The following is a 144179-nucleotide window of genomic DNA, read 5'->3' on the forward strand; positions in this document are numbered from 1 at the left end:
TCAAGAGACCACTTCACAAAATGGGACTTGGCTAACTACAACGATAATTAGTTACTACAGAAGTAGCAATTACCATCTGCATTTCCTTTTGATCTGTTTGAATTGTATCTTTCAAGTTTTTGTATAAATAAATGAGTGAGTGCATCAATTAACTTTGTGGAATTCTTAATAAATATGCTAATAAATTAATAATTTAAGGAGGAAATGACAAAAAACAAGTGTTCATGCCAGTGATAGAATGAGTCACAGCCTATTGTTACCTACAAAACGGGCATTGGCTTTAGCATGTGGACAGCCTGTTTCTCCTTCTGGAGTGTGGGTGTATCTTTTCTTCATTTGTGCACCAATTGGATGATGATATTCCTCACAGGTAAATTTCTCTTTTTGGAGTGTGGGCAGAGGGGGAGGTGGGTGGGAACTCAGAGGCTACGCTCAGGGGCATCTCCTCTAAGGGGCAGTCCTGACTGGCGTCGTGACCACTGTTGGAATAGGCACTGCGGGAGGGCGGGAGGCGCGGCCGATGCTCCTCGCCACCCAGCCTGGCGCTCCCGTTGGCCAGGCGTCCCAGGCTCCCTCTCTCCTGGTAAGGCACGAAGGTGGAGAGTTTCGGGGGGTTCCTGGTCTTGCGTACAGGGGAGGGATGCCCGGGCATCCAGCAGGCGTCTGAGTGGCCCAATTCGCTGCACTCGGTTGTACAGTTTCCGGTCATTGCCACATCAGGGAGGGAGCGGATATCTGTGGACAGGAGGGAGAGAGAGAACAGCACCATCAGAGAGAGCTTCATAGTGATAAACATCGCAAAAACATTCATAAAAAAAATAAAAAAGTTGTAAAAAGGCATTTGTGAACAGAAATGGTGTCATCTGAAACACCCCATGAAACCCACCCCCCTACTTGATGCCTTTGCAGCTGTTGCTAAGCAGTCAGCAGCAGTTGCTATGTAGCTGTTGCTATGCACTGTGTAATGAGCACTACTGTGTGTGTAGTCCACTAGCTGATGTGATACATTCAGGAGATGGCGTGCTGTGTCTATGTCATTCAGAAGTATTCGACAACAGTTTGTCTGGTATGTCTTCAACATATCACTGCATTGTTAACATGTTCAAAAGCAATGTATTGATCTCTATTACACGTGATTTGTAAATGTCAAGATAAAAAAGACAGCAAGAATGGACAAAATACAACACACACACACACACACACACACACACACACACTTACTGTAGACATACAGTGCTTGGTTACAAAGGGAATGGCTGGGTCCCTTTGGGCAAAACCAGTGTTGAATGAGTTATTGATTGACAGTGCTGAAATGAGTTCCCTGCCCTTGATTATCACCCATTTTTTATTCAACTGTTCCTAATTAAATAAATGGGTCCATGACCCAGTGACCTCATTCTAATGTACAAGCTTTGAAAGCTCCAAAATAAGTTTGCCTCGGCTATCACTCAAGAGTAATATACGGATTCTCAAAGTAAAACTGCAATGAAGAGCACCATGTATTTGTTTACCAGAAATGTGCAGCTGGCAGCCAATAGACTTGTTAAGCGGCCCACCTGTTGACAAGCTAAACATACAGCCCAGATTTAATGGAAATACCACTCAATTTATCTTTGTTATCCCTTCAGACTAGGACAGCCAAATCAATGTCTGTGGAGAGAAGAGCAGACAACTAAGATCTGTGAGTCAGTGATGTCACCCACATGTAAACTTTTGATTGCTGTGATAAATGCATTGCTGTAATGCCTCAACGCTGTCCACACCACCAAAGAATACGTCCATCACGGGTGCGCTGTCTTGCTTTGTGGCTTACGGGATGGCGTGTATGTGTGTGTGTGTGAAAGAGAGTAAATGTATTCGTAGAGAAGGCGGAGAGCTCTGTGCTGCACACACATTGAGCCGACAGAGGTTGCTGCATGTGAATGATGCAACCACAAGAGATGACGTATTAGAGGCAGTAGTGAGAGTTCACAGCTAATAGAGAAAATGCCAGCTTGACAGTAAGCCTATGAGACATACCATCAGTATTGTACTCATGGCCAGTGGTAAGATAATTATCCCACAAAATGTCAGCCCTCTGAGGCTGGAAAAACTGCATCTGGCCCACCAAGGCTTCAATCAATCAAAAGCCAAAGTGAGACAGCCTGTGCGAGGCAAGGCTTGACTTATTTTAAACTGCTTCATACAAATTATGAAGCAATTTGTTCTCATTTCATTTTCCTTATTTAGGTCTAGAATATTCATTGCTCATGTGTAATCCATACATAATTGTCCCATTGTTTATTAAAGAATGCATAGCTTGTTCTATGGTTGCCATTAATCTCATTGTTCCAATAATCCCAAATTGCTAGATGTTTAGGCTATTTAATACATTTACTTACAATTGAGCAATGTTCTGCCTTATCCATGCTTAATTATATCATTATGCTTAAGTGGCAAATTCTCCTCTGTGTTTACTAGGCCAATGTCAATGATTCTTTTCAAATGAATGAACTACACTTTTATGCCTGATTAAGAAAGAAGAAACTGAATTTGGAGCTCTAAGAAAAGACAGACAAGGGTGTGTGTGTGTGCAGTGCCTCATGCATGATGATTGGAGTTTCATTTTCTCAGCTCCGCTAAGAGCGTTGTCTGTATGCATCACTGCAGTGCAATGGACTCTTGCTACAGAAGATGTTCATGGGAAGAGAGTTGGGGAGAGGGTTTGAGGAGTACGCTTCTAAGCACAAGCACAGTCGTGTAGGCATCTACTCCAAAAGGATTTCACACTTGATTAAAACCTCTCCACAGCTTCCAGGAGGTTTATGCCACACCAAGCGGCCTCATGCAAAATTCGGCGTGGCTTTGCAACAAAAAAATCTGTGTTTGGGGAAAAAAGGTGCATTTACACAGGTTTTCTAAAACACTTCACATGCCACAATTGGGCAAGTTTCTTCCTTTATGAACAAGAAATTGTCATTATATGTGTGCATGTGAACGAGCAAACAAGCTTCCAGAATGCAGAAATGGCCCCTATTTGCCTGTTTAACGTATAATTTCTCTTTGAACTCATTCAGTCTCACAAAAGAGGGGATAAAAGACATAAAGGTTAACACTGATTGCCACATCGTCACTGACTGTCAGGTTGGTAATTGACTTTAGGTCGACTGTGTTTTTAGAAAATATAATTTGGACTTATGTAATGACATGACAACTAAATGAAAACATGTAGTGTAAAATGATACCATGCACTGGTGACAGGAATTAAAGCACATTCTGAGCTGTGCTCATCATCATCAAGGGCCAGAAAATCGGCAATGACAGCTAAATTCACCGCCTAGCTTGCCAAAGTCTGCCATTTTTTTCCAACAGTGCCAAAGCACATATTGCACGTCATCGAGAGAGAACATAGATCCTCTCATGCCAGCTATTTTGGTAAGCCATTACCTTGTCTGGTAGTGTTTCATCTGAATTTTATATGGTTTTATTTATAAAGTAGCTTTGACATATTGTCTGTTCTTAACAGATAGTTTAACAAATGAGAGGTCTATATTCAACCGCAACCTGTCGTGTTGGAGTAATTGTTGTTGCATGCTGTCATTAGCATTCTATGGTGCATGTAATTTCCAGTCACACATGTCTGCTCACAAAGGTTTTTCATCGTGTAATAATAATAAATTGGATATCGTGTGGTTATGACAGTGTGTTATAAGAGGGTGTATCATTTGTGAAAAGCACACGTTTTTACATTTGCTTGCCCTGACCTTTCTGTCACACTTAAATCTATCTCTACAAAAAAATCAATACTGATAATTATACTTTTGTGTCTGCCTTTTGCTGTGGCTATTAGCCATCTGTAGCTGTAGTACCCACTTACAGTGTGGCAGAATACCGTCTGCTCTGCACATCAAAACACACTCCTACACTCAGCTGAAGCGATCATTTGAATATTTGGTGGACACAGTGAAGCAAATGAGTCAACCATGGGGTGAAGGAGCAGCCAAAGGCACGGTGGGAAAATTGGTATTTTCTCACCCACTCAAACCTGTTTTCTCCTGTACCTATACCTGAAATAAATCTGCTCACAGGCTGCAACAATCCCTTTAGAGTTTATAGTCTTGTATGTCATGGATGGAGAGCCAAGGTGGACAATGGAGAACAGATGGACAAACCACAGCACTGTTATGCCAGTGGCTGGAACAGGCTGACTGGATTTAGAGAGCTTGTGATTTGGTTTTGAAGAGCAGTGACTCAATGACATTTCTTACTCTCTGCACAGCAGAATTCTTTTCCTCTAGACTTGGAGATAGATTGCAGCTCTCTCCTTTTATATTGGGTCAGTCCCATCTGCTTGCTTAAAGCAATATCATGAAAAAGAGAAAAAAGAAAAACAGTAATTTCCACCTTCTACCACCTTCTGTACCACATCAACGACTCACAGTGAACCTTAGCAAAGCTTCTAAAAGCACCTCCACTGCAGTGGCATAACATGCACTCCACAGTGCAGTTATGGAGTGGGGGTACACACAGAGCTTAACCCCCCGGCTGACAGATACATGTGAGGGGTGGGTTTGCATGCTGCTTGCATCAGGGTGCCAGTGGGAGGTGTTGAGTGTCTGAGGCAGGCTTCCTCATCGTCTGATCCCCTGCCCACGGGCATGGGGGAAGCTGCCTCTTCCTGAGATTTCACACTGCTCCTCTCTGTTTGATTGCAAATGCTGCCTCTCCCCACCGGCTGCTTTCCAGCGTGTGCGCCACACCGCTATGATCGATGGCGAACAAATATGAGAGACCCACAGCTCATAGAAGGATAACGGGGGGAAAAACAGCTACTATCGTTTGGGAGTGTGTAAGCCATATTAATGGTGTAGTTGTGGTCCCTGCAAACAGTTTATGTGGTAAATGACTAAAACGTTCCAAGAAATGAAAAGAGAAAAAAAAAAGAAACACATGAGCAGACATTAGGGTTTGGTGCTGGCTATCAGTATAAAAACTGGGTGTGAATGTATTCTGTGGTTGTCATACCCTGTGAAGAAAAACAACAAGAAACCAGGGTTTTGTATTTCTTTAGCTATGACATGTCAAGTCTTGTTATTCAAGTGCTCAGAACAGTTTCTCACAGTAAGAAGAAGCTACCAAAAACAGCCCTTTTTTTGTCCTCCAGAGGGGTGCGAGAGGAAAACTTGCTACAAGCACACAAACACAGTGTTGACACGCACATTTTCCTTGCTTATTGTAATGGAATGCAAAAGAACAATGGTGGAGTTTGTGACCTTAGATATGTACTTTCACATCTCGTGTGAAGGGCCTTGTCACATTACTGCAGTTAACCATTTAGTTATAATACTGTGGTGTTATTCTGTAGATAATAATCTAAAGCATGCTTTGTGTTGACATACAGCATCCCCTGACTTCTTAGACAGCCTTTTTCGAAAGGTTTATTTTAATAAGTCCAATATAAATGCATGGCTAATGCATGCTTTTATGTCTTCTGTTTCAGGAAAACTAAACAGAAATACATGAATACATCACCTTACACAGCCACAGACATAATTCTATGGCTGTTTGGCCTGTAAGTATATATGGTGAAATGTTTTGGTGCGAACAAGTAACTTCATTCTGGGTCAAATTGTCTACAGACGGTGATGCCAGGATAAGTATTGGTATTGAAGTTTAAAGTCTCCTTCACAGATTCAGTAAGGTCTCAATTCTTGGCTTCCTGGGCAGGCGAGCCTCTTGCTGACAAAGGCTGATGAGTGGACATGTCGGCCAGAGGCACGTCAGGAAAAGCCGCTGTAGAAGGTTCAGTGGGTGATGGTACACCTCCTGTCAGTTCTCTCACCATCCACCATTTTGTCTTTGAGCTCCTTTATTTGAAGACTGGCTTTTGTATCACTGCATTTGACAAAGCCTTAGCACCTGCTGACAGATCACGCTATGCACCAGCTCCCCCAATTGAGAAGTTGATATGCGGTGCGATATGTCAACCAATACTAAGGCTTTGTCAGACTGTGACACACACAAGGCATCTTCAGATAAAATAGATTCAAAACATTGGTGGAGGACTGGGAGGAAACACTTCTATATGATGATATAGTTGCTGTTGTAAGTAATATAATCATTTCTCTGTTGGTGCACGGAGGTGTTTGTGAAATGCTTGTGTGGAGAACAGCTTCATGCCTCTACCCACAACAATATGTTTGGCCTTCTGGCCAATTACTGACTGGAAATTGCATTCTGAACCTTGACAACTGGATATTGATCCGCAGTGTCTGCCTATGCAAAAAAACAAAAACAACAAAACAAATTGTTTATCATGAACATAAGTGATTCGGGTTTATGATTATCGTACAAGTCCAGTTCCCAGTTTCAAGGGTATTCCTCAATTGACTTCATTCAAACAATACCAGTTTTGTTTCTGCAGTCAATAAACGGGAGAGCAGTTGGACAAAGCCATTACACAACCTACAGCACAGCATGTCTTGACCATAGACCTACTGAAGAAAAGATGCCTACATCGGTTTGCCTAAATCTTTTATTAGTGCAGTCAGCTTGGATAATAAACAGCATTCCTCTATATGCTCTATTCAATCTCACACTCATGCAGTGAGGGCTTCAGGGACTCAGAGTAGAATGTGCATGCTGAGTTTGAAAAGCATTAGTTAGACATCAGTGCCTAAATTTAGAAATTTGCATTTGTTCTTGAGGCCAGTGCAGGTATTTTATTAATGCTGTTCATTTAAATCTCTATTGTGGGCTGCGCCACAGTGGATGTAGGGTGTAATGCTAAAGACTGGGATGATTAGAATTAAAAAAAGTTTGTGTACAAAGACCCATTTCTTAAGGCATGTGTTCAGTATGATGTAAATACAATTTAACATAAATAATAATACATGGATAATATTGTTTGTCATTGGGTATGAAAGTACAATAATTTACACTATAACAATATGTAAGATTGAATAATGACTGCATGGACATTTTAGCTGTCATAGGTTTATGTGTCAGAGGTTATCAAATGTTATAATCTTATCATCACCATATTCATGGTAGTCATGTGATAACCTGCTTGCATGGTTACATTTAGGCCCACTCTGCTCCTTCCTCTGCCAGTTTCTCTCAGCCCTGAAATAGGAAACCTTGCATTTACCATTCAGTTTTTCTGTGTAATTTAATTAGAAAAGCTCAAAGAAATGTAGACTGAATCCCTGTGGTGTGGGGTTGTGACTGGATGCTCAATAGGCTGAGGATTTTTTAAACTTTTTTTTTTTTTTGCCACAAAGTGTAACGCCATTACAAATTCTGCATAGGTCAAGAAAGGAGAAGACAGGGTATTCATTCAGTTTGAGACACACTTGGTTAGGAAATGTTAAGAATGCAATTTTGAACAACTTGATTGACTCTGCTTCGCTTAGTTCTGCTGCGAGAGGATGTGTATGTCAACAAGCGGCAGAAGTCTGTTTCTGATGCAGATTCGCTAATAAAAAAAGACCTTACTTGGCTTAATAATCGGTGACAGTGCTGAGGTTGGAAGTGATGACGGAGCGGAGAAACATGAACACCAAAAATACTTTTTTTGTAAAGTTTATGACTGATTTAATGGGAAATATTGTCATGATAATTAGACACTGTTTTATCACCCAACCCTTCTCTGATTACTGTGTGACATTTACTTGAAGAATCACTTGTCTATTCCTGTCTCACACCCAAACGTTCTCTCTTCTTCTTGTCTGAATGTCTCTTTCTTGGTCCCTGCCTTTGAAGCTTTCTTCCTGCTTTAGGCTCTCACATTTGCACTCTATGGCCCTTTCTACCGCAGTGGCAGCGCTCCATGGCCTCATACTAGTAGGTAGAAGATATTACATTTTGAAACAGCAGACAACGAAACATTCACATGCGCACATTGTCCATCATATTTAAGCTGTTTATTTCCTTGAACCTAATTTTCCTAGAAACACTTACAGTAATGGACTATTGTGCTTTTATCTTTGTTTGTCGCCCACATACTAACCTGTCTCTAAGAGCCTCCATTTTTTAACACATTACAGAATTCACTTTCTTGATTTGAGCAGAAAAAGCTTTTTCTTTTGTATTTAGACAGGGAGAGGGGTGAAAAATGTCCCAATATATACCCAATACTATACCCAATATGTTGACTGGATATTGCAGGTTCTAATTACACCAAATAATGTGGGTACAACTGCAATTTTATTTTCATCAATGAGACAGGCGAAGTCGTTCTTATATTTGATCTTCAGCTCTAATTATCAAATAAGGAATTATTTTCCTCCCTGGAGTTAATTCCTATGCACCCCTTTCATGCTCACTAACTTTCATTCATTGATCTTATTGACATGGAAAACGGATGTCTTCCATGATCCATTAGTTGTTTTTCCTCCCCTTTCGATCAAGATGTTATCTCTGTGCTAATTCTGCCTTTGATCTCCACTGTCAGCTATGTGAGACATGGCTAACTTGGGAGAGCTACCATTAGCTGCTAATTAGCCTACACCTGCATAGTCTGAATAGAAAAAGGGAAGTGAAGAACACAGTTTCAGAGTTTCTTGCTCTATAGTGATATATTCTCAACATGTTTCCTTGTCTTGTGGGCTACATAGCCTCCGCCTATGGCCATGGCTGACTTTTATCATTTGGTCGTACATCATATCCTCAAAGCAGAAACCAAGTGGTCAGGCTCAGGTTGCTATCAGAGTACTATGTAGTCTGGAAGCATTCCAGGCAAAAAGGCATATATCAGTACAATATAAAAGAGATACCGTGATAAAAGTTAATACACACACATTAAAATAATACATTCACAGGAAGTACGTCAGTTTAACGCCAAGAATGGACAAACATCAACATAATCTCACAAAATCCGATCTTTACAGTCACGTAAGCGGTCCATGCAGCGGCTAAATAACAACCTTGGAGAGGCAGAGCTTTATTTGACCATTTACTGTAGATAGAGAGTTGCTGCATGACTAACATAGTACAGCATACTAACACAGTCCAGACCAGAAAGCTCTGGTCCTGCAATGCTCTAAACAATACAGCTATGCGTTTGAGCAGGACAATTCAAATTTCTAACATGATGAAATGTGAAAATTGCCTTTTGTGTGGCAGAGAGGCAACGGGAAAGGAACGGCAGCATTCTCCCAATGCTGCTTTACCCGTCTTTACCCTCTGCCAGACGATAGCTGTTCTGACAAGGCTTTGATTAAGGGAAAGGGAAAAAATATCACATGGAATCAAGAACATGATTGAATACATAATTATTAAGGGAAACTGCAAATTTCAGTCTTTAAATATGGACTTAAAGGGACGCAAAACACAGAAGGCAGCAGGGGGTCATAATATCGGCTTTTGAGGCCAGCGTGATTCCACCCTCCCCTGTTGCTCCTCACTGATCCATTGCATTCAGCTGCTTGTGTTTGATTGACTTTTATAAGCTTTGGCATGGCGAAGAAGGGTCGACCTTCATGTCCTTTGATGTTGCTGAAACCTTCCAACAGAAATAATAATCTAACACAATAACATCTATCACAGGAAGACTTGGGCATATCTGGGAAGCCAAGATTTTGGTTGACTGAATCAAGACCACACCTGCACTTTAGTGCTGTCTTGTGTATTAGAGGGGCAAAAAAGGCAATATAAATGTTTTATAACATTAAAATAACATAAATGGACAGGACATCCACTACATTATGAGATAATAAAATGAAAATTTAATGAAGCAATGGGTAAATTGGGTCATGTACACAGAGCAGTAGTCTGGGTCTGGCTGTGACCCTGGGTATGCAAAGTGCAAATAGATTATTTAACAATTTTAGGCATATTCACTATGCTTTTTTGTCGTGTGGATGTGGCTTGTGGTGGGCTAGATTGGGGCTATCAAGAGCAAGCATAGCAATTACAACAATAAAAGCAGTAAGAGAAGGAATAAAAACATACAGAAAATGCACAACAAGAGTAAACATCGCTGCTGCTTTTTTTATTAAAGTGGTTGCACTCGCCATCTGTTTTTTCAGTGCCTGTGGTGGCTGCGTGTTTGATGGGTACCTCATCTCCAGGCTAGATACTGTTTCAAAGTAGACAGCTCATCAAGATGAGTGACAAGTGTTGGGGCCTGACAACATGACCATCTGAGAGGGAGCTACCCAAAGGGAAGTTGAAAAAAAAATTGTATAATTGATTTAAATAAAATGGACTTTTGGTGGTGACGAAGATCTACATGTCTCTGTTACAGCTCTGTAGTTTGAAACTAGCAAAAAATCTGTCACAATTTCACAATGAAGTCAGGTGCGCTCTCTAATTAGACCAGAGATCCAGCAGAAAAGCATGGCAGATACAAGCTACATCATCATGCAAAATTCTGTCAGAATTACTCTACTTTTGCCTTGAGAACAAGGGCTCTTTAGGGATAGCTGAGCCAGAAAGTGAGTCATAGAGTGAGTTTTGAAAGCCAGAAATTCGAGACCTAGTGAAGTCAAGACCTGTAAAAATATTCTGATGATTTTGTGTAATAGGGCAGTAAAATGTTAGCCTTGTCACCTCAAATCCATAACACTGTAACATGCTTGGCCATGAGCAAGACTAATTCAAGCCATTTCTATTCAGTCTAAGGCATGTAGAATATTTACTGCATGATGTACCACGTTAACACAAAACCGCAAATTAAGAATTGATCCTTTCACGAGGAGGATATTTCCATTTGTAAGAAAAAAAACATACTGCTGCTTTTCATTCAGTGTAGAGAGGACATTTTCAGTTTCACTGGATGTAGTCCTCATTGAGTTTGTAAGGTCCTCAACTGCAGTAAATTCTGAGATATCCTCAACTGATGGTGAGAAAGCCTTAAAGCGAGAGCGGCTCCATTCCTCTGTAACTCACTGGAAATAAGGAAATGCATGTCAGACCCATACAGTACAATTCTAGTCCCTCAAGTGCCATCCATCATTGAAGGGCAGAACACTAGTTAGAGGGAGGTTCAGCGGCTCTCCGTCCCCATCACACGATGATGGAGAGATGACCCCCGGGGCCTTTCTCTGATAGCGGCTTGAGCTGCCCAACCAACTGAGGTTGAAGTGGAACTGGCCCCTAGCCAGCATCCCCTCCCCGATGCACAGTGTTCTACCTGCTCTACGAATCACATCTGGGGTGAGACTGGGTAAGACCCACTGAGAGCAACAGAGCTCTACCACCACTTTCTATTTCTGCCTCCATAATTATCCTTAAAGTTTCAACTCAGGGTCCCATGGACCTGCCAGTGGACACTCCGCTAAAAGAAGCGTCTCTTACAGCCACCAGCTACACCAGGCTAATTAAGACATTTTTTTCCATGTGTCTTTATAAACTTGTACTTTCAAGCCTGCGTTTACACACACATTACCACCTCCAAACCTGCTGCTTCAGCATGCTGTTGCCCAGACTCACTGGCGTGGCAAGAGCAGGCGGCGTGCTATCCAATTTTTGCCTAAGTACAGAGAGCCATCCACTTTTGTTAGAGTAATACATGAGCACATCTGAAGCTTAGGGATACTGGCTTAGGCATACTGGCTCACTCATTCATTTTACAAGCTTAGCGCTAAAACCGGACATTTTCAGTGGCAGCATGGTGTTAAAAGCACTATTTATGGAATCTAATGTGTGCTTATATATGTGTACTTTTCTTCCTGCGCATAATTCAGAACACTCATCTGGGTTTTCATCCATATTATATACATGTGGATAAGAGCTGAGTAGCTTGTATAGATCTCAATTAAAATAAGGAGGACTGGGAATCTGTCCCTAGAAAATGTTCCGCAAATCTTCAACTAAATCACTTATGATTTTTCCTTTCCTCTTTTTCATTATTTATACAACACTTAGATAAATCTTTTTATTATTTAAACCGCATTTTCTCAGTGTTTTCTCCTCATTAAACATACCAACCAATACCCAAATACAAAGACTGCAAAAAACAAAACAAAGCAAATGAATCAAAATTGCAAAAAAACAAAAACCAAAAAAAACCAAACATGCTATTATCACTGATGTTAGCAAAGTATTCCAGTCAGCTGGACACAATGATGAAACTACCGAGAAATCACTTTTATGTGTGAAAGAAGGTAGTATGAAATTGAATGCAAGGGGTAGATTTATTGGGACAATAGGACTTCTATTCTGGTTCCATCTAGATTTCACATGTGGCTGCAATCTCTGCCACACAATAATATGTCAGTTCACTCAAAAAGAAAAGAAGCCAATTCCATACTTTGCTACAGTTAATGGTCTGTGCTGTGATACCATGTCCTTTCTTTTGCGTGGCCCCGTTCAAAGGTCTGGGCTGTCTGCAGTCATTTGACAAACACTATAATGTGTGCGGCCAGCGATTGGGATGACTGTGTAGGTCTCATTGTTAGCAATCACATAAGCGAGAGCACATTTTCAGATTCAAATTGGGCAAAAGGGAAATCTAGACACATTCAAAACTGTGACGTGTTGACACATCATCAGTTCCGTTTTGGATTCAGCTGCATTGTCCCATAAAGTAATTTGTAAAAGGGCCATAGTTAACCATTGTCCATGGTGTCAAAGCCTAATCCAGGTTAGAGAGTTTAATTCTGCTCCAGTTAGGCTCTTCCAGTGACCTATTTGCTCCAAAAATAAAATTACAAACAATTGGGGGGTAACAAACAGCAGCGGCTGATGTGAGCAGAGCATAATGTGTGCGCTAGAATGAGCTCGGGATTATAAGCGTATTACTCATGACAACTTGCCTCAGGGGACCACTTGTAAAGACTTTTTCCACAGAAGCTTCCACAAAACTGCCAGTCCCATGACCTGTCCCTTCTCGGGTGGTGGCAGTTCCAGCAGTGCTGGTATAGGCCACTGTGCTGGTAGAGGCTGGCATGGTCAACTCCACTCAATAGTACTAACAGGCGGGGACTCTGACAAGACACAATGGCATCTGTCTGTGGAAACCCACACCCCTGCACCAGCATGCTATATTGGCACCCAAGCTGGGCACCAAGCTGGCACTCACAGGACCAACAAGCCCCATTAGGCTGACGGTCTGCCTCTCTGTTTGCACAATGTCTTCCTCCACAACGTTCATTGTTTAAAATGTTCCTCATGCTTTGACATTCACAGGGAACTCATGATGTTAAGCAGTAATGGCTACCCTGTATGATACTGATATGGCAAGCATTGAAAGCAGAGGAAAATCCCTGACAAGAGTTCAAAAGGAGCAAATATCCTACGCTACATACGTTATCTGAGAGATCTAAGGCAGGAAAATCAGACAGCATTACTAAAGAACCTTATTATCATGCAAATGCCATTTATTCCATTTTATCTCACCCTTCTCAATAGCCCATATGGCAGCGAGTCCGCACAGAGGAAGACACAGGGAGACCTCACGCTGGGCAACCGGCCACATCAAAATTCCTCCATCTGTGGTCAATTGAGTTTGTGTGTGCGTGCACGCTGGTACCTGTCTTCAATCCACCTGTGTCCTATCGGTGCTAGCCCTCATATCACAGCCAAGGTGCCAAACCACTGATCTGCAGAAGAGTGATTATTGTCTAGGTTGGACCGGACATGACGGGATTGCTGGTGAAACTTGTGTCCAAAGAAGAAGGGAAGAAGCCTATCACGGGTCCCAGATGACTCTGGGTTCTTAGGCAACAGAAAGTTAAACTATTTATAATATTTGACTCCAGGTGTGTGCTGGGGCTTGATGCAGATAAAATAATGATTTAAAAAACAGTCATCAGTTTTCTTTGTTATGAAACATAATTTATGGAATGAATTAAGAAACTGAGTCAGCTCAGAGATTAAAGATAATTAAAATTGACTGATGTTATCTTGTTTAACTCATAGTTTTTGATACTTGTGTCCCTTTATGGGGACTTGAAATGCATGTAATGTAAATAGCAAACTGCCAAAATGATGCATTCTCCCTGTAAACCAATCAGTAATGAATGCTGTAAATCACTTTGACCACTAGTCAAAATCTGATCAGTAGTGTCTTAGATACAGTGGATGGACAGATGGGACCGACAGAGTCCTCGGTCTTCCTCTGATTTCACTGTGGAGGACAAATCATGCATCTTGACAGCAAGCAGACATACAAGATAAGCAGTTTTCATGCTGTCTGAAGCAATCAATTTAAAGAGAATTAAAGAGCTCAGTGATTATGATGAGAGTCTATTAAAGTAAAACAGCACTGTAATCAAAATGATTTAGAGATCTGGCGAGTGATGCAACACCCTCTAATGCAAACAAATACATGCATACATGCAGACACGTGCGCACGCACATCCGATTGATGCAACTGATGGATAAACATTTCTGATGAGATTAACCAACAGTTGAGCAATGTGCAAGCTACAAGCATGAACATAAGAGTGGAAAATACACATGGGGAAACTGAAATGGAGTGCACCCTAACACAGCCTGAAGACAAGAATTACAAAAAAAGTGGGAGGAAGGAGCAGCTGCTCAGGCATACGAAAAAAGGAACTCCAGAAATTAATTGCAGCAGATCAGGCAGCATACATGACATACATCAGAAATTTTATTACTGTATTTTCAATCTACTTATAATTCCAAAGCCAAGTGGCAAGAATCTTCAAAAGACAACAAATATAGAACAACATTTAACACAAAATTACAAAATAATTCGACTAATATGAATCAACTAATCATATATTCTTTGCTAATAACCAGCCTAATAAGGCTTTAATATCCTAAATATTAGCGTGTCTTGAATAAAGAAATGAGACTGGAATGTCCATCAAACTGAACAGAAGTTGACCTAATACCAGTCAAATAAAGGTCTGACTGATACCAAACAGCCAAAAGTGGATCTGAAATGGATCATGAACTACATCACTTTCCACTGTAGGCCACTGACACTCTCTCAAAATGTAGATTCGCCACTGTCAGAGTTCACCTTGTATAACAAAACACATCCATGTCGATATTTCCGGGGCTCAGTGATGCAAAGGCTGACAGTCTGGGGTTCATATATTGCGTTTTATCCAACTTAAATGGAGTGACACATCACGCTCACCTCCCCATTTTTTGCCTGTCAGTCATTTCTACTGCAATGAATAAAGCTCTGCACCAGTACAACCTGTCACACTGTCACTCAAATGCTTAAAAAAAGACCTCACGTCACTTTCCAGGTGGAGCTGGGGAGGAATTCCTCTGTCTCGTTTGATTTTTCTGTCTAATCCTTCATTTTATGTGGGCTCTTTGTTATCTCCCTGAAGGGGGAATCACATTTTAATTAGGTCTATCCTTGGTTAGCAGTTCATCTTCTCATCTCCCTGTCCTATGTGCTCATCCTATGGGCTTTGCTTCCTTGTCAGAGACTCTTAGTCCCCGCTCCGTGTCACAATCTAACATCTCCCCCATCTTGTGCCATCTTTTCATTCTTTAACTGCTCCATCTCCACTCACAATCTTGCTCTCCTGCTGCTGACAACAAAGAGCGCCCTGGCTGACAAAACCTGTTTTCGGCAGATGGGAAAAACACAATAAACAGCCACAACAATGGAAAACGGAAAAAGAAAATGCATATATTACACGTCCTAAGTGCAGAGAGCAAATGGAAATAGTCATCTGTGGGCTCCTGGGCTATAAACTGCGCACTTGCATATGGGGTGGCTAAATCTATCTATTAAATGGGATATTAAGCAATCTCTGACCTCCATAGGGCAGGAGGGAACTGCAAAAATGGCAGGACTTATCCCCTCCTGCACACCCACCACTGCCTCCTGTCTTTGAATTGTGGTGTCACTAATTGTCATGAACACAATAACAAATACACATTTGCAGTAAAGATGAATAAGCTAGCTAATGAGATCCAACACTATTTACTAGTAAAGAGCCAATGCATCACAGCGTGAGATACTACACTAAAAATAGAACTTTGTCATATGCTGTTTTGGCGTGACAGTGACACATTTTAGCCTTTGATCCTGCTACGTTTTGTAACTGGGAGTGCTTGAGACTGAAATAGTTTTTTGTTTTCTTTTTCCCAGAGATCTCTCCGCACTCGGGATGTACAGTCCCATTGACAAAAGGTACATCTGTCTTTTTCACCGACACTGTGGCAAAGTAACTGTCAAAGCTGATAAATAAAACTCTATCAAGCCCTTGCTGATACATGCCACATTTTGTTTGGGGCATTTAAAATCCATACCCGATGCACAAAAAGCAGAACCACACATGTTAGGAGATGAGGCCATATAATAATATGACAAACTAATGATAGAAAAAAATATATAATGCTGTATATATATGTATATATATATCTCTATAAGGAGAAGGACGAGATGTTCTAGGTGAACAGCGAAGCATCACCATGTAAAAGTGTCTAATCCAGAGAGCCCTGCAATGCAAAATACTATAATGACTGGAAATGCACCATGTGAATCACTTATCATAGTGTGTTACAAGACAGGTAATGGATTATGTTTGGCAGCTTAAGGCAGCAAAATTGCTATTATGATACACAGTTTGCAGAATAGCAGCTACAGCTTTGGCTGTGATTTTCTTTTTTAATACGGACCTATGCTGAGACCATCAGTGCTCAGCCTGTGGATTGATTACTGTGCCTAGAAATTATGGCTCTTGCACACCTAAGCTGCAGTGCAACTTGGGTCCAGCTAGCGGCAAGGAAATGCTTAGAGTAAACACAGTGTTGTCTGCACAGATGTCATGGTTCAGATTTATTTAGAGGGCAAATGCTCCATTAGTTGGGCTTTTTAATTAGCACACTTGTGAGAGGGGGTCATTAAGGATGTCTGACAGAGGACCTGCTGATGAGGAGGATGGAGACACTGTTAACTCCGGCCCTGATACCACACACACACACACACACACACACACACACACACACACACACACACACCTACACACCTACACACCTACACAAGCACAGATCTGCTTAAAAACCAATAACATCTCACACAGTCATCGAGAATCACAGCAAGTCAACGTCATGGGCGCCACAATATTTCCACTCTAAAATGGCCACAGAGCACAAACAAATCTCCCACAAATGTCTCCATCGCCAAACAGCACCACACACACAACCAGATCCCATTAGAGCCATTTACATTTAAATACATATTCATAGAGAACACGACAGAGTGGAGGGGATTGTCAGCGTACCATTTTCAGGGTGCTCGGTCTCTCCAATGCTGCCATCTGGAGTGGTTCTCTCATAGTGGTCCTCGGGCAGGGTCAGGGGTCCGATGCGAGGACCAGACGATGACTTGCTGCTAGGAGTCTCCGATTCCTCCAAGCCGCTGTCATAGTAGCTGTGCTGAGAGGCATCCTGCAGGTCCTGCACGGGGTTGGCGGTGGAGAAGGTCACTCGCCGATGGGAATGCTAAAAAACAGAGAGACAACAAATGAATATCACCACAAGGAAAGTGTTTGAACTACTACAACTTTCAACTACACTCCTTTTATTTGATGGCTCCATGGAGACACCCAACAGGTTGTATGGTAACAGTTACAGCTCCTACCATTTTAGACTACTGTCTCAATTTTGCTGGTCTTCTAAAGTTCACTCTTCAAAAGACAGAAAATAGTATTAAATATTAAACACTCTTAAATATTAAATAGTCTTTTGCACTATTATTATTCTGAAGATTATATAAGGTAGAAATATATGAACGGAGTGAGGTTGTGGACTTCATAACATAATATATAAGAGTGTGCACACTGGCAGCAGCAGAAATGGAATAAATTGAGACAAAAAATACATAAATAGTAAAATATCCCATATTATACCACAACATTTAAATATCTAAATATGGGGCATGTGTTTAGATATGCAGTATGACACTGTCCTGTATATGCAGAAAATGACTAACTGTCTATTTGTATGCAGTGCATAATGAATCAGAGGATGTACTATATGTTCAAGAACCTGTGTTAAGATTAATGTGTCGATGCTGCCACATATTTTTCATGGAAAGAATCTGGCATGTCGATACTGTACGTGGTGTAAAACTCTGCACCTGTCATCTAAGATAAAGGAATAGCAGTTGTAGATCCAGGATACAGGAAGTGAAGAATTTATGTTATTTGTTGTCCATTTTTTCAAAAATAACAGGGTGTAGTGCCATGGGTATCACAGAGATATATGCAGAGATTCCTATGCATGGAGACAATGTCTATACATTTGTACAGACGTGAAAGCAAACATTATAAACAAGTGCCACAGAGCTTCAGAACGTGCAAAGTATTATGATTGCTGTTATTACCATTATTACTGAGACAAAAGTTTGATTTTCTGAAGCTGCCACTGCCAAATTAATTCTGATGACAATGATTGGTACACTAATCAGTAGCCCCAGTGAGATACTTCCTATCTCCATATTTTAATATTTCCCTTTTCCACCGCTTTTGATGTTTAACCGAGTGGAAAGCAAGACAATATTTCTGCAGTTTAACTAAAAAAGGAATCACAAGAAGATCTAAATAAGGCTAACAAAAAGTAGAAAACAGAGCTGTGGAAATGCTGTCACTATTTTGCCAGCATATCATTAGATCTGCTTTCGTCGTTATATAATGATGAGATTTGATGAAAGAATGAAAGAGTAAATAAATGAATGAAATACTGACGAAATCCTGGACTTGATAGCTTGAAGAGGAGCAGAGCGGCATGTAATAAATCATTCAAGATCACACCTTTTATCAAATTGAATGGCTTGTAAATACAGTTAGGAGACCATTAAATTTCCTCTTCCCAAGATCAGTTTACTAATGGCTACTTACCACCGATCCACAACAGAAAGATGACTCCTTGCAGCGCACATGCAATCGCACTCGTCCCCGACCCCCACACATGAGCGCCCCTCGTAAAAGTCAGGAAAGCACTGATACAGCAGAACAGCAGTGCCTCTGCTGCACGAGTCAGCCCAGATCAATACCACGGGTCTGTGCTTTCTACCATTCAACCACTTTTCTGGCAAACAAATCCATGCTAGAAATCATTCAAACCATCAGCCTTTTAGTACATACGGACCAGATATTGAGAAATGCTTTTAGAGCTTAGGTAAGTGCTATCAACACTGTGTTCTTAATGCCGTTAGTGGGCTTCAGAATGTTTCCAGAAACCTGGTCATCTCCCCATCATCTCAACCAGCCGTATTTTTCTCACTGCAAAGATGCATCTCTTGTTCTTTCATCTAAATAATGATCATTTGAATCCTGGGATGCTTCATATTTTTTTCTCCCAGCAGTGATATCACATCACTATATCAATAAATCATACATAGCGTACAGTAAGAAAGCTGTCTCGGACCTCTCGGTTATCTGTAACATTTAATGGAACTCAAGCTACATTTTCAAACAAAAATGAAAGATTCACGAAACAAAACAATAGCTTTGTATGTCTTTGTTTGTGTTAGCGACGTGTATGCTTGGTGCAGAAACGAGGAAAAGAGGGCAATGAGATGTTTTGGGAGATAAAAATATGACTGTGAATTGAATGTTTTGTTTTCTTTCTATTAAACATGCTCTTTGATTGGTGCATCTATACACAGTAGCATTTTTAACAGTAGAAACATGTGTTTATAAGCTGTGTGTTGAGCTGAAAACACAAAGTGAGAACACACTGTTTATCATTACCATCGAAGAATATAAATTACGTTGATTGATTTAATTCAAATTGTGAAAAATACTAGAATATGGAGTGTGAAAATAGGCCATACTTAAAAGGAAGTCCCAATAAACACTGCTCCATCAAACCAGACAATAGTGAGTAATTGTACTATTGTTTCTGTGTCAATACCAGACTGGACCGGACAAATGATACATTTGAATGGTGCATTCTTAATATGTGATTGGAGGTTAGGGTCTCGCTCCACAACTATTTAAATGTGAAGGGGCATTTAGTTGTTTAAATATGGGTTCTTGCTTAAACTTCTCCTCAAGGCACCACTCCAGAGAGTCAGCATGTTTCCTGGGTATGATAACTAGCTAAGGCTGCAGAGATGGGAAATAGATTCTCCTTTTAGTCAGAGCACAAATCCTTCGCCAGGCCTTGGGGGCTGCAGGGATGCGGCAAGACGGAAGGATGGAAAGGGAGGCTGAGCAGGAGTGGGGAGTTGGTCAGGCAGACATGGACGGCGCTTTGGCTGGAGGGGACAAGCAGAAGGATTAGATTCTGGGAGACTGGAGGCGGGAGAGTGGGATTGTTTGGGCATTGTGGTAGGAGTAAGAAGCTATGGGGCTGCAAATGAAAAAGGGGACATTTATGATGGCATCTGAATTCATAACCCCATTTAGATATGGATAAAATGGCCTAATTTATATGCCTAATATTACAATCCCAACACAGACGGAAAGACACAGCAGGATTCTGTCATTACAGGGGGACTAAGACACCTTTTTAACTTAATAATAAACAGCAATCATCCACTGCCTACCCAGAGCTGCTGAAGCCCCTTTTTTCTGTCGGACTGCCAGAAATATCATATGTATACTAGAGCCTCAGAATAATTTCAAGCCACACATGATTACAGCTGAATATTTCCATTGATACCCTGATATGACGAAGTATCTCATGGTCGTGTGTAGAATGAAAAGTGATCGAGTACACTGTTTTGTTATAATTGGGCCGATTTTTCCTTTACACAATGGAGAGCCGGCTGTCGTCCACTGCATTAAGTTAATAAAAATAGAAAAAAGTCAGAATGGCTGCTGCTGCATGTCCATTTATTTGCCTCAAGCTATTCAGTGCCATCTAACACTGCATCTACACCCCAACTTCCCTTTGTCCTTACTGCTGAGATTGTGTTGCTTTACTGCCTTGAACATCAAGCATTTGAAAAAAAAAAAGCCACACTGTACACCAGCACTGAATGACCTCACAGGTTCATAATAATGGCAATTAAAAACACGGGACAGTGCCTGAGCTAGTCACCTTTGAATGAACAAATGAACCGCTTGCTATGAATAGCATTTATATGAGCGGTTTGCACACCATAACCTTGATGCAAGTTCGGCTCTTGGAAATGTGTTTGACAAAAGAAAGACAAGTTATTTTCCTTCATGTACGATAGAAAAATGTCTGCATCTCACCACCATTACTTTTTTCTAAAAAACAAAAGTTGGTAACTTAGTATACTCTGCACAAAGGAGGCAATGTGATTGGTATTTCCTTCCTTCGCAAATGCAATTAAACATGTAATAATCGAAATATTGCCATCCAACTGGAGGGGGATTTTTTTTCATGACAAAATGTCAAATTAAAAGGCCTTGTCACAGAAAATAAACATTCCCTAGGCACTCTTAGGAACAGCAAGGAGAAATGTACATTAAAAGCCTTTTAATGTGCTTGTATTTGAGGTTTGTTATGTAAGCTGAAGACACTCATTGTTAATTAACAGAACTATTGATGTAATATAAAAACATCCATAAGAAAAGACTTTTGACTTCATAAGCACTACACCTTCTCTCCCTCTCATCCTCCAATTGATTTGTACAAGCCAACATAAAATATAGTCACACACACACACAGTATAAATCTAGTAGGGTGAATCATAAAGACCACATTGAGTTGCCCTCTGATGATGACTACATATCATATATTAAAATAGTGGGATACCAAAGCACAATATGGCGTAACTTATAACAACATCTGGTTATGGTTAAAGTGATAAGGAGTGAAATAGTCTGAGGCAGATAATCATAAGTGATGATCTGTGTGAGTTAAATCATGAGCTTGAGGCTTACGGAAAGGGAAAACTGGTGGTAGGTCTGAACATAAGAGTGCATTTTAGGTTATGTTGAGACTGGCAGCCCATATCAGACTTTTGCCACATGGAGACTTCAGAATATATATTTCATTTATCAAATCAGATTCAAACTGCAATCACTGGGGGGGTGGGGGGTTGATATCAGATTTAAATATTTAAATTGGCTTTCAAACTGTCTTTATATCACCTGCAACCTTGGACACACAGCAGTGACGTCACGTCCAGAGGGCTAACAGCCCCGTTAGCTGGCTGCGGCTGCTGCAAAAAACATATATCAACCACCTCTGTCACTAATGTTGTCTGGCGTGATGGAGGACTTCTGCACTGAGACAAGATATTGCTATGGTGTGAAGAGTGAGAGGATACATCTCCATTATTCACTCAGCCTGCAGCTTGCTGTTTTGTGTCTGTATTGGAAAAAACGCACCGCCAGTTTGCGAATGCACTAGCGCCTATGTCATTTCCACAGCAACTGACGCAGATTATCGTTAATGGTTATATCTAATCACTTGCAAATAACAGTCTGGACAGTCTGTGCTAAAGATTGGATTTGAAATAAAAATGTATTTACCTGCAGCATGAATGAAGGAATATAAAGGGATTCCTGAGGCAAATAACTGTGCAACAAGGATAGCTATTTTGGTGGCTGTGGAGCATCTCTTTTGCCACTGCTGATTTGCACCACTGATCCCTGATGGGACAGCAGACCCCACTGCTGTTGCGCTCTCCCATAGCACCGAGCTCCCGGCCCACTGTGAATGCCCCGGAGCTACCTGACACCACTCTGCCGTCAGGTGCCCTGTCATCCAGCCAAGCCTCACTGATTGCCAGTGCACAGAGCTGCAGGTACTTATGCAGATGGGAAAGCTTTTCCATCTTCTCTGACACAGACTTCCAGCCGAGTCACAGGTGAGTTAGATTTAGTGTTTGAATCTCTGTCCCACGCTTCCAAGTTTGCATTTGCGTTTTGACCGATCTGTACGTGAACATTTGGTGACCAAGCTGGCGACTACATTGTCTGTGCTTAAACTACCTTGCAGAAATAACTCCCTGGCGTGCTGTATTTCACAGCAAGCAGCAGCTTAATGGTTGGCACATATGATGGGAGCAGATACGATCCATATAGTGTAGTGGCAGCAGGATAGGACAGAAAATTAACATAATATCAAAATACATTTAATAACTATAACTCAGAAGATGATATTATCATTGTAGTAGAATAATACTCTGGTGGTTCTTCTACACAAGTACCCTGATTTGGTATGAATGTTAATAACAGCACATCCTTTAATATGTAACCTGAGATTCAAAGCTTGAGAAAGCATCTAATCTTTGAGGCATTAACCTCTGAATTTTAAGCCAAAGTGGTTCATACCACATTTATGCCACTTTGATTGCATCTCCATTTATGCTACTCTGACTGCTTGCTAAACATATCTGGATCAAAGTAAAGAATTGCATCATTTATTATGAATTAATCATAAAAAATAATCCTTTTTAATCAATCCAGTTATCTATTTTCTATAAAATAACAACATGTGCTAGATTGATGTAGCGTAGTAAAAAAAAAGATAGATGATGTGCTATTTGCAGTAAAATTAATCTAAATGTGCCCGACTACATTTCATTGCTATGAAGAGAAAATCTGAGAAAAGCTGATGAACTCAACAACAGAGTACCCCACGACTGTATTTGAAAAGAATATCTCGTTACTTCCCATGTCCAATGGGTATCGATGTATTTGACACAGCTAGTTTGTTGCCAAATGCTTTTCATTCAAATGTTTATTACACAGAGGCATTGTTAAAGCTGAGTCACTGTGGCCAGTGGAACATGCTGAATATTCAGAATTTCACTTTGAGGAGCAAAGCACAAGAAGCGCCTGAGTTCCATAACTTTGAAGAAGATATGGTATATGAATGGGGATTATAACCAACTAAGCATAATCATTGCTATGTTGTATAGCAACTTGGGTGCAATTTGCTAGCGGAAAATGTGGCTTCTGCAGAGACAGGTAGGGTGCAGTATTTTTTCTTCTAATAAAAGTAAAAAAAACGCGAGGCTTCTGAAGGTAAAGCATGTAGTCTATGTGTTTCACACAGAGACAGCTAGAGAGAAAGGAATCTATAAGGTTATAAACGTGAGCTGCATCTCATTTGGTTTACAATAGAGTGCTTTTAACTGGTTGTGAAGCCAAACAGCTATAGTATACTCTCCTGGAATACCCTCAACTTTTCGAACTGCAGGAAACCTATGTGGCCCTGTTTATCAACCCTGAGTTGAGGTATGTCTTATGTGTACTGCAGCTGCAAGCCAGACTTTTCCTATTGAATCACAGTTATGTGTCTCTCAGATATTATGAAATGGGTTTTCTGCCCATGTTAAAGGAAACGGCTGATGTCTCAGTGCCCCTGTGATATGAAAAATTCAATTTAAAAGGATGAGAGAAAGAATGGTGCACGGCCTATTTTCATTCCCCCACACTGAGAGATATGAGAATGATGTTCTGTTGTGTGGAGGAAATGATGCCAATCGTACTGCAGAGAAATTCCTTCATAATTCAATTCAATTTCTTCTAAATCCCAATGGCAAGCTCCTCTGCCAAAGAGAGGCAGAATGACAGAGACAAAAAGCGAGGGCTAGAGACGGAGATGGAAGAAGAGGGACTAAAGATTGAGACTGAAACAATGGAGAAATAGAGACAGAGTCACGGAGAGCAGCCAGACTTGCTGAAAGGTAAGAGGGGGAGACAGCAATACAAAGTGGAGGGAAAGTAGATGGAAGAACAATGTTTTAGTAATGATTAATTTTGATCACTGTGGCATTTTAAGTATAGCCAACTAATTTTCTCTAATTTCCTCTCTGCAGCGTCTGACAGAAGCAGAGAAAATCGTCTTTTGTTGAGATCTAACAGGACAAACTGCTTATTCTCGTGAAGTAGTGTTCAGATTGGAGGACTAGTGTGTAGTAAACCTATAGTATATGCATTTCCTTCTATTCTAAATGCACCAAACGTGCATGTAAACTCTTTTGATAGCCTGTGAGAGTTCCCCTGAGTGTGGGTCCTCAGAATTTCCATTGAGTTACTGTGTTTGTGAGTACATCCTGGCTCTGGCATTTTTGGGCGTGTATGCAGGAATCAATGAGCTGCTGCCTCTGAAGGCACAGAAAAAATGAGCCGCACCAACAAATATGACAATGAAGAAGTGCACCTCTCAGTGTATGCAGCAACCATAAAACCATAAAGACTGAAGCAGTTGCAGTGGAAATGCATATGGAACTGTTTTTATTTTCCATTCCACCATTATGTGCTCCATTCTCTTCCCATCTACTGCTCTCTTCTCTCCCTCTCCCTCTCTTTCTCTACAGGCACACACACACACACACACACACACAGTTGTTTTTGTAGGTGCAATAGCTCCAAGGCAAGCAGCGTGGAATTGGAGTCTTCAAAGAGTCTTGGATTATCAAAGAGACACAGCTACCAGAAAACTAGGGGACACGCTGGAGAAGGGGGAGAGAGGAACATAAGCGAGAGGCGGGGAGGGGGGAAGAGTGCAGAGGAGTCAGCATGGGTTTGGGTGGAGGATGAAGTGATCAGACAGGGGAGGGGTGGGGGTGAGGGGTGGATAAAGACCAGAAGTCCCTTTGTTCACGTACTGTAAATGGAGAGAAAAAAAGGCTGGAGTGAATGCATTAAAAAACAATCACATAGACCTTAATGGTCTTGATAGGCAAGACTGAATTCGCATTCTTCACTGTCTGTGCCAGCACTTATTCTGGAGTATTTCTTTTTCCCTACACAGAGAATTTCATTTCAATGGGAGCACTGGCCTTGAAATACCATAATGTTGTCACAGTAAAACCAAGTATTACTGCAGCAGGACCCACCATGTGTGAATATAGCTGCCACATCTAATGACAAATCTGACTGTTCACGCCATTCCATATGACAGGATGTGGGAGTGCTGGTGTGAATGCATCACCCCTCAACAAAAAGCTCTCCGTCAGCCCCTCTGTCCCACAATGAGCTATGGATGTCTTTTTTTTTTCCCATTACAAGAACACCTCTCACCATAGAACACATTTCAAGTCAGTGTATGAAACTGATTCTGGTCGGTTCACCGCTGTCAGCTGCGGGGCATCATCCACCAATGATCCTGTCCCACTGCCACAGCTCACACACATAAACCTCCCACCTTCACTGACCTGGTTTGAACTAAATTAGACTCATTTAGCGTACGATGAGAGCGTAAAATGCTCCCAGCACACAATGTCAAAAACAAATCAAAGTACAAAAAGTAATCCTCTTCTCTGTCCCACTCTTCTTGAAAAATGTGGCTCTTGTGAAAGATGGGTGCTGTGAACAAAAGTGTTCCCTGCTGCCTGCATCCATTTGGTAATTTGGGGGAATGCCATGACATCGTTTACTTTGACGCGGGCAGAGGAGCGTGAGTAGAAAAGTGAGAGTTGGGACTATGCAGCACAAAATGTTAAACTCAAAAATGACATTTGCACCTCTATCTACACGGAGCACATGTGCAGATGTTCTGTGCTGGTGTAATGGCATCAGTTAGTAAAGGCACACATGTGCATGAACATAACCATAAAACCCAAAACCGCATAAACAAAAGTCCAAAAAAGTGAAATCTTGACTGCTGTTTCTAAGCCACAGTTAGCTGATATAATGAAGTGAGGACAGTACACATGCAAAATGAAGGAAAAAAATGGCTGACAGCAGGGAAGAACACGGACAAGATATGAAACTGATAAAATACCTGCCATTCTAAGTATAGCAACAGTCCAGCATACTGTTATTTTAACATATTATTTAATGACCAAATGATCATTTAGTGTGTGCTACAATTGCTTCATCAGTAACAGTCTTTGAGTTTGTGTTGGTGGAATGTAAAAGTCAATACACATAGTGAGTCAGAGCTGATTAATAATACACAATATATTTAGTTTAATTGGTATTTTTTCTGACATAATGAAATAAGATGATGATGGAATGGGGAAACACAAATGTAATATTCTTTGGTGTCAAGAGAGATTCGGAGGGAAGGGATAAGCTTCGGGGAAAGCCGGAGAAAGGATCAGTGGAAAAACTTAATTGGGAAGGGCACAGGATTAAAATTTTGATTGGTTTAGGGTTTAGATGGTGATGTCTTTCTACCGACACTCTCATTGTCTTTAACTGTGGAGACTAAATATGCTAATATGGAGCTCATAGGGCCAAAAGAAATCTTATAGAATGAACACGATTTTTAGAGTTGGGGGTTATGCAGGGCCATGTGCTCCCAGGCACAGGAAGGGAATCATCGCTCCGAACAGAGACACAAGAAGTAAGCAGACAGGAGAAAAGGAGGACACAATGTAGAGGAAAAGAACGGTAGATGTAGGTAGGTGCCACGGTTGAGGAGATGGTGATCTGAAGCTAGAAAATATTTTTACCAAAGACGAGTGATGTTATGAAGAGAAATAACTGAAAATAGCAGGAGTGCAAGAAAATGAAGATTAATATGACAGAGGAGGAGTTTCATGGGTGGTTACTCTGTTAAAGTATACCATGCGCATCCACTCAGGCTTTAAACAGTTATTTGAGTTTTAAATATCACTGAAATATTTTTGCATTCTATTGTTTTTTTTTCCCCAGAGTCATCTGATTGATGAGTCATGGGATGAGTTGATTGATTGATGAGTAATTTATTATTTAATATACTGTATTAGTTAAGTGTATTGTTTTTATTTCTCAGATGTAAAGGGTTCAGGTTGACTCATTCAGATTTAAGGTTTCATCAGCTTCTCTTTGATTAAGTAAGTAGTAAGTAAGTAAGTTCTACAAAACGCAGCTCGTTTTAGTTGCACATTAACACTGCCTTGGAGGCCGAAGTATATTTGCAGCCAAAATAACTTCCAGCAACCACAACAAACAGTTGCATTTAGAAGAGAGCTGCGGTGAATTAGAGTGACTACATTGTACATTGGAGTCAGGCCAGTAGCTTGTTTCACTTTTATAGACATGTACGATGTAATGTATAGCCTACTACATGACCTCCATGATCACTTAACAATCTGCAAACTGCCTGCAGAATGGAAGCACTACAAAGATAGCAGTAGTTTATCTTTATATTACGTAGTTGTGAGAGTCATTGCCTCCCACCACAACTATGGATTCACATCACCGCACATGAAAAACATGGTGACAGTGATGTTAATACTTCCAGAAATTTGGTTTCTACTTAAAACCTGACACCATCTGACCTCAGCAGGATATTTTAGGTGGCATATATTTGCACCGTGTGACACTGCACCTCTGAAATAAGAACATTACTTCCCTCTTTTGTGAAAGCTCCTCTGGTGAGAAACAGTCAGTGCTGCATGAGCGTAGAGTTCACTGCTTTTAATGGGAGTGAAAGGAGCTGATTTCATTGGCTATGATAGAAGCTCCACTCTTACCACTTATGACATTTATCCTAATGTGGCCTCTATTACTCCACTGCAGGTAAAAATCTTTAGGTCAATGATCTCACACTGCTAACTTGAGCCAGCATCTGAAGTCTTGAAATAAGAGGCCCTAATTTTCTATGCCAAAAGCAAGAGAGATCAAGTTTTACATAAATGTCTGGAATTGGGCCCCAAAGTTTGTCAGATCACATCTGGTCATGCTCTATAATGTTGCTGAGCAGACGCTTTGGCAGCTTTGCAAATTGAGATATCTGTGTGTGTTTGGCCTATGGGTTCAGAGCCCTCTAATGGTCAATTGCAACTATATTTTTTATCTACATAATGTCCCAGGGGCAAGTTTCCAATTCAATCTCCAACAAGCTGCGGTCCTAAACAAAACTGAATTAAAGGCGAGTAGAATTTAAAGGCAATACTTTAACAGAAAGACGTAAAAAAGAGTCAATAAACCGAGAGGTCAAAGAAACACACTCACTTGGACTGTTTGGAAGTATGTTACTAAAATAAATATAATCATTTTACCTGAAAGTAGGGCTTTTTTGGTATCAATTCACAGCCTTGTCTGACATGGATTATGGCTGATATTTGCAGTGTACAATACATTTTCTATTTGTTTTAGCTTGCAAGCCGTTGCTTCAAGTTCTGTGAAACCAATCAATATTTACTGTTTTTAAGCCCAGAGCAGAAGTTGCACAGTCACCACACCTTAATAGCTGTCTGTGGGCTAGTATACACTTTGTCAGTGTACTCATGTCAGCAAGGAATGGTAAGCTCAATTGAACAAGGTTTATGTCAAGTACCCACTTAAATGTTCTGATACTTCCTGAATACTAATAGCAGCTTGTACATTGGCTTTTTCCATTTATCTCCATTTCCTATAATATACAGTAAAACAAGCATCTTCCAAACTGTCTCTGAAAGACATACCAGGAGTTAATAACGCCAGAAGGGAAAGATAGACAGAGGAGAAGATGGCTGATGGGGGAAGTAAAGAATCAGACATGAGAGAAATTAATCCTCAATATCCACTCCCTGCTGGGTACCTTATTGCCTCTCAAACTTCCCATCTTCAGAGTTAATATCTCTATTGCTGCAGCATCTGGCTGAGAAGCATGCATATACTTCCATTTGTTTGAACTGGAACATAATTGGATTGGGGAAAGGGATGAAAAACCCTTCAACCATACTTAAAACTTTTTTTTTCCTGGCCATCCTCTAATATGTGCATGAGAGTGTGCGATTCAGTGTTTCAGCGTGTGTGTGTGTGTGTGTGTGTGTGCGTTGCTATTAATAGCATCTCTCACGGTCTCGCTTGTCTTGATTTGTTACCCTGCATCCAAAATGTCCCAATTGGCAATACATTCCGAGAGCTGGACGATTTCGGAAGTGTGTCTGCATCTCATTCTTGCACTCAAAGTAATCCTTTCGATGTAACTGGATGGGGAGCCCTCATGCTCCTCCATCTTATCAAGGAACTGAAAAATCATGCTTAATTAGATTCATAGTGACCTTTTTCATCTCTGGCTACAAGCGCCCAGTCACTGCCGACGCAGGATGTGTTCTCAACATTGATCTTTCTGCAGACCCGGGGATTGAGAAGAGCCCGGCGCAGCGAAACGAGGCAGAAAAACAACATATCAAAAATCATCAGATGAAGAGATTACTCTGTTTGAGTGAGCTGCTCTGTGTGGTGAGGCCTTTAGGAGTTAGCGTGTTTTTGCGAGAAGAGCTCTCTAATCCACCTACTGCATCTCAATCATAGTGCAAACAAACTCACACACAAGTACCAAGTCGTGCCCTCGGTCTCATCGCCCATTTGCCAGACATGCACATGTAAATCCTACTGCATTTCTCCTTCTCAGATCCTACCTCCAACCGCTTCTCCTTTTGCATCCCACTAACCTGCAACTGCAGGACAGCAATGGTAGTCCAGCAGGCTTCAAACAAAAGATGACTTACAACTTCCATCCAAAAAAAAACTACATGCCCTGCTGATGAAGCCAATACATAATGATTTGCCTTTTCTCACAAATTTTCAACATGCATACATGTATATATTTGCAGCATATATCGCCAAAGCTCAATTAGGTTTACACAGTAATAAATACCATGTATATCACCAAAAAGAGAGATATTAAGACATCTAAGCAACCTGCATTGACTATAATACCGTATGGAATTCTCATTTTGAGATCTTGAAAAATATGAGCAGATTTGTGTTTGTCACAGTCTCTCTGCAGCTTTGCTAATACTGTGGGGGAACACACTACACACAGTTGATACAGATATGGTATGATATTGATGACAGATTTGATTAATCTACTGATGGAATTTCGGTGGAGTGCTCGACAATGGGCTTGAGACAGAGCCCCAAAGCAGAATATCTAGTACGAATACTCTATTGCCATATCCTTTCAGAGCTCATTTGAGTCATATCTGACATATTTATGGCTCATCATGTCATATCGTAGCCATCAGAGTACAAGCACCATGAACCATTTAAATACTGTGGGCCATGCTGTCATCTCCTGTTAGTAACATATGTCTGATAGATGCATAAGAGGAGGCACTCAACTTGATTCTTTCCTAGTGCTGCAGAGAAGCTTGAGCCCAGAGTTGGTGAATTTACTGGCAGGAATGATTTTGCAAGGAGGCGTATTTAGCTGAATAAAAAAATTGACAGCTTTATATTGGTTGGGCAGAGATACTGGAAGCACAGGAACGCTCAACAAACAGGAGCCTTATCTGGATACAGAATGGTACAATATCTTTTTAAAAAGAAGTACAAGTTAACAGTTGCACCCAACAAATCTATAATGATCCTTTGCGTGCACCTTAACAGAGTTGCCTGGCAACAAGACTAGAGCTCTGCAGTGAATTTAAGTGTCAAATGAAATACATTTGTAATCCAAAGGCAACACAGATTAAATTTTAGACAGTAGGAGTGCCTCTTGGACAAGATTTCAATAGCTAAGGTGGGCAAAGTGAATTGGAAAAAGAATTTTCTACACCTTAATAACTTCCACAACACCGACTCGTAGCTGAATATGGACGGTTGAATGAGCACAAAATAAGCACAGCTAATTAGCTGTATAGTTTTAAAATGGGCTGCCTTAATGGACGCAGTTATTCATCTGCCTTCAGCTGGAATCTGTGAAATATCATGAGGGTGGACGTGAGGCTGATAAATCATGATAGCATATAGATCAGTGTCATACCTTTTTCCTCTGAATTATTGATTAACTCATACGCAGAGCTGCTGTTTGAAAACACATTTCCTGCTCGTGTTTGGCCACTAAAATCCGCTTGACAAATACCACATAAAAAAAAATGGGTTCAGGAAAAACAATGCTTCTAATATGCTTTATGTATGAACAAGATGAAAAATCGGTGAAACATTCCTGCTACCCCCCTCCCCAACTCCCCTCCTCTCTGTCTCAAACGCTCCCCCAACACACACACACACACACACACACACACACACACATAAATGCAAATGTTTCATAAGCAGACTGCTTATTTTCTGCTAAACAATGTTAAGTATTTACACAAAGGGACTCAAATGAGCCTCTGATTGAAGATAGAATCAGTGCCCGAGCAACCCATCACAGAGCCTCTCAATCCCACATATGCATGATTAATACATCAAACAACATCAATTCTCCTTCCTCTTCCACTTGTCAATGAGCACACACACGCACATGCACGCCTACATACACAGTACACAGACAAACCCACACACATGCGCACACACCCCCGCACTCACACACAGACACAATGTACCCAAATCCTTACAGGACTGCGCATGAACACACAGGCACTGCCCCCTCCATCATGGTTAATACATCAAACAGCATTAGCTTCCTGGATTCCTGAAGCTTAGACAGACACGGTTCTGACAGCCCATGATTCCTCACTGGCTGCCTCCCCCTCCAGCTTCCCCACTTTCTTTATTCCCTATGAAGTCTGTTTGGGTGGTTACAGAACATGCTGCCAAAATAGATTCACTTACATATTACCTTTGCTTTTTGTAAGCTTGTATAATGTCATGTTAGAAAGCCATCTCTACAATAAGATGACACTGCCGAGGAGCTTTAGAGGCTTGGGAGACGTAACAATAATAACCGCAAGCCCTGATCAACAAACTCTTTATTTCATAAGATTTCCATATTCTTCTGACATCAGCCGGTATTTATAACCATGTATATCCAAGAGTTACTTTAATGCCATCGGTTCATGTAAATAAAATGGAGTTCCAGATCAGCGTAAAACCAACAGGCCATCATATGCATTCAAATCTAACCTTTACAATTCAAATATGTTTTTTCCCCATTTTTTTTGGTCAGTCCTACTGTAACATCAATGAATACTCACGAATGAAGAGAGCAGGTGGTCTATTGGACCATGGTCTAATAAAACGGTCATTCATTAGTATATCTTTAGCATAAAGTGCCCTGTAATTACCGTGAGAGGCCTGTGTCCTTACAGTGTAATCCTGCATATGATCTCCATTTGATTTTTACGGTGCTTTCAGCAGGATATTGATTTGAACTTGATTTTAGAGATGCAGGCTGTTATCTTTCTATAAATTAGTAAACCAGAATCTTTGCCGTTGCTGCAATAAACGTCAACCACAAAGGAAGTATTAGTGGTAGCATACCTCCCCTAATACTATCGACAAACTGTCCATTTTCTGTGATGCTTTCAGCCTCAAATGAATAAACATGCTGTTCCCTCCAGTCTCCATCTGTTTTCATTTCACTGTGTACTACCACAAACACTATAGCAGGCCTAAAATCGCAATTCAAAGCCCAGTATTTACCTTTTTCTATACAAACTACACCATGCTGTTATCTGTAAACTGATGCGGTATCTTTTGTTATCTCATCTTTTTTTTTTTAGAACTAACAAGTGATTTAAGAGGCAGTAAAGACAGATACAGCACTGATATTTTTCCACAATACGTCCATTGGCTTAAAGTACAAACGTTAAGGCACTTAGCAGATTGCCTCATGATTTTGAATGGTATCCAAGGAGTATAGCTCCTCAATAAATACAAAAACAAAGTGAAAGGAGGTTGTGTGTGTGTGTTATGGATAGCCTACTGAGCTGCTGATAGTGTAGCTTAAGTGCAGAGAGACTCACATGTGGTCTGCTATACTGCAAATCCTCAAAAAGAGGATAAAGAGGCTTTAAAATCACATTTACAGCACAGGAGCAGAATCCCGCTGATAAATACAGATCATGGTATTTGACCCTGTCCATCAGCACATTGAAAGGCTCATGGCTTCTACACTATAGAGTCACAAACCAGCCTTTGTCACTAACAGATACAGGGCAACACTTCAATAACTCTAAATAATAGCAGCAGACTGGGGGCATGTCAACTATGACTCCTCAGTTTTCCACAATTCTGCTCAGTTGTTTGACCTTTTATTTGGTCTACTACATGAAAAACATGATCTTGATTTTAACTCTCGGACTTGTCTTTGAGAGAGCCACAATGCAGAGCCTGTTGTAAAAAATGTTGTATGTCACACAGATTGATTTGTTCCTGCATAACATTCAACAACAACCTTAAATGTCAATACTGATCACCATCTGCCAAACATTTTCAGTACTACCTGAATGGAATTAACTTCACTAGATTACAGGGATCCAATGGCAGCAGGAGTATGGATCTTGCTCCTCTGGCCATGGATGTATTGTTATTGCTGAAACCAATAACCTACAGTATATTCCTACGACATTCCTAAGGTAATATGAAACCTGTGACCTTTAGTAGCCCAATGTGTCCCAATGGGCTTTTTAGTTATTAATAAAAACAACTGTGTGATTAGCAGTGTCTTTGCACAGAAACATAACCTGCAGTTTAATAATATCTGGCAGAAGATTTTATATTTATTGCTATTTATCCCTATACAGAGGGCTCAAAGGGTATAGCTGTTTATGAATTCATAGTTCTGTTTTCTTGGAGAGAAAACACTCTCAAAGCTGTAATGAATTTAATTAATGGATATGGAAGGGATTTTTAAGGGTGAGTTTGTGTTTTATCAGCCTTGAAGTTTCATTGATTGGAAATATTTTATTGTCCCGACAATCTAACGGGAAGAAAGACAGTGGATTTGTTCCTCTGTCTACCCGTTCATCATGCACATTAATTGATTTGATATGGACAGAACAGCAGGAAATAATGCATGTCATAAAGCATTTTCAAAATAAAATTATCCTGCCTGAATACATGGCATACTTTCCAAATCTTTGCATTTACATATAACATTCTGTATGCAGGGACACAGCTCCTAACTGCTGCAGCTCTATGAGTTCATATCATACAGATCCACATTAGCTTGTCAGAGGGGAATTAAATAATTAAACTGGATGGGAAAACATCATACATGAGCTGACATCTCATGTTTATTTATTTTTTTATGGGACACACAGCAAAGAACATTCATTGAAAAGAATAATGTTACACACTGTAGCATTTATAGTTTGCAACTCTTGTCCCTAGATTGACTTTTATATATATCTGTACAAAACAAATAAAAATGAAAGTACCAGAAAAGGAAATTTGCCTGATCACGCCTCAGAAACAGTTTCACATTAGCTTTAAAATGCTCCCTGGTATGAGCCTTTTTGAGATCTGTAGTAAGGAGTTCCACATTTACCCCGAGAATAAAGAAAATTCCCAGACTAACTGAGCCAAAAACCCTGAGAGGTTTCACCACGCCACTGAGCACACAGAGCAGATATATAAACATTTAAAGATACAGTAAGTTTTACAAAGTCAACAAAGATGTTGCGCTTAATGTCTCGAGAACATGGGAACAGCGTCTAAGTATGAGACCTGCTGACTACTGATTGTCTTAAAAGTCTTGATTATAGTAGAAGATGCTTGAAACGATTAACACCAAATTAAAAGCCAGAAAAATCAATGAATGCATAAAACTACTGTTAACATAAAAGTGATGAATAGAGTCTAAATGTAGTTAAGTTAGCTTACGCAACCACGGTCACCATTTCTGTGTCTCTAAATGAGAATCTGACATAAGAACAAGATATTTTACTTCAGAAACCTGTTTTGCAGATTGTCCTTTCACAGCCAACCCCTGGGTGAAAAGCCTGTCTGCAGGTCTCTTGCTTACGTGTTAGATATGAGTTTTCAAACAATGGTGCTATAGATTGCAGAAGCTGCCACAATGGTATACAGCATGATACATCTGCTACTTATAGAAAACGTCAGCTACACAGACATTAAAGCTACTTTCTCCTTATTTTAAATTTAAACTGATTTACTGCAGCTGAAATTCAAACACTGTGGATCATCAGATAGGCCTGGGTTGATAACCGTGTTATTTGATGGAGATAATGAACAACCACTCTAGGAATTCAGCCGTGTTTTCTTCCTTCAGACATTAGAGGCATATGAGAAAAAATAGCTCTATTTCCCTGGTGGCATTTTAGTGACATTTTGATGTGAAGCGTCTCTGGTGAGTTGGGCAGAAATCTAGTATATACACTATGTTCAAATAAAAAATCTTCTGTGCTTGATAACTTGCATCATCTATCTCAGATCGATCGCTGAAGCCAAAATCCAGACGTCCACCCTGAATCAATAAGACAAAATTAAATGTGGGTTCTTTACCTAATCTTCATAACATTTCTCTCACAACTAAAACAGTGTTTTCACGTTGTGCTGGTAGCTAACGGTGCTCCTGGCCTGATGGAAGCAGTGGCAGGGAGGTTAAGTTTTACAGTAAATACAGTCATGGCAGGTTTTCACGAGTGTTGGAGGAGGTTTGTCATGCTTTTCCCCTTTCCAAAACTGAATGAGAACAGACCTGGATGACTCATTGGCACTACAGTAGTAGGTTCCTGCTTTATTTATGAGAGCTGGAGGTTTTCTCCTGCGTGTCTCCTAGGCCCAGTGATTCATGAATGGACTAGACAGCCTGAGCCTGCAATTGTGGAGGTGCATGGGGAGCAGTGGATATTGAGGATTAATTTCTTTCGTGTCAGACTGTTATTCCCAGCCCCCATCAAATCCATCTCTTTCTTGCTCTCTACAATGACTTTCCCATTTCTTAGTTTAATAGTGTGAAGCACAATTATTTGTCTACTGCCTGATAAATGGTCTGAATATTACGATAGAGCAACCCTCTGATATACTGTAGTATATATTATGTTGTTGTTGGTGGTAATGATTTAGACACCACCAGTCAAATTCTGGCTTGTTTTTTTAAGCACATATAGGGTTTCATTACTTGCATAGTGGACCAAGGCAGAAACAGTGGGCCTATTATTCTGCAGAGTGATGCAATCGAAGGCTCAATGAGTGAACGAAACAGTATATCTGGCGGTGCCAAAACTGCAGCTAAGCTGAGTTATGTCCTGGCTCTAGCTGGATCTGGACATTTTACTTGCTCACTGACTAAGCTGCATTGTCCTGGTGATCACGCCCACTCGTTTGATTGGCTTAAGTGACAAAAATCATGCCACATCCTGTCACAGTTGGACGTGATAGACAGTTAACTTGAAATGTAGCGCGTGTCTCCTGTTTCAGTGACACAGTAGGTGTCCAGAGGAATCTTTGAAATAGATGAATATGTCCTGGTTTCAACAGTGTGTGTCCCCAGATATTCAGTTTTGGCAGATTGTTAAATATTCCTTTCTATGTAATGTTCCTTCTGCATCCTGACCCACAAAAATCAAACCATAAAACAAACAGCTCTAACCCCATGTGGGGTTATTTCTGCAGCTGTTGATGGTTGCTCAGTTGCTGACATGCCAGTCAATCACAACAGAAATAGTTTGAACCATCCTCACGACATTGATTCCGAAGCAACTCCTGCTGTCTGACAGGAGAGATTGCTGACATTTTGCATTTCACCTCACCAAAGACAAATTGTTCAATAAAGAGTCCTATCTAGAAGTACTTTATCTTTGGCTCATACTTAGGCAACTTATGATATTCAGGAACAGAAACGACAAGGGTTCTGTTCTATATCTCTGTTGCAAATTGGTGGAATTGTAACCCATTTTGAAGTAAATCTGTCATACACAGAAATACAACTTCATGATTGCTTTGGTTTGCAATTTTCTACAGTAATACATGCAGGTATATACAGTATGCTGGACTCAGCCAATGAGACCTACCAGTACAAAAGATTTCTAAAGGGCCAAAATAGTATTTGCAGTAACTATAAAAGAAGCAAGTGGTGTAGACTTCAAAGGACTGATGACACTATTTTCTACTGGCCCACTCACTGTTGTTATTAGACAGCTGCCTGGTGTTAATTTGATTTATAAAGAACAAGATGTATTGAACTTAGCAATTGCTAAGGGTTGTACACAATGACTGCAGTGAAGCTCTACGCACACCCACAAAAACCCATTTTGTGCCCCAGTGTAGCTTTGATCAGTGAGAAAACAGATGCAGATCTGCACACATCCTTTACATTCTAATCCCATTTTGTGGTATAAGCTGTTCTCTCATAGTTCTCATAGACCAACAGTCATTGTCACAGTCAGTCATATCTTGCTATTTTTGACATATCATGAGTCTATCTCAGATTTCAGCAGATCAAGGTTGTTCACCTCTGCTTCACATTATTCCTGGAAAAAAATTATTTCACAACGCTAGGATTTGAAGCTCAGTTATGAAATTAAGTATTCAAGCTTCCTGACACACCTCCTTGGCACTGTTAATATTACAAAATAAGCTACTGGCTTGCAAGAAACTGGAGTTAACAACCCTCAAAACAACGCATTATGAGCCTCTTTTCTTATATTATCATGGTGAAAATGGACTGGTGTGTAAAATGTTCAAAAAATAACACCATAAGGAAGAGCTCTGAAATGCAATATTACTTCCAAACTATTATTTCTTTTAGTAGATATTATCATTATGGTTAGTGATTGGTAGCTATGATGCAGAATATAATGGCACAAGACTAGCATTTTATATGATAACAACATTTATTTTTGCTACTTTTTAAATAGCCTTGAACACATAAAGTACTAAATATGATAATATGCTGATGATGAAGAGAAGAAGGGCATCGGTTTGGGCAAAGGTTTTGACTTTGTAGTTATAACTCTACATTATACAGTATTGTAGTTCCCAAATCATAGCCTCAGACATGGAGGAACTACTGTAGCTCTGCTAAAATGAATGTCAGATTAGCCAAGTATCTTTAAAAAAGATTTTTCATTCAAGATAACTCCCACTGGAAAGAATAAGAACGGCTTTCCTCAGTCTGCAGTCAGACCTAACTAAATAGCCAGGAGGGTTATGATGAGAACATAACCAACAGGACTCGGATAGCCCTGGAGCTAACAGTGGGTTTATCATAAGATAAATATTAGAAGAAAGAGATGGAATAATTCCAAGCAGCTTGATGGCAGAAAAACAACATGACCCAAGCACTCTTTCTCATCATGACATCTTCTTCTCTACAGCCAAGCGAATAATAAGACAGAATCTCCTTCCCTCTTCTTTCCATGTCTCACTCTCTTGCCCTGGTGCTCCGTCACTCACTGTCTGCGGTCTGCTGGGTGTAAGAGCATGTCTGACACATTTCCATTAGTGGGGAGACTATTCAATTACCATAGCTCAAGATATTTAAACCTTGCCAATTACTGAACATCTCCCCTTTAAATTATGCATACACTGAGCTGATAAGGTTGTGTGTAGTGATTTCTCCTTTTGACACGTTGCAGGGTGTTCTGCTGTGCTTCTTCAAAATGAGAGGAAGCATGCATATTTGTTTAATTCACACATCCATCTATTTTACAATTATATTGAACATCTGTAGCCTGTATAAGTGTTGTGGCCTAAAACTTGTAGTCAACACCAGAAAGTGTTTTTTTTTTTCTGTGTGAAAAGTGTGAGGATGGTCAAATTTGCAAGGGTTTACAATATGCAGTACATGTTTTTGGGCGGTAAACTGCTGATTTCGCAGTGGGCCTTGTGATCACAAAATTGCTAACGCGTGGTAGTTTTCTCTTAAACAAGTAGTAATCATTGGTTATAATTTTTTTTTTTTATGCCAAATCCAGTTGACAAATTGTGTTTGCTCTCTAAGAGCATCTGATCTCTTCCCTCGTATCCTAGCAACCCCCTCCATTTCAAACGATACAGTAACGTTCACACATCCTCCTACTCGGCAATCCCACATACCTCTCCCTGCCCTCTGTCTCTGCACCTGACCCAATCCCCAGGTGAGCAGCTACCTCCAATCTCCTACTAGACTTTTTCTTCACCTTCACCCCAGCCCCCTCATTGTTGCGCCTTTTTTCTGCAGAGACACATACATAAAATCATAAACACAAACCTCAGTGCTCCTCTGCTTTTCTTTCTTTCTTCTTTAACTGTGCTCGATATAAAGACTATATACAGCTGCCATTCACTGCTCTCAAGTAGAGACATTCCTGCTTTAAAAATGCATTCCTTTCTGTCATACTTACATACAGAAATGAGCAATGCATGCAAACAATTAGTTACGGAAGCCCTTCAATGCCATAAACCCCTTTTGCTTTTTAAACAGTTGCTTATTACTTACAGTGAGACATTTGAGACAACTCTGTTGCTATGTCTGAATATTTGTATATGCTTAAAATGTTGAAATGAGTGTTATCTATTATTTTCCTACCTACCTATAGCCTGCCATGTATCAACCTTCCTTCCAAAAAGAAGTCACATTTCTGTTCGGCCACACATATAATATAGCCTATGAGTCTTGAATAAAACTGTTTCAAGAATTAAAACATATGAAGTAAATGTATAATTTCATCAATTGGACTTATTATACTCATGCTAATTATAGATGTACTGAGAAGATTTAAATCAAAAAAGCACTGAAATAGATTTCCTCAATAATGCAAGTATACAATTAATGGGTACTCAGACAAAAGCTTAGTTAGATTACATCCCTTTGTCTCCACAAAGAGTGTTGATACAGCAGGCACTCAGCTCTCAGCAATGGGAAGTGGTGACATCAAATCCGGGAATGAGATGCTTCCTCCAGACTTCCAAACTGAGCTGTTACTAACATACTATTCATACTAGTCTCTGTATGCAGTGTGTTCCAACTGCATAGTATGTAGATTTTGTGCACACGAGAAATACCCAGATGTATACTAGATTAGCATGTGAGTATGTGACATGAGCTTACTGGACATACTCAACTGCCCCAAAATGCATTGCGTCTCTTCAGACTGTGCAATGGCAGCAAAGTAATGAATGACGGAGAGTGAACATGAAACAGACGCTATTCAGGACCCAGGACATTAAAGTACAGTTAAAGGGTAATTCCAGTATTTTTAAATCTGAGCCCTATTTTTTAACACATTTTGGGGGTCTAAATGACTAAAAGTTACCAAAGGATTTGAATTGGTCCAGTAGATTGCCTCAGCCGGCAGCTGCGAATGGACTGCAATAGCTGCAATGTAATGCAACATACTGTCCTATAGCCAAAAGAAAAAAAGGGAGATCACCTTCCAGGTAATTCTTTCTTGATCCATGTGTTTCTGTTAGATCCTTACATCTCCAGAAGCTACAGTATAAGCTTTGACCTAACTGCTGAAAACATTACAGAAACCCTCAATTATCAGAGAAAAAGCCAAGCCCAAGGAAGTACAGCAATCAGTCCTGAAATGCTCAAGGTAAGGGAACAATTAAGACAAGAATCCTTTGCCAGCTTCTTTACATCAAGGAAAGGCTTAATACCAAAACTGTAAAAACTGGGGGGCATCATACTGATGTCGCCTAACCTCTGATCTTATCCTGGAGAAAATGACATACCAAATCATCATTTTGATAAGAAGAAAGGGCTGATTTCAGGGAAGGGAAAAACTAAGCAGATGCCATTTTTGCATTGAATCAAATACTGTCACAAACCCCCAAATCACATCATTTTCATAGACTCTCTCAAATATATTGCCGTGGTATGGGACTCTTGACATAACAGCAAATGTCATCAAGATGTAGATTAGACGTGTCAAAGAGTCTGCAATGGGGTTGTGGCATATTATCAAATACATGTCAAATTTAAACTGAATGTGTGAGGTGCATTCTCTTTCCCAACATATTCAATCATCACTATTGTGACTGGCAGGAGAAAAAGTCTTTAATGTCGGAGATGCAGGACAAAGACGAACACACGCAAAGATTAAGAGTGTGCTTATTTTGTCACCCTGCTCTTCACTGGACATTGTGATAAACAAATTAATGTCTCACTGCAAACTCATAAATCTCCTCAAATGATTGGCGAAGATCAAGGACTTTCATGGAACTGTGTCTCCAAGAAAGCAGAAACATTGAAGCCAACGGCAACGATATTCTCTTGTGAAAACCTTATGTCTTTCATAGGAATGAAGAAAACGAACTCTGTTATGCGTTATTACTTGTGAAATGAAGGAAATTAATTGAATTATATTCAAGTCATAAGGGTAATTGTTTCTGAGTCAATGACTGTTTCCGACAGCGAGGCAGACAAGCTGAAACACACAAACAAGCTCCCAGCTGGAGAGATATACGCACAAATTCACAGAATCAAGCTAATTGCAAATGGCTATAATCAAATATATACCCCAACAGTATTAAAAACACGCTGAGCTCCAACTATCTCTGCGCTTTTATCAGATAGATTTTTATCTAAACCATAAACCAAAAGAAATAATCCTGACCCCATTATCACAACCAGACATCTTGTACACCTGTGCAAAGTTGACATTTTGGCTTAACTGGATATAAATACATGCAGAACAAAAAAGGAACAGTTATTATTATAACCTTAGCTTTTCCCTTGAGGGTATAAAATATACAGTTTACAATGCTGAGCCAAGGGCACAGCTCACATAAGGAAACTTTCCTCAATTTAAGATCACTCGTCACTGAGGTGTCACACGGAGTACTTACAGGTGCAGTATTTCCCTTCTTCAAAAAAACATGGTTCACATTTATAATCTTTGGTGAGGTACAATGTTATGCCACAAGGAGGGCAGGTTCACAGTTACAAGCACAGCTGTACTGTTCTAAAATGCAACCAAGTCGCTTCTCAGTTCAAAGCAAAGTCCTGATATGAGACACCCAGTGCTCAGCTACAAACAATAATCCATAAGCTTACAGAAATGTACACAGAGTTAGGATCAAAAACACAGTGTTAAATGCACAGAGAACACAAGATCAAAGGCACAGGCTTTATGGAGGGCTTTAGTCAAATGTAAGGCTTATCACACACTTGCAGAACATTGATTTAATACATATGCTTATCAAGCACATACAGGAACATTATTAAATGCATAGACTCTTTCTAACATATTCTTGGGTTGGGGCTTTCTCAAACAGACCCCGAAATGTTCAGGTTTCTGACATATTGTGTTTGCGCTTATCCATCTCAGCAGACTGTCTGCCACCCAGTTAACAAGGTGGAAGTAGTCAAAGGAAGCACACAACGGAGAGAGGATATAAGGAGCTTCCGTCAGATAACAAATGCGGTTCTTGACATAGAGCATATCACCTGTGCAAATCAAGTAATCATGGATCTGGGGGGGGGGGTTATTCACCACTAGCTCAAAATAAGATTACTGACTTCATTTCCCAGGTAAGCATTTCTGGCTTCAACAAGTCACACGGGGAGAACGGCAAAACTCCTAGAGGTGGCGGAACCTTTCAATAACTTTTTGTAATCATCAAAGCTCTGAAACTGCCCCTGGTGGGGAACTGCAACTTAACACCTGATGATGATACCTTCAAGCCTTCAGCAGAACTACTGTTTGGTCGAAGTGCAGTCAACATGAACACTCACACAAGTGTAGTTGGTGAAATGAGGACCTGAGTGTCTGTCTTACGCGTCAGTTTTGTTTTTCCTGACGCTACATGTCTCAATGTTCAATCTCTTTTTGGGGGTATAGGGCTATGTCTTTGTGTACATGGCATTTTTCTAAGGTGCAATGAGGGTTTTCTCTCACCTGCACCTGTTTGCACTTTAGTGAACCATGTCTTGCATTGGGAAGAGAGGCACAGTAGAGATGTGCCACTGGCCATCCAGAGGTATCAAGTTTCAATTGATCTAGTGCCTGAAGCGTCATAGCATTTTTTTTTGACAATTTGCCTTCTTTTGACAGTTAGTGTAGAGATAGACAGGAAATATGGGGAGGGAGAGAGACATGCAACAATGATCTGATCTGGTCAGGAGTCAAACCATGGACATTATGTGGTAGACATAACCAGCAGTCATGTTTGTTCATATTGTGTTGGCCCAGTTTCAGACTGCTGCTACTGGAAACAATAATTAAAGGGAAATATCAGCCCTTGCAAACATATAAAGGCTTATTGTGTTGCTAATTTGGTTATTTACGTAATTGTTCAATTATAAAACATGTACTGGTACAGTACTGTACAGTACTGCATTTATAGATGTAGCTCATTTAACCAGAGAGTGGCCTACAGTACATTTCTCTACATTACATTCACCCACACACATAAGCATTCATGCATTGGTGCTGCAGCTGCCATGCAAGGTGTTGACCTGTTCTACCACCTGAGCTGCTGTCATACTACATACGAGTGTATCTTTACTCATGAAAAAACTGGTGACTGCCAGCTTTCAGTATGTCCAGAAATGTGAATTCAACTCAAAAGGACACATCATCTGCCTTTGGCAGCATATTCTGACTGTTGTGTATGTGCCCTTGGAACTCTGCTTGTTTTATAAGACAACGATAGCTGAAGGTGGTCCCGACTCGCCATTCCATTACAAAACTGTCAGTACGTCATCATGGGAGAGCACTTTTAAAGGGAATAAAGGAGATAGTATGATTGGCTTTGTTACAGTTGTTACAGCCCCTAAATAACCCTTACAACATATTATGTATTAAAATTGTTTCACCCTAATCCAACACGACTTACATGTGCACAGCAGTGCTGCATGCCCCAAGCCACAAAAATATCAAAGCCACACTGCGTCCTTGACTACACTATGTTTTGCGCACCTTGACTCACGTAATTAGCACCCATGGTCTCTTTTTGACCAGCCACCTATAAAGCTGAGCAGTTAAAATAAGATAAATTATAATATAAATAATTGTGATCCAAGAAAACATGTTTTGAGACTAGTTTTCTGAAAGGCTTCTACATGCTATCAGATTATATAATCTACTACATGGTGCCTTGCTCACTTCTCTCAAATCATATACTGTCCAACAGCTCCTGCTTGTACATTTACATATATACATATAAAGTATATTGACAAATTCCATCGTCATGTCAAGGGGCCATATTACCTTACTTTAGCTTCTACATGCTGATGCGACACCTGCAAGAAGGGGAAATAGCATTTTAAGGCCAATGCCTGCTTCTTTTCCTTTTGATTAATGGGTTAGTTAATTAAATTGTAACTTGGTCTTGCTCCAGTACAATGCCTCTGGAATGTCTCTGAGAAAGACAGAGCACTTTTTCAATGAAGCATCATTTATTGGACATTAGTCAATTAAGGATATATAAGTGTATATTTGGTCTTTCAAGGTTAAAGGATTATGCATATTTAAGTAAAAAAAAGAGCATCAATTATGTTTCTGTCTTCACCTCACCAGATATCTATTCCGTTTCTAAGGGCTCTGGGGATACTTTAATGGTAAGGGACTAGCTCCCATTGTGAGCCTATGGTACGCAAAAACAGAAAGTAAACGCTGCCTGAGAGGCAGAGTTCAGGGTAAGACAGTCCCACAAACATGCTGCACTAGATGAGAAAGAAAAGTAAACTTCTTAATAGTAACATAATACAAACTCTTTATGCTGGCAGACACTGTATCAAACATATTACTTGACAGCAAAATATGCCAAATATGTAATAAAAATATTGTCAGTCAACAAAATCTGTCGAATGTAATTTAACACTGGACAAGACTGAACGCAACGTGCCAAAGGTACTGTCTGAATGTTAAGCTTATTAGCAAACTGATCCTTGATTGTGGTATAATCATTTTTAGTGTCTAAAGTAGGTTTTAAACACTAAAATGTATTTCTGTTCAATTCCCCTCATGAATGGCACAGGCTTAAAGAGACTTTTTTTTTGCAGCACATTATAAAAGGAGCAAAAAACTGCTGCTGTAGCAAGCTGTTTTGTGGTAGAATTTATTTCTCCCGGTGAGTCTCCATTTAACTTGAATTTTGGGAATGTAGGGTGCCTTGTGATTCTGAATACATTGCTGGAGTTCTGAAGTTAAAAACAGTAACAGCATGCTTACCGTGCTAACCACTTGACAGACACACACAGATACACAGACAATAAACACATACGCTTGAAATGTGAGGAGAATCTCAGTTTGACAATATGAGATGCATGTTTCTATGATTATAACGGAAGTATTCACAAATGTATCTTTCAGTACGCAACAGTGACTGCAGCTGCAGTGGATGCATATTGTCTGAACTGAAGTGGAAGCTGGACAATCGTCCTACTGTAGCATGCCCTGGAGCTCAAACTGTGCAGCCATGGAAATATCGATGTGGTGGGCAAAAGAAGCCTTAGATGCAAACCCACTCCAGCTGTGCCCACCGAACCTCCCAACAGCTGGAACCCAACACTCGAACCTTGGCTGGCCTGTTTCATTACCAATCTGCTGCTGTATGAGACCATTTGTGAATGCATGAATTATAAATTACTACAAAAAAAAAGAAACACAACATCCAAAAAAGGGGTTTGAACACTGAAAACTCTGTCTTTGGTTTATGAACTAAGAGAATGCTACAGATGCATTTATCAAAGAAACAGCGAGCGATGCTATGATCTGATCATACCACTGTGATCAGGGCACTTTTTTCATGCTCAAATGTAAAGTGCAACTGTGAGCAGGACTTCAAAGGGGGAAAAAGAGCATTTCACCATTATGGTGGCTGGCTAACTCTAATTAGATTGAACTACTGTACCGAACCTGCGGTAACAAAGGGGATATTATAGTTAGACATGCAAATGGACAAGTGAAAGTTACTGATCCTCTTTCTTTTGAAAAGGGGGTGACAAACTGACTCCACAATACAGACTGTAGCTAAAGTCAGTGTAAGTGGGGAAACTGTAGAGGTTTTTTATTGGAGCCATATCCCAACTGGAGCGCCTAAGGGAGAGCTTTTAAAAAGGCCCACATCCAAAACATGAGCCAGATGTGTGCAAACCCATGATAACTGTAAATAAATAAATGTGCAGATGTGTTACAAAAAGTGGAAGTAAGTGGAGGAATGTTTCATGTTCTTCATAGGTTAAACGAACAGTTTAAAATGAGCTTACCCTACTTCTGTTGTGCAAACATATTTGTATAATTTCTTTAATTCTTTGCTGCCAGTGTACATTAATAAACACACCAGAAGAGTATTATATAAATACACATACAAATGTTTGTCTTAATATTTTACAATGACAATTTAGAGCTGATAAAAAAACAAGCATGGCATCTGCTTGGCTATGTGATATCTACTCTGTTACACCAGTGTGCACATACTTGGCCAGTGACACAATATAATCAGTTTAATAGTATAAGAAGGCTGCCAGTTATTCTGACCTCAAGACAGCAGAGCCCACAATAATTCTTGTGGCAAATAATTAGTTTTATCACACAATGACATGGGTCACCCGTAAGGGCTTGATTATAACAAGAGAACAATATAAGAAAATGTGAGGTTCAGTGGAGCTCTCAAAGGGGATTGCTTCTTCATATCTTGTCAAATTCCAGATGACATTTCATATGACTGCAAAACAGAAACAATCCTTCCCTGTATGAGCTGCTGCAGCCTCTGAGAGTCATTATGTTGAGAGCTGAAATTCCACACTGCAACGCTTTAGTCTTCACTCTAAGTGCTTTGTTTGTATTGACACTTAGCAGAAATGAAGAAGAGACAGAAATCAGATGTTTGAATCAATGTTGTTTGCAAGATTTTCTTGAGTAAAACATTCAAATATTATATAGAAATGTAAACAAAACATTGAAATTGTATGAAGGCATTGAGAGCTGCCTTATTTGCCATTAATCTTTACCTCTAATTGATTGACAGTATTTATTGTTGTATTTTTCTTCACACTTTCTATTACCTCTGGCGAGCTGTTCTCTTAATGGCACTGCATATTGTGCCTGCCAAAAGGAAATGGTGTGGCAAACATGCACATTTTGCTTTTTTTTCCCACTCTTGACTCCAATCTGTATGGTATTGACCATATGTTGAATAATATAGCCCACTATTTGTTATTCCAATTACATTCCATACACAGTATTTCTTTTTAGCTCTGCCTGATGGATTTGCACTCATCTAATGTGCGCAGTGTGCTGCTGCTTAACAGACTCAGAATTTGCATTATAATGATTTAGAACACCAATGCATTTTTAATGCTCATAAACAAGAGTGTGCACTGTGACTTTTTTCACAGATTATGTTTACTCCACCATTTAACTGTGTATATGGTTGTGACATTTGTAGCAACTCCCTGGTATGAAATTGCTCTTGCTTCTGCATGAGACTAATCATGACGAAAATGTGTCTCAGCTGAAACACAAAGACAGACATTTAACTAGAATTCGAGATGCCTCGAAGGTGAGCTGCAGTGTTAAATTTACACTGACTTCGGCCATAGCTCTGGATCCAATGTGATCTGGGTGTAAGCTTGCCTTTAAGAGAGACTTCCAATTAAAAGTGTTTCTTATCAAAGTTTTGGAGACCTGATGTTTTGATATTGATCAGCTTTTTACAAAACTTGAGGGAATTATGAATGTCACCACTGGGTTTTAGCATTATTAAATTCCCACTGATTAGCTCAAGGGGGGGCACTACAGTATTCATTACATTCTCCAAAGAGTCACGCACCATATCTCAGACACCACTGACTGAATTTTACAAAACGTAGGGAAACGATGCATGGCAACACTGCTTTTGAGCATTTTTAGATGAAGACAGATTGGCCCAGAGGGGTGCTATGCTTGCCATTTGATTGTCCATACAGTAATAACCTATTTCTAAAGACTGTACAAGCAGGGACAGAGCGTGCATGGTACATTCATCCAGCTATCAGTCTGTGTGCTACTTCCAACATCGATATGCAGAAGACATGTTGGGCACTGAAGAGACAAGCAGCACAAATACACAAACATACACATACATTGCTATAGCCTTGTGCAAACATACAATATCCTGATGTCTACATTCAATATCAGTCGCAATAAAACATTTCTAGGAATCAGGAATGCGTCAATTACATCTCCACATAAAAGTATACATCACAATGCTTTTCCCGTCCATTTTTCTGCTTGTTATCAATTTAAAGTGCAACTGCAGAGCATTAGAAGTTTCCCACTGTATGTCAAATACGTCAACACAAGGCAACTTAACTCACACAATGAGCCCACAATAAAAGCAAGATAGTCAGACAAGTCTCTTAAGGTATTAGGGTGGCCCTAAGCCTTTATCTTATCAGGTTTCAGTCCAAAACACAGGGGGATGAGGGCGGGGACAAAAGCAAGCCAAGCAATTAATTGTCTTCTCTGCTTGGCATCTAATTTCAACACCCCAGAAGGTCTATTACAGGAGCAAGACAGTCATTAAACCTCAACAATAATCACTGCTGAGCTATGCCTTCATCCTTCGTGCTACTTCAGTGTCTCCTGCTTAATGGCAGCTGGCTATGACAATTCCACTCAAACGCAATAAAAATGTGATACATGCGAGGCAATTTATTGTGTTTAAATGCCATGTTAGACGCATCGTTGACATGAAACAGAAGCAGGGAAGTAATTATTGTGTGCTAAAATCAGTCTATCTATTAAATGGACTAAATAATCCACCAAAATGGCTACATAATAGAATGCAGCAGGACCTCTTCAGAGGCAAAGACCTCTAATACTTCTCGAGCAACGGAGCAAAAAAGAGAATGGTGGAAGGTAATAGTCGGGGGCAGAGAAGTGAAAGAGCATCACAGGGAGAACAAAAGTAAAATAAAAAATGTAGGACAGAGGAAACTGAGGCTGAAAAAGAGCTCTGTAGGTGAAAACTGAAGAAGACAGGGGTTGAGGGTGCTCAAAAAGAAAATGGTGGGGGAATAGGGAAGAGACTGAGGGTGAGAAGGAGTTTGAGAGGAATAAAACTGGCAGTTGGGGGAGAGGAGATGGTTCATTTGTCACTGTCAGATCAGTTTGTTTCTCCTTCATAACTGCAAGGACGAGATCTGGCCCACAACCCAGCCCCAGATCCTCCCCGTTCTTAAGCCAACCACCCATCACCATCTATCCTCCAACCTCTGCCAGCACCTGCCCTCTCTCCAATCGCTGGAGATGAGGATGCAACCCATGCTACAGTGCCCTCTGCACACACACAATTGTGTCTGCCTGCGTGGACATGCTCACTGAGCTTAATCGAATGTATGTCCCAGTAACAGTAGCAACCTATAGCCTGGAGTAAAATCATCTATCCAAAGGCATGTCTGAATGATATTAGTACATCTTACAGAAGCAAAAATTTATCAGCAATGAGGCATATCCATGCAATTGTAGTCTTTTAGAAAGCTCATAATCTAAATAGAAGAAGAATGTTTGATTTAGACTGAATATCATACAAATACAGAACATCTACGTATAGATGAGTTTGACCATGGCTCCTCTTTCTTCTCTATATGTACCTCCTGCAATGAAGCAGAGGCAGCATGCTGATCTAGCACTCCTGGATGCATCACAGGCAGAATTTAACAAACTTTTATTGGCTGAGTGTCTACCCCAACCTGAGCCCTATAATGAGTACTGGGGTGGTGCTTCCTCAGTAAAAACCTCTCAGTTGGAGGTTAAAAAACATTTCCTTTGGCTCAGGAAGCGTGGTGTAGTTGGCAATCATATTGCATGTTCAGTCCCTGGTGGGTAATGTGTCTACGCATCCTTCACCAGGTGTAATTAACCTGAATTGTCTGTGGTGTGTAGGTAAGCCAGCAATTACTGCACCTAACTGCGAGATGTTTCTGCTGCTCATGCAGTTATCTGACAAGCAATTCAGTTTCCAAATGATAAGAATGGCCACAAGCTTCTGTAAGGATACCATATCTTACTTTGGAGTCTTTCTTTTACTAGAACTGTTTCCTTCCGGGCCTCCCTGCCTTACGACAGCTGGACTATTCATTCCTTTCTTTCTGCTGCACATTACCTGCAAATTCCCACAATGTACAACGAAAGTAGTGTCTGATGGCGTGTGCACTACATTCTGCTAACAATCCCACAATGCAATGCCTCCTATTTTTATAGATGCAAAAAGTACAGTTGTGGGACTCTACACTTGTCCATGGTGACTCAGATTGTCTGTGTGTGAAATCTTGATTTACTGCTCACTACAGTAAACTATTGAGTGTCTATCATATAGGGAATACTGACTGGGTGAAAGAGGGAGGGATTTCGGATGCAGCTTAGTTTTTTTGTTCCACTGTTGGAATTTTTGAAGGCACCCTATAGTGTATAAAAGAATTTGAACTCTCAGATGAAATGGCACAGTGAAAATGCAGTGCAGTATATAGGAAATAGGCTGTGATTTTGTACACAGCCTTTAAGTTCTGTAGATGGGGACTGGAGGGTCAGAACACAGAGGGGAGCAGTTATTAGATGCTGATGCGACACACCAGGGGGACTGGGGAAAATCCCAATAGGGAAAATAGTTAAGACTTTTTGTTTTGGACTGTTTGACAGTTTGAGTAACTTTGCCATCTATCCTTTTATCCACACATGTAAACCTGAACTGCCAACATTAAGAGAAGAGCAGGCTGGCAAAAGCCAGAAGAGGCCTACAAGCCAGATGGCTACTATCACCCTCTGTCTCATAAGCCGATGTTGTGTCACGAGGGCGACACAGAGTCCTGCAGGTACAGTCAAACCAATTGCCCCCCGGCCACAGAAACAGAACACACTCACAGGGGACAAACAGGGACATCCTCACATCTTTAATTGCAACACGAAGGGACCGTGTTTTAAAATTCCCCCCAGTAGCCTAATGCTTTGCTGCATAAAAAAATACCTATGTGACAGATTTAGTTTAGCTTAGCACAAAGACTGGAGCCCCTGTCAAAAGTAAAGCTAGCTAGTAAGCTCATCATCATTACATCTAACAGTCAGCTAGGTTTTAAATAGTTACAAAGTTATTGGAATTGGCAGCTACACGTTTGAGGACAGGACGTCTGAAATGGTTTGTGCGATCACCGGACCCAGCTGTTGGAGGTGACTACTCCTAAAAACAAAATCTTCTGTGTTATATACACACATGCAACGTGTAAACAAGACAAGCCTCGGGAGCTATGGGCTGTTTCCCCTGTCTCCAATCACTGTGCCGAGCTACGGTAACACATCCCACGGCTTCCTCTGTACGCACGGAGGTGACACTGATCTTCTCATCTAAAACAGCTAATAAAAAAACATCCTAAAATATATACTTATTCCTTTAGGGTTCTTGCAGGTGAGAAGCTGTAGCCTGTTAGCGTGTTCACAGCGGCTGCTCTGGCAGTTCTTACAAGTTGAAATGTGATAACAATTTTACTCAAGGAGATTGGAACTACTTACAGTTGTATCTAAATGTAAAATGAACTGAGTCTAATTGCTTAATAGCTGTCACAAGTGTTGGACGTGTCAAAACGTTTAAGTTTAATGAAAATTTCACAAAACTGTAATTGTCTTACAATGTCACAAATGTTAATGAGAATCTTGACTGTTCCACTAATAAAGTAAAACCTTTGTGAGAAATTTTGTAACCTTTTGATTCACATAGAAACTGTTGGGCACATCAAAATTAATGAGATTATTTCTTTTTGACAATTTTCTTTTCTGCCTCTGTCTTTTCTCCTTTCAGTTAAAAAGCATTAGAGCAGTGAGGTCTCTAATCAGAAATGTAAATGGCCTGGTCACATTACTGCAGTCTAAACCCTATTCATTTGGCTTTCACTAGCTTACAATGCATTTTTAAATCTTATTAATAACACTTAAGTACTCATCTTTTTGGATCAGATGTTGGTATAAAGTCAAACCTGTCCACAGTCTTTTCATATAGAGCCATTCCTCATTATTCTAACTTCTCACTTTGATTGCCAAGGCAAACACACTTGAACTAGCACCACATCATTGTTGATTTTTTGCTCACAAGCTCATCAGTAAGCTCTTGGCCAATTAACTCTGTATTACAAGTTACAAGATACATACTGTAAAAAGGCCTTTGAGAAATGCTAGAAAAGCAGTGTTGCAGATTCATAATAATTTGAATTTACATAATTTCTTTTAAGTGAAATACTCGTGCAATTAAAAAGGTTCACAAATTACAATGTCTGTCTGCAAATGACACTCTCAGACATTATGGGCGTGTATGTGTGAAAAGGAGAAAGTATCATATTAATACTAGAATATATTATTATATACAATATTATATGTATAGGATTATGAATGGGTGTTTTGCCATGTGACCCTTTAGACTTAGGTATTCCCTCCCAGCATAGACAGCATAATCCTAGAGGACAAATATATAACTCAGCATGAGCTGCAGTCATGCAATGGAAAACTAAAGCATTAGTATATTACGTGTACCATGTAAAATAACCAGTTACACAGTGTTGTATAATTTGTGTAAAGTATATAAATAAAACTCAAAAAATGTTCAATCATCATCAGCTCTTCTTACACAAGTAAGCTACAGCAATACAACAAAAACAAAAACAAAAGAGTGAAAAGAGTGAGGCTGTAGAAAATAAAAAAAATCTTTGAGTTCTCCACTTGCTGCTGTTAACTAAGTAAAAAAAAACAAACAAACAAACAAAAACACAGTGGGACACATGAAATTAATCATAACCCCACAACAGTTTGTCACAAAGAGAAATGTTTCCCCCAAGCTAATTAAAAACCATTCATTAGGCAGTTCTCCAAAACTGTGTGTGGCAAACTTGAGGGGAGTATGTGGTTGAGGGCTTTAAAACCTGGTAAATACGTTTTTGTAGCTGTGGACGATGTTTTTTAAATGTCCTGTACATCTCCCAAAATACCAAATGGTGGATGGGATGTACCAGTTTTTTTTTTTTTTTTCTAACACAGAAATGCACCACAAATAGCAATTTATGGCCAAGTCAGGGATTCACCTTTGGCTTGATCTAGGATTTAGAATTTCAAACTCGCTATGAAAAATGTGTCTGCCACTGGAAGATTTGGGTCAGGCTCATCAAACGTAATAAGCACTGCTCTGATCACATGAGAGGCAGTATGCTGAAACCTCTCAGCTGTATGCAATTGTTCCAATCGAAGGAGAGTGAAAGAGCTGCCATTTGCTGAAGAGCGTGTTCAGGCAGCTACAAAAGACTGAGTGAAATCTCAGCTGGGATCTGTTTTAGCTCAATACTGCTTGTGTTAATTTATATTCATTGTGATCATTTGCATTATATTCTGGTTGGCTAACTAGAAAAATAATGCTGTAACTGTATCGTTAAAACAGCTGTCACCAAACTTTACTGAATTCGAAGGATGATTAAGACTTACTGACATATGACTACTGCAATTACATTTCTGAAACTATGTCGCAAAAATGCTTGACACATGAACCAATGCTTTTTGTGCAACAATATGTGACACATGGCTCTGAATAAACATCCCAAGGGAAAACAAGGGAAATGCAATGGTGGTGTTTTGATGACAAATCAAATAACTTTTACACCATCTGTAACTGTGCACCTTTGTGGCTGACTGGCCTTAAAGGTGTCTCTGGGCCAGAGCACTTCCCTAATGGACCTTAATGGGTTTTATGGTGCACTGCGGGCTTCTAATGGGGTAGTATGTCTGATGGGGATGCTGCTTTCAGGTCCTCCTGGGCCCTGTCTAGGTTCTTAATGTGACCTGAAGAGAAGAATACATAATGTATCAGTGTTTCTCTGAGTCAAAGGTTAATACCCAGAGTTAAAGAAAGTAGAGAATTTTGGGGGGTGAAAACAGGGAAATGGGAGGTTATGAGAATGTGTGAGAGCAAAAGACGCATGAAAAGAGAAGCCCAGGAGTTAAAGCAGTGGGAGAAAAAATGCCATGGCATATTATTGAGGGACACTTTGGTGCTAAGCTGCTTATTGATAAAAGCACTAATCTGCCTGGCAGAAGGTAAGAAGGCTGGGATGTGTGGTGATATAATATCTCAGCTAAAGGCAATGCCATCAGGGAGCTGAGCCTCCACACAGCTTTACCTAAAGGAGTTACTCATTTTATTTTATTTTTTTACATAAAGAGTGGAATCTGACCATGTGCCACTCGCAGACAGCATATGAGCCTGAGGAAAAATGAGAGCAGATCATTGTGAACCACAGGCTTTTTCATCAGACGTTCCATCAGACTTGATCGATAAGGAGAGACCATCACTTTTTAATACGCATATAGATCCCTAGCATTCGCTTTAATTATTTCCCCCGCTACATCAAAGAGCAAGTCAGCATTGCTGGGCATTTTGATGACTTGAAGAGGGCCCATGGTTGGCAGTCAGGGCTAGCTGCACTGAAAGTTCAGTTACAATTGCCATTCATCAGGAGGACTTTTGCCCTCAAATCAATACATTATTAGATTATTAAAACATTTTTAATGCATAATAAGTACATTAAAGCTGGCATGATGCATGGAACAGTATTCATGAAAAGTGACATTAACTGTTGTTAATGTGTGTGTGGGGCAAGTACAGTCTACCAGTGGAACCTCACATGGTTGCCAGGAGTCCTCTCTTAGGTAATATTCAAAATGTTTTATATGCTGGAAGCCACGAAACTGGAAATTTAACTTGGTTTAGGGTTTAATTTGGATCCTGCAACATACAATATCGAATCACAACCCTACCTTGGTTGGTGACACTCTCTATACCCAGCTGTCGAAATGTTAATCACCTTGCCACAATGGCAATGAAATCTGTTCAAAAGAACAGGCAAACAGGAAGTTTCACACTGTTGGTAATTTCATGCATCGAAAAAAAAGTGGTATCACACTTCGCTGCCATGTTTTCCAAGTTTTACTAAAAAATAGAGACAAAATCAAATCACCTCTTGCCACTGCACAGAACAATGTGTGGGAAGTTACCGATTTCAGCTTTTTACAGGTAACTGGGCGAAAAAGGCTCTCCAGATAGCAACAGACATGTATGTTAATTATGCTTTACATACTGAAATGTTTACTACTCCCTTGTGAACATGGTCCTTTTTAGCCCATTATCTTCACCTGTCAGTCCTGCCACACGAAGGCTGGGCCCACCAATCTCAGAGGGACTCTAGAAGAGAACTCTAATCATTCAATCTAGGAGTGAGGTGCAAATGAAATCAATCCTCATGTCCTGGTTCAAAGAACGGTTCTCTCATTAGGCCAAGCCTGCTAATTGAAGTCATTTGCCTCTCTGCTGTCTCTCTTGCCCTCGCCATTTTGATCATCCCTCTAGTTAGAGGCTTTTTTATCGGGAGCATGCTGAATCAATACCTCCTCTGTTACCTAGAGCAGTGGGAAATCTCTAAATACTATCTGCTCACGAAAGTGTCAACAAATAATTTCTCCTCTCCAACTTCTCAACTTTGTTTTCAAATTCATGTTATTTCAGTTACTTCAGTTCCAATTGATTATAATTTCGTCATAAAATGGGAGACATGGGAGAATGTATTTTGTGAAGAACACATGGCCACACACACTGATTTTAGACTATTACAAGTACTGGTCTATTACTGGTCTGCTACATTTAACAATGAATGTAATGTAAGTAAGTAAATATGCACATCATATATATATATATGGAAAGGACTGTATATATATATATCTATATATATCTATATAGATATATATATATAGATAGATAGACAATCCTTTCCAGTACAGTAAAGTTTGATCAGGGACATCAAATATTATTCCTACTGTTTTAATAATATCTCAGTAATCTGTGTATTAATTAGATACATTAGCCCAACTTACACTTTTACTGAAGCCCGATGAGCAGCCTCCTGCCACAGGTGCACTTGAGTTGCTGAATATGTAAACCCATGGATTCTGACTTTGAGTTGAGTCAAATTTTTAATCTTCTCTCCTCAACTACCTGGAACCCACCATTAAGTCTGGCACTTCTATTGGTCTGCTGGTGGAAAACCTGAAATCTGCATGCTAATGAGCATCACATGCATCAAATAGGATTTGACTTGTTAAGTCAGAGGAGTTTAAAGAAACTCTGTCCCACCAAGTTTCGACAGTTGATTGGCCTCAGAATAATTCGGATGTATCCTGATATGTAAGCGCTCCGGTCTTTAAGTCAACATGAAACAAGACAGCATCAGAAGGTTACATTGAGGGTGCCAAAGAATTGTAAATGTGCTGAGTATAGCAGGCAGTCTGTGCACCCAGCGTTTCCGCATAAGCCTTGATTATTGAGCTGTGCCATCTTTTATACTGTGCAGAGCCAGATCGCACAGCTGACATCCGTCTCCGTCTACTGTAACTCAAGGTAACACACACCCTCTCTACCCTGGCAAGGTACTTCAAAGGATGTCTGGGGATGTTATGTGAATATTTTTGGCCTCAATCTCCACCTGCCTAGCGGAGTTTTTAATAGCAAATGAGCAGAACACACCAAAGAAGATATGAAGGGGTGGAGTTTAAGGATTTTAGGCACTAGCCCACTACACTTATGCAGTGAAATTACTAGACCAGTAAAAATGAAGTAATATTCAAGGCAGTTTGTTGTGGCTGCATCAATTTTATTAGTTTGAACTTGGTCAGTGGCTTAGACATTGGTAGCTTCTTGTCTGTTGTAGTGTTGTCTTGTGTGTATGTTTCGCAGAACCAAAGGAGATCATTTGATATTGTACGTACCTAGTCTTTCCCAGGCTTCCACAATCTTTTTCCTCATTCATTCGCAGACACAAAGATTTAGTGAAATTATTCTTGTGACCCCTCGATCGTGATTTTGTAATCTAAAAAATAATCTAAACAAGTCTCAGATGGATGTCAGCCCAGGCGACAATTTAAGACTTCTTTCTCTCACTCTTCTTCTGGTCTCTGACACTTTGGCAAGTTAGTTGATATTGACAGATTGACACAGGATTCAAACAGTTCTCTAGCCAACTAGCTGCATGTCCACTGGTGTTCGTCTTCTTCCTCAATATCCAGCAACCTGCTGAACTTACTGTAATTCAATTCAATTGTCTTTATATAGTGCCAATTCATAACAGAAGTTATCTCAGGGCACTTTTCACATAGAGCAGGACTAGACCATACTCTTTATAATATTATGTAAGTTACATGTTATTTATGAACAAAAGGAGTTCAATCTAGTATGGAAAGAAAACAGTGCTTCATGGTTACACAAGGTTTCCTTTGCAAGTGCAGGAGTTATGGAAATTCAGAGAGACTTGAGAAAGCTGACTAAAGGACAGGTTAATCGTTTTGAAAGCTTTGTGTGAATATTGACTTGGTGTCTGATGTAGATATGTTAATAGGAAGTGCTTGCTGTCTTTCTATAATGCCCAAATGTATTAGCAGTTGCTTGCCATGATGAACAACATCAATAGAGGGAAAGAGGAAAGGAGTTGCTTATGAAATGTTCATGTCTTTATATACAACTTTTTGAATTAATCAATTTATGTATTTTCTGTGAATATTTCTATGTGTAAAATATACCAAATCATTTCAGCATGTGTGAGGAATATTTTATTAAGCTTTAACTTAATTATTGTCCCAAGGGGAAGTTGCCAGTTCAGTCTTTGTGTTCAGCCATCCTAAACAAAATGAAATTAGAAAAGCACAGTATTTAAAGGCAATGCTTCAGCAGAAAATAATGAAAACGGCTCTGGAGTCTTTGGCTTCATTTTTTAATGGGGAAGAAAGGAAGTCTGGATGGGAGCAGCTCAAACACTAACAATATAGAAGAGCCATGTAACTAAACAGTGTAATGCATGACGTTTAGTATTTTCTTACAGACAACTTGTGGATGACACTCAGCACTGAGCTTATTGTTGTACTGACAAACCTTTTTTATCTATTCCTCTGTGGTATTATCTCAAAGCTATACTGCGGTAGTGGGGTGGGCTCAGCTGCAGGACAGAGATGGTGGGAGTGGCTCGTGGGAGTAGTGCCGGGGTTCTTATTGGCACAGATGTTACCTGCTGGTGAATGACACTCTCTCTTTTCATGCAGTAGCATGCTGGACCGGGGAGACACACGCCAGAGGAGAGTGGCTATCCTCCTCTCTGAGATAATTGTACTTTGAGTTTGTGTTATTTGAGAAACTGGACCATATGCCATCCGGAGCCACCGGGCAAGATCGCGGAGGAGCAAGTAAGTAGTAGGAGTAAGAAGAATGTTTTTGTTGTGAAAGCGTGTGTGTGAGCAATAAAAAAAGGACAACCCAAGTGGACAGAACTGTGTGAGACTGTTTGTGCTGAGTAGAACCCGTAGTAACACTGGTCCCTGTTACATACACTTTGCCAAGATCTTGTTCAGTCCAGCATACATACAATACAATACATACAATACTCAACTTTTTCAATTTCAAAAATGTACCTTTATATTTTTACATGTTTGTTGTCTGTCAGATTATATGTTAAAGCACCATCAGACCACGGCAAATTCCTTGTAATGTATGTCACTTGGCAATAAACAGTTTCTGATTCGGACATATGTTCTACTTTGAATTGTCCTCTATAATACGTAACTGAGTCCTTGACCAGAAACTAAATACACATACAGTATATATTTTTTTCAATATCCTAGTCCTATTCTGTCTCACTCACAAACACTTACATTGTTAATACCTGATTTTGAATGCTGGCTGCAATCACAGCTCAGCTACACACACATGACATTACATCCAGCAAGTCCCTGTGCTTCCTGCATCATCTCCCTCTCATTCCTCTCTTTCAGGTTCACATTCAGTCACAGCCTAAGACTGTCTCTCTCTTGTCTCAGTGTATTCAGGATTTTTCCCTTTTCTGTCAGTCCTCCCCTGCCCACAGTTTCCCTCCACTGTAGCTCGCCTGACCCAATCGCCTGTCTACCGAGCTGCTCCTCATCAGCAATTAGTCCCAGTATTTGTGAAGGGTTTGCTCACTGCCAGGTTACGTTACCTTTCAGTTTAGCCATTTGTCTTGTTACATGTTTGTCTGTTACAGTACCTGTCTGAAATTTGTTTTCCTATTTGTCTGTTACCTGTATGCCTGACTTCCAGTTGTTGATTTCCCACCTTTCAGCCAATTCCACTGTTGAGGGCTAGTAAATTTCCCTTCAACCGTCCTGCTGCGCATTGGAGTCCAACTTTCTGTGTCAGGTACCTGAATGGTGACAGTATGAGCTGGCCAAACTATGGACTTAGCAAGTATTTACCATGGAAGGGCGAAAAAAGGGACATCTATGAAGCACCATGACAAACTGTCCACTGTGCACATTATTTTGTACCCTTGTGTTATATGCTTCCTCCAATAGTGCAAGGTTCCTAATTAAAATGTACTCCAACCTATGAAAGCTTCCTCCTGTGAATCTGTTCCTGTCATCTTTATGACTGTTTGATCCAGCCATGCCCTGGCTCCATCGGGTCTGGATCAAAGTAGCATACATTCATTACTGGCTTCTGCTCTTAAAACAACCTTTCAGTGTTTGTTTCCATGTCAGGAATGTCACCTTATCAAAGCCAAAAATAATATTTTTCTTCAAACAAGCTTTTTGGTGGGTGTTTTTAAAATCAATTATGGTCGTGTTACTGTTATCAAGCAACCTAACATTTATACTTACTTCATTATAAAATTACATGAAACGCACATTTTCAGATACGTTGATATACATGTGTTTAAATGCTAATGAAAATCCTTAAGAAATAGATAATAGCACATTATGAAAGCAACAACCATGGAATGTAGAGTCCCTAGCTGATTTCACTGATGGTATGGAGGTGTATATATAAAACAATACACTGGAACAGTAGGTGTTTCTAGGAAGTTCAGTTATATAACTGTACTAGCAGCAATTCTCACAGGTAATATCTTGTAATTATAAAAATACACTGAGTACTAGGCATACTATATATAAACTAAGGTCACTAGCCTTGATTTAAGTAGGTTTGGCAACCCAACAAGCATAGTACAGTATGGGCCAACATTTGAAAATAGTGTTGTTAAGATGTGAAATGGCAGCAGTGTTGGTGACCAAACAATATACAGTATTTTCAATACAATGCAGTGTACAACATGATGTATTAAATCACGCTTTTATGCTATAAAACATTAAGCAAAACACGCAGTACAGGCAAGGTAAATTATAGCATCTACAATGCTTTTTACCTCACTTTCCTTCTAGCTTTTCTTTTCTGGGTAATCAGCCAGGGCAAATATGTGGTGCACAAAGAGCTGTGTTTGTGTGTGTGTGTGTGTGTGTGTGTGTGTTTGTGTAAATCTGTGTGTCTGGCCTGTTTGAAAAATACTGGAAGGCAGATTGGAAACCGAGATAGGAAAAGATAGGGAAAATAAGTCAGCTGCACTCCTTGCTTTCCCAACTATTCACTGAAATGCAGATGGCATATTTTTTTTAATTATGTCTAGGTTTAACTGGTCTTGCGTACAGGTAAGAGAGAATAATGTGTCACAGTCTTAGTCTTAGTAGAACAAGTGCAAATTTTGCCTTCGGTCTGGTCTGTAATACATCTCTGCTAAGTTCAAACAGCGGTATTGGGCTAAATTGGGCTAATCCCAGCTCAAAGGGATGCCTAAAGTTCAAAAAGTGTGGGCCCTGCTTAACAAAGAAGCAGGTTAATTAAGACTCACACTGACTCACTCTACCCCTTTCCTGCTGAACGAATCCTCTGGATTGGCTTTAGGTAACTGCAGACAGGAATGAGATGAATGAGTAGCCCACAGGGGGACAACACTCGTCCATTTTTGATAAATAAAGCATTTTAATAGTGTGAATGTATATGAAGGATGAATTTACAGCTGTTCAGGAAGTCATGATCGCTGGGTAACACAGAATACCACTCACATTGCGTGTTGTTCAAATGTAGGATTCTCATTAAGTGAAGTGTGAAAAAAGGTGCTAGCTCTTGGACCCAAAAGGGCTAATTATCAGCTCTAATGGCAATTGTGAGTCACTGGTTTCTCCAGCAACCATCATGCAATATCACACATTCAAAGGTGATGAGGGAACTAAAAAATACAAAGATAGTCGCTGTGAAGGTGCATAAGCCTCCAGCTTTCTTGTTTTAGAAATGTAAAGCTTAGCATGTCATTTGTAGATATGACTGTGTGGCAACTTGTTGAGACATTCACCTTCCATAATGACTGTAAATTTGATTTAGCTTGACAAAACTTTACATATGAATTTAGCTGAACACATCACTCACTCAAATCAAGTTCAAACATATTTTTCTAAAATATTCCTCAAACCTCCATATCACCAAATTTGTAAGTGAGGGTGCATTTTGTGTGCAAATATATTGTTCATATTAATATATTGTTAATAATGTTAATATTTATTTATATATAACAATATATATAAAGTTAGATTTCGATACTCATTCAGGACAGAATTTTCTACACTGCACATAACATGCTGTACACCATGCATTTACACAGCATCAATGTTGCCTTATTGATACTTATTCCTTTGAAATATCCATACTTTCCTGTATGTAAATGCTTACCCAGGCTCAATAACAAAATTGTGACATGCACCTGAGAGTGGTTTAACTTGCCAAGACCCTGAGGAAAATTCCCAGTGTCCCCACTTTAATTACAATATTACCCAAACAGGTGCAAGCAGTATGAAAGCAACTGTAAGGGCCTCTGTGCAGCACAGGGAAGCTACAGCACCCAATCATGCAGAGAGCTCATCCTGTTTGTTTAAATCTAGTATAGAAACATTTTGGGTTTGTTTGATCGCACATTTGCACTTGTTAAGGCTTTTTCTTGCCAAAAAAAATAGTTCTCTTTTGATGTCCTAGGTGTTGGTGGGCTTTCACCACTTACAGGAGAATACGGCACATTTTTTAATTTAGCACTTCAAACATTTAATTAGTGTTTGGTATAATTTTAAAGATTGCTGACCACGGAGGACAAGAGCCTGTCTATATGAGCCTCACATGGGCCTATCATCATTCTCTCGGCTCCTGATGCAACGGTGCATCCATCTGCACAGAGGCTTTGGAACAGTTGGCAGCAGAAATCACTGTCCATGGTTCTGAATTCCATCGGTTCTAGACACATACAGTACATGACAACCCCTGGTTTCAACGTGGTTAAGGGTTTTGGATGTCTAAGTCTATTCCTGTCATTTTGTGGTTTGTTTGGGGTTGTTTTGGAACAAGCATTTTAGAAAAAAGGATTTATTTTGATTTTGCTGTGAGGCAATAGATATTTTTTGTCCAACTGCCTTCAACTGCGTTAAGAGGCAGTATGTCTGTTGTAATATACTATATCCTGGAAATGGCATTTCTGGAATTCTGTGCCAAAGTGGGTTAATCTAAAACAATTAGAGGGCTGAAATATTTACGGTCTTGGGAGAAAATCTAAATGTTTCTGAAGTGATAGCAGTACTAGCTCCTAGTGTAGGAAGCAAAACAAATATTGTTTTGCACATATAGCTGGCGCATGGTTAGATAATGCTGTAATAAAATGAAGACATCTCAAACTGCTGTTTGGCACCCACAATAACCAATTCTTGATTATTCAGTATTTAAATATTCTGCTTTTCAGCCTCAGGCTGTTCTCAAGGTTAGCATTTATAGGTGTAGACATTTCTATAAAATACCCTCTGGCAGATAAATTAATTATATTCTAATGGAAAAATCAATTAATGTGTGCAATATCCAGTATCTAGAGTAAAGAAGGCTACACAGTAAATCTAAATAAATATTAGGTTACACAAAACTTTACATATGAATTTAGCTGACACCATGAATTTAGCTGACACCTATATCTAATACGTGTCTCTATTATTAGTCTAACAATAATGGAGACATTTGTGGTGAAATAATATCTATATACATCCCTAAACCTACCGGTGCATACATTTGCAAAATATTTGTCAAAGAGGGTCCGCTATGTGGACCTTGTGGACCCTCATGACATAATGAATTCCTTGGTCCCTAATCTTAAACTGAGCCCTACTGACTACATGTCTAACCCCGACTCTTACCCTGAACCTAATCTAATTGTAATCTAAAGCCTAAAAAGCAAATCCTTTAAAAAAGCTGGGCAAAGTGTCATCAAGTTTTAAACACGTACTCACAATCAATGTCTAAAACTCAAACTAGTGCTCACAAATCTACAAGTCCACATACTTTTTACAGTTTCCAGATGAGACTGCTTTAATTTAATAAAATAAATAACAACATTGACTCAGATTTCACCCAACAATGGATTGGTGTTCGTAAAACGGCTTTAATTAAAGTCTGAGGGAGTTGGAGAAAAAGACTGATAATGCCGCAGATAGTTACAGAGCTTAACTCTGTCTGTGGTACAATACTTCAAATCTTAAAAAAAAAAGAGCTTATAAACTTAAAAAAAAAGTTTATATATTTATTTTCCGTGTGTTGATTATCTGTAAACACGCAAGCTGTAACTTTCACACATAATATCAAGAACTTTAGTATAAACCTAGACACCTGACCACATTCCCAATGAAAAGCCATTGTCGAGTGTAGTGCAGTTAATTAAAGCAAGGGCACCACTCTACATCTGTCACATCACTTGGCAGTTACTTTAATTATATATTTTGGTCAATCTGTTCTTCCTGATGTGAGAGGGAATGCCATACATGAGACAACATCTGCTGAGGTATGTCACATGAGCTTCAACATCTGTCCATGTTTTTACACAGCCTGTCAATCACTTCAGCCATGTTTCATACGCATTTATGTTATCATATTGAGAAATCACAAACACTGTCAAGTGCTGAGAGCTTACATCTGTGCCGCAGTTACAATTAACACTATTTTACTAAGCTGCAAATCTACACACAAATACGGAGATTGGCACTACACACAAATACCCAGACACACCCAGTGGCTTGCAGTCATTTTGGTCCCTTATGTTGTCCATCAAGGAGACAGTGGTGACTGTTCTCTAAACTGGCTCCACCCACATAGGCTTGTGATCATCTAAGCTGTCAGCTAGCATCTGCTGAAACTACCAACCAGCCAACTGTGATACTGGCTCTGAAGATATCTCCACAGAAAATGTGTCACCTACACACGTTCAGAACTCAGTGGCATATTTTCCACTTCTATTTTTGCTAATTTTTATGTGGCAAACTTTATCTGCAAAGCCTAGGAGAATGTCAAACTGTTTTGTATGTATGACACTGTGACTTGACATATGGAAGCGTCTTGAAAGCCGACGTCAGCTCATCTTGGATGAAAATAATGTAAAATGTAAAATATTGTCAATAAAAAAACATGATGGCCATTTTTGGATACATCCGTAGCAACATGAGTATTGCATTGTTAGAGCTAGTCATTATTTATGAGAATCACAAATATATCAGTTATCACTCAGTAAATGTCAGAGGTGGCGAGACATCAGTCATGTCAGGTTGCAGACCATGGATGCACTGCGCTTGTTTGAAAAAGGAATGCCCCTGTGGGAGGCAGTCTTTGGATTTGGGGGCTCTTTGAAGTTATGTGATACTGTTTGTCCTCCTACTGACACTGGGTGATTTTTTTCCTCATGTAGAATGAAAGTTGAGTACAGTGATTGCTGGAAAAAGGGAAATGCATTTCAATAGTCCATGTATAGCTGTCTCAATAAACTGATGCGCATGTTGCTGAACTATACAGAATGTTCTACTATTTAAGGATAATGGTAGTCTGACTTATCCCCCCTGAACACAAATACACATCGACACTTGCCTAGTCCAAGAAACGCATTCACATACTTGCAGATGACACAGAAACCTAGAGACACACTAGCTTTATATCCCCTAGACTCTACAATTTTTCTGTTCGTAATCCCCTCTGAGTCCATCAATATTTCTGTTTCCATGGCGATTCGAGCCTTGCCAAATGTTGCACAGATAAGAGGAGATAAGAGCATAAGGAGAAGGGAGATAAGAGCAAGTGACCTGCAGAGATCAGAGCACTAGAGGTCAGGCAGAAGAGCAGAAGTAAGTCACTGAGAAATGGACCTTACCGGCTCAACTCCACTACCAACCCGATGAAAAAACAAATATGAAGGGCCAAGTTTTCTAGTAGTCCAACACTTGAACACATACCTGAAGTTAATCATTTTTGCAGCAACTTTCTTTGTATATCCAATTTCGCCCTCCAGAAAAGTTACATGGGAGCAAAATATTATTTAACTGGAGTCCATAATACTGTAAATATCATGATTACATTATTCCTAAAGCATATTAATGTGTCCATAGAAACGTTTTAAGTTATATGCTTTTCAAATAGAAGAAGACATTTTTTCTCTCTTCCATATGTCAACTCACACATGTATGTATGTTCTGCAGAGAATGAAATTGTGAATGAGAAAGAAGTGACAGTAACGAATCAGTATAATAAGTATAAGTTTACATTTTTACGATCTGGACTGATTGCACAATGATAGCAAAAGCCATTCAAATTATTCAATGTTATTGTCTAGTAAATAGATTATGGTATATTATTATAGCTGACAACATAGTCCTACGTGTGAGCTGTTCATTCTAGGATAAGATGTTTTGAAACTGTTGCACACAATAAGAATAATATATATGGAGTTGTACAACTCAATACCCTCAAACGATGCGACACGCCAACCATTCACTCCTCTAACAGACCATCTTGACATCCATTACATTTTGTAAGGCATGACTTTACCTGTTTGTTGTTGTACTTCGGTTGGCTGGTCTTGTAACTGTAATCTGAGTACTGGTCTGAGCCGGTCGAGTTGTCATCTCCTCCCGTCCCCACAAAGGTGTTGGCGGCAGGAAGGTCCTGGACAGCCTGATGCTTCTGTGAGGCTGAGGGGGATTGGGCCTGCAGCTGAATGGAGGGTAAGGGGGAGTTGGAGCGGTAGTGCCTGCCTATATCAGGGCTTCCTGGCGAATATGTTAAGGGCAGGTGTATCCTGGGGCTATCATTGACTCCATCGAGGTTGAACTTGAGACTCTTTTGAAGACTGACCTCCTCCTCTTCTCCAAGTGGCTTAGGGGACTTCTGGGGTTTTCCTTTCCTTCCTCGTTTGCCTTTGGCATTCTTTGGTGCCTGTTTGGGTGCATATAAGTCCTTTGTTTCCTTCTTGCCAGCCTGATACCCACTTTTTGTTTCTCTCTGGATGCGGTGTCGAATAAATACCACCACCAAGATCAACATGACAACACCTGCCACACCAGCAAGGCTTCCAAACAAAATGTTACTACGCTGTGCAGCGAAACCATTGTCAGGATCACCAGCAATGTCCCTGTCCAGTGGAGTGTAAAGACTATGTCCAACTAGGGCCTCCACTAAGCTGACATTTGAAATGGTTTCATTGACATAGATGTGGACCAAGGCAGTGGCATGACGTGCAGGCTTCCCCCTGTCACTCACTCGCACCACTAGGCGATGTAATCCACCATGTTTTCGGGTCATCTCTTTTGCTAGAGTGATTTCCCCACTGGAGGGGGAGATGCGAAATAACTGGTATGGGTTACCACCAGAAATACTGAAGACAAGCTCTGCATTAGGCCCACTATCCAGGTCTTCAGCTTCCACTACCTCAACATGGCTATCTGGGGAAGCTAGAGGTGACAAGCGCCTGAAGGAGGAATTGGAAGGCTTGGTGACTACAGGGTCATTGTCATTTTCATCCAGTACATTGATGGTAACGCCCACATATGAAGACCTGGGTGGCTCTCCTCCATCCACTGCTTTTAGACGGAAAGTATAGCTGCTTTCTTTCTCCCTGTCAAATGAGATGCTTGAAAGAATAGTGCCAGTTCCATTTTGAACAACAAACTTCCCTCCATCAGGTTCTACAGAGAGCTGAACATGAGCGTTCTCACCTTTGTCCACATCAAGTACTGTCACCATGCCAACTGGACTGAGGGAAGGCATGTTTTCCAAAACTGAAAAGCTATAGCCACTGAGCATGAACTTGGGGTCATTGTCATTGCGGTCAAGAACTTTTATTACAACAGTTGCTGTTCCTTTATGAACAGGTGACCCTTTATCTGCTGCGGTGACCCGGAACTCATAGCCTTCTTTATGCTCACGGTCAAGTGGGCTTCGGGCTCTTACTTCGCCTGTATTTGGGTCAATCTCAAACAGACCTTTGATGGATGAGTCTGCCAAAATATTATAGAGGAGTTCTGCGTTAGTGCCACTGTCAGCATCTGAAGCTGTAACATCCAAAACCTTCTCCCCTGGTTGGTTTTCTTCAGCAAAATCTACCTCAAACAGGGTTGGGGAGAATATTGGAGAGTTATCGTTCACATCAGTCACCTGCACCTTCAAAGAGTTTGTACTAGAGAGTGCTGGATTTCCAGAATCCACAGCCACGATCTCTACTCGGTACTCCTTCACCCTTTCGTAGTCGAGAGGAGTGGTGGTCTGTAGGAAATACTTCCTCTTGTTGTCACTGGATGAGTCGCTGGCAGGGCGGAGCTGGAAGGGCACATCTCCTGCAACCACACAAGTGACTACAGCGTTCTCTCCCTCATCCTTGTCAGACACTTGAACCAAAGCAACGGCTGTTCCCACTGGCATGTCCTCTGAAATATTGGCCATTCCTTCACTGTGTGTCACAAGGCCAATCCCACGAATCTCGACAGCTGGAGCATTGTCATTTTGGTCAGTCACCTCAATGGTTACAAATGTCTTTGAGCTTTTAGGTTGAGGACCCTTATCCCTTGCCACCACATAGAAGGACAAGCTGCTGATTTCCTCCCTGTCCAGTGGTCCTTTGACATAGATAATGCCAGTGGACCGATCAATTCGTAAGAGTTTCGGCACTGGGTCTACTGCTTGGTGAAGGGTGTACTCAATTTCTCCATTAGGGCCCATGTCAGAGTCATTTGCTTTGACCTACAATAAAAGGAATTCTGTGGTTAAAGGCATGACTTACATGCAACAATGTGAATTAAAAGAAAGTAGGATTTTCTCTACTAGTCATCGGTCAATGAATGAATTCATAAATTAATCAACAGATGTCTGATCACTTCAAAGCACAGCAAGTGAACAGCTTTATTTAGGCATATTTCATTATTTCCCTTCCTCTCTGTTTTTCATGGTGATGTCACTGGCCCTTTTATTCTCTTTCCCCCCTTTCTTTTATTTAGAAAATGGGCTAGAGAAAAGGTTCACATGAAAACACATGGTAAAATATTAGGGTAGCTATTTATTTCCTAACAGCCAGTGCAATTTCACAGCGGTATGCAGAGAAAATCCTACACAAAGTATCTTACTCCTACACTCAAACATTGTGTATCTGTTTCTGCAAGTATAATAGCACAACAAAAGCAATAAGCAGCTTAATTACCTGTACAAGCATATCATGCTAATACTCTACTACTTAATATTACTTAAAAATGCACATTAGAGTAATCGGAGTGAAACAACTTACATATAACTAATTTAATAAACTTTGATGAAGATATGCAAGTCAACAAGTGTGGCCTTGGTTTCCCATGAATTCTGCATTAGAGGTTAAATTTTGAACATTCTGAGTTATAAGAACACATATTTTAAAGCCAGAATAAAAATATCTTTCTTTATGTTGTGTTTTCACATTAGGAAAGTATCTGAAACACTGCACAAACATGACAAACACAACGTTGCTGAACATGAAATTCAAAACAAAACATCAAGCAGCACAAACAATTTTGGTTGCAATTTAACTCTTCACTTCAGACTGCAATTTGATTTAAAAGCAAGAATATTTGCATTGCAATCTTACCTGCAACACAGAGTGCCCCACTGGACTGTTTTCAGACACTTCCGCCTCATACGTGGACTTTTCAAACTTGGGAGAGTTATCATTAGCATCAGTCACTACCACTCTCAGCAACGCACTGCTGTAGCGCTGAGGGTTTCCTCCATCCACTGCCTTGATGGTGAGGTCATAGGAATCCTTTAATTCGCGATCTAGGTTGCCCAGGACAATGAGCTGTGGGAGCTTCCCCCCCCTGTCGTCAGCCACCTGTAAACCAAATAGGGTTGCTGCGTCTGGCCCTGCAGTCAGAGCATAATCCGCCACACCATTCCTGTCTGAATCCCTGTCTGTAGCTAGAGGTATGGAGAATAGAGCCCCCATTATCGTGTTCTCTGGGACAGAGATGGTGAGCACAGAAGACGGAAATTGTGGAGTGTTGTCATTGATGTCCTGTACCTCAATGCGTCCTTCAATGAGTCGTGGGCTCTGGTTTTGTATCAGATCTGTCACTGATACTTCAAATTCCAGGAAACACGGCTTACCCTTAGCCAGGGATCGGCAGTCCCTCAAGGTCTCTCTATCTATGGGAATCTCTGTGGTGAAAATGTCTCCCGTCTTTCCATCAACACGAAGGTAAGGGGCACCCACCTCCAGCTTGTAGAGATGACCAGAGTCTGGCAGGCCCTGGTCTGCTGCCAGGCTACCAATAAGAGTGTTAGGAGGCTGCTCCTCCTGGACCCGGTACAGGATACTGCCTTCAGCAGAACCACAGTGCAGCACCAGGACCCAAAACAGCACGACTCGTAAATTCAGTTCCATTAGGTCATCAGAAGATCTGCCTGAAAAATGAGAAAATGGATTTGTCAATGGAAAGTCATGTTGCTGTAATAAGCTCCATAGGCAATAATTACTTATTAACTCCATTATGAAGGAAAATCACAGAACTCACATCAACAAGTCTTTAACACCAGAGTGATACATTTAGTCAACAGGACAAAAACAAAACTGTCTTCATTACATTGTTCCATTAAAACTCTAAGGCTGTAAAATGAATTGTTTTTGTCAACAAGTTGTACCAAAACCTACAGCAGGCCTAGAAGCACAATATAATAATTAGACAATAACAATGGGAAAAGATGCATCTTTAAAATGCAATCACAACTATATCCCACCACCGCTTCTTTTCTGTCCCAGAGCATCAATAGCTTCAATGAATGTCTCAGCTTTACAAATTTCATGTTTAAACGAATGTAGGAACAAGTAATTATATGTTGTGAGCTTACACACAAAAACAAACTTGAGGGCCAGTGTGGATTGTTTCAGCTGCATAATGATACAAATTCTGATTCAACACAGCCTGAGACTTATTTATTTTAGTATTAGACTACTAGATATTGAGTGGTGAAGCACTGGAGCTCAAAAGTAACCTACGGTAAAAAAAACATACCCTCAGAAATAAATCCTTGCAAATCTGCCAAGATATTGTCTATTGACAAGTCGAACTGTTTGATCTAAGTCATTACCAGAGAGGCCTCCAACAACAAGGGCTTGCATACTAAGGGTTCTAAAAGCAATGAGGCTATTTTTTCTCATGCAGACTATGCAACTTGCAACAATGCACAATGCAGAAATTTCCATCCACGCTCCATTGCTACTGGCTAGCTCAAACACTGTAATCATTATGTTTGATTTTGAACCTTTCAACTCTGTAATTACGACCCATTATTTTAGTGTCTTCTTTGATCTGTATTCCCTCTAGCTAAAGAATTCTGGCTTTTTTCATGCTACAATGATTTTAGACTATAATTATTTCCTCTGTGTGTGTGTGTGTGTGTAGAGTTCTGTTGGTAATTGAAATGGGAGCAGACATTGAGGTTAAGTATCAAGGTCCAATGCTCTGGAAAACTTAGTGGTGGCAAAATTTTTACCAGTTTTTTGTGTGTGGCGCATCTGTGAGTGTCTACTCACTAATCATGTGGTGTTAATTTCTACGCATTTTCAGAGTCTACTTGAACAAGCCTTTACAGAACATTAGTGTACGTGTATACCCACTTTTAATTTAAAAGTGATGTGTAGATAGAGCACAGGTACTGGATCTAGTATCGGCTGGCGCCCTGAGTTTAGGTATCAGGGAAAAACAAATGGGATCAGTGCATCCTTAGTTTGTGTGGTTGTGAGAAAGATAGAAATATAAATTAATATGAGCAAAAAGTGTTATTCTGAGCACAGATAAGTACATTGTGCATCTCCTCATATGAAAGAACGTTCCAGAGAGGAGCAAAGCAAATGTATATTAAGCTAGACAGCAAAACACAAATATACAGAAATCCAATGAGAAATCCAATTCCTTTTGAATACATTAAAACTGGAAGTGCAGGTTAGTGATGCACTAATTGCTCAGTTATCGACGTGTCCCTTTTTACGTTTGCAGGGGGAGCCTCTAGTCAATGTGGCGCGATCGGTGAGCGTGCTTTCTGTGTGTTCATGTGTACAGGACAAAAAAGGCAGGCAGAAGTGAAAACACAATCAGCGGATACACTCCAAAACGCATTTCCCATACCTATAACTGACAGTTAACATCAAAACACCATCATTTGTGATATTATAATAAAGTAAAGGCAATTCTAATTGTAAATCTTTCACATTCCCGTCCCCGCTTACATTAAATGAGCTTGTAATTGATGTTAATTGAGCTTGTAAAAAGGTATGTTAAATGAAACCATTCAGATGTACAACCACTCAAATTGAAAGGAGCATTTTTTACATTGTAATTTAAATAACGTGATCACGCTCTATGTATGTACAAAATTACTCCCTATATGACACACAGGTCCAGAATGTCACATGATGATGTGCTTTAGCCTACTTGACACTTGCATCATCATTGTTTCTTCTCTTTTTTCAAAATATTCACTGTTAAATTTAAGTTTGCAAAATATTTTTTTTACAAAATGGCCATTTAAAAAAGCTCTAATTAATTTCATAATGTTTTGCTTAGCTGTAACCATCCCCCTGCCATTATAGCCACTCCTAGAATGAATAGGCATGCTTTGATAGTGACATGATTGTTATGGTTGATGACACTCATGACTTAATGTCTTCCAGTTGGCCTCATGCCTGTCTTCCAGATGGCACCGTGCCTGGCAGCCACAGCGAATTGGTGCTCTTTTTTCTTTGTTTACATTTACATTAAAATTCATGTTGTTTGTGAAGTATGCATTTTGCCATCACTCAGTGAGAATCTCTTATCGGTTGAATATTATTGACACCATGCCTTTGTGTTTCTATCTCACATTTCTCAGCTATCTCACAAATATTTTATCAAAAGCTTCACAGTATCAATTTTTCTCCCTCATTTCAAAGGTGGCAGCGAAGGGGAACTTGTGCTGAGATTTGTTTTTAATTTATTTTTTTACCACTGGACGACTGCATGTCTCACCAAAGTTCACTACCTGAGCAACAAAATGGATAAATTAGAGCTGCTGAACACAACTAGGAGAAGTGACATTTCCTGCATCTCAGCACTTTTCCTCTGAAAAACTTGGTGATCATCTGCCATCCCAGATGGTGTGGTAGACCCACAAGACTACCAGCTGATTCAGGCAAATCGCGATACATAACTCAGCATAAAATCAAAGGGAGGAACAAGAAGTTAGTTCTTCCAGTGTGTTGAGATGTGTCTGTCAGATTTCAATCCTGGCCAGCCACTCAAATAGATTTTTACTCGTTTCCATAATTACGTCAATAACAATGCCAACAAGTGGGGCAGATATTGATATATTTACAGATATTGGCTATTAAAACTGTGAACACCCAAGAATTGTGGCAGCACAGCTGTGTTTTTCATCCGTGCACTGACTTCCCATTATAACTATAAAATCACAGAGCTACTTTGTGGTAGCTACGCCAAAGGACAACTTAGACCTGGCTAATGCTTTGGTGACCCCTACTGTACTACAAGTTGTATGAGGCCAGTACACAAAATAACTTCCTTTTCGCGGAGCTATTAGGGCTCTGCGCAGCCTAAAGGGCTCATACTGTAATTCCCATAAGCGCCGTAGGCTGCAAGAACCATCCTGCACAAAAAGACAAACCAACACACACACACACACACACACACACACACACACACACACTAAGCCAGACACTTCTGGAGGTGCTCCGAAGCAACACATATTCTGAAGAAATATCTTTCCAAATACAATCAAGGCATCCACTGTCTGACTGAGGAGACAACTTTAACTCTACCAGTGAAGCAGCATTCAGCACAAAGCCTCATACTGTGATCATGCAATGGTCCAGATGGTTCCAACATAGAGAAAAACTGAAGACAGCCTGTACCACAGTATGGAGGTGGTCCTTCAAAGGCAGTCTCAAACTGCCTGATGGGTCTGCTGTTTGCTATATCTCCTGTGAAGATGTTTAACTTTGCAACAAAGAATGCAGTCAAGGCAAAACTGCTCAGCAATGGAGTTTAAGACCCTGAGGAACATCGCAGAGTAGGCTTGTCACGTGGCAAGAATACTGCCTGGCCAAAACCCAGCTTATTAAGACCATCAGGGGTGCCAAGTCTAAGTACAAGACCAGACTAGAGAGTCAGTGTTTTGTGACTCATGCTCAGCATGGCCATCACTCCACAGACTCACAAGCTGCAGGAGAAGCTCACCCAAGCGTACCCCTTCACCTGCCAATGACCTCTATAGATAAGAGTGGCTCTAAGCCCAGTGTGTCACCTGAGAGTCTGTGGTCACTTGTGTTGAAGTTTCACTGTTATGTAGAAGTGTTGTGATAGATGTATGACTACATGACTGTACTACCTAAGGGTAAAACTAAAATGTTTACAATCGGGTTGTGCTGTTAAAAAAGGGACACATATATATATATATACATATACATATATATATACATATATATATACATATACATATATATATGCATATATACATATACATATATATATATATATATATAAAAACATAGGCATCAGATGATAGTGTGAAATGTCAGTTTTGAAAACACACCCTTCTCCACTACAAGTACATAAATCTCAGAAAAGTGCTGGGATATTATATTGTTTTAGTTTATGCAACCATATAGCCTTTTAATAATTAAAGAAAAGTGGATTTGTTTTGTTAGAAAGCAAAATATGCAAAAGGGGACAAAGCAAAGATGTTTTATTCACAATCTGAATACTGGAATAGTTGCGACAACTTCAAAAGGAAAAGAGAGATGACTTGAATTTCACCAGTGGATGCAGAAATGAGGGGATGTCTCTTCACATTGTGGCTCTCTTCACATTGTGGCTCCCTTCCCCCTTCCTTCTGATCTCTCCCTTACCTCGAGGATCTACCCATTTCCTCCACTGCCATTTTGAATGACAGTGAACTACCAAATTCCTCCTAGAAACTGCCTGCAATCCTCTATCCCTCCACCTCTCCCTCAAGGCTCAGCGTCCAGTGCTGCTGCTCTGCTCCTCACAGAGGAGAAGGTGAAAGACTTCACTGGCAGCAAAACATCAGTCAAACTGCAAGGTCTGATTGAGTCTCACCTGGAGCCCTCACACAGTGCACCACCCAGCCGACCCCACTGTTCAAGAGAACATTTCAACTTCTACATGTCTACAATCACTGACCCCACCTGTGGCAAATTGTGCACAGTTGGTCTCATTCCCAAGACGGATACAATTCACTACTTTAATGAAGCCAGGGGTGCTGAACCCAGTCACAACAATGACCTCTGAAAAACTGCTACCATCTTAACTTACAAACACGGCAAAACCACTGCTCCGCCACCAGGAGTTTGCTTGCACGTTGGTCAATGGGCAATGCAGAAATATCTATATCACCTTGGTCCCTACAGTAGGATTCTGTCCATTCACTCTGACTTTCAAACCACCAACCTAAAACTGCTCCACATGTGTTTTACCAAAAACCTTTTGCACCACAGGTAGTTGTCAAACTGTCTTCAGGAATGTTGACATTTCATAGGTGGGAGGAAAGAAAAATGTAGAGTTAACTGGTGAATTCTAAGTGTTGTGATTTTTATTTTGAGGACAAAATGTTGGGCAAAAGGCCCCCATATTAACTGAATCTTAATACCTGTGTGGTTGTCAAAGAAATGCCATACATATTGGTAGTCTGGACAAGTAGATTGACATTATATGAATTACTGATGTTAATAATATTATTAGAGAAAATATAGGCTGGAAAGTTTGATGAAATTAGAAATTCTATGTAGGAGATACATTTGGAAAGTATATGAAAAGTACGAAAGCAATACTTAAAGCAAAAAATGTGTTAAGTATGTAATGACCATCATGTATTTCATCAGTTATTTATCGCCAAAGTGAATAACATCATCAATCTATCATCATCATCATCCTCATTGTTGTCAATTTCCTGTATGTAACATGAACAAAAATACTGAAGGCGATGAAATGTGTTTTTTATTAAGATGGCTTGAAGGAAGTAAAAAAAAAGATAAAGGAGTGTGTGGCTGCATCCATGTGAGTGTTGTCACAATACATAAAAAAAAAGGTACGTAAAAAATGAAGCACAATATAATTGTGTTGCGGAGCATGTGCACCTGTCCTGGTTACCATAGAGACAGACTCTACTGACTGAGTCAACTCAGTGACTGACTGGGTGACACTTGCTCTTTAAGCTGGCCGCTCCACAGGTCCAGCAGAAATGACTCAGGCATAAAATCAACTGAGGCCTAATTGCAAATTATATATATATTTATAATACATCAAAGGGTTGTGTCTGGGGGGAAAAATCATTATATAGAGTATAGGAATAAAATAGATTATTTGGTACTATTTGCTTGCTTTTCAGTAACTGCAGAGAAGATTATAATCCAGCAGCACCACCAGTCCTCTTGTTCCTGTGCAGAACCTGAATTTTCACCTGTTACTTGGTACAAATCAAGCTCTGGAATTTCTAGTGTAAGATGTGCTCTCCCCCTGCTTTGCTGGAGTGTGGAAAGATAACGGGTGATTTAATGATTTTCTCAACTGATGTGATTTGATATATTGGCTGACTCTGCGCCTTTAGCTAGTATAACAGGTAAAATACATTACCCTCCCACCAGAATGATTTATGACGGGTAGCATTACAGCTTAGCTCTCCTTACAGCTGATCTACCAATACAGAAGAATTTACCGCAAAAAATGCTGCTCTAAACACGTCTAGTGACTGTAAACCCTGGCCACTGGTAATGAGAAAGTATTGGCCTTTGGTTGGAAACACTTGCTAAGGGCATGGGCATTTGATTTAGCTATTCATGTAGGCTGCTCCACACAACAGTAATGGAGGGTCACACCTACCACCAAAAAATCCCACTATGTACCCTGAGATCAAAGAGGCTGCATTCTGAGTGTTTAAAGGAAGATATAAACATACTGACAGGTCATATACTTCATGTTCCTTGTTGGTCTGTGTACGTGACTAAAACCTGAGTTCAGTTAGATTTCCTCTTAGGGCTATTTTACTGCTTTTGTATTATTCTGTAAAGGTTCACTCGCCCAAGTTCAAATCATTGCTGAGCAGTCATGTCAGAAAGACGCCCTTTCAATGATTTGATATGTTTACCAAGTGGCAGTTAGCCTTCCTTCAGCCACTCCATTATGTGACACGCTGAATACTGAATTCTGTATACTGTATGATAACTTGCAGAGGAGACCAGAGGAAATGTGCAAAGTTCACCATTGTTCAACTACCTGTTTCAGATAATAGAAGAATTGAACTGACAGCCTGATACAGTAGATAGATAGATAGATAGATAGATAGTATTTGTTAAGAAGAATTATTGGCAGAATAAATTAAGTCTTGTCTTCTGCCAAACTCCCCTCTCACAGAAATGCTTTATAAATAACTTAGATCACCACATTCATCAGGTTTATGTCTTATAGACATACTATGGGCTATAATATGGGGTAGAACTGGGTTACAGGCCTGTTTTGATGGCCTTGTAGCCTACAGTATGTGTGGGAACTTAGTCCGACATCACTATGTGGAGCAGACTATTAAAATGTGCCTGGTGGTCGGTGGAGTGGCGAGGAACAACACCCCAGACTCTCACTGGAGAGCAGAGGAGACTACCCGTGCTGTATGCGCTGATCAAAGCTTTCTCTCTCTTTTTTTTTTTTCTTCCTCCAATTATATGCACCAATCTCTCCATAGGAAAACTGCCGATTAGTTACTAACACGGCAGGCTGTATGTCAGAATTATTTGCGCCAAAAAAAATCGTTACCCGTGTGAGTAAACAGCTTCAAATAAAGATCCGCTAATAAAAGGCAATTAGCAGCCTGTGCTGTTTGCAGCTAGAATAAACGGAAATGCCAGAGAGGGATGATACAAATGGCTCACATTTTCTGCTTCACGGGATCATAACGGTAGGCCTATAACAAAATGCAATTAGCCGATCGCCAGAACAGATCAGATTGATGCACTCACGTTGTAAGTGAAGTGCAACGATAAGCAGACTCAATGACTTAATACCATTACTCACGGAGGCTAGACCTCAAGTCTACTCGGATGTGTTTTAATTGCAATGCATCGCCTTATCAATAATGCAGCGCATCATCGTTGTGGGTGACATCTCGACACTGTTACCTTCCTCTGACTGTGTCCTATCAACCTGTAACACCGAGCCGCCGCTGCGTCGGCTCGTCTATTGTGAAGTGCACCGCGGACAACTTGTTGTATAAACAGTCCTATTTGGAACACGGCCTGCGATACCAGGCACCACTTCAGACAAGTCGGGGAATGTTTTCAAAAAGAAACTTCATCCACAACACAAAATCTCCAACAATGTCGACCGATCAAACCCAACTTTCTCGGGAAATGTTGCAGTCATGACAGTACCTGAGCCAGGAGACTTCTCTGTGCGCGCTTGACGCGTAGCCAGCCCGTCCGCGGGTGATGTGTCCGCCGGTGATCCCAGAGGCAGGTGTCCAACCCTCAAACCTCCGTCACATCAAAATAACTTCAGCAGCCACAAAAATCCAGCCAAAGCACTGACAACTTTCCGCATCAAAATTCAGGATGCCGCGTCCACCGTCGGCCGGCGGTCTTGCAGAACAGACAACCGATTTCTGTCCGTGGAAATATTAGAAGTTATGAGCTGTTTGTGTTCGATTATTTTTTTATGATAGAGCTGGGAAACGGAGAGTCTCATTCCACAGCCTACTGTGTGCCATCACCAATCCTCAACAACTGATCCCTGCCAAGATATGTACTCGTTGGCGCATCCCTTCGGTCCAAGTTTCTCGAAGCGCTTCCCCTGATATAAGTAGCCTGGAGCGCACTCTAAGGACGCACTGGGTGTCTGGACGACGGCAACATAAATGTCATTTTTGCAACGTTAAACGGAGTAGCTGAGCGGTCCTCAATAAGAAGAACCCATCTGAAGCATTTCCAGAGAGCAAGTGGTGAGATACTGTGGGTAGGTTAGTTGCTCCCCTCTCTCCCTCTCCCTTTCTCTCTCTCGACTCATCAGAGCGTGGGAGGAGGTGGGGCTCCCATCCACCGCAGCACACAGCAACTTCACACTCAGCATCACATTATGTCTGGGCTGCCTACCAGGAAATTGTGCGATTTCCTACAGTTTAAGGAGATCTCATCAAACTGGGTCACCTCGAACAGGAGAATGCGCCTTATTAAATAAGCGAATGGTGAGGTCACTGTGCTCGTCGTCCTTTTATTCCTGGTGCAAAACGACCGGCGCTTCTGTTGATATAAAACATGCACTGATTGTACAAAAAAATCTCTAAATCTGATGTAACAGGTAGCCTCCACTGACAGTTTACTTGTTGATATGCATCCCATGTAGCAAAACGAATGGCCTAAAATGGAAGCTGGTTGGCCACAATTTATTCATTTGGCGCCACCCTCAGGCGGTTATAATAATGAAGGGAAGTAATGCAGTTCTCTGCATGAGCTGAGGAAATGAGGGGAATTCAATGTTAACATTGCTTGATGTTGGAGTAATGCACATTGTAATGTTGGTTTCTTGCCAGTGAAGACAATGACTATCAAATTGAACAGAAAAAAAAGGTTATGTTGTTGGTGTACATTGGGATAAACTAGTTGTGTTTGACATAATGTGTTAAAACTGCAGCAGTGTAATTAAAAAAACAATGCTTTTGCTCAGGGCTGTAAATGAGCATAGCTCAGCAAGGAGTGAAATCCATCCCATGCCACAGTTCTCTTCTTTTCCTTTCTTCCCAAACACTGACGCCAGTGATCATAACTGCATAAGCATAAGCAATGGACCAGGAGCAATGAGTCAAACGCGGGTTTTGTCACAAAGGAAAGCCTTAAGCAATGTCCTCCGGAGAAAACTTGATTTCCTATCTTCCCCAGCCATTCCGAGGCAAGAGTTTATCTGAGTGTTTCCAGTCTGTGATCCTTTACTCCTCCCCCATCTCTCATTAGCTGCAAACACACAGCTGTTGGGTTACCTCTCCAGGGCGCCCATTAAGGGCTGCCACTCAGGCTTACAGTGTCCCTGAGCCAATCATATTAGAGCTCCCGCCCACGCACTGCCACTGCTATGCTGCTCTTCACCAGCCATACTAATAACGTTTAAGTATTTTCACAGGTGGCCCATAAGTTGTCTGAGAAGAGAGCGGGCAGAAGTGAATCAATGTTCCAACAGTGAGCAACCAAACCATTTGAGTCAAATCATTATGTTTCATTTCAATGTTTCTTGTGATTGCAAACTATTTAAATTCATGTTTATTGACGGTAAACAGAAATGAAGTTTGATGATCTTGTGCTGTCTAATTAAACATTTTGCCCTAATGTTTCTTTTTCTAATGAATCACATGAATCAAAATTTAAGTTTAACAAGTTTAATTACATGTATTGTCAACTTGTGTTTCAGTCAGAGGATCTTCATCAGGCATGTGGCATTCATATAATACATACTTGAAATTTATGCATTTCTTAAACCAAACAGCAGAGACAGACCGAGGCCACGATCCAACAGTGGCATTCTCCGTTTCAGGTATGAGTGAATGTGGGCTGAAATACTGCTTCATTTGATGTCTTTACTAGTCAGTTTTAAAGAGCACAGGTCTGTTTGATTCCCACTCACCTTTTCCTGGTGGCCATTTTTGAATAATAGAGAGTTAAAATGAGGACAAGGCAAGGGTAATCGGTGCATCAGAACAAAGGTAGAGAATGCCCTCAAACTCTCCCAAATTCCCCCAAAGAGTCTGCCCACCATGCAATATCTGGCCAACACACCATCTGTGGACAGTGCCCTGAATATTACAGCCTCATACTTTGACGAGGATTTTATTTTATTTTATTTTTTTCAAATCTGACTTACTTGTATAAACACTGTCAACAAGCATCAATTAAGTGGTTGGCAAGTGTTTAAGAAAAGTGTTTTTGAGATCCATCTCCATTTAATTGATGCTGAAAAACACTGAAGCTCAGCATGCTTGAATAATCTGTAGGCAGACAGAATGTTTTAATTCTAAGCTCGTGGTTTGTTTGCTATTGCAGCACACAACAACACAGCGTGTGAATGTGATCTGTATACATTTACATCTATTCTCTTATCACATACCACACCTGGAGCACCTTTCCTCCCCACGCAAATGCGCACACACCCACACTTTCGCAGGAGGTATATACTGAGAGAAGACAAACACAGACACTACAACAGACAGACGCAAAGGCACACATATATAACACAAACAGGGACACATCTAAAGAGAGAGAAATGAGGTAGAAGAAAACAAGTTGGAAAAAAATGCAGCAAAAGTTGTCAGTGTATCCTTTGAAGAGTAAATCCACACTGAATGAAAAATGGGCAAAAACCTGCTGCTGCACTTCTCTCTATAGGGACAAATGTTAAAGGATGCTGTACCTCTAGGCAGTGATGACACAGCAGGTGACTTGGACAGCTGATTGAAAACACCCACTGTGACATCATGGGGTGTGGCCAGACATGCAACAACATTTAAGCCCACAGACATCAGCGCGGCATCATTTTGCTGCAATTTGTGATTTGGTGAGGATTTACTCTTTAAATGTCACCACAATAAAAAGTCTGGGATATTTCATCCTGCGCTATGAAGAGAAACATCCTTTACCAGTCCTCCCCCTTTCTTCTCTCTCAGACACCGAGTCGAGGAGTTTGCTGCTTTCAAATTTGTAGCACATCCACTTGTGGAGCAGGAGCATTTACAGATGGGTCAAACGAGGGATAGAAGGAGCGGTGATGCGAAAAGAAAACTTCATGATTCTTCAAATGTTCAGCCCTTAGACAAAGCCCAGCAACACAAAGTCAGCAGTTTATCAAGCAAACTTTGATTCACCGATGTAAGTCAGCTTTGTAAATAGTTTCATCACTGATGTCATCATCAGTGATGAAATCAAAAAGAATATCTAATCATAGAATATTTCTAAATGTGTTGGAAACAACCATATACATAAACGCTAGTAATAAAAAAAAAAGATACACTTAAATGCTGTAGAGCAGTGACCAACCAGGGGTACTTGTACACCATGGGATACTCCTGTAGTTGCCAGAGGTGAGGGTAGCTCAACTAAAAAACATACTATAAAATAGTAAATTAAGTTTGATCAGAAAAAATGAGTTGTCAGGCAAACAGCAGAGAGTTAGCTAAAGGATAAATGGTTGAAATAATTAGCTAAAAGTAATGGATAAACAGTTACATAGTTAGCAAATGTAAGAATAAACTGTTGGAATAGTTAGCTAAAAGTAATGGACAGATGGCTACAGTAAATTGATGGATTGAAGTGATTAGCTAAAAGTAACTGCTTTGTTTCTAAAAAGCTAAATTCACCAGATAAATAGCTGTTAGCTAATGGATAAATGGTTGAAATGTCCAGCTTCTGCCAATCCAAGTGGTAGTAGGCTACAAATGGCAGTTCAACTGAAAACATTATTGTTGTATGCAGTTGAATAACACCCAGTTCAAAATCAATTCAAAAGAACATATTTCATGGTGTCGATGAAGGCGCACTTCAGTTAACAGGGCTCGGAGGTATGTAAGACAAAAAAGGTCGGGGACCACTGCTCTAGAGCAACTGTTGAATTCAGAGGAACGCATATCCATTCATCATCCTCAATTTTAATTACTAGATTTAATTGCCATAAGCACTTAGCAGCACTTCTTGAGATTTTATCAGAAGTAACAGTTTAATCATAAAAGCAACTCTCTTTTACACCCTGCCCAATTCCAGTAAAATTTCCTGCATGACTAGTTTCTGCTTTAGTTCCATATTCTGGTGGTGTAATCGTGCATGATCGAACCTTTTTTTCTCAGGTAAGCAAATGGTTTCATGATATCACAACAAAACAGATTTTTATTTTGGGATCACTAATCCATACAACTTTAAACCCCACTTGGTGAGGAGAGTAGGAAGTGAGGATTATTTACAGTACAATGGGAGCACAGCAGGTTTAGCTCCATAAACCTTCCTAATGAACATGTTGATTTATCATTGTGAAAGTCTTAATGCCACTATAAACAGACAATACAAATTACATTTCGGCTTAAACGGGACATATGCTCGACTCAAATACGTCACACCAAACACCTGCTTCTATTCTCCCGTGTTGGCATTTTATTTGGGATGTTAACATGTCTCAATGTAGTTTAAGTTTGCATATTCTAATATCACAAATCTCTTTTCAAAACTCCACCTGGTGATGCTGACATTTCTTCATGTTAATAATAAGAAATAGAGAAAAAAAAAAGAAAAAGAAAAACATCCCTCTCTGAAGGTTGACATGACGTAACGACTGAAATGTGTTAATGGACAACTGATTTCCTAATGGCACTGGCATCTGAGGAGATTTAAAAGAGGTGTGTTTATAAAGCTGTCAGCACCACATGAACGACTTGCCGTCGTTCCTGTCATGGTTTAGCTCAGTGTGAGTGTGTGTGTGGGTGCGGGTGGGTGTATGCGTGTATGTTTCTGATTGGCAGTTACAAAGGCTGAACAATTTACCCACTAATATTTCCAGCAGCAGCTGCCAATTCGGTTATCACTTCACCTCATGCACACTTGTTTATCTTTTCCAAACGATATCATACATGAGACAGGTGGGGAGCTTAGCAGCAAGACAGGCATTGATGTATGAAGATGAAGACGGTCAGTAAGATGACAAAGCCAGCATGAGTAGGATGGAAAGGGTGGTTATAGTCATAGGTTGCGGCTATACTTATACCGACATTTATTCTTTCTGCATGAGGTCTGACCCACAAGTCCCCTTACAGCATCCCACATACAGGTATATTTACGCATTCATTTTATGTACAGCCTCTGCTTCTAGCGCTTATTCATTGGGCGAGTATACAGTGAACTTAAATCAAAACAAGAGAGAGCATTTGGACTTGTGTTTGGCCCCATGTGGTTTGGTTAATTAACAGAATGGGCTCTCGAGCAAGCAGAGAGTATTAAGAGGTGGGAGGATCTGCATCACTCTTCCATCTTGGAGAAAATGCAACATCTGAATTTGGGGAAACAAGGTGCTTTGGAAATAGTTCCTTCATCTTCACAAAACTGGACTTCAAACAAGCAACCTATGAATTCATTTTCAAAAATTTGTATTCTAACACATTAGTGAGCATGATGAGTATATTGTCCTGTAGGGAGAAGTAATCCTGTTACTGTCATGTAAAAATGTCTCTATGTTTATACTCATGCCTCCTTATCTTATTCAGTGCATTTATTCCAGATTCTATGCAGCAGTGCCGGATGTCAGTATTTCTCTTAAAGGGTTGGGGGTTTGCAGTGTGTTTAACCATGCCAGGAGCAACAGTAGTTTGCATTTCCTTTTTCATTTGTTCATTGTTTATGTTTGCCACTGGGTTAGGATTATAGCCACATGATCCTGACAGTTAGGCACGCAACAGCAGCAACAAAAAAACATTTCTGATAGTGAAGCAGTGGGCTTTAAACACTCCTGCAGTCATTTGCTGCACAGCACAGCTGCTAACCCCACACCATCTACAGAAAGCAGGGTGGGAGAGAGGGAGAGCGCAAATTAAGCTACTTAGCATTTTGGTCTTGCTTTTTAAAAAGATTAAATTATGTACAGAGTCATAAATAAATTCTATAGATTTGAATGGATTAGCAAATGGTACCATTCATCTAGTTCTGCAGTCTGAATCAGGGACCGACTAATTGAATTGTGGATCAACTTATTTTGTCTCATTTTCCAAACTTTTTTCTTTTATTTACTGTGTATTGTGACAAGCCATTAAGCTGATTACAGACTCCCTCTAATGGTAGTGGAAATGTTTCAAGATGTCTGTCCTCCAGTTGATGTAATTGAAGGAAAATAACAGAGCTCTCTAGGCTCTTAGCTATGAGCTTTAATGTAGGTACAATGTCATCCACTTGGCTAGATTCTCACAGTGTAACCGCTGAGCCTAAAAAGTGATTGAATGAAGAAAAAAGGTGTATATCAAGGGGTCAACAGACTAGACGTCTCACTTCAGATATTTATTTGCTCACACTGGTCCAACCCAAATGAGAAAAATAGACCAAACCCCAGGTAACACTCAAAATAATGGGGGTCAGCTAGTCTCTTGACTAATTATTAATGTTTAATCAATAGTGATGCGCTCCTAGATTAATATTTGTCCTGTGCATTATGGCAAAGACATATGACTTACGGCATGAAGCGAGACTGGATTTATCAGTACTTGTGTTAAGCAGAAGCTGAGATACAGAGTGAACTTAATTTGAGCCAAATTCTTGCACGGAAGACTCCCGCTGCTTCATGCTTCTTCCTCCTATGATTCTGGCAATCATAAGACCTGCTTGCTATATTCTTTGAAGCCTTTAACTTCCCTCATTATTTAGTTGTATCACGTCTATTGCATAGTTCAATTGTTGCTCGAGTTCCGAAAAGCTCAGATTTTTGAAGCGACTGTGCAAACTAGTAAAGTTCACTCGCACACACACATGACCTGAGGTCCAAATGTGTACCCTCTTACACTTTCAGATGCAAAAAGGCGAATGCCTTTACTTTTAGATTCAAGTGAGTGATGTATGAATGATGTGATTTTAATATCAATGATTTCAACATGTCGCGGCATCAAATCCAATATACCAGAAAGTGGTGCGATATATTATTCCAAATGAAACTTGAACATTTCTGGGAAATACAGAGGTTGCAAGGAGAAAGACTGCAGCGGACAGATGAAATGCCTCTGTATTAACTGTTGTTACTTTCATTATGAGATGTTGATAAAATGGGATCTCATTTCCATGAACTTAATAATGTTCAAAATCAGATTCAGGCCTCTGAAGAAATTTGGGCTACGGCAGGAAATCACGTTTTTTTTTTCATCATTTTGAAATTATTAAAGTCGACTTAATGAACACCGTATTTGCAATACATATGAGATAATAACAAAAAAAATGTGTTTTTCCATTTGGATGCCTAACAACAAAATGGTAGCGTCTCTGTGTGTGCCAGTCGCTGTCAGTCAGCCTGTCAAACAAACCCTGCTGCATGCAGTAAAACAGTAATAGATGTGTTTCCTTAGGAACAGTAGCCTTAGAGCTCACACACCAACGAAAGAAGCTGACCCATTCACTGGTTCATTGGTTTTTAGAATACATCCACTAATTGCTGTAGATATTGGCTGAAGTGAGAATAAATTATTCGATGATTGTTGAAGCTCACCCACACAACTTTATTCAAAGGCACTGTAGCCTAGTGAAGGCGACATTACTTTTTTTTCTACATTTTCTTGCAAAAACTTGGTCTTGCAATATCAAGCCACCTACATATCGCCACATACGCTATGCAACTCGGGTTGGGTATGACATTGAATTAACTTCTTTAATAATAATTATTAATATATATAATATATAAAGTAGTCACTTGGTTTTATTTAAATTTGTGTCTTAATTTTTAGTCTTAATCAAAACAAATATGAAACCAATTCAATTGTACAGAAGAGGACAATTGGTTATTCAAACATACAAAGCATACTTATCATACATATCATAGACACTAACATGCAACACATTCAGTCAACCTATAGATAATGAATCATCCAAAGTGCAATCAGATCACACCCAGACAAAAGGCCTAAAACTAAAATAAAACCTTTCATGTTTCTTCTAATTCCATTAGCTTTAATCTTGGAATTATATTACCATCTAAAGACTTAAAGGACGCTTTAAATAGAGTATTACATTCTTGTCACCATGAATATCCAAACTTTCTCACCCATTCCATAACAATCTGTGCCAAATTTAAAAACATCTTTGAAAATCTTAAACACAGTTGTATGTTCTATTCCTCTCTCAATTCAGTGCCTGTGCTGCTTCAGGTGGTGTCTAGACAGTGCACAGTGCAGGGTTTTTTAGCAAGTAATCATTATTTGCACTTTATTCAGAATGTACTAGAGTTCAAGAGGTGTACGCCTACAGTTTTTCATCTGTAAGACCTGGTGAGACTATGAAACAAAGTCTTATGAAACCATATAACATAGTAATTGTCAATGCTGTTCAAGCTTCTAACTCTCGTGTCCCAATGAGTTGAGTTTTTTGTTTATCTCGGTGTAATACATTTGCTCATAATCTCGGCTGAAAAATAAGTAGTCTAATGTTATATATTAACTAAATCTGTGTTGCACATTATGTGTTTATTCTACTTGTTCCACGTTATGAAGGGCTGATTTATGGCACAAACCTCAAACAAAACAGAGAGATTATTTACAAGGGGTGGGCACAAAAACAGTGACAATATAACGTAATCCAATTATCTTGCAACAAACACTATTTTGGTAAAGCTTACTATTGTCTTGTTTAAGAAAGGTTTTTGTTTATAGTGATGCTGTGTTGGTATTGGTTCGTATTTTACAAGGAATTTCTATTCTTTTGTCCACAACTGTTACATAAAGTGTCATTTTTTGGACTATAGATTTTTTTAAAACAATGGACAATAGAGGTAAGACAAACCTGTGGTAAAACAGATAGTTATACATTTTGACTCTGGCTGGTTTATCCTTCTCATGGAAAATAACTGTAAATGAATAAAGTATATTCACCCTGGTATCATTATTTGAGTTAATGTTCAGAGTCTAAAAAAGGGACTATCTTATGAACAGCTTTGAGGACTATGGAGACAGATAAGAGACTGATAAGTAGACTGTAGGTGGTATTAAATCTAGAAGCTCGATCAGTCCTGAACTTCAATGTGTGAAGCATTATTAAATCTTTGTGATTGCAAAAAGGTGAAAAACAATAACTCCAGCTATTCCTAAATCCCACTGCTCAATGAGCTAAAGCCTTGGTATGCTATCTTGTGCCACTAATGGTTGTACCATTTAAACACATTATTGTTTTCCTCTTCTCAATGAGAGCCAATATGGCAGATATCCAAAAGAAGAGACATAAATCCAGCGTCTTCACTCGTGTTGACCATGTTGGTAATAAAGCAAAAAGACATAACATGAGAGCAGGCCTTTAAAAGTGTATTCCCTTGTGGTCTTACAGGGCATTTTGAATGAAAAACATTCAGCAAATGACATCTATATAAGAATATCCACTGGCTGGAAATGAAAGAAATGTTTCTTGCTTTATTGTGCATCCAAATAGCTTCTTGAAAAATACAGAGGCTGGAGGCTGCCAATAGAATACTTTGGGGAAAAGAGAGAAGGCAAAACATCTGGCCTCCAAATTTTAATTAGACTTAGCGTTGGGATTTCTTTCATTTTACGTACTGGGCTATGTCTTTTCCTTGAGGAATACTTGACAACATGATGTGAAATAAAATATAAACTATTCATTTAAAGTGGAATAGCATTTATTTAGGCATGCATATTCATTTATAACTCTTCTTTGACTGTCAAGAACAGTCAAGAACAGCAATCCTAAAAATCTCCACATGCTACAATAACTGATGTTGCAAGAATTTGAGTTCCAGTAGTTTGTTTCAAAACCACAGACTACAACTTGGACTTTATCATTATCAGGCTACATTGTAAACAAGCAAAGTCATTTTGTCAGTTTGTTTGCTTGATCTGAGATCTTATATGCTCAAATTAGACTACTTCAACGAAAGTGCAACTGGCACTGAAGCAGAAAATGCAGTCTTATCTATAGAAAATACCCTAGAGTGAGTTTATATCACACAGGGGGGGAAAAAACTGCCGCTTCACTGCTCTAAATGGGTTTGTTTGAAGCGTTAATCTTTCTCCAAGCATTCTTTGGGCAGTCTCTCAGTCACCATTGTACATTGTACTTCATGACTGGCCAGCCATGCCCTTGCATAAGCTCAAGTAGGGCATACCTTTGCTTTATAAAAGGGAGTACTTGGGAAGTCTTACTATTTACTTCAGCTCAGTAGTGAAAAGTCCTTTGAGTTTTTTCTGCTAACTTAAGCCTGGACATATAGTAAAAAACCCTTCATTATCTCTGTTCTCTGTGCCATAGCCTGCTAAAGACTTGAAACTAAAATAACTGGTTATAGTTGCATGTTTAAAGCAGTTATTAGGGCTGTGAATCATGAATATATCACAGATGCTTTAATGGGCTGAACATTTAAAATTGAGATGAAATTAAAATTAATTTATCTCAGAAATCAGTACATATCCTTGGTGTGGTCAAAATTCTAATTACCAAAAAATATATGAATAAATAAATGTACATTTTATTCATTTGTCTGCAGGCATAATATCATGGTTTCCAACAGCCACACAGGCTGTTCAACTGGGGGGGTTGGCGTTGCTAGTCGGTCCTTATTCCCATCTGTGATTTGAGCGCTGCCTGCATTACTCCATGTCGTTATTCAAATCACAGGGTAATGGTGTGCTGATGTTACAGTACTCATGCCATTCAGTTTTGATGGTCAGGTCATTTGTCAACACCACATCTGGACCCGAAAAGTGGAACATGTAGTGGGAATCAGTGCTAAAGTTAGCCTAGCTTGCAAATTTCCACTTTCTAAGTGGAGTACGAACTTATCAGCACGATGGGTTCTCCCAAATATTGAAAGTTTTAAATTGCTAATGGTGCACAACAAACAATATGTTGGCTTGTTGAAAAAAGGGTAAATAACGTAGCCCAGCTCCGGTCAGTAGCGGACCACAGGAGTTGACAGCACGTCTCCTAGCAACACAGGCTCTCAGATGTCAGTAAGCTGCTGCAACTGTACTGCCCTCCCAGAGGCCTGAAGGTTAGACACGGTTTCCACAAATGTGTAAAATGTTTCTTGTGAAAAATGAGGAAAAAAAGTGCACAACAGCTGAAGTATCATTATAGTTCATTTTTCTTTAGACAAAAAGTGAGAATTCCAATTTCAGTTCAACTTTAACAATCTGCAATTTTTCTCCCTTATGTGAGCTCCTTTTGCACTCTCACTGTTCTCTTTCAGTCATTCATCTCATACTAATATTTTACTAACTGTATTATATTTGTCAATGTTTGTAAATGTGAATAAATAAAAATATAAAGACAGTGGAGTTGCATTCCTCATGTATGAGATGTTTTCCTTTGTTAAAACAGTTTAAACGTGCACTATAAGCTTGTCTTTAATGATTTGTTACATATTTTTGTTTCTGCTACATTATGATAGTATGCTTCATTCTTTGTATTGCTTCATATTTTTGAAACGTATGCCAGTAAATGCAATAACTGAAGACTGGAGTCATTTGTAATTTGATGATTTTGTACAGAATCTTTCAAACTGTGCTATACATCTGTTTCTTAAAGTAATAAATACAACGTATTGGATATAAAATGTCAAACGAGTATGACATGATAACAGCAGAATTAAATAATAATGATTCAAATACATAAAAGTTTTCTCTGTACATAGACATCCAATGAAGAGAGCATGGCATGCACTGATGCACTGGCCTTGCCAATTTAAGTTCCCCAGGTAGGATGTTCTCAAAGCCTGAGGGCCTGGAAAGCAAAGACTGGATTGCCTTTGGTCTTTAGTCTAGACTACAGAATGGCCGGGGGGGTCCTGAGGTTGGCAGGTTAAAAGATCAGAGACAGCTTCACTCAGACATATCAGAGTGTTCTAAGTAGTCAGTACAACCTAAAATCTGTAACTCCAACAGAGACAACACATGCATAACATTAGCGGACAACCAGAGCGGAGAAGCTAAAATTGAGGTAGCATGGTCTGACATGTGCGTAGTCTTCTTCGGTAACTCCTTCATTCTGAGATGCAGGATGAAAAGGATGGTTTAATGGACTACAACAAACAATTGTGAAATAGCACTTTTAACACCATTAGTCTTCCAAAGTGAACAAAATAGCTCATGTCATGTCGTAAACACTCTTTATGGGAGCTGTAAATTTACTTAATTTATCCTGTCAGCTTACTTATAATGGAACATTGTTTATGCCTGAATAAAGCATTAAATTGTAGATCCTGGATGTTTGTGTAATTAGTTAATGTTAAATGGCATGAAATGTTACTGTAAAGGGGTTGCTCTTAGTGACCCTCAGATCTAGAGAGATTTATAACCTGTTAAAGCTTATTGTTTTGCTGTTTGGTTCAGTCTCACAGGTCTCATCAATGTTGCTGTGGTAAACTCACTGTACACTTCAGCACAAAGTTAGCAACTAGCTGGTGAACAGAGTGAAGCATTTAGCAGCTGAACTGTTAGTAATGTGCACCAAACCTAATCTTGATTATGATTAGCAAAAGCAATGCAGTGAAACACTTTTGAATGCCTACATATTTCAAATGTTTTCCCAATTAATTTGCATATCACTTTATCAGATCATAGCAATTTTGATTATCAAAATTCTGTTGATAAAGCCATAATACAGTCTTTCCAGAGATGTTTCCTTTTGAATATATCAAAGGTGAGTTTAACAAATTGGTAGACAAATTGAAAACACTGGTTTGAATCTAAATTGCAAGGATTGTCATCTTCTGCAAAATTAGTCATATTGAAAAAAGGGAAAAAAATGTGTGCTTGCTGAAACCAAGGCCAGCTTTTGCCAACATGCCAGATGGGCTTTACAACTGTAACTCTACGTGATTTACAGGTGACAGAGAAACAGAGTTAAGATGGTTTCAAGAGGCTTCTGTTGGAAAAGGTAAGGGTGATGATACTTCAGCTTTTGAGTGAGAATGAATATTTGTGACTTTCTGAGTTATCTTGGGTGAGTCTAGGTGATACAGATTAGCAGTTTTGTGAGCAGCAGGATTTTGTAATCCATTGTTGGAGTCCTCAATCACCCACTGTGATACTTTGTACCGGGATGTTTTGAAGCACCTGTTCCACAGGGTCACACTGGCTCACACCTGTAGTTTATTTTTTTATTTTTTGGATATTATACTTCGGAAAAGATGGTTTAATGACTCAAACAGTCATATCAACAGACATTTTGTAGGGTCTTTCTACTCAACATCATATTTTGAAGCGTAAGATCTCAAGGTGGAGATTGCCTTTACCATGAGAACTGTCACTCCGTGCTGTTTTGAAGTAGACGCCAAGATACAGAGGAAATGAGAAGCTTTTCATGTTTAATTAATAATGCTAATGAAACTTAATTAGAGCAGCTTATGAAAAATGCATTCAAATGAGAGATGAGCTTTATCCTTAAATAACAAGCCTCCTGTGCTGGATTTGGTGTCCTATTACATGCTAATTAGACTGCACTAGGGACTGTTAATGAGCATAGATCATTTCAATCTTTAGCACAGCAGGTCCCCCCACCAACCACTTATGACCATATATGTGGAAATCTCTTTTCATATGCATGTATACAGCATGCGGTATGACTGGTTCACTGCATGCAATAATAGTTGGAAATGTATCTGGGTTACTGTTACTATCTGTTGGAACATATTATGGATAACACATGCATGGAGCCTAATTTTGCCAGTGCTTTACCACTATTATATTTGATCAAATACTTAAAATCAATTGGGAGCTTATTTAGTATTCCAAATCTAAATTCAATTTTCATGTGTTCCAGTGTGCAGTAGAGACGACATCAGATAAGTGAACAAGGAAACTGCTTTTCAACTTAGCAGTTTTTTTTGTCACATTCCAAATTAGATTATAAACTTTATTTTTTTCAAATAAAGATAGTTACTATTAAAAAAAGGTGAAATATAATTACCTCATAATTTGTATCTTGAAATCTTTTGTAATCTAATATATTTGAATGATAATGACATATATGTGCTGCGCTGAAAACAAGTCGAGACTGAGAAGCGCATCATGCATAGCCTCAGAGCATTGGGGCATTCTACAATCCTTTGGGAGTGTCTATTAAAAAGACCTTGCAGACTGCAGGCTATCAGTTCACAGTTTACAGATCAGGAGGAAAAAAGACTTCTAACAAGCTTGCGCTGCTCATTTGGTGTTCAATGAATCCTGTCCAAAAGTACATTTTCAGACTCGTACTTTGTGTTTTTGCATGCAATCTTGTATGTTAGTCATGTCAATTATCCACTTTCATTTCTGTTCTTTCATGTAAATGCAAAATGTCAAAAATAATAGATTTGCAATGCTAAAGAGCATATCTAGTGGTGCATGCTGTGTGCTGAAAGTGTATGGATGGTCTTTATGTGGAGAGACAGTGGTGAACTATCACAGTATGTGTCATCTCCAGCTTTCTAACAGCTTACTAACATCACAGCTCAATTGTTGAAAATGCCTGTATACCCTGCAGGTAAGGGTCTATTAAATCCTCCTACACTGTGATCCTGCTCCTACACCTGATTCTATCTCAACCTGTAAGGCTTTTGGTCAGTAACACCTATTGCAATTTACTTCTCTTGAATTCCAACGAATTAACCTTTGAAAAAAGGCACAAAGCAATCACTGATTTTATGGCTAACGTATGTCAAGTTATACCAGCTGATAAATGAGCAGTACGATGCGTATACATAAACTAATTAGCTATATAACCGGTGTCTCTGTGCTATAGAAGGAGAGGGGGTTGGATGAATGGGTGGATGTGTGCGCTCTGTTTTACACTGTCAATTTGGCAGACGCCTGCAGGGGCTGGTGTGTTGCCATGGTGATATGAGCGAGGCATGAAAGAGCAGCAAGGTTTGCCTAACAGGACCAGTCTCATAAGGACTGATAAAATGAGAACCTTTCTTTAAGAGTCTCATATACACTACACACCTATTCAACACAACCCAGAGCGTCCCTCTTAAGCACAACACGATTTACAATATAACTGAATCAGACCTGCCTATTATGAATTAGTTTAAAACATTGATAAAGAAAATTCTGCTTTCACACCAGTATTCACCATCAATTCTACAAATGCTAATGTTTTCATATCACATTATAAAATGTGGTACAAGTACAAGATCATTGGCCATGTATTGTCAGTGAAAAAAAGCATCTTAAAACTGAGAGTACATCATGTGCACAGGGCATGTTCAAGAGCTGAAACTGAAGATTTCTTTTGCCCTTTGCCTTTGTGCTTTACTGATTAAAGGTCTGATTAAGATGTGTCTTTAACAATAGTTTTAATGGTGAATAATTATTGCTGGTAATATCCTGGGATGGAAACCCCACAAGCAGTGAAGAATCAAGACTAATGGGGATATTAACTAAGGATTTGTGGCATATTTCAGGTGCTAAACAGTCAAATTGTGTATATCTTATTATATTTACCAAAGGACCACCAAGGTTTTGAGCTGGTGAAGTTGAGGAAATGCAATACCAAAGAAAATTGCCCGTTTGGTCTCATGCAATATGGAGGCATTCCTGTAGAGTAAATATGGAAGGAGGGAATGGAAAATCCACACAAAAAGCCACTCCACCGGATTTATTAACACAGCCTGACCACTGCAACAGAGGAAACAGTGTCTACAGATTTTACAAAAGGGGAAAAGCAGATGTAAAATCTGAGGCACCGTTGTATTGGACACACGCGCAGGGAGAGACTATAGTCTGGCTGAAACAGTGAGTGAGAGCGACAAATTAAAAGATGGATCATAAAGTTAGACTGCTTTACCGGAACCTTCCGCTCAGCACAGAAACACAAGACAAAAGAGCAGCAATGCAACAAATCTTTCACACGACTTTACTTTTCTGTTTCCTGCAGGTCCCTCCTGCTTATTTATATCCTGACGTTTAATGTTTCACGGCAGCTCTAGCCAGTGGTACTTATTAAGTATGCGGTTATATTGTTTTCTTTATCAGTTTACAGTAATAATCTCGTCAAAGGAGTTAAAAAAGTTTTACCAAAAATCTCCCAAACTTACTTTTCATTACTCTTTCAATCACTGATCTTTCTGTTGAACTGACATCATAAGACTGCTCCTCATATGCAGCTTTCCTCTTGTGGGATGAATGCAAGTGTCTTCTCTTCAACAAATACCCAAGTTCAGCAGCAGAAAGCACTTTCTTTTACGCTCCATTAGTTGGTCAGCAAAACCTATTGCAGTTAGATCTTTGCCGATTTTTGGTTTTTATTTTGAAGCAGAGTCTACGCCTGCTATGTGAAATTTGCTATATAAATAAACTTGACCTGACTTGACTATTGTAATAAAAAAACTATTTTATAGTAAAAGATCACACAGCCATGGTGTCACATTCACTTTTGAAGGTATATAACGGTAAAGTGCATGGCATATACCGTATGTGAGTGATGTTTGGCTGCATGCGATGATCCCAAAAAATATAAATACCTTTTGTGGATGGAACAAATAGTTTGCAATTTCCCCTGCCCCTCTCTTTAGAGGTGGCTGTAATGGACAGTGGAAACAATAGCATTGTCCTTTTCCTTTTAGATAGCTGGGCTGGATAATGTTTCCCAATGATTTCACCTCTCTCAATAGAAGCAGGTTATCTGCATTCATTTCTTCTTTGGGTTTTGTGTTTCTAATTATATAATTTTCCAACCATTAGATTAATTCTTCAAGTAATTTCATTATTTTCCTGGTCTGTGTTTGCTGTCATTGTGTCAGTCCCTGTTGTTTGCTCCTCTGCTTTTATAGTGTCTCAAATACTAGCTTGTTGGAGTGTGAAAGGATTTTGATCGACGAGTCATTAACCATTACTAATTGTTTTGATGCAGTGTTCTGGTGTTTCAGTTATCTTCTTCTTCTATGCGGCACACTGGGCTGTTAACTCCATGCTGTTTCACAATGAAAACTGCTAACCTGGTGTTCCTCACCACATCAGCACTGTATTAGTCTAACCAGGCTGTAAACTTCTTTTTATCTTCTGGCCATACTTTGACAATTGACTGTTTACTGTTCTCATTAGTGATCTGCTATGCTCCAGTCATTATTCTAGCTGACAGGTCAGTGTATCCTTTGGGTGAGCCTGATTCCCTTTCATGCGTGAGCCCAATCATTAATTCAACTAGCAGACATGGCCTACAGCTTCAGAGAAGACAGAATAGTGGGTGCCTTTCAGCAACCTCAGAGGCCCGTAATTAAGAACTTCCGACCAGGACAGATACACTGGCGTGGCATGCTAACTCTGAGCTACAACGGCTGATAAAATCTCTGATACCACGGCCAATACAAGGTTTTATCGGCTGCTCACATTACTGACAAGATGAAAAGGCTTAAATTGGAGATTCTGGTATTCAGTGAACATTGATGGACATGTGCATTAAAAATGATGGATCGATCATCCTCACACAGTAATGATTAACACATCCACAGCTTGGATGATCAAACCGTACTAGACATGAGAACCTTTGAACAGTGAAATGATCTGAGAAACTCCAGACAAAGCAAGCTCCACCACCCTCCTGGAGGGGCAGCGTCGCGCTCCACCACCTCCTCGTGCCAGCTATTTTCAGCTGCGTGCGTCTAACCAAACCAACTGTCACGAAAGTGGAAGAAATAGTCTGGACTCACAAAACTGGTCCAAATGCTCTGTTTCTTTTAAAAACACAGGGAATGAAGACAGTACAAAGCTTCAGCCTCAAGTGTTTCCCAGGCCTAAATCTACTCAGACATATATGATTCACACATCCACACGCTGAGAGCGCACATTTTGGCCTTGTAGTGACATGCGTTGTTGATATATCATCATCTTTTAAGTGTTACCAATTGGACAAGCTCACAGTAATCTCACCGGTACGGCAGTGGTACCTTCAAAGTTGTACAGTTTAGGATTTAAAAAAAACATGATGAAAACATGAGTCAGAAAGACAAGGTTGCAACTCACACAATACTATGATGTCAGGTTATACATTAGGAAAAGAATATAGAAGACGACAATGGCAAATAGACATAAATATCTACACATACATTAAATAACAAAATAAAATAAAAACAAAGGGACCACAGTACACAGTACTGTATGTGAGCTGATATTTTTATCACCTCTGTGTTCAAACAGCATTAAAAGGAATTCAAGAACTGGAATCAAGAACTTTGGACTTAAGGAGTGTTTTAAAATTTACTGGAATAATCTTCCACCTTACAGTAGAGTAGTATTTCTGCTGATTATATGTGCTCTTACGCTTATTCAAAATTAAAATGCACAATTGTTGACTCATTATGTTTACACCACTTGCAGGTTTGTGTTTTTTCCTTTTTAACTGTTCGATTGTCTTTCATCTGTCCCCTTAAATTCTCACCTACTTCCTTTCACTCTTGTTGCTTCTCTAATTTCTACCTTTTGTTATTTACACTTCTTTACTCACGCTGTTGTCTCCACTCCTCTCCCACCCTCCTCTCATTGAAATATTCTGCTCCTCTGCCCTTTTTTTTTAATTCTTCCTCTCTTCTCTCTTTTGTTTCCTCCTGTTTCATTCTTTACCTCGTATCTTTCCTCTTTTCCTCTTGTAATTCTCTCCTCCATCCTCTACTCTCCTTTTGTTTCTCTGTTCCTCACATTTATTCCTGTCCTCCAGCTCTCTTTGTGTTCATTACTATAATACTAATCCTGCGCTTCCTTTGCCTGTCCTCTCAACTCTTACATCTCTTCTTTATTTCCAACTTCATAATCTTGTACCCTTAAATAAATATATAAGCAAGAACAATGTAACAGTTGCACTGGCTGATCACTCACCCTACTGTGTGTTGGAAGTTTATGGGCAGTGCTACTGTAGGTGAAGTTTGCTTGAGAACTAACAAGACAAAAGCACAAACTACCATCAGCAGCAGCTCTTTTGTCAGAGCACTTGAGAATCTGAGAAGATGCTTACCAACAACTTCTGGCTAACAGGTTTCAACAGGATATATGCACACCTGGCTGCCAGGATCATGTCTTACTGACACTCTGCAGTAGTCTGACAGAAACAATTGAGGGGGCACTGAGTCTGATGATACTTACTATAAAACGTGGGGTGTAATAGGGTGACACTTCAAAATCAAATCCAATTGATTTTACTCCTCTCACAGCCAGAATTTTCATCTGGGGGACACAACCTGCCAAACTACACTATGCAATGTGCAGCTTTGAAGATAGCTGGCAAAGAAAATACTACAACTTGTTTCAATCTAAAGTTACAAATTATCTTGCAACTCGTAGATTACACTCATAATTGGTCCTCACTCTCTGTCAAAACGTGATCTGTTTTTACTCATCTGTTCCTGCTCTCGAATCTTGACGTGAAGGCTATTTAAGTTTGTTACGTACATGCTTAATAGTTCTGTCACTAATAAGCATCTGCAGTTGACAGGTGTTGGGTGTGTTGCTTAGGCTGAATGATGCATGTGCAGCCAAGGTTTGTTTGAGTGACTTATTTTATCATTTGAAACAACTCACAATTCCAAGATACTATTCTTCACTTCACTGTGTGTAACTTCATGCAGTAGTTATCGGTAGAGCTCTGGACTCTTGACAAGCTTTTTGGAGGCACCGAAAACCAACTTTGCAATTTGACAACTTGAAAATCTGAGCTGGAGTAATAAGATTTGTGAAGGACACTTTCTCTGTTTATGTTGCTGGGAGTTTTCAATGATAACAAAGCAGCTGTTTACATGGCGGAAAGAGTCACTGCGGGATCGAAAAAGTTCTGGATCAGTAAAATAAGCAAAGATGAGTTTATTTATCAAAATGTTTATCTTAAAGTTCTCAACTTTACTAAAGTTGTCAACCTCACACATGCCAGTGAATGTAGCATCACTCCAGTGTCTGCTGTTGCCGCAAGACAACTTGTTAGCTACTCTAGCACACCACACCATGTACATTCACTACTGGATGGCGGACATCAAACATGTTCAGATGTTGTGTGTTGTATAATCAAAATAGGGTTTGTAACTTTAAAGAGTGAAAGATCATTGCCATGGTGGAAAGAAACCAAAGATGAGACACAGGCCGTGGTCTACAGTGTCAACATTTTTCGAACGATATATGCAGTGCTTCCTTTTTTGTCTGTTTGTAGGAAAAACATGAACTGTGTGTTTTATGCTGTTTAAACAAATTGCCAATGCTGTTGTTCTACTGAATAAAGTCTGCTTATTTCAGAAGAATGTAGCCAGTTTCCATTCCTGAAAACAGCACGATTCTGCCTCGACATGGTAATCAGTTGTTACGTTACTGTGTATAGACTGGATTATTAAAAATGACTCTTGGCAATGAGCATTTAATTTACTACTGAGGCTAATAGACTGAGCTGACCTTGTGATTTTCCCTTTTGTGTTTTATGAATGAACTAGAATTACCGCCCTGTGGTTGTATGCCTCCACCAACCATTTAAGTTCCAGTTACCATCCGTGTCTATCCAGACTCGTATATGTAGTGAATACTTGGAAGGAATTGAATAAAAGGTATTAAGTGTATTTTGGTCTAAATGGAAGTTATCATCATGTTGATTATGCTGTATCACTCCAGCAAATATACATTGTTAAACTGGTTGATGAAGGATTACCAATTCACGAGAATGGGACGGACAACCCGAAAACATAATGCCTCCGGCCATGGCATAATAAAATGAAACCACTGTGAGGTAAAATTCAACCCTAGCAGTTTGGCTTTCATATGTGCACATACTTTGTTTTAAAAAACAAAGGTGTGTGGTGAAGAATCAAAGATGGGTGATGATGGGTGTGGTCAAAAACAGAAGAGACCTATATCTTTTATCCATAGATTTCAGAGCAGCAGTGTTTTTCCTCATTAAAAGACATGTTGATGGATGGATGAAATGACAATGTAAAATATAAAAGAGGTCGTTTGTAATGATGAGCTCACAGAGAGTAATCACTCTGCACTTCCGCTCAGCTCTACAGAACGTTTTAGCCTCTTTTAGCTCATTATTTCGGTTTAACAGCCTGCATCCTTACTGTTTGTCTCACCACTCTCATCATCATCTCATTGCATCATTTCCAATAACAGGCAGCAGACAAGTTCTTACCCGCCCACCACCAAACGACAGACAGATTTAGCATCTAGTTGGTGAAGAAAAGGAGGCATTTAGCAGCCGAAGAGCCACTTATTTTTCTCAGCAGCTGAAGACCAACCCTGAGATAAGAGGAGAGTGAATAGAGACTGGATACTTTCCAGGTGGACAGAAACACACACAACTTCAAACAAATGCTAATATTACTTTATGCACTGTATGCTGCATGAGTACATAGGCAGCTGTTTGCTAACATGTTCACCATATCAACTTTAAAGGGTGTTAATAAGTCAGTGCTGTGTTTACATCTTGTTGGGCTGCCCCCAAGTGGCCAAAAAAAGAAGAATGAACGAATGCAGGTTTAAACCCTAGTGCTTACTGTTGGTGCAGCCGATGCACATTTTAACTTATCTTTCAGTTTTCATACTGCCCACTCTTCTCACAGCATGCTGATGCCATCTGTTGGACTGGATAGAGGAGTGGAATATACATTTTCTTTACTTTTATACATTCCTTTCTTGCTAACATGACATGCCCACACACACATACATATTTAACAGGGGAACAAACTTGGGGGGCCTCCCTTGTGTGAGCTCTTTACTGGCAGCTCAACTACTCAGTCTTTAATGCTTTTTGTTTTAATAGTTTTGGGGCACATGCATGTGTGCCCTTTTTACTCCTGTGTGGAAGTAGGAGAAGTGCTAAATGTATAGTGTCTATGGCATGATTTAGATGGTGTCCACAAAGAAAACAACAACATTGGTAGTTTTTGTTTTTCATTAACATTCACCTCATTAAATTCACATAAAAATGCTAAAAAAAAAAGTAACTTAGTAAATGCTAATTTCAGATTTTAATTGTAATTAAAAGCATTGAGTTTTCTGACTGAGTGCTTGTAGGGCATGTGCCATCTTTTGGTCCACTGTCACTGCTGATAGACAACTCCAGCACATACATTTAATCCACACACCAGATGGTAATGTAACAATTTCTAATCTAATGACTCCTAGTTAAAAGACAAACACCACAGGCAGTGGATTCTCAGCATGCACTTAATCAGTTTATCAAATAAAAGTCTTAGTGTAACTGAACAATGAAAAACTCAGACGTTTGGAATATGGCTAATTCAAACCTCTTCCAGTAATAAGAGAATAGAAAGCATAGTGTTTCAAAAATGTTATCGCTCTGATAGCACTGCTGTCATCTCACATTCATCTGTGGGGCTTTTAAGAGTACCAATTATTGCAAAAAGGGTACAGCAGTGCCAAAAAGTTGCCATGCACTATATACATATATTAAATTAAAATGCTGCAAACATGTATTTTGATACGTTTGGAAAAACTATGCCATTCAGCTTCTCCATGTAGCTGCAGTCTATCAGTAGGAGGATGCAGTGCCTCTGGCAATTCTTACTGGATCAGAACAGTTTGTTTATGGAAGCTGGTGCAGGTAAAAGCAGCATTCAATTTAGGGCATCACAAGTTTATCAAATCACGAGCTGGATTCAGCCAAATAATAAGAATGTTTTGTAGACAGAAAGAGAGTGAGAGCTGTTGGGAGGCAACTACATAGCCCATGTGTAGGCTGAATAACCAACAAGGAGCTAGAAGTGGCCAAAAGCTCCTTGGAGCTCCATAGTTGTGTGTTTCACAGTACAGAAACCCTTTCTCATTACACAGTCATTTGATTTACTGTTAGTGTCACAAATTTTGCCTAATAGAGCTTTAAGCATACAGACAGCCACAAAATTATATATTCCTTTAATCACTGGCAAGACTTGTAAGACGAGGAAGATGTGCTAAGTAGGTGGATGACCCTATCGTTTTGTTTGGCCTTTTGTTGGTTTGTTTTGTTTTGGGGTTTTTGATCAGTTCACAGTTCATACATGAGCTCTGTGATTATTCTATGATCATATTAACCGGTATCATAAACAAGGCAGTGCAAATAAATTAGTAAACTATCACACTAACACATTAATCCTGAATTTCACTTATGTTGGAATAAATTAAAGTTTTTTTATGGGATAATGTCAGACAGGTGTAAGAAAAGCTTTGTATATAATGTCAAATAGGCCTATATTTACACCTCTCAAGATTCAAAGCCGCTTGTATCGTCAGATATCAAATATCTAAATGCAATGCGCTCAAGTTCATCCACCTACTACAAAGTGTGTGACAAAATAAAACTGGCTTCACAGGAGCTGATAATGTAATGCCATCATATAATTGCTGCTGTTGATATTAAAATTAAAACTTAATGGAAAACCTAACAACATGGGTGTACTTGCCAAAGTTGCTAAAGTTGACTAAAACAATTTTAGCTTTGAAGCAATGGCTGAGCCGTCAACTGGAATACAGTCAGCCAACTAACTAAATCTAATCTTGAGTCAAGAGGAAAAAAGCAGCAGCCCCCACAACCAACCCCACAGACCTTTAGCCGCCTGTAGCTTTGCTGATAGCAATACTTTGCTTTCCATAGCATGCTAAAGGAACACGCACGCACGCACGCACGCACACACACACACACACACGCACACAAATACAGCGATATATAAAACAATTTCCTTATCATTTTAAGTTAAACTAACAATTCAGCTAACAGCACCAATGTGCTTCAGGGTTTTAGCCCTACAAGCACAGAGTGCACAGCAGTGGATGTCTGACAACATAACAGCAGATAATAGGCGACATTTCTGTTGAAGCTATAAGCATCCCACTATGTCTGGAGGGGAGGTGAGCATAACAGCTGTGGTGCCAGCTAACAAGCCTGTAAGTAATTGGTGGCAGGACTGTGGAACAATCCATACTCACGACAGCAAACCATCAGATCAGATAAGCAGAATTTGTTTGTACTCTCTGTGCTTTCCGGCCACAAAGCAAACTTTCATACAGAGCCACAGAGAGATGCCTAGTGTGATGCATTCAGCCTCTACCCACTTTTCCATTTCCACACGGACCCATTTCTGCAGTATTATCCCCTGTAGCATGATGAAGTGCAGGTGGTTTAGTAACTCAGACATTTGATTTGCTCTTATTCATGTAGTGCAGGCTACCTTTACTATAAGAGAAAAGAGAACAAAAGACAACGGAAGTTCACAAAGTTTTCCATAAAATTCCTGGATGACCTATTAACAAAGGTTAATGTCCTCTCTATGTAATGCAAAAAGCTCAGGGATCAATTATGTCATTATACTTGTGGCTCCTTGTATTAGTCACCAAACCTACACATATGTTGCTGTAAAACCATGTCTCTAAACTTTGCATTTGCAAATGTGGAATTACCCCAAAATGTTAAAAAAAAAAAAAAAAAAACTGTGAGATGTGAGAGTGATTCATTTATTTAAAAAGAAATATCAACCATAAAGACTTAAACTTCCCAATACTGACAACCCAGTCTGAAAACTATATCTGATAGGTGATTGTCATAATTCAGGTTGTAATTCAGGTCCCAAATCCCAGGATTTGAACAAGTACAATATGAACAATAAAGGAAGTAGGCCATGCTTACACATCACATCTGAGGTTTCAGGAAGCAGGAGAGGAGGACAAAGAGACCCTCTGTTGTACAAAAACGGACACATTTGTAGAATATTCCCTCCTCAAGCAGCAGGACCAGGTAGAGCACAAGGAAGCATCATCTACCACCTGCTGAATGTCTTTTTGTTACCTTTTTTTTTTTCTTTTTTTTTTGGGGAATGCCAACTGAATATGCATGTCATTTTCTAAAAACATTCTTCTTCACACTTACACAATGTCACATATTCACACCTGACAGTTGCCAAGTGCAGCTGCAGTCTGGAACAAGGATACACTAAGTGCTCTGCTGGAGGACACTTGTTGAGAGAAGATTTACTTTCAAGAACCATATTCCCAATGATAGAGCCTTATAGCATTTTTCATACACAGGCCTGAGACCTAATGGTTAAGTAAAACAAGCAGAATTGAAGGGCTTATTTATGTACACGTAGACAATAAGCTAGTCAAAATAATCATAGGTACATTCACACATTCCTTCACTTGCATCTTCGTCTCTCTCGCTGAAGACGTGAGGAGAGATGCAAGGACAAGAAAAGATGCATGCAGGAGAGAGGAATCAAGGAAACGCGTTTTCAGAGAAATGAGACATCTTTCCTCTGAACCACCATCTGAAGCAATGTCAGTTTTTGAAGACAGCGGCACAGCTGGATCACCTGTCAGTCGGCTTTAACCACTCTGTAGCCACTTTTGATGGTTTGGAGATTGTGTTTTCTTTTTTCTTTTTTTTTTAAGTCTCGCAGTCAGAATGTTTTAGGGAAAGTGGACATCATGTAAATACATCTCACAACAAACTATAGTTTCTGCCTGACACATTGGGATTTCAGCCTCATATGACTGAATGGAAATGACCATAGACTATAATATTGTCCTTGATACAGATTAAAGGGAATGGGAAGGAATCTTTCTAACAAATGAAGCTGTTTTATGGTTCTTTTCTAAATTAGACCTACATTTAACATTGATCCACTATTTTTAATCAGAAAACAAATAAAACATAAAGCCTGGGAGTAATATTCTTGAGTTGAGTCTATTATTTGTCGCAGTATATAAGAGTAGAGATGTTGTGATGTGGTTTCAGAGCAGTCTGACCAGCCTGCAGCATCCAATCACTAACAGATTTCCAATAAAGGGGTGTGTTGGGGTTCGGTAAAAGACTTTCACAAAGGCTGGTGTCGTGTATCCTCGCTCATGTCTCCTCAGGGATCCCTCCCCACTCCTCACAGCAGAAATAAGGGAAAGTTTACATTTGCACTCAATCACCTAAATTTGGTTACAATTGCACAATGTATTCAAGATATACTGCAGTTTATGTCAAATTACCAAATTATGAATTTGTTAACCAATTATAGAAACACATTATTCTATATTAAAAAGAAAGAAAAAATGTTTATTGAGTATACAGCTTTTGGCGTATCAAAATATATTACATATTAAATTTGGTGAATGGGTAGTGAATGGTGAAATGAATTGTTGTTGTTGTTATCAAATATATATATATACACACACACACACACACACATATTCACAAATCACAAGAACCAACCTCAAGCTAAGGAAGGAATGTAACTTGGAGGAAAACAAAAGGAGAGGATTTTGTTTTCCTCCAAGTTACATTGCTTCCTACAAATATTGAACCAAGCAGCATTATAGAGCAGAGAGTGGGAATGAGTGTTAATGACTGAAGAGTATTTGTCAATCATGCCTAACACTGATATACGCATGGCTTTACATATCCTCCCCATGGGAGTATCATATCAGGGCATGCATTCTGTGTGTTTGCACAGCGTAAGGCTGTGTGCTCTCGCTGGTGGGGATATGTCTGTCACTGCCTCTCTTGAGGCTATATCCGGGAAGAGACCATCTGTTTATTTTGTCCTGACATCACCTCTGCTTACAACACCTTAGAGGCCTATATTTTCTGAAAAGGTATAAAATAACTTTTGGGTAAGTATTTCCCTATTTCCTGTTATTTAAACATAGAGAACAGATATCCTCCTTTTCATCCTGTTCTTGTTACGAGTGAAAAGTGTGTACTATTAATTTCAGATCAAATGCTCTACACATTTACGGTACAGTTCACAGAGGGGTCAGTCCGTCCTGTGGATCGGTGGTCACACAGACACGACAGCAACAGCTTTAACGAAACAAATTCCTCATGGTGCCTTCGTTGTCGCTCTCTCTTTCTGTAGCCCACATGTCATGGTGTGATTGTGTACATTGTCATCACCATCCCACTCATCCTACTGTTGTCACATCAACAGATTCAGACTCGCAGATTCTCAGTGGAACTATAACAAAAATCATAATGTGACATAAAATGTATCACATATCTCACGAAGAATGGCTGCATCAGTAGCTCAGGTTTATCAGTCAGATACTGATTTTGCTTGAATCACCTCCTGAGCCGTTAATTACTCTTAAAGGAAAGTCACAGTGTCAAACACAGCATTTAGGTTATTATTATTATTATTGTTGTTGTTGTTGTTGTTGTTGTTGTTGTTGCATCTTGTTACAAAATCAATCACCATTTTAAGGACATACCCATCATGCACTGGCTTGTAAATAGTAAAAGCTGGGTTCTTCTAAAAGGAAGCACATTGCTGCAGTCACAGAGATTATGTAACACAAGTGGTTATCTTGATTTGAAATGGATGATGTCCCTACTTTTAAAAGACCTCTATTAGCCTGCCAAAAAGTGCAAAGATTGCCAAAGATGATGGAAAATGAATATCAAGTGCAATAGATCATTCTTGTCTGACCAGTGATATGGCAATCCCGGGTGGAAAATTAATTTGATTTCCACTACAGCCTGACATTGTAAGATGAGCAGCGGGAGCAATTTCTGTATTTTCTGCCAGTACTGATCACCATAGTGTCAAGGGTCCTACTTTTTGAATATATTTTCATATCTTTTTAATGTTTTCTCCGTTTGTTTTATTCAACAGAGTTATTGAATCTTTAGTTTGGGCTCTCGATCGTACCGCATGTGAATGTGAGGAGGTTTGATTAATTGAATGATACCAACAAGCTGTTATACATTATACAATCTGCCTGAAGCTACAGCTATAACAGTAAAAATATGCGAAGGCAGCAAATACAGTATCACTGCCAATTCCCAATTAATTTGGAAAAACTCACCTGTTGCACAGCTCAAGCAAATGCCAACAATGGAGCTGCCACATCCTGCACTAAATCTTGTTTACCAGCACAGTTTGTTTGTACCAAGTCCTGACGGAAATGTATACTGAATATTCATATATTTTTTCTTTCTCACTAATTTCTATAGTGAAGAATTCAGTCAAATGGACGAGTTTCTCGCCATACTATCGTTGCTTGACACTATACTGAGGTCGACAAATCACCATTCTCTGAACTCTCAACTAGCTAATTACTGACCTGTTGATCACACAGCAAAGGTAACAACCAGGAAGGAGTAGCAATCCATATTTAGAGAATTCCTTACCACTGCTCACTCATTATCTGCCCAAACTTGAACATTTTTACCAGGAAATAAAGATGATAAAAGAAATTAAACAAATGATTTTTTTTTAGCTGTTAACAAATTCATATAGTATAGTGTTTATGAAGAATTGAATAGTATTGGTGAAAAAGTATAGCCAAAGCGTTCCATTACCGCTCACTGAACAGACACCTTAGAGTCATGATTCATGCTAGTGGAGCTTTCTATTGCAATGACTCATCTCCTCATCCAGTTTATTCAGCTCAAGAACCTCAGTCATTTTAACCTGGTTATCTGGAACCAGTTGGGCATGCGTGTGCTGTCTCTACAAGTGGGATGATGGGCTAAAGGAATATAGCTTCTTACACGGTTGAGTCTTATTACAGTTTCAAGAGTCTTGTGCGTGCTGGAATGGATAGTAGGTGGTCATGCCACCAATTAAGGCAAATCGTGAGTCTGCATTTGATGTTGGTGTTGCATCCTGTCTCTACCAAGTCCATTTTTACAAACATAAAGAAATTCATCAAAATAATCCAGGTGATTGACATGATTTCAGTTAGATTTTCTCATTTCAAAACAGTATAATGAAATCATAGAAAGCAGTGTGCACGTGTGTGACACCGGTACCGAGTGACAGAGAGAGGAATGACTAAAATAATTAAATTTCATCTTCAGCTAGCCTTAATAGCTTTGCATATTACTGATGAACAAGTGTGCTGCTTTGGGGCAAGCTGAAATGCATGATGAAAGAGACAATTAGTACTTTCACAATCAGAGGGAAACCTATCAGCAAACCCAAAACAGCACAGACTGATTGGAGAATTAATATTTTGTCATTAAAAGCTGGCAAATTAAATCAGTCCTTTAGCCCGGCCCTTCTGAGCACCTCAGAACCCAGCCCTCATTCAACAGACAACATCTAAAAGGTCTAATCATGCCAGACCCACAGCCTGCAGTCAGGGAGAGCCACTCCATTCACATGGTTCTTAAACTGCATCTGTGACACTAGAATCCCCAGGGCGTGCTCTCCACAGATGCTGCTGCCAGACTAGCTCTCGTGTCTACAGTCCCTATTTGGAGGGAAGAGATATGCAGAGAAAAAAGAACAGCCTTCTTTATATCCTTGACAGCTCATTACCACGGAAACAACCCTGGCCTGGCATCACTGGCCAGCCCCTCTCACTGGAGGAAACCGACAATAAAAAGGGAGTGTTGAGGAGAAATGAGAGCGCAATAATGCATACACTAACTGGTACTTTAATTAAAATATGCTTAGCAGCAGAGTGTGGAGGTCTGCTATATTTTGGGCACCATCAGCTTCCACAAGTGTAGCATTAACAATCAAATATGGTAAAGGGCAAAACCAGGTACGAGACAGTGACAGAATACATCCATGTGACAAATTTGGCATGATCATCTCCTTTTGTGGGTCCTATCACCATTTTAAATGTTTTTGTTCTTTGTTCGGGAAAGGAAATAAAGTAACAAGAGAACATTGTAGACAGGTTGGAAAGCCTTATCTGGATTCAGTCCTAGCAGAGTGAGAGCACGGGGGTTTATACACATGCAGGAAACTTTAACCTTGACTGTGTCTGGTCAAACAATTAAAAATCTGTTTAATTATCCATGTTCAAGTCAAGCCCATAAGAATAGTAAACATCTGCAAAAACAAGAGCACTCCCTCCTGTTTGTGGTGAACTGCCAAGAACTGTTTTAGGATGGAATGGGGTCAGATTTCCAAAATCAAGGAAGGCAATGTGTTCTCACAATAAATTAATTTTGAAATGGGACAGGTGACAAGGAGGAACCCACCAGTACAGGATTGTTCATGGTTGACTCCCTCTATTCTTGTAGAGTTTCTGTACGTAATGGTGAATTGTTCTTTAAGGTTTGAAGGTCTATTTAATTATTGATATTGTCTAGTTTTCTCAATCATGCCTTAAATTGAGTTCTGAGTTAATCTATGACACCAGTTCGGCTCTGAGGACTCCACAGATTTTTAATAATAGTTGGATATTTTGTCCATCTGTAGTTGGGTCTCTAGCATAGAGATACAGTACAAGGTAAGCATCATCCTGCTCGAAAACTAAATTGACTCCTCTGACATTGTGCTTGGAGATGTTACTGGCTTACGGTAATGTGGACTTGATACAACATGCTTGAACTTATTTTGAAGCAAACATTGGAAGCCTCGCAAAGAATTTCTGTTTGTCAGTGGACTCTGCCAGAATCCATCTAGGCTTCAGAAAACAGTCCTGTATGCTAGTTTTGGAAGTAGGTCAGGCTTTTAAGATCAACACATGCAAAGATCTTCTTCATAGCTTTGAGCAAGGAACCATGGGTGTACCGTTTGGTTTGTTCAGTTACATTTTAATTGACACTCACTGAGTGAAATCTCTAATTCTTCCTCCACCTCAAGAAACAGGCAGACTGGGATGTGTTTAGGCTGTACTGTGCAGCATGGGTGTAAGTATGCTCAGCTGACACACTGAGTCAATATATTGATGCTGCATGCATTCACACTGGCGATATGGAGACGTAGAACAACATAAACTCATCTGGTAGAAAAACATGTCATGGAAAATTCTGACTTTTGTAGTCTATTCAAATTCCTTGCCTGACTTTCTATATATTCAGTTTGACGATTGTATTTGATATTTTAAAGTATTCAAAATACAACAATTATGACAAATGATGCATGGGTTCTTATTTAATTACAAATGACTAAATGGCCACTTTAATTACAAGTCACACAACAGTTTTAGGTTAGTAGTTGGTCAAAACTCTATTCTATATTCCGAATGGTAGGGGAATTACAGGCTCTGCAGCTTACACAGGCCGTAGTTGACCTTTAAAGCCAGCACTGCAACATTCACATACTGGAAATTGACAATAACATTTTTACTCTGCCTTATTATGAAAGTCTAGGCCCTGATCTGTAAGCAGTCCTTTGTGTGCACCAATTTTTAAAAGAAATCACGTACAGTTTCTCACCTCTTATGCTTTTCATGGGTTGGAGAGGTTTTGTTACATACAATAAGTGTACTAGATTTACTCTTGTCCAGCCTCTTGCTCGATCACTCTCTATTTTTCTATTCTTAACTTTGTCAGTCATCGTCCTCTTCGCTTCTGCCATGATGTCCGTACTGAGAACAGCTAGACCCATGTGTGACGTAGTGCCGTAAAGCACTACACACTTCTCGCAGGAGATTGTACACACTCAACCAAGTTACATAGTGCACCAACAGGCAATTAAAGCGCAGAATGGAAATGAAAGAGGCACCATTCTCTCTATTACAAGTCAGTGTACCATCTATATGATTGTGAAGTTGTTATTTTAAGGTAAAATAGTTGTTATGTTATGTTTGCATAATTACAGTAGTTTCAAGTCAGAGGATAGCAGGCCGGGAAGATCATTACAACTGAAACTGGACCTATTTTTACAAATTTCAATGTGTAGTGTGCCACAAGCCTGGACTACATGTTAATAACTGGACTAACCAGTATATCATTTTGACGAGGATTCTTTCAGTTATTTCAGTGGTTTTGGGCATGGCAGCATTGTTTTAGGACATTTTGTAGTATCATTCGGGTTGTCTTCAGGGGTTGCTGCTCCGCCTTTTTAGAGCCCTTTGAAATGACAATTTTAGCTTGAAAAGGAAATGGCAAAAACAGCTGTAAGCTGAAATACTCAAATACATTTTTAACTTTGATTTTTGTAGCATCTGGCACTTTTTAACTACAATTCTATTTCATTCTTCCCAGCTAAGATTTGCTCTGTTTGTTTGCTAAGGCAAAAGTCACAATGCAGGTGTGACTGGGCACGTGATTGAGTTTGGAGCAGAGGAAGTTTTTCTGTTTTCTTGTTGACTGAACATCCACAATGTGGGCGAGTGTGGCTGCTCGAGGATTCTGTTGGCTTGGACTTTTATGCACATGTAATAATGTTTTTTATCTGAGTACCTGCAAAGAATCCCAAATGCATATGGCACATCTGCTGTAATTGCTGTGATTAAAAGATTGTCTGCTCTCTATGGATTACATTGATTACATGTCTATTGATATTGATTACAAAATGGTTCCCACAAATACTCCATGTAACTTTTAATGTTAACATTAAAGATAGCGTGCAGTACAAATCACAGTTCCCAATCTTGTGGTATCAAAAACTTTGTCTTTGATTTAATGAAAGAGAGTTTGAGGGGGTAATCAAGCATCAGAAATACACTAACATTTTCAAACATGTCTTCCTTTAAACTCCTTCAAATGTTGAGTTTTATATTTAATCTAAAATGTTCCCAATAACTCCCCTAACTATGCTGTATAATGAATACAGAGCATCAAAAGTAAGCATAAGGGGTCGGGTCTAAGCTGGGGTGACCGCACACTTACACTTAAGCAGAGCAGCACAGAAAACTACTTCCCCTAAATCCTGACAAATGACACACCCCACACATTGCATGAGTTAGCCTTAGGGGGTTGTCTGAAAACTGGGATAGGAGATTTCCCAAACTCCCGGCAGGTGAACAGGAAACAAGACAGGCAAACAAGATCATAGGGGGCTATGACACATTGCTGAAGAGTGGATTGGCACAGGGCACCACTTCTGCTGTGATTCCGGCTCGTACAAATTCAACCTACCTGCTCCGCCTCTTTGATCATTAATGTGGAGCAGTGTAAATCTCATTGTGTGCAGTAAATTTAAAATGATAAGGAACTATCCCATTGTCCCTACTAGCTACATATATTTGATTTGTCTTGGACCCATACACATGCATTTACAGTCTATTTTCTATCATATATTAATTGTTTTGGGGACATTATGCATTTACAGAGAAATAGTATGTAAAATAACTAACAGTATCCGTTGAGAAAGATATATCCTGGTTATGGTGGAGAGTGGCAAGTGTGTGATACGCAGTTGTTAGTGTGACTTCATATAGAGTCATACTCCATAATGAACTGCCAGTGAGTGGGTCAGTATCTGCCATTATCGACCATGTAAAATAGGCATAGGCTGAAATAATAAGAACCAGTGAGAACTCAACTTAGTCAAAGCACGCTGGGGGGGATGAGGGGCTACCAGTCGGAATGTAGAGTGCTAAGGACATATCTTGATCTCGTAGATAAGTTGATCGTTGCTTGTGATCCTAGCGAGCCAGGTGACGTGGTGATGGAGTAGAGGTAAATCAAACGCTGGAAAAGTAGAACAAAAACTTCTAGAACATCACAGATAAGAGAGGGGAGAGGAGATCGCTACGGAGGCTCCTCACAGTCCCATTTTATCATGGTAGTCATGTCGAGTCAAGCTCCATGGCAGCACCAGCTGACAGGGTAGAAACACGAATGCCGAATGACCTCAAAGAAAAAGGTCTTGATCGTTGCAAGAGAGTTGATGAACATGGCCATGTTGTTGCCAGTCTGGAAGATTTTCAATATTGGAAGAAGATCTAACAGAATCCAATACATTTTGGTCATGGACTGAGCCTTCAAGATGCTTATGTTAATTAACGCCATGCACATCAAGGACATCTGTCATAAAACAATTTAAGCAGCAGAATGAGGCCATTTGCATGTGTGTGTGATATTTGTTGTGTGTTTAATCTGCATTTTGAGAAGTAACGGTTAGACCTGAATTCTGAAGGTGTGCTGTTGGCTCATTTCCAAGCGTGCATACAAAGAGCAAAGTGGCTAGTTTAGTTAGTTCAGATTAGATGTTGACTTTCTACATCAACAGGCAACATTCCCAGTATGTTTAAGTAAGGAGGGAGTTGAGACCTGAATTTATACAGTATTTCATCATTTTTTTTTGTGTTTATTGTCACCAATTTCACTACCGAGAGTGCTGCCGTTGGCTAGCACTGTCAGCAATGTGATGCACGCCTTCATATTTCAAAACTCCCACCATATTTATGAGCCAAATGTCATGAACTTATGTCTGAATTTCACTTCATGGGGAGTCAAAATCTCCCATGTTGGCAGGAGGCTTTAACTGCCAAAGGGACATGTTTAGTAAATAGCAGCAGCAAACATCTGGCCCTCTAATTTTAATTAGCGTCATCTTACAGTTGGGCTTTGCTCTATCTTGTGTCATGAAATGCTCTTTATTAAATTTCATGAGCTTTTTAAAAAAAAAGTAAAAAAAAGCCTGAAAATGCCTTATGTGAGAGATATTAAATTTTGAGATGATGTCGAGGCCAGTGAGAAGTCAAATACTTCTACAGTCTTTAATATCAAATGAAACAGTTCAGATGTTTGGTTTTAAATATTGGATTTGTGAGGTCCGTGCTCACAGTGCATTCTGAAAATTAGCTCTGATGTGCAAGCTGAAAGTATAATTCTGATGTCTTTGAAATGATAGTTGTTGTGTACTGTTGTTGAGTATAGGCCAGTGAGGTTGTGGGGGTGGAGCTGGACTCTCTGACAGTGGTGGCAGAGAGAAGGATGCTGTCCAAGCTGCAGGTCATCTCGGACAATGTCTCCCATCCTCTCCATGACGTACTGGTCAGGCAAACCTTCCAAAAGAGACTCATTCCTCCCAAATGTAGAACTGAGCGCCACAGGAAATAATTCCTGCCTGTGGCCATCAAACTGTTCAACTCCTCCCTCTGAGTGTCAGACACTCAGAAGAAACAGACTGGAAATCTTTCTACATATACTACCTCAATATTACTTATTCTTAAATGACAGTGCATATATATATATAGACATACATATACATTATTGTTGTATATATTTTTTACTTTTATTTTTCACTTAAATATTGTAAATGTGTATATTTTTATTCTCTATTTCTTATTTTTATATTTTGTACATACTTTTATTTCTAAATTTATGCTGCTTTCTAATCTTGAATGGGAGCACCAGTAGTGTACAATTTCCCCCCGGGGATCAATAAAGTATTTCTGATTCTGATTCTGATATCTGATGTCTTATGTCTTATGGTTTGAGACTATCTCTTATCTGTTGGCATTTTTTGCAGACCAGTTCTCTATATAAAGAGTATCAGGATTAACTACTCTCTCCTAACTTCCACATAAACCATGGTGTGGCATTTTCCTATTCAAGTTCAGTCTTTGAGGGCCTTTACCACAAAGCATGTTACTGTATAAAGAACTTTCCAAGGACAAGTACAAAAGGGACAAAAAGGACTTTTGCTAAACACGCAAAACAATGGTTACAACTAAAACAGTCTGCTCTTGTGTTGCTGTGTAATATTGAAGTTGCATGCAGAACATGGATGTAGCCGTCTTGAGTAGCTAATTCAACTTTATATTTCACTCACCCTGTTACATTTTTCACTAAATACTTTGCTAATGAGGGCCTGTATGTAGACCTCCTATAAAGCAGTAATTACAACTGGAACTTTGAAATTCTACATTTCAAAGTCACATGACAACACCTTAGTCAGCTCAATTTGCTGAATGAAGACCATGAGATGTGCTTCAATGCTCCAAAAGGTAGTAAGTAGACCTTTGGGCTTCAATTATTTTGTTATACTATGTACTTTTCCAAAGAATGAACTCCCATGCTCAACTATTGTAACTGTCCTCTCAACATTTTTCCTCTCTCCTGCACACTTTTTGTTTACCTTTTTAATATTGTCTTTCATTTCACCGAGTGCTGTTTTTTTATACCTTCACATATTTCTTCTCTCTGCAGTAGATAATTGACTTTGTCAAGAAAGACAAAATGTCCCGTCAGTTACATCAGCTATGTCATCTTCAGGAGCGTCGTGTGTTTTTTATTAGATATTCTTTAGTCCTTAGAGACTAAACATTGTGGACTGATATTTTATGATGATAGTTTTCCCCAATCTGTTGGGTAGTCATCCATTAGTGTGTTTGCTGAGGGATCTTAAAGTATAGAATTTAAGTGCAAAAATTAGAAGGCAGGGTGAAATTTGTTTAGAATGTATTTGATTTTGTAAAAGCATCATTACATGGTATACTCATTTATCCTATTGTTAAGAGGTAAATTACAGGGAAATAAAAAGCATACCTTTGAATTGTGCCGTTCAATTGTTCCATTTGGAATTTAGTTTGGCAATGGTAGGGGAATTACAGGCTCTGTTCAATGGACTGCAGCTTACACAGGCCATAGTTGACCTTTAAAGCCAGCACAGCAACAGTTACGTACTGGAAATTGACAATGCCATTTTTGCTCTGCCTTATGAAAGTCTAGGCCCTGATCTGTTAGCAGTCCTTTGTGTGAACCAATTTTTAAAAGAAATCACGTACACAGTTTCTCACCTCTTCTGCTTTCCATGGGTTGGAGAGTTTTGTTACATACAATAAAACTTATTGACGGCTGACAAAATGTCCCTTTGTTTCTTTTGCCTCTATTGGATATTATTTTTTTTTAATATCACTTCTCATTCAAACACTACACTCAAAGTTATCATAGAAAATGAATGCCAAACAATCACCATTGTACTGGGAGACTAGGCTTTTGGGCCTATCAACAATTATCAGAATAAAAAAGCTAAAATCAGCAGCAGATAACTATTCTTTTTATTGTGTCATAATTGGACACGCTTCTGACATTTGCAAAAAATACTTATTGCATTCCCATCAGCTAAACCAGTGAACTATTATGGAATGTGTTAGTATTTCACCTAATTACTTTGAAGATAGAGATTCAAATGACAATGTCCTGCTGTTGCACTGTGGGCCTTCTCCAAAATGTCCACCAAAATGGCTGCAATGAAACTTATTGTCTGCAGGTCTTATTTGGAGTCTCAATTTGATATTACATTAAACACATGGGGGCACAACATGCAGAGAATTACTGATTTCCATAGTAATGTCTATTTGTCTATTTTATCCTGCAGGTGTCCACCCTCTTTATTACAAATCTTTCCTTGCTGCTTGACACCTCAGGATACAGGTTATGGAGCTTCAAATCCAGCACCTCTGGCACTATCCCGGGATCCATTTTGCCAGTGTGAACAGCCTAACTGTTCGTTCTGCCTACCTTTACCTTTTAGCTGTTTCTAGACTTTTCTTCGAACTAACTCTATCTCAGTCTGTCTCCTCCGCCTGTCACAAAATCGCACACCTCACAAAAAGTTCAACTCAATCAAAGCTACTCACTCTCTATGACTCATTAACTATCTATCACTCTCTCTATCACAGTGAAGTTGGTGTTGTGTGAATAAACTACAATAGTTTCAAGCAGTCCAGGAAGATCATTACAACGGAACCTGGACCTATATCACCAAATGTCTATGTTTAGTGTGCCACAAGCCTGGACAACCTGCGAATAACTGGACTACCCAGTACCCATTGTTTTCGGACATTTTGTAGTATCATTGCTGCTCCACCTGTTGAGAGTCCATTGAAATTACAATTTTAGCTTGAACACAGAAAACAACTACAATCTGAAATACTCAAATACATTTTTTAACTTTGATTTTTGTAGTATCTGGCACTTTTTACTCCAATTATTTTTCCTTCTTCCCACCCAAGATTTGCTTTGTTCATTTGTTCTAAGGCCATAGTTATGATCCAGGTGTGACAAGGGACGTGATTGAGTTTGGAGCTGCATCCTTCACATATCGTGTGTTGATCACAGCACATGGGCAGGTATTATTCAGTCAGTATTTGTCATTTGTCATCCATTGCATACTGGTTGTTGAGATGCCTAGCATTATGCGCATTATGTCATGTGCATGAAGAAATCCTCAGAATAAAGCCTGGAGCTATGCGGAACTAATAAGGGCAGAACAAGACAGACTTAAATTAGAATACAGGACATAAGTCAGTTTTTCCTCATACGGGTTTTATTTTGCCTGGAAATGCAATTGAAAGTGCAAATTCATTGTGTCTGCTTCATGCAAATTCTGTGCTGTCTTGCACCTGTCTATTAATGCTCAATGTTGTTTGCAGTATAGCCAATTTGTCAGAGTCCACCACACACATTACACTATAATCCTACAGTGGATGTAGTCTATTTACATTGCGGTGACATTTTAACTTGATCTTCTGGAAGTACAACAACAGTTTTTTTTGTGCTGTCCTTAGCTGACCAGTCTTCGGACAAGTCTTGCTTTACCTGATATCTTTTCATATTGTCAGAACCAGACAGCCATTTTATAAACATATGCACCAATTACAAAATCCATTAATATCCATCATGTTCTGTCATAAATCATATATCTGGGCAGCCAGTCTGACTGTAATTATTGCTGAGCAAGAAGCAGAAGTCTGTGATTAGGTTTAGTCATTATTTCCCTCCATGTGATTAATCTCAGCTTTGAAATAATAAATTGAGAAAATGAACCAGTTTTATGTCAGTGCGTTTGTAATTGTGAATTTGAGCGTGACATATTATGAAGCCAAGTTTTGACAGAAATCTGTTTCTGTCACTCTCTTCTCTCCCACTCCTCTATGTCTGTGACAAATACAATGATCAATGCTTTGCCATGTTGTTGTTTGTATCAGAGCATCTAAAAATATCATGAAACCTACAAATGTCAAATTGAAATCCAACCATTTCCCAAGGTCTCTGTTCACTATCAAGTATTTAAAATACTTTTGCTGAGTGTCAGAATAGGAAAAAAAAAAACATTCACCCATGAGAAAAAGACACGATATAAAAACTTTGGTTTAGTGAGATTCATTCATTTTACCTGTAATAAAAAGATTATTACATTTTAACATAAGTGCTGATTAGTAGCAATGCTTGTATATTAACCTCAGTGTATTTCCACAATTATTCCCCAATTCATAGCAGAGGACACTTTTATTTTCCATTGAGACTCCAAGTTTGGATGCATGCATATCATATTAATTCCCTGCTTTGTTTGAACATTCATTAAAGCAATTCTTTCAGCTCTCACTGAAATTACACACACTCTAGTGAATTATATGTGCATCACACTTTGCCTTCAAGCTTCAGTGAGCAGGGGATATCTTAAATACTAATTGTTAAAGGTTCATGTTGTTGCCACTTAGTATCAGGAAATCTCATTTGGATGCTATAAACCCCATTCAACAGGGGTCCAAATTCAAATTCAGAATGTAGATTTCTCATCATTGCCGATGGTTGTAAACTTTAAATTGTATTGATCTCTTTGTTCAGCAATTTCTCTTCATTATGGGAATAATCAGATTTATCAAGGCTGCATATATGAGATTAAAAAATATCCCTCACCTTCCAACAGCAACACGTGGGGCCTTTTCTTATGTACAGCATTGGCTCCCAGACAATGCTGACTAATGTCTTCTGGCACACAGGGTTTTAGGGAAATCAATTTTTGCACAATAACTAGCCCAGGCAAGAATCTGCCCTGTGGAATGAAGGAAAGCATATTACTTCTAATGCAAACCCTATTATCAAAGACACACAGTCATACATTATTTAGTGAATGCCAGTTTCACAAGGCTGGTTCAAAAACAAACATGAATTATTCATCCATAGCCAGATTTTCTTGGTTTTCTGAACGTAATTAATATTAAGAACAATCACCTCATCACAAATCAAACACTGGAGCTTTGTATCTAATGGAGCAACATTCTGAGGGAGGAGACAATGATAGAATTTCATGACCACTATGTCTAATGGGCGCTCCAACGGTGGCGCTCATTCACAATGAAGGGGGAATCCTGCAGGTTTATTGATTCAAGTCCAGGTTAAGGTTTAGCTATTATTCTGCAGCTGAAAGGGGATCGCCCTTTTGCCCAGAGATCAATGAAGAGCCTGCAGCTATAATTACCATGCACTTGATGATGTTATTATTACTATGGCATGCACTGGTGAAATTGATTATATAGTCCCATCAAACGCATGTCAGCACACTCTGAAATATAGCCACTGTATCAATATCCCTCTCTTAATGTGCAGTAATAGATACCAGTGCCCAAGATGTTTTTTTTTATATAATTTTGGAACTCATGAAGCTCAGCTAAGCATGCAGGTGACATGATGTTTGATTACATTCATTTTCTGGAATTAGTTCCAGTAAAAACAGGTATTACTGTAAGCAGTCTCTGCAGCTGGCTGTGCAACCGCTCGTCAAATCTTCACACCAACAAGCAGCTGTTTGCCAAATTGTCCCAACAGGCCACCCTTGATAATCAACAATCATGATCACATGATCAGCACTTTAAAAAGCAATGGGATTTATAATACAAGGTTTAAATGGTTACAATTAGTGATTTATCTGGCATGGCAATTATTGGTTTTTGAATATTAGAGTCATTCTCCGAAACAGGTGCCATTTCCACTTTGCAATTTGTAAAATTTTCATGCAGAGAAAACTCCTTTTTTCAAAATCCACAACATGAAAGACATGTTAATCCTCCAAGAAAACATATTTTCCCACCTCAGGCATAAAATCCTTATTAATAATATCCTTTTTTATTGAGACCTCTAGCCATTTTTGTACCACCCCGTCACGGACAATATGTACACTATTTGAGTGATGGTACATTAAATAAATTTAAAAAATCTAATGTTTTGCTGCTAGTTAAATGTCCTTTTTTGGAAACCATCAATAGACAGTATGTAATTTAATCAGTTTTTTTCATTTTTAGGCTCATTAGCCGTGAAATATGAATTTCACATGTCAACGGTGTCATTGTTTTTACAAAAAATATAGATCGACTTCAAAATTTGAAATAAAACTTACAGTCCTTTGATTAGTCCACAAAACAAGAACATTATTCAACATTAACTTATGAAGCATTTCACTCCGTTTCCATCATTTTTTTAACAAGATGACCCTGTGACGGGGTGGTTACTGCTGTGACAGGGTGGTTCACTGTGACGGGGTGGTACGGACAAACTCTGTCTCTTTATATGATCTGTTGGTTTTAGCCTTCATCTGACATTAGACACTTTTGTTAATTCTGGATATGAATGTAGGCATGACTTAATGATACAAGAGCCAAAATACATATCAAAAATTAGGATTTATTAATACAACAGCTTGCTAGAAAAGTGCAAGTATATTCATATGCTTGTAATAAACTTAGCAAATACTGAACATTCAATATGTGAATAACAACATGAAATATGCAATATTCAAAAATTTGATTAGCATTTCATTCTCCTTAAGGACATCTTAACAGTAATTATGAAAAATGGTTCAAAGGCAAAGAACAATTTAACTTTAACTCCTTGAAAAGTGAAACAGGGATCGAACATTCAGAAATGAGCATATTATATCAGGGTGCTCCTAAAAAGAGGGGGAACTCTTGAAAGCCTCGGAAGCATCATGAAAGCGACTGGGAAAGTCGCCTCCACACATCTTTTTGAACCTCCATGTGACGGGATGTCACAGGCTGAGGTGCTTGAATGATTTCAAGCACCTCATCAAAGAGGTACCAGAGGATGTCCTCTCTTGCAGGCCAGAAGAACCTGTTGACTCCAGCGCGATGCATACATTTCACAAGGGCATGCGTCTCATCTATATTCAGGATGATCCCTGGATAAAGATCATTATCGTATTTGAGAACACACCACTTCCCAAGGAGATCTCCAGACTCCCAAGCAATGGCTTCTGTCAGCCCCTTTTGGGCTGTCCGGTTAAAAGAGAAGTGCTTTGTTGTGAAGCACTGACATCTCAGCTGCTTGTGAGTGGAGCACATGCAGCTGACCTCTCTGTAAAAGATCTCCCCTGGAGTGAATGATACCACCTGGTGGGTTCTCATTGTAGATGGCACTGGGGGGATCTGGCCTGGCATTCTTTCCACTGCCTGCTCCACTGCTTCACTCTCAATATAAAACAACTTAATAGTTGAAGCGTTTTCTTTGAGGGCCTTATAAAGCTCACGGGCATCAGGTATGTCCCGGCCGTTGGTCACCAGCTTGTCTGCTGTTCTTTTGAGGGTCCCCCCAACACCATCAGGGGCCCCCTTGCCATGGCTTGCCTCAAAAAAGTTCCATGTGCCACCTTTCAGACCACGTCTTGCAAGCTCTGTACTGAAAAGGAAGAAGTTCCCTTTCTGTTTGTACTGAGTACATGGTCCATCACTCAGAAAGTGTAGAACTGACACTTGCGGATATGTGGCTTGCAGAAAATCCAGCACCGGATTCATGTGTTCCCATATAGCTGGGGGGCTTTTGTGTTTGGAGGATGACACAGTGCAAAAGCAAATGGGCTCTTTTTCACCACCAATGTACAAAACACCAGTGTGCAGAGTAGCTTGTTGGTGTGAGGAGCCAAAGTGGACAGCTTGTATCTCTGAACTGTATTTGCATGTGTAGTTTTCAGAGAAGTCAATGTGAATCACTGCCTCCTCTTTAGACATGTTTTTTTTTAACTCTCTGCAGTAGGAGTACTGTTGTTTTATGTTGAATGTGTGCCTTTTGAATTTATGCAGGAGAGTGTGAAATAACTCCACAAGATTGTCTTGTGTATCCTCCATTGTTTTCTTCACTGTGATCTTGACTGTGGTAGGCCCCTCCCTTGTATCTTCTCTTTCTTTCTCTGCTGTGACCCACTGAGTGAATGCAACCTTTGTCAAGCCATCAAAACTGGAGAGCTGAACAGTCTTGTCTTTGCACTCTGCACACTCATCATACATGCACATTTTGCTGGAGGTGTCACAGGTTATCATTTTGGTCAGACTCTCAAGATCTGAGGTACCAATGAGCCTCAAATGATGCAACTTCTCAACAACAAATCTGAGATTTTCATGGATCTTGCACAGACAGGTGTTGCGGTCAGAAAGAGTGGGATGTACAACCCAAAATGGCCGAAGCTTACAGAAAAGGGAGTATGATATGTTATGTGTGTTTTCAGCAAGAAATTTCTTGTGGAGATTTTTCATTGTGTCAACCAGAAACCTTTTCTGCTTCTTCACCTTGTTCCTGGTAATTGTTTGCTTTCTTCCTGTCGTTATCCGACTGATGTCATCTCGGGTGAAGAATGTTTTTATTTTTGACTTGAAAGCAGCGGTGAACCTATTTGTGGGTTGTCTGTTGGTGGTGCAGAGGTTTTCACTCTGAACATTGCGACGCTTCTTTGAGAATCCTAGGGCATTCTCTGCAAATCCTTGTAGCCTGTACTTCTTCACAATCCTTCCCACTGTTACCTTTGCGATTAGTTGTTTTTCTTTTTCTTTTCTTGCTTTAGAGTACTTGTTTTTTATATCTTCAATCAAGGCTTCGTGATAGAGTAGTGTTTTTCTGATTCTGGAGCTTACTTTGCTTTTCTGAGTCAACTCATTTACTTTTGAACGAGGTGATTTGTTCTTATTTCCTATTATTGAGCGCTTATATCTTTTTCTGTATTTGTCAGCTCGTTTTCTTTCCTTCTCCAGCGAATTTTTTAGTTTTTCGATTTCTTTGCGTAGTACATCTCTGTTCTTCCTGGACATTCGCTTTCCTTCTTTAGTTTGCCTAAAACAAAACAAAATAAAAATGAATTGGTTACTTAGTAGGTCAGTCATGCATACCATATGTAAACAATATTTCATCAATGATAGGCTTGCTTCTTATTCTCTACATGTGTCCATTTATTTTCAGTCCTAACTGCTTACTACCCTGACCTTGAAGATCCTAGCTGCTGCTCTGGCTGTTGGACAGAATCTGAACTCTGAGGAGGGGTGGCAAATTGCTTCCTAGTCTCTGCTTTCTCTTTCCTCTTCTTGTTTTGCTTCCTCCACTTTTTACGCAGCTGACGTTTCCCTCGCTCACTTAGATCCTTAATCCTCTTCTTTTTCCCTTGCTCTACATCCCGTCTCCATCTCTGACGCTCACTCTCTAAGTATTTCTGCCTTTTCTCAGGGTCAGCATCACGACGTGCACGGCATTGACGTTGTCTCTCAGCAGCACTTAATGGAGCCATGCTGGAGACAGATCTGTTATGAAATATAACATTATTCTTTCAACACAAATATTTTGTAACACGTGGTCAAGAACAAGAAAATTAAAACTCTTCTATGGTAGGGAAGTGAAAGGCTGCATGTACTTGGGATATAATTAAGACTTTTATTCTATGTATTGAAACTACAGTATTACATAATTTGGACATCATTTTGTGAGTGAGTTGAAGAAGAACCACCCCGTCACATCCCTTACCACCCCGTCACAATAAAACATGTGACGGGGTGGTATGTGACGGGGTGGTAAATTTCATCCTAAAATGGCCGTTGTTCTCCATGTGGTCAAGTTCCTGACCTAAGTGAGTATACTTTCAATTGAAAATATTGTTTTCTTTACATTAATAGTGTAAATTTTTTAATAAAAAACAGTTTTCCCTATCAATATTGCGTGACGGGGTGGATGGGTTGAGCTTGACGGACCTCATCTAACATGAAAAAACAACAAAAAACCAATGAAAAAGAATGTCAGAACTTGCCTTCTTTGTTCCTGGCTGCTCCAGAGGTCCAAATGATGTCACTTCCTCTTTGTGATGTCACTTAAAGCAACAGTCAGTTATTTATAGACAAAACTGGTGAGTGTGACAGGGTGGTAAGACAAACTGAGGGACGCACACAAATAATAACATTTTTACCAAAAATAATGTTTTTATTTTGAATAAATATATTTTATGGAATCAGTGACACACTTATACTTGTGGAAATAATAAAGGTTTGATAAAAATCTGAAATGTATTTGGTGATATTTTGGATGCAAATGTTATGTTGGTCAATATGGACATGTGAAAATGGCCATGTACTCATGAAAATGATTAAAAATAGTATGTCACTCTCAAAAAATATAGTATTTACTCATATATCATGTTAACAAGAACAATGAAATTAAAAGCTTTAAGCTTCAGAAACACACTTTGGCACATTTTTTGTGCCTTATACACTTCATCAAACGTTGTGGACACAAATGGCACTCGTCTCGTAGAATGACTCATTAATTATTCAGATTCTTTGAGTCATTTTGAATTAGTTGCTTTAAATTCAACACACTGACATTATTCTTGGAAATCTGTCCAAATAAAAACAAGGATTTATAGCAACTATGAGTGCTTTAATGGCTACTGAAATTGCTCTAACTGTTGTCTAAATGTCACAGGCCACAATCCAGATGCCGACTCCTTCGCACAAGGCCTGGGGGGAGCATGATAAAGGTTGCAAATGTCAATTATGTCTGATAAAGTTTGGAATGGCAGATTTCTGTTATCTCTGTTTACTTCTTCCATTGAAACTGGACTGATCTGACCAGCGAAAGACCAAAAATACAAACAAATGAGAGAGGACATAAAAACAAGGGAGTCATTACTCATCTCCTTTAAAATTCATTTACTTTGTGTTTACGGACCTTTCACTTCATTGTTTAGACAGATTACCAATTACAGCAGCCTGAGTTACAAGCACCATTGCTGACTGCCATCCACTATGGTTATAACGCAGTTATGTAGTTTCTCTAATAAATTATCATTTGAATTTGAATGAGAGTCTAGTTGAGATTCTTGAATGGCGCGGCCGTGTCCAGTCGCTGTTGTGCTAGCCCCAAGATTGTGCATTTTTTTTTAGTAATTGTGTTTATTTTTAATATATTTTTTGCTACAAACACATTGGCAGCAACACCTTACGATTGCAACACACTCCTGGACATAGACTGTTCTTTAAAACAAAGTTCTTTGTATCATTTATCCATTGATCCAGCATGGCCGGCAGAGATCATACGAGCAAATCATAAAAGTGGAGAAGCGCCTCTGGGAAAACGAAGGAGAAAACATCCAGGAAAACGGAGCAGCATCCAGAACACAGAGCCACCTCTGCCCAGCATCCTTCTTGCTAGTGTCCAGTCTGCAAAAATAAGTTGGATGGTCTTAGGGCGAGGATTAGATTTCAATGGGACATAAGGGACTGTAACATCCTTTGTCTGGCGGAGACATGGCTGAGCCCGCCTGGTCATATGCCCACTCAAATCCTTCTCTGTTTCCCATGCACATAGAACAGGAGAGTCTGGTAAATCCAAGGGTGGAGGGATTTGCTTCATGACTAATAACAACTCTAAGGCATGAGCCAGAGCTTCTGCTTGCAACATGGAAAGCTTTAAGATCCAAAACTCCATCATATCAGTACAGTCAATTAAAACACAATTTAGGGTCATATACATACTCAATGCAACAGAGGGCTGGTTTTCATTCCCCAAGGCAAACACTAATTTCCTTATACACACAGTAGTATAAAGAGTAAAGAAAACATGGGATTCTTTACCACTGTTGTTGACTAAATTAATACAGCAATCAATGTTTAAAAAGCAAATAAGGAAACACCTTGAAACATCATATCTGTAGGATGCTATGCATATGGGGATTTGTAGCTTTTTTTCTGGGAACTCTGTTGAGAGTCATCAATGTAAGTGTTTCTACTCATACATACACACCAGTGTAAGTTACTTATACCTCTTCATGTTATTCTCTAATACATATACACGTACATCTCTACATATCTTCATGTTTGTCATGTGTGTTGACTGGAATGTTTAATGTATGGTGCAGCCCCATTGAGACTCTTTCCCATTCCTGCTTGACGAACTTGGAGCGTGTGTCAATCTTAGGACAATCTTGTGCATTAGACTTCCTTTTATTTGTTGCTGACTTCTGATATTTGTCCTAATTAATTACAGCAGGACCAGACTCTGACTGGAAGCTGAATTTCTAAGAAGATGTTATTGGTTGTTGTTATAGTAATATTCTCAGTTTGATTATATGGCATTCTGATGACTAAAATTGTCTATATGAGTAAATGTAAACTAGTAAGAAATTAAAAATGATGATGGAATTTGATACATTTGGTTTATTGTCCAGGCCTATATGATACAATACCAAACAGCACACAGATGCAAAACCTGCTAGTATATACTAAGCAGACTGGTTAGGCCAATTTCTTTAAGATCTTTGACCAGTTTGTTGTCATCATTATACCTAAAAATGTTCATTCCCAACATCGAGTGCAGAAGAAGCAACACAAATCCCAACTCTGCAGAAAAATATACATGAATGCATGAAATATTGAAAGATAACATTTGGCACACTGTTGCTTGTGCTGCTCACTAAGACTCCCAAAAACCAAAACAGAAGTAGGACTTTCTTACAGAAAGAGAATTACTTATCAGCAGTGCCTTGCGTTACAACCCAATTATCTTTCATTCTCAGGCTACTTTTTCAAATGGATTAAATCAACATTTAAAATGGATTCCTTAACATTTTATTTAAAAAAAAATAACTATAAGAATAGGGGCATGTTGTTTTGCAGACCTTTTCAATGAAAAATTAATACTCCACTTTCTTATAACTTTACTCTCAGATAATAAGGCAATCATCTCAAAGTCTGGTGCCCAGTTCAACTCTTCAATTGCCTACGGACTGATTGAAGACCGGTAGCTAAAGCCATATTGCAGTGCCTCTATCCAAAGGCTAAATTGAGTGAGCTGATTGCTAGCTGTGGTGCAGGAAGCAACACTAGCACATGATTAGCTGGTGGGAGGCACTACTGCTCAGTGGTTTCACTGCACCCGAAATTTCTATGCCAACCTGTTTATGGTTCCACCTTATTTTCTGTGAGACAGGCCATAACCTGAAGTGATACAGTACATGTAGCTGCTAGAACAGGATGTGCTGCAGTTTTGTAATACTGACAATTGAACAACAGCGCTCACAAATTCGACTCCAGTCACAACTCACAGCCATTTTATTTAAATGCTGTGCAATTAATATATTTCAATAAAAGAATGTAATGATTATCATGAACAATACTGTTTCACAAAGTAGCAGTAGAAGTTTATACTTATTACAGAGTACCTGGAAATCCTGGATAGCTTTCTTTTTTCTGTTATTAGGTCAGAAATAGTTTGAATTATTCCTTGGGTTCTGCCCTTTTGTTTTTACATAGAACACAGTTCTGGATATTAGGCTGTTTATATATTCTCTTTCATGATTTTGTGTGAGAGAATGCCTTGATCACATGCTAGTTAATGGGGAAACCCTCCTTATTTATGGCATAAGATGCTGGTGCAGGAACAACACTGTGCTATTTATCTTTTTTTCCCTCTTTGTGTTTGTGGGTAAGCAATTAAAATAACTGGGTCACTGATTATTGAACTTGTGCTTGCACACAGCAGCACATTGGTATCATACAATATTGGATCTTTCTTTTGATAGCTCACTGTGGAGCAGGTTTCATGTTTCTTGATGAAAGGGGGGTAATAAGATGAGGAACGCAAGTGATCTTGAGTTTATTGCTGTCCAGATCCTCCAACAAAATAAATGGTAGAATGTATAGGTGGCAGGTAAGTGGCCGATAGCCCCATATGTAGTATCAGCAAGCAGGTAAGCCTACATAACAAAACAGAACTTATTTACTAGCCACTAAGTTCAGTAATTGTGTCAAGCTGAAGAAGAGGGTTTCTGGTTGGCATGTAGAGCTGACATAAAAGCCATTCCATATAAAAAGACTCATCTGAAGAGAGTACAGCCAAAAAAAAACATTATTTTGAGTACTCCTACCATGCAAAACCAATCTGAGTGATTACTCATATAATCTCACCCACAAGCACAAACGCCACACCAGCATGAAAAATAAATAACACATGGGCCCCAACAGTGACTGGAGTTCAAGATGACTGACAGCCAGCGGGACCTGTAAAACATCCCAAGGCAAAACTGATTAACGCCCCCATCAGTATATGGGCTGTCACTGTTATTGAGAGACTGTCAGATTCATTCTCAGTGCCATCCAAATCAAATGTGAGCGTCAGTCATGTAGGGCTGCTGGGAGCATCAAACATCCTCTCTTATTATGTCCTCTAACCCATTAACCTCGTTGTTTAATGTTAAATAATTATGGCCTTTGGTCCCAGGCAAAACACCAAGTAGCTCCTGTTTACTGCCATGATCCTAGGATTTGTTTTTGTTCTCTTACCTGATGAATAGACCCATAGACTAATGGATAAACCAAAGTAGGGTTGGGCGATATGACTATGTAAGGTGCGATGGTAATAATGTGTCCACTGGTAGAGATTTGGCACTATAGTTTCCACCGCGGGAGCTATCCCTTAGCGTCTCTGCTACATATTCAGGGCAGGCTATGTAGCAAATCAGGGCTTGATTCTCGCGTGATCTCACGAATCAGGCTGCCACGCAAGGTAACGTGATTTGGGCAGCAGGACTGCTTACAACGTTGGTGGTGGTGATGCACCTCTAAGCTGGTTTGCCAACCACCACAGGAGAAGAGAATGCCATGAAAACATGGAAGAGGAGGGCAAATTTGTAAATACAGAGCATGAAATACGGTATGGTTATTTTAAACCATTTCTTAATTGAATTTACATAGTAATTAGGCTACTGTGTCGTGATCTATACGTTTCCCGTGATATAAAATGACCCAGCCCTAGACCAAAACACAGAGTGACCGACAGATAGATAGACAAACAGACAGGTAGATAGAAAGACAGAAAGATAGGTATTCCACTGTATGCTTAAACTCTTCAAGCTAATAGCATATCCCCGAGATGCCTGGAGTCCAGGCAGCTTCTTTGCTGTTATCCAAACAAACAAGAGCTTACATCTCTTCTCAGCTTCCTGTCTCACAGCCTTGTTTCCTAGGCAACCATGTCAGATGAATTGAGAGGGGGACTGACGCCCTCCAGAGAGCCAATCCTCTCTCATCCAAAGTTTGTCTCACTTCAGGTCATGTGACACCTGTTCCCATGACAACCAGGTTGGAGGGCAGTCTGGATATCTCTTTGATCAAGGAAAAATACCACACATGCCAGCAAGCAACCTTGAAATCAGGGGGGGAATGCAGATATGCAATTGCTCTTTATGAAGATGTAATAAGCTCGTGTCAGATCATTCATAAAAGCCTTTGCTTGGTTCTAGCACAGGGATATAGATATGTAATTCATATTGCAATATGAACAATTCAAGAAAACATTGAAATGAATAAATTAAAAGTCAAATGAAACATATTTGAGCAAGCCTATAGTGTAGCTACAGTTGCTTTCATTGGAGAAACAACAAACATTGAATCACAATCCTAACGAGCAACTGTTTTTGATTTTCTTCTTAAATATCAAGAAAAGCTTAAAATCACTGCATGAAAAGGTACAAGGGGCAGGTAACATGATGCCCCCAGAATAAGTTAAAGATTGAGTGGATGCCTTTCTTGTCCGCTCACAGCAGCATTAATCACCAGCAGCAGAGTCACAAAACAGATTATATTTTGTGAGCAGGTGGCCTTAAAGCCTTAAAGGTCTTTTGGTCTATGATAAGCATTTGGCCTTTCTAAGCCTTTGAGCTCTCACAAACAAAGAACCATCCCAAACCTCTGGGCTGAGGTAAATGGTTGACTTTTCCAAGCCTTTTAGTCGGCACAAAGCTGTTGGAAAGCGTCCATCAGATAAGAGGTTCCCATGGGCATCCTTTCAATAAAATATGTGACGGGCAACAAATTGGCTTTAGACACCTGTCGTAATATACCGTAGAAAGGCCACTCATTCCGCTGCTCTACAGTTGTCTCAAAACAATGGATTAGTAAATCATTAAGACAGTGAAAAATATTAATACAGAACAATGCCTAATAACACATCATATAAAGAATGAGTTATGTATAGTTGCATCACATGATGGCAAAAAGCCCACATCTGGCTTATTAAAAGATCCTTTCAGTGTTTTGCTAGTAATGTCAAAAAGAAGCAAATGCAGCATGGTTATATTTGTGCAGCAGTATTTTCAACAAACTTTGAAAAGGCAGGCCAAGAGGAAACACAGTCTTTGATCTCTGGCACAGTCCTGCCCTGAAGAAAGACTAAATAAAAAGTCTTGAGCTTGGGCAAAGTGCAAATTCTAATTAAATCAAGACCACAATAAACTCTTACAAAGGTCTCAAAGAAATTGGACATGCCTTTAAAACCATCCATATTTAAAGTCCCAATAAACAGAGATGTTAAACTGAATTTTAAGTAGCCTGAGGCAAGGCTATGCAAGATTAGGTCGGGAGTTTGGCCTATGCCTCTGGCCAATTTATCAAGCCGTGTGCCTGAACTTTGAGATAAAATGACCACTAATTTGCTGCAGTCTAACTTGTTGATAGGGCTGCCTTTATTAATTCACTGTGAGAGGAATATTTCATTAAAAATTAAATACTAATTTAATGCCACGTGACATTTCAATTACGTAAAATGCCAAAAAGTTAATAGTGTAATGCCATTAACAGAATAATATTTGATGTCATTTTTTGTTAGACAAATTTTCAACGATGGAGGAAATTCATAAGCCAATAACTGCACACAATGGAGGATGACAAGCAGTCGACCTGCTACAAAGCCGCTCAAGTGGCTTTTACTAGAGCTCTGTGGCACAGGCAGTGACACAGTTACTTCCACACAGCCCATGAATTATATGACTGAAACACACAATAATTTGGTGGGTGGAGTGATAGGAAGCTTTAAGGACATTTTGAGTTTAGCAAGGACCCTCGTATGGTGTCTTCCTTTTTCCGTTAATGAGTCTAATCTTCATGCCATAATAGTAGGAGAAACATGATGTAATATCCATCAACATTCACACTAGGGCTGTCGCTTTTTCCAAAAGTTTGAACGAGTCTGAAATGATGGAAAAAACACAACATTACTAGCTTAGTTTACTGATAGGTCAATAGGGCATGGAATAGGTCAAACTGAGTGAATCACAAGGCAGGGTTAACCCTAACTACTTCAAACGGTGCGCTGCGCTTATAAATGTAAAATGTAAATTTTGAATTTAAACATGTCATTACAGTTCGCATTTTATCTTTTTCCTCTTGTTCAAATGGTCAAATTTCAAATAAAAAGTGACAGCCCTAATTCACACTATTGCAGAGGCAGCTACTGCTGAACTTCCGATGTTCCATGCTCTCAGATGAACCAACACTTCAATAAATAAGTGTTGTGGCTTATATGTGAGCATGCTCGCTTTTGTTGTTCTAGCCTGAAATAAACAATGCATACACAACAGACACATTTTAAAGGTAAACTTCTCATCTTTCCATTTTCTTTGAGCTGGAAGCACTAACGCTGGCCAACCAGCCTTCAGTACCTGGAATGATAAAGACTGCTCCCCTGGGCAGCACAGACTGGTGCCCTGCTGTACCAAAACAATACTGCTGGCTGCATGTCATACAGTTCATCAACTGAAAGAGCTGACCACAAGGCTATAGTGAAAAGGATGTAGCTCTTATGCTGAATTCCTTTTGAACTCTGCAACTCATAGCTGCAAGATAGGAGAACAACCAGTAATAACAAAGAGGAAAAAGCAGTCACAACTCACTTTTAAGCAGGTTTAACAGCAAGTAAGATCTACAGTATCGCCCATGTAATTGTAAACAAAGAGCCACTGAAAAGAAAACAGCGATTGATCTCAAATGACCTAAAAGTGCTGTTTAAAGTAATAACCTTGAGGATTTTTATTTAAGTAAATGTTAAGTGACTATCACCAAACGAGGTAACACAATGGTGATTGAGCCTATGGCCCACTGATGAAAGCCCTTGTATTTGCAGTATTACAAACTGGGTATCTACGGCGACATTCAAAAAATGCTCTATTAAGTTAGTGCTAATGCAAAATAATATTTCCCACTGCTGCAGCTTCACATTGAACTGGCGAAACACAAGTTGACTTTTATTATTAAGTAGTGACAGGAAATGCAATGTGTTTGTCAGTGAGATTAGCATTGACCGCTATTGCTCATCAAAAATGAATATATACAAAACAAGACAACAGATATTTTTAGACAGCAGATCAGTTTACCAGGACTTGCTGTTAGGCCTACCACCAGTAACCACAGGTGTCGCCAAATCAACCACGAATTAAATGTTTCAGGAGAACAGTGTGTCAAATATACTAGTTACCTTGCTAGTGACCACTTATAGCTTAAATATAACTCACTTAATGTTAAAATGCAGAAATATAAATATGAAGTCTGAGAAGAAACTAGATACATCTCACAAGCTCAGTTTTCACTTGGAGATATACTTCTGGGAAATAGTGACCAAATCAATTCAACCCACTGGGTTCAAATTAAACCTCTGAACGTTGTAAACAACTAACATAGAAACAGAAGCTTGAGTCAGTCAGAAACTACATGGCCTGTTTCCCCTTTATCTGAAACTGATTGTGGTGTGTTTTAAGGGAAGTTTGAGAAATGTGACAATCTTTTCATACCAGGTGCCATGATTTTCCAGTTTCGAAATCAAAAGCAAAATAAGAGTGAAGCTTTTGTCTGGTCAGGTGTAAAAAGGACCATCTGTTGTGGTCAGAAAGAAAACATTTTACCAAGACTAGCTCTTAACAACAAAAAAGCCTCAAGACAATAAAGACTACTATTGGCAACCAACAGTAGTACCTTCATGAACAAAATTCTTGTAATTTCTTGTCAGGCTCTGGTGAATAGAAATCCATTCACTCCATTCATTCATTCCAATTCTACCTCCCAAGATTCAGTGCAGAAAGTGTTTGACATGGAGGCCTGAACTGTATCCTTGAAGATACAAGAGAGCAGTGATACTGCTAAGTTGTTGCTCTGATAGAATGCTATGTGCTTGCAACATGTTATGGTCAGCAGTGTAATACTGCTTGGTTGTTAAATGTGGCAAACGTAGCTGCTAACGGTAGCTTGTTAATAAGCAAATGTTCCTGCAGGATGCTCCTGCCTTTATTCTGTCTTGAGCCCTCAGTCCTCCGGGCCTATTGAAACCAATGCGGAGCTGCTAGTATGAACTCCCTACATTAGATATAGGTTCTGGCACAAAATCCTCACTGTAGGCAGAAAAGGATGCATCTTATCAAAATTCAGACGCAACAAACCACAGAACACAATCAGTCAGTAGCTTCATAATTATCCAGAGAGAGAGAGAAATGGCACAAACTAAAAGAAACAGGTTCGCTTCACACCCATCCCATCCATCTGAGATGACTCCTTGTTTCACTGTAAATGCTGTTGCAGTGATCGGAACAGGGTTGGGAATCACTACACTATACTAGTACGTCATTGGCTGCAGACTGTAAAACCAAAGCAAAGCTTTTGTGCAGCTTATCTTTCCACACTGACAAAAAAGACAAAATTACTGCAGCCAGATAACACATTTCATCTCTTTGCATATTTTTCCTCATCATCCCATGGCACAAGCATGGCTTAAAATGGCCATACAGTATGATGGAAGGTCCATTTCATGGATGAACTCTAACAGTAAATTGGCTGTCTTGCCAGGCTTCAACTGGTAAAAATAATAAAGAGGTACAACGCAGGGTTAAGTTATCCATCCATACCCAACTATTTAACCCTGTAAAAGTAGTCAAACCATACAATATTATTATAAAGTCATCAAAATACCACTGTGAATGCCATAGTAATCATCAGTATGATTACAAGCCTATTATATTTAACAGACAGACCGGTGAGAGTGATATGAATCTTCTCATTTAATTCCCCGCCTGAAAGCAGATTTATTTTTATAGCTTTATTTTCAGAATTACTCTGCAATTGTAAAGAAGTTATACTAATACTACCCCATTTGTGCTGAAAGAATATTATACCTGTATGTATTCCCTTAGTGGTATGTGCTTGCTGCAGTCAGTTAACTTTGCAGCATCAGGCACTGAGGCGGGGAATTTAGTTCCTTGGTGACAGAAAACCCCAAATGGTTTGAGTTTTGCCAGTAATACTTTGTTCCCACCCATCAGCTGAATATTGTTTGTGAAACAAGCAAATTAGGTGAAAGAAAAAAGAAACAGTACACTGCTACAATGCCATAAGTGATCACATTGATCCATGGCTTTTCAATTTCAGACTGCCAGTCGAACTCTGAATGACCTACTAACATGAATTTGTGCAAAGCGTTCAAAGATTTTTTAATGAATTATAAATAAACATTATGCCCTATGCAATTCCCTCCCATAAGACAGTTCAGTTATTCCATTAAAATGGGTCACAATAGGCAACAAACAGATTATGTTTACCAGGATGATACTGCCCTTCACAGAGGATGGAGAGTTTTTCTGTGGGTTGCCTGAAGTGTGGAAGATTGAGATCCAAGAACACATTCAAGAGATTTTGTGTCATTTCACTTAATAATTTGGTGGTGGTCTAAAGCTAAACAAAAGGTTTACCCCATTGCCATCTATCAGAACAGAGGATTGGAACCTGCTATTACATCCAAACTGATTTACAACATATTTCAACAGATGCATTCACACTGAGGGTTTACACAATTTTCTATGTTATTGATTATTTTAGAAAAACAAAAAATGCTTGTTTTTCCTCTGTTTGAGAATACCCCAGTTACATACTGTACGTGCATATGTAGGCTATTTCTATGGTCATAACAATCACTGAAAGGGCCTTTAACTTCCAGAATGGCAGCTGTTACTTACTATTGTATAATGTATATGACTGAAACCTAGACCCTAACATATGCTCCAACCTTGTTTGGTGCAGGCAACTCTTGGATGTAGAAAGATTGAAACCCTAAGTTTGAGCAGAGTTAAAGTAAACACCATGAAGTCAGGGCTTGTTCATCTTATTACAAACGCCTCAAGCACAACTATCAACCAGGAAACCAGGTAAGGGAGGGTTCAATCATTAGAAAGACCGACCAGCAGCCGCAGGCCCTGGATTGAAGCCCCTCTGTCGTCCAGTATCTCCACTGAAATGACAATGAGCAAGGTGCTGACTCCTCGCCACCTCCTGAGTTGCTGTTCTATCTGTAGATAGACTGGTTGTAGCCTAATTCAAGACTAGCATTCTTTTTTCAGGTCCATGTTTTTTCCTGGCCATTGAAGAAGAAAGAATGACTGGTGGAGGAAGGGACTGAAGTGTGACCTTTCCATGATTCCTCCGGTGTTGACAGCCGTTCCTTTGCTCTCTCCCATATTTGTTGTTTGCTATGCAGCACGGGCCCTGATGTCGCCTGTTGTTTCAAATGAAGATGCTTCCAAGTTACCAGTGTTTTCCACTCCAGAGCCCAAATCACAATCTCCAGAAATTTCTCTGTGACTCACTGGCTCTTTGTCTATAATTCTGCTAGGGTAACTCATATTGAATAATTAGAGCCTGAATAATTCCTTTTTTTTTAAAGTTCAACAAATTGCAGGAAAATGTAGAAAAAAAGGTTTGTGATATTCAGATTTCAAAGTATTGTTAGAAATGACTAATACTTGAAATCATTACAATAAGCTATCAATCACAAAATTAAGCACAACTCCCAACAGACTAACACAACATTTGTAGAAGTGTTCAATTCATGTTTTTTCATTCCCAGATCTCATCAAAACATGCTAACAGTAACTGTCATGCTGTCAAGTCTTTAACCGTCTTCTCCTGACAAGACAACATCAGTGGAGGATGGTGAGGTCCTGGAAATTCAGCAAGAGCCTTTGGAATTTACTTTTAAGTAATATAACTGTATAATTGAGAAGAAACAGGTACTTTTGTATTTTCGAGCCCTGATACATCATCAGTGCTCCATGTTAAAAAAAAAAAAGGTTTTGATGGTATTACATAGTGTTACAGGCAGAGGAATTTCAGTTTTATGGTGATTTCCTGCAACTGTTTTGTGATTGTGAAGGGCTACCACTAAAACTACCAAATGACAACTTCCAACCAAATGACACACACACGTACACGTATTTTGCTGGGCTTGAAGCACAACGTCTAGGTTGTCAACTGTTGTAACTAACGTCGGTTCTACTCGGATAGTCACGTCTGACTCAGAGGTAAGAAACAACAGTGCAGAGACTAGCAGAGAGGAAGGTAGGAACCAATACACATACAACTCTGATGACCCTTGTTTGTACAGAGTCGCTGTGATTGGCTAGTTACATGCTAGCTAACCCTGATTTGTTGTTTGATTCGGACCTGGTTCAGTTTTAAAAAAAAATAAATACAAAAGGGGCGAGCGCTCACACATTTTTTAAAAGGAACCCTTCAATTATGCTAAATATTGTTTGTGACATGCAATGGTCAAAGTTGGTTATTTAAACCAAAATTATAATGATATAATATTGCCTCCTGCAGCTTTAAATTATATCTTCCCACCACTTACTTTCACTGTTAATACATAACGGTACAGAATGGATGACGAATGTAGATGATAAAAAGCTTAGGTACTGCAAAGAAAATTAGTAATGACTAATGTGTAAGCTAGGCAACTGGCCCTTTCAATGTACAAATGACGCACTTTATATTGAAAGGCTGCACATTTTATTCAAAATATCTAACTTCAGTCTTCCCAGCATACATGTTGTGCTGTGGTAACCTGTATAAATGAAGTATGTTGCACTGTGCATTATATCATATGGCAGATATAATAGTGTATGATTACTATGATAGCTTTTTGTCTCAGTAGTCAGTGTCTGGCAGCTTACTAAGTGAATTGCCATGAGGCATTGGAAGAGTGTTTCAATGTATTTCTATAATCTTTAGGTTTAAGGGGTGCTTATGTCACTATCATTACCTATTCAGCTATCAGTGAGCATGGAAAACACAAGCAATCCAGTTCCCTGAATCTGGCAATGAATATTCATAAGCTGGTACAGTAGTTAGTATACAAAAAGATACTTGCTTTAGAAGCTCAAAGTGCCATGCTCTACACATCCCCTAGCAACTGGAATCCCCTTGGCAGGCACTAACTGTGGTGTCAACAAGCAGCTACTGATTGCCAATTTGGTGCAGACACTGATAAAGTCATCCTATAGCAAGGCCCTGCACAAGAGGAGAAAGGGCGATGGAGGCAGGCATGGAGAAGGAGTCTCATCGTAGGGGGGAAAATGATTTGGAATGGGCTCCCATATACTAAAAACATTTTAAAGAATAAAATGTCTGGCTCTCTCTCTCCGTCTCTCTGTTTCCTTCTGTCTCCTACATGCACTGTACTTATCCGTGTCCTGTAGGCCTGCTAATGTACATATTTTGCAAATATGAATTTAGCAAAAACCTGCAAAAGGACAGCAGTTGATATAACATGTCTAAAACCATACTTATGTATCATACCACTCAGAGGTGTAGTGCTATTTGTTTAAGTACCGGAGTGCACCTATGACGCCGTGCATGCATGCATGTGCACGGTTGAGTTGAAACTCGAACCACTGTTCCTACGGTGGCAGGTTTACATACATTAGTCAACTATAACTGACCACACGATCAAATGTTAGACTGACTTCATGAATAGTTTCATCATGTTGAGAATATTACACGGCAGTCAGCCAAACATCTAGCTAAGTAGTATAAGCCGAGCAAATGAAGCCGCATTGGAAACATCCACTCTGAGGAAAAGTTACAGCGCAGAGGTTGTTTTGGTGCTTTTTCATCTCTACTAGTTAATGTCAGCGAGCTATAGACAGGAGAAAGATATTTGAATTCACTGTGCCGCTGGAGGGCTACAACCAGCTACCAGCAACTATTAAGGTTTTCTTGTATGTAACTCACTGCATGAGCTGACGCTGTGAATCAATCAATATGTTAATTTGACAACTCTGACCATTCAATTTGTTTTTATTGGCTTTCTGGTATGACATACGCTTTAGTGATGATTGGACTTAAAGCGCTTAAAAAATGTCTATGAATTCCAACCGGATAATACAAACTAAAAATATACTATAACCTCACTTGGGGAAAAAAAGTGGCGGAGTGTCATTCCGGTGCGCTCCGGCAGCACTACACCTATGATACCACTGTATCAGTACTGAAATGGCTTTAGTCATGAACGGAATTACACAGTATATTAATGCAGTGTACCAATCAAGCAATGGCTGAATGTTCAAGTCTGACCGATATTTGCAGGTGAAGAAATAAAATGTACAACTAGAAAGCACAAACAGCACAATTTCAAAGATCATACAATAAAGGCATTGAGCACCATGGATATTGCTCAGACTCGGTCACATCAGACATCTGTGACTAAGAAATTACTTTATAAGGCAATGCATGAATTGAAATGTTGTCTCAAATAAACACGATTGAAAACTGGAGACATGAGTTCATTGGGAGGGGTGGGGGTGCAGGAAATGGTTAAAATGCTCAAATAGGATTAAATGACCCAAAATTTGTCCAGCTGCCAATGGGGAGGGATGGTTGGCAGTGATCTGAAAGAAGCATGAGATTTAGGTGCCACAGAAGTAATTTGGCTCAGAGGGACAGAGGAAAAGGGAGAGCTATGAATTGGGAAGAAAGATTGCATGTGCTCAGGTAAATGGTGAAACTTGTTTAAATGAGGACGAAAACAAAACAGTATGAGATTTAGACAGATTACATACAGAGGAGGGAGGCCAAATGAGATTTTGATTCAACATTCTGATGTAAGAGTAAGAGGCTGAGGAGCTGAAATAATGGCTAGTGGAACGGAGCATCATCAGGGGAGAGAAAAGATTCCGCAATCTCATGAGGGTTGAGAATAAGCCAGTGTTCACATGACAAAAAGTGTTACCCGTGGAGTCAATTTAAATAGTGGGATCAGACAAATCTGTGTCTGGTGTTATTACACCTATTCAAGCAAGTCAATAGAGGATGTTCTCCATGTGACAACCGACAAAGCAAAGCATCTGACAAGAAGCCCTGATTCATTTTTGTAGCGCAGTAATTACAGACTTATAGCTCTGACATCTCCTACGCCAAGTACTGTAGTTTCAATGTGTTACCTTGACTGCTGAGCAGAACACATCCTTTCCGCTACCCTCAATCAACGAACAGGAAGGAATGATGCCGGAGTGAGAAAAGGGTCAGGAAGAGCTGTCACCATTCCTGTCCACCCTAGATACTATCTGTACCAGAGACGTTCCTCTGGGACTGAGGTCACACATCACCTCAACAGTTTGTTCCCATGAGATGTCACACTTCCTAAAACTCACCTGTAAACCCCCGCAATCTCCTGCTCCCGAGTATCATCTAACTCTGTCTTACACCTAAGGCCTATTTTTTTTTTTTATGTTTTTAGTTGTACAGTTTTTACAGAATATTGCAATCCTCACACATCTTTAAATTCTTACCTGCATAAACTGTGAACATCAGAACTTTTACTACATCATGTGACACCTTAAAAAAGATGGTTCAGAACTAGGGATGCTAATTTAGAGGTTTTTCATCTGACCGATAGTCGACCCTCCTTAACCAATCATTAACAGTTAACGGACAAGATTAAAATGTACTATTTAGAACGGACAAATGTCTGTGACCCATTCAAGAATTACTAATAGGCCTACAACAAATCACTTTTTTTTTTCATAGGAAAGGGTTCATTTTTACATGTGCAATAGCAGCACAAACAACAACAGAATATGAGGATTCACACATTGTAGGCTGACACACATTGAATTCTCCAGCATTGAGACCGCTGTATAGAACTTTTAGTAGGCATAATAGCCTAGATTTCCTATGTAAGAAAATATTTTATTTGTAGTTATCAATAATAAATAGCCTAGCAAATAATAGCCTTTGTAATAGACTTTGTAATAGGCTAATTAATGATCAAAAACAGCTGAGAGATTAACAAAACAGAAACTTGTCGCATCTTTCAGACCTCAAAAAGGCCTAAAATAAAATAAACAGGCCAGGCCTACCTCAGTCCTGACTCGCAGACAGCTTGTCTACCGGTTTTTATTCAGAAATAGCAACATGTCGACATGCTGTGGGGTTAGTCTGGTGCGCAGTCTGTTGACTGTGAGAGCCGCAGCGGTAAAATACCCGCTCAGATGGTATCGATGTTCCAACAAGGCAGAGATAGCGCCTCGCTAGAGTGGCCAGTCTCGGAAAGCACGTCTGATTACTTTTCCACTTTTCAAGAGTATCCAATGAGGGGGGATTGCCTCTCATATAGGTGTCCACCACTGCCTCTGAGTACTTAGCTTGTGGAGGGGTGCTGTAGTCGTCTCCCAGGAGCAACATCATGGCTATTAATAATATATATTTTTAACTGTTTAACTGATGAATCGGTTAAAATTCTTATTGTCTGTTACCGGTTAATTGTTAACATCCATATTCAGAACTGATGTTAATTTATGTCACGCACCTCTGTCTATTCAGCATTTACTTTGTTATGCTCACTTAAATGTCACTACAAGTCAATATACAACTTGGCACCACAATACCCTCAGTTACAGCTGCAACCTCAATGTAAGGAATGCACTGAAGTAGCAGTACTGAAAGAATGCAATACCATGGGGGACTCTCTTGTATTGCATTCTTGTATTCTGAGGGAAAATGTGTAATAATTTGAAGCACACAATTCAATCCAAAAGAGAGATAATAGTACATTGTTACACAATAACTAGTCTCTATGAATTCAACAAATCTTAATACACTGTTACTCTCACATCACTGTTATTCCATCTAAAACCATATACCAATACTAAAATGGGATTTTAATGATATATCACTTAGTGATCCACACATTTCTTTGTGTATTGACTTTTCTTTTTTACTTGAAAGATGTACAATACAATATTTTGATTTGGGAGAATCAGAATGTGTTTTCAGTGCTGAAGGTAATGCTACAGTACACACTACACTTGTTAAGATTGTCTGAATTTAGTAAGTGAATGATTACATTAGTATCATACCACAATGTCAGCATAATTATACCTGGCATATTAGAAGCAGGCATAAATTGGATCTTCCTACACACTTTACCACTTTACTGTTTACTTAAGCAACTTAACCTGACCTAGATTGACTATAACAACTACAACTGTGAGGCATCTAGTTCATTTGTAAATAGACAAATATTTCTTTGAGACACCGTCAGGCAGCGGCGACAACTGCTGTGGGCGGGGGATGGAGTTGGTACAAATCAGGTGTGGCTTCACCAGATGCCCCTTTTACAATATGAAACCTGCTTTTCATCCCTCTCACAAACCCAAATTACTGTGTACAAACACACGAATAAGCACATTAAATGCACTTGCATGGGCCCAGCTTGGGCGATGACAGGGTTCATCTAGTGCCATACTAGTAAAAACAGGAATTAGACAAGTTCACTCCCTTGTATCTGTATCAAAATGAAGGTAGGGATGATTTATTCTAGAATTTTTATACATCTTCCTTTCATTTCTTTTCTATTAATCACATGCAGGATTTGCAAACAAGCACATCACTGTAAGATGTTCAGCTGAATGTTTATGCCCACTGGATGCTTAGAGGGTGTTCAGGGAATTTTAGTTAGAATCTGGTAGCTCCACATATTTATCCCTAAAGGGTAAATGTATGATTTTGTGTGCATGCATTTTCTTTTCTCTCTGCTCGTCAGAAATAAAGCTGTATTGGTCTGTTCTTAATGAACTCCCAGTGTCTTACATTGTAGAAATATGTTGTACAACAAACTACGGTGAAAGCCTCTCTTCTTTATTGTTACTTTGAGGTAGAGCAATCCATGCATCCATTGTTAAGATTTTTTTTATAAATAGCACATAAGCCACACTACTCAATAAAAACATTTTCTTGACATTGCAAAACTATAACTTATCATTGGTCAAGTCCCATCTCTATGTACAACTCTGTCAAATTTGAACCTGTACAAAAGCAGCCTAACAAAGCACAATGGCTTAGTAAGGAAAGTCTTCCTACCTACAAGCACTCAAACAATACACATCCATTTCTACTGACAATAAGAAGCAATAAGGGGATCACAATCATAGCTGGTGTATTTTAACAGCATCTATGAAGCCTTGTCTGTGTGGTTACACTTTGTGAGAAAATTGCCGGGCATTGCGCTACAAGGATGCCTTTAGAACACAGAAAACAGAAGCAAACAAGCCTGACTGTAATCAACTTCAAAAATGGTAGTTGGTGCAAAGCAGCACACAGATGAAGTACAGTAGAGGCAATCAGTACAGCAATCAACCAGGCTTAAACTGAAATAAACCACTTCAAAGCATGTTTTTTGGGAAACATATTCATGTTTGTCATTTGACAAATTGCAATGCATGATTTACTTATTTTAAGTGAGTCAAATATCTGAACATATGAAATGTTTGCAAAAACTAAACCTTGTGAAATCAAAATGTCTATCATGTTTATTCATAAGAAAAATCTCCTTCTCTGCTCTGTATATCTATTCTTTTACCACCTCCATACTGCTGGCATATAGCTGAGTACTTCTTACATGTCACTGAATTATCTTCTCCTTCATTGGCTCTTTTTTCTAAACACAAAAATATGACTTCAGTTAAACAAAATCCCAAAGGTGGACAATAAATGTAAAATATATGTAAAGTCAGCATTTCATAAACGCAGGTCTGACCTGTGTAATGCCCTCTGATTTCCCTCCTATTTCTCATAACTCACGAGGTAATTCTCTTCTTAGGCACTCAAACTGAGAGACATCGTCAGAGACACAGAAACTGTTTACCCCCACCCAGCACACTCACACACACACACACACACACACACACACCATTCTCAGCAGGGAGCTGGGAGATGCTATCATCAGTGCTTTTTCACTAAATTAAATAAATACACAGGAGTAATTGTATATTTCTTGTTATTTTCCAGCAGGTATACAGTAGGTGGTATAGCCTTATGTCAACATAGCGATGTGTTTAACTGATGTGTGGTATCTTTAAGAATAATGTGAATGTTAATGCATTTACCTCAAAAAACGCAGGTATAAGATTTGGGCATGTCTGCAGATGTACTGTCTTTTCTCTACACACTGCAGAGACTGCTTTCCTAAAACTCCTGTGTAACATCCCACATTTCATATTCTCACAGGCTGCAGTTATCACACATAGGAAATATACAATTTAGGGTAAACAGTTGTTCCACCAGCTGTCTCAGATTCTTCCTCACTGTCAGCATACTCACAATTAAGCACACACCGGCAGAAATGTGATCCTCACTGTTAAGAATTGCTTGTGTAATGAGGAAGTCATGAATAATACAGTAACCAAGTAATAACGTAGTCATTATTAAAGCCCTATTGCCCATTAGGAGCTGCTCTTAGTTCCAGCACTGCGTAATGCAGCTAATGCTGACCACAAAGGCTCACTAACAGGGACCAGACATCATCCTGATCTGCTTTCTTCTCTCATAACAATACGCCTTATTATATCCAATTCCTTTTCATATTTGTCATTGATTGATGGAGATTTATATGACTTATATTCATATCCAGTTTAAAGCTTAATTGTCCCCAGGTACACCGTGATAAATGGCGCATATTCACTGTTTTTGTAATCATATTTTTTCAATTTTCAATCCAACCAAATACAATCAGTGCAGAAATTGTGTACAGATCCACTCCACATACACACTCACAAACACACAAAAATGCTACAAGAATTCTCAGTCACTGTGCTCTCTAAATGAAAAGGCATTGTTTGACGTGCGAGATCCTTTGATATTTGACATCGAGTAGGCAGAATGAAAGCTGCTAACTTCAATAAATATCTTCTTTAACCATGCAGGAGAGAAGATGGAGTCTAGGTATTTTTTAAGAGCTGTGTGGGATTGGGGAGTGACTATGGATGACAAATGTAGTTTCTGACCTCTCAGATTGATATGCGACTTCACAGCATTCAGGTCTGCTGCCATGGATACTAGGTATCGCATCTAACCACAGATCAATATAATTCAGTTCCCAGCACCCAGTCAGTCATTAATCTTAACATCAAACGTGTCAGCCGCTATATAGGCTCACAGTGACATTATCCAATGAGGCATGCCCTAATGAACAGAGATATAATGATAGAGAGAAAGCAAGCAGACATATCCCTCCCACCGTCTTATGCAAAATTCGTCAATTTGTCCTGCTCCCACTGGCAAAGACTGCACACAGGCAAAATTCCTTCCTAAACATTAGAATTCAGATTAAAATATAGTTGTTGTTGTGTCTCCATTCATTCTTGGTGTATTAGACATGTGGCAGATGGAAGTATCTTTTTTAAACTAGGATTTACACATCTGAATTGTTCCAGCAAATAGGCAGGTTTACTGGTGGAACATTCACAGACTCCTGTGCTATAGTATGTGCCAAACACGACACCAAAGTAAAACGTATTTTACATACTAATCAGTTAAGAAAGCTAGTCTGTTTATACCCAGAATAACATGTAGCGGATGTCTAGCTCTACCAACTGCTTTGAAAGATACTGAAAGATCAGGCAAAACCAAATAATAAAGGATTTAAAGTTGTTTCTGGCAAACCGTCAGCACTGACAAAAAAAAAGCATAGTCATACAAACAAACAAAAAGAGATATAATCTTAATCTTCTCTGGTTGTACAGTACACATTAACTACCCCCTGGGAGTTTACAACTTGTTCTAAGCCTTTGTAGTGGAGGTTTGCTTTACAGCTCAGCACAGCTTATACAGAGTATACATGCTCACATCTACACCACACCGCAACTCACAGATTAAGTGAGGAATTGAGACATGTAGCACAGTTTAATTTGATTATCATAGTTTATGGAAATGGTAAAGCCACAGTTCTGTGTTGGAACAAGCATTTGGTTTACCTGGTACTGTATTACAATATGTGAATATACTGACACAGGGGAACATCAGTTGTGAAGCTTTATAGCCTCTTAGAAAGACATCATTTTTTCCAGTAAAATTATTAATGTAAATAGAGGTTTTTAAAGACAAGAATTCAAAATGTAAGAGACAGACTCTACAATGCTAAAAGTGGAAAGGACATTTTATTTACTTTGCATATAAGAGCAAAATTGATACCTTGTTGATCATGTGCCTCACTGAAGAGTAAAACCAAAACGAATGTGTCTTTTTTTGTGCAATCACAAAATATTTTTTTTCAGAGAGGTAAAAGTATAGCCTGTGTTTTCTACACTTACTCAGGTTGCTTGGTTAAATCCCTCTGAGGTTGGGAGAGCATCTCACTCATGCTGTTGTATCTTTGAGAGAGCTGTGAGCCCCTGTGCTCTTGGCATAGTTTTC

At 39.5% G+C, this 144179-nt stretch overlaps 1 protein-coding gene across 1 annotated transcript; it reads right to left on the minus strand.

Moving 5' to 3' along the window:
* Positions 1 to 364: 364 nt before the first annotated feature.
* pcdh1a (protocadherin 1a) lies at positions 365 to 69894 on the minus strand. The gene is made up of 4 exons (XM_070917693.1): positions 69100 to 69894; positions 66042 to 68228; positions 17151 to 17370; positions 365 to 735 (listed from the first exon to the last, which is right to left on the minus strand). Exons 1-4 carry the CDS (start codon positions 69892 to 69894, stop codon positions 365 to 367), a joined length of 3573 nt encoding a protein of 1190 aa, XP_070773794.1.
* Positions 69895 to 144179: the final 74285 nt, after the last annotated feature.

The sequence above is a fragment of the Enoplosus armatus genome, chromosome 13 (genome assembly GCF_043641665.1).
Source record: "Enoplosus armatus isolate fEnoArm2 chromosome 13, fEnoArm2.hap1, whole genome shotgun sequence".
Lineage (NCBI taxonomy): Eukaryota > Metazoa > Chordata > Actinopteri > Centrarchiformes > Enoplosidae > Enoplosus > Enoplosus armatus.

Coding starts and splice junctions, on each gene's coding strand:
- pcdh1a (XM_070917693.1), bottom strand. CDS start 69,894: ATGGAACTGAATTTACGAGTCGTGCTGTTTTGGGTCCTGGTGCTGCAC. Junction 68,229..69,099: donor TGGGGCACTCTGTGTTGCAG/GTAAGATTGCAA, acceptor CTTTTATTGTAG/GTCAAAGCAAATGACTCTGA. Junction 17,371..66,041: donor CGAAGTACAACAACAAACAG/GTAAAGTCATGC, acceptor TCTGTTTTTTAG/CATTCCCATCGGCGAGTGAC.